Genomic DNA, 143,831 nt, shown 5'->3' with positions numbered 1-143,831 from the left:
AAGGGGGCACCGGGAGGCAGCTGACCTCACTACACCCATCCTGCTGAATACTGTGTGAAGTGACAATTAACAGCAATTGTATGATTGGCCTTATTGGAGAGAAGAAACCATCCTCAGTCCATTCATCGCTCTGCAACTCAGCTTCCATTTTGTGAGACGCCAGCCCTCTACAAACGGCACCATTTACATTTCAGTCCCTCGCTTTTCTTACTGACGTTGGCAGCTGTTTACTAGTTCACCAATGTAAGGATGTGAGTGTGAGATCTTCGTCAGCTGGGAACAGGTGGAAAGTTAGAGATTCTTGCCTAAAAACACTCCGAACCCAAGTGTCCAAAACCAGTGGCCGTTGCTGAAGAATCAGCATCTAGTGAAGCAGCAGAGAGAAAAAGCAAACTACTGAGGCTGAGTGAATAATGGGCTTTTGGTGCCAGAGTTCAACTGAAAAACAAGTTGTTTCAGGCTGACCCAGCACAGTCTGTTGGTTCCATTTAGTGACGTTCTGGGGTGTTTTCATACCGTGTGTGTTCCTTCGCTCGTTTAAATAGATCTAGGTAAATTTCAGAATGAAACATCATTTCCAAATGAAAAGTCAAAATGTTTCCTTTTGAAAAGTCCAAATAAACCATATTTATTTAAAAACAAACATTTTCAGCTAAAACTATTTGCCAATTCAACCCAAATCCATAAATAGTCTAAGTCAAACTGAAACTGCATTTCTGGTGAACAAACTATTTGTCTAAAAAATTCTGCCCAACTCTCCAAGTGCCCGGGCCTGCCAGGGTTACTTAATGCACGTGTCCATTAAGAGATTAGGGGTTTCTGGGTTCTGTAGGGAGCGCATGCTGGTGACTAGATGCGTGAGAGTCGGGCAGGGGACGGCTGCGGGGCGGCTTGGCTGGGTTTGTAAAGCTGTAGGGAGAGCATGCTGGTGACTAGATGTGTGAGAGCCGGGCAGGGGACGGCTGGCACACACAGTGCTGGCCTTGGCCCGGAGCCTCAGGGATGGGTGGGAAGAGAAACAAATTGGGGGAAATGTGACTGTTGCAGGCAGGGTTTGTTCACATTGTTACTGAACAGCACTGAGCCTGCTAGCCTCTGCATGGGCCTTAGCTGGCTTCGAGAGCACCACCATGTGGTGAACACACGATCTGAGTTTCAAAGCTACCCCACAGCCTATGAAACAGGAAGCCTTGTGCTCAGAAGGGAAAAGGTGCCGGGGTTATTGTGATGTTATCCACCATCCGCTGACCACTTCCTGCTCAAGAGACTGCAACGGCCTGGCTAGATACAGGGCTGGCTGCAGCTGTGTGATCTCACTGAGGTCGGGGAAGTTTTGCCCTTGGTAAGAGTTCTGCGTCGGCCCCTCTGTGCTTATCAGTGAAGATGCCCGGACCCAAACCTTGACATTGTGAAGTACCTGGTGGCGCTTTCTGACAGCGACAGCACTTGTGGCAATCCACCATCGTGACTCTCTTTGACACAACCACAGCAGATCGTCTCCCCTTCCACCGTGGAGAATGGCCAAGGTGTCCAAAGTGACAAGGGACTGGGGACCCCAGCTTCAAACACCTTTACAGGGGCCTGATTCTCAGACATTGCTGCGTGCCCCTCCTCCCTCTGAACGCAGCCCTCCCCGGCGTCTCACACTCTGTCGCCAGCCAAGGGGCTCAAAGATCCCAAGCCAGGCCCAAGAAGCATGAAATCTAGCTTAGAAATCTCGAGATCGTTAAAAGTGGAGAACTGTTGGGTACTTCCTCCTTGCTTTCTGGTCTCATGTGGTCCAGCCAGGGGCCTGGACATAGTTTGCTTGGGGTTTTGTTTTTTTATCAGTGCTGCGATTCTCTCAACCAATTGACCCAGGAGCCCGGGGTCACTAAACCAAACACTAAATATCCCCAGACTTGGGATAAAATCGTGAGCTGTTCAGTGACCCTGAAAGTTGGAGCCGCCAAATTCAGAGGCACCTCAAACCATTAGTCACTTGCCTGCTGAGAAGTGAGGCCACTGCATTTTGTTCCACATGGGCCATGTACCCCCAAGAACTTTCTGCCTGATGTGCGCCAGGCTCCTGGAGCGACTGCGCCAAGTTTTACTTCAGGCAGCTTTTCTCTTTGTTGTTTTGCAGCAGAAAACGAGAGGACTCCGGGTTTGAATACTTCATACAGTTGAGCTAAGTTCATGGGGCATTTGTCCCTGTGAATACGAAGGTGCCATTCCCCGTGTTTGGTAGGGGCTGGTGCCAGGAGCTCCCTGTGGAAATCTCACAGCAGCAGGGTGCCGCAGAATAGCGGTTTGAAGCACTGCACGATTCCCACCCTTCCCCCCACCCAAAATGATTTGCCGAGTCTGTTCAAGGATGTCTTCAAAAGTCACAAATATCCCCACAAATATTATACACAACCTAGAACAGGAGCCTCTAAAGCCGTGTTGCAAGCGTTCTCTTCAGCATGACGGGCTCCCCGATTACTGCTCGGGAACAGCTCTGTATTCAAAGAGCAGTCATAAAAAACAACTTTTTCTTGTTAAAAATAATTACATCTTGTCAAGGATGATGGCACCTGCAAAATATCTGTTAATCTAAATTATATGATACTTAAAGTGCAGAGCGGGAAGCTGTGGTGGGTGGGTTCTTTGCAAACCCTTTTAGAAGTGGAACAAACCATTGCACAGCAGTTTGTGTCCCTCCTCTGGGGGGGGGGGGGTGTTTCACTAACCCATCTTCCCTTTCCTGGCACTTCTGTCCTCATCCAACCCTGCCCAGAATAACGGAACCGTCCTGGCCGCCCCCTTCATGCCTCGGGCACCCCTTTGTCTGTGACATTTCACGGCCTGGGCTGCACGACATCAAAAACGGCCTGTGGCCAGAACTAGATGTCAGCAGTGGGTGCACTTGGACCAGAGCTTCATGCAAATGAGATGCAAGTGTAAACAAAGACAAAGCGTGTCCAGCACCTTTCCAGCAATGTGGTTAAACACCGGGCTTTGCCTACTGTAGCTAGTGCCCAAGTAACCAGCAAGGTGTCTCCTGCAGACTAGCACAGCATCAGGGCAGGCTCCAGCCGCGAGAGGAGCCCCTCCGGGCACCCAATCCTGCGCAGGACCAGCTGCTGGAAGGCTGGAACTTAGAACACAGGTGGGAGCAGCTGGCAGGGAGTCTGAGTGGGTGTCGCACCAGGAACCCCAGTGGCATTTCACAGCCAGGCGCTCGGAGGAGGAGCTGGGAAGGATTAGGTCTGGGATCTGAGTATGAGCAAATAAAACACCAAAGGGAAGTGGACAGCTGCTGGGCTCACGTGCACCCAGTGAGAGCAAATGTCCGATGCCCTGAGTGGGCTGCAGCTGATTATCAGGGATGCAGCCCAGGCTGTCCTTGCCATGAAACAATAGCCATGGCATGCCAGGGCCGCACCCTGGCACCTCTCCTCTCCGGTCCTACCTACACTTGCACATCTGGGCCATTCGGCTGCTGGGTGCCAATCTGAGGAGAAGCCAGCAATGCCACTGAACAACTGCCAGAGCCCAGCTGTGCCCCTTTCTCCTGGACAATCAACTCTTCAACAGCTGGGACCGAGAGAGCTCCCGGGTCTAACGAGGCTGGCAGAGAACTTTCACCACCTGGGCCGGCCTTTTCCTGGGGTGGGGGTGGGGTCGGCAGGGCTCTGGCTCTGACACTCTGCTAGTTAGCAAGAACCGCAGGGTGCCCACTCGTCTCGGGGGCTCTCCTAGCCGCGGATGTCTCTCTCTGGGAACCCCGAGACCTGCTGGTGAGGGGCAAGCACAGGATGCAAGGCTGGTTTCCTGCAGTGCTCTCCTCAGGGCAGGCCTCAGGGCCACGTATTTGACTCCGGGCAGGGCGTGAGGGGGGCCTGTGGGAGGGGGCAGAGAGTCCCGCATTGGCACCAGCACAGTGAGGTCAGCAGCAGAGTGGCTGGGCTGGTCGCCCGTGTACTATGCTGAATCCCTCCCTAAACCAGAGTCAGGCCAGGGGTCCCCATGGCAGGGAGGGCTGCCCTGGGGGCTTCCAGCCTCCGTGTGCTCACGAGAAGGCCAAATCCTGCTGGCCTCCATCCAGCAGGCTCCCCTGATGCCACATGGCACACCTGGGAGCTTTGCTCGGTGAAGGTCACACGGCTTGGCCCTGCCTATGTTGAAGGTGAGTCTGCGAAGCAGGAGCTGAGCCCTCATTTCTCGGACACTGTTGGTAAGAACGGCCACACTCGGTCAGACCAATGTCCATCTAGCCCAGAAGCCTGTCTTCCGACAGTGGACAGTGCCAGGTGCCCCAGAGGGAATGAACAGAGCAGGGCAATTTATCGAGTGATCCAGCCCCCGTCATCCAGTCCCAGCTTCTGGCAGTTGGAGGTTTAGGGACACCCGGAGCTTGGGGGCGTGTCCCTGGCCATCTTGGCTAGTAGCCATTGGAGGAACTGTCCTCCACGAACGTATCTCGTTCTTTTTTGAACCCCATTATACTTTTGGCCTTCACAACATCCCCTGGCAAGGAGTTCCACAGTTTGACTGTTTTGTGTGAGGAAGCATTTCCTTATGGTTGTTTTTAAACCTGCTGCCTATTAATTGCATCAGGTGACCTCTAATGCTTTTGTTATGTGAAGGAGTGAACGACACTTCCCTAGTCACTTTCTCCACAGCATTCATGATGTTATGGACCTCTATCATGTCCCCCACTTCGTTGTCTTTTTTTTAAGATGAACATCCACAGCCTTTTTAATCTCTCCTCATATGGAAGCTGTTCCATACCCTTAATCATTTTTGTTTCCCATCTCTGTACTTTTTCCGATTCTAATATATCTTTTTTGAGATGCAGCAACCAGAACTGCCCGCAGTATTCAAGGTGTGGGTGTACCATGGATTTATACAGTGGCACTGTGATATTTTCTGTATTATTATCTATCCCTTTCCTAATGGCTCCTAATATTCTGTTAGCTTATTTGACTGCCGCTGCACGTTGAGTGGATGTTTTCAGAGAACTATCCACAGTGACTCCAAGATCTCTTTCTTGACTGGTAACAGCTAATTTAGACCCCATCATTTTATATCTATAGTTAGTCTTATTTTTTTCAAGGTGTATTACTTTGCACTTATCACCATGAATTTCCTCTGACATTTTGTTCCCTAGTCACCGAGTTTTGTGAGATCCCTTTGTAACTCTTGCAGTCAGCTTTGGACTTAACCATCTTGAGTAATTAATTTTGTATCTTCTGCAAATTTTGCCACCTCGCTATTTACCCCCTTTTCCAGATAATTTATGAATATGTTGAATAGCACCGGTCCCAGTTCAGATCTCTGGGGGACATTGCTATTTAACTTTTTCCATTGTGAAAAACTGACCGTTTATTCCTACCTTTTGTTTCTGATCTTTTAACCAGTTACTGGTCCATGAAAGAAACTTGCCTATTATCCCATCATTGTTTACTTTGCTTTAAGAGTCTTTAGTGTGGGACCTTGTCAAAAGCTTTCTGAAAGTCTGAGTACACTATGTCAACTGGATCGCCCTTGTCCACCTGCTTGTTGACCCCCTCAAAGAATTCTAATAGATCGGTGAGACGATTTCCTTTACAAAAGCCATGTTGACTCTTCCCCAACATATTGTGTTCATCTATGTGTCTGATAATTGTGTTCTTTACTATAGTTTCAACCAATTTGCCTAGTACTGAAATTAGGCTTACCAGCCTGTAATTGCCAGGATCGCCTCTGGAGCCTTTTAAAAAATCAGTGTTACGTTAGCTACTCTCCAGTCATCTGATACAGAGGCTGATTTAAATGATTGGTTACATACCACAGTTAGTAGTTCTGAAACTTCATATCTGAGTTCCTTCAGAACTCTTGGGCGAATCCCATCTGGTCCTGGTGACTTTTTATTGATTTGGTCCAAAACCTCCTCTATTGACACCTCAATCTGGGACAGTTCCTCCAATTTGTCACTAAAAATAATAGCTCAGGTGTGGGGATCTCCTGCACATCCTCCGCAGTGAAGACTGATGCAAAGAATTTGTTTAGCTTCTCCGCAATGGCTTTGTCTCCCGTGAGTGCTCCTTTAGCACCTCAATAGCCCACTGATTGTTTGGCCGGCTTCCTGCTTGTGATGTACTTAATTTTTCTTTGCTTTTAATTTTTGTGTCTTTGCATCTAGTTGCTCTTCACATTCCTTTTTTGGCCTGCCAAATTGTACTTTTACACTTGACTTGCCAGAGTGTATGCTCCTTTCTGGGGTTTACATTCAGATTTCCACGGGGACAAGCTGCTCTCTGAGACGTGAGGTGGGTTAGGAGAAGCCAGCAGCCCCTGAAACATAGTGCTAGCTCCTGTCCATTTAGTGCACCACAGAGACCTGAGAGCCTTGCTCCCGCTGCAGATGGAGCCCCGGCTGTGCTGCAGCAGGGGGAGATGGAGCCGGATTCTGGGCTGAGCTCTCTGGAGTGAGTGAGCTGACTGTGAATGTTGGGTTTGGTGGTTTGGGCCCACCAGGAGGATGACCTTACTTGATGAAGGAGGTGCTTGTGGGAAGCACTGCCCTTGTACCCAGCACAGTCGGCCATTTCCCTCATGCCTCCCCCTTCACAGCTTCACTAACACATACCAGGGCTGTCTCCCCTGCTCTGCTGCTGGTGCTCAGTGGGACGGGGGGGAACATGTTCTCCGTGCGTTGGGAGGAGGGCTGCACACTGTGGTGGCTACGCTCAGGCCGATGGCTCTCCCTGCTCAGGGCGGGCACAGCTTTATACAGGGTAAAACGGATTTATTTGGGTTTAGACCCCATTGGGAGTCGGGCATCTGAGTGTTAAAGACAGGAACATTTCTGTTAGCTGCTTTCAGGTAAACCTGCAGCTTTGGGGCAAGTAATTCAGACCCTGGGTCTGTGTTGGAGCAGACGGGCGTGTCTGGCTCAGCAAGACAGGGTGCTGGGGCCCCAAGCTGGCAGGGAAAGCAGGGGCAGAAGTGGTCTGGGCACATCGGCTGGCAGCTCCCAAGAGGGGTTCTGTGATCCAAGCCGTCACAGTGGGGCAATAGTCCTTTACTCGAGGGATGAGGCCTGTGTCTTGGGAGGTAAAAGTGAAGAGCTCTGTCCCCAGTGCCTCATGTGAGCACTTAGCTAACCATCGTGGTGCTGGTCCAGGTATGGCCAGAGAGCCTGGCAGTGTCACTTTGACATGTACGTTTGCATACGGATCTCTGCACGCGGGTAAAGAAGAACAAGGTGCCTGAGAAATACGCTACTTGGCTTTGAGCTGGGGGAGCTGGGAAACTTCAAGGTGGATCCAAGAGTTAACACAGAGCACTTGCTACACTCTATGGTGAGCTCTCGATAGAGCGACTATGCAAGGCTGCGCCTGGCTCCTGCTGCAGTCTGAGACGTACACGAGTGACAGCAAACACCAGCTCCATAGCAAGAGGCAAAGCGGGCTTTGACAAACACTCACTAGAAAATAATAAAGTGGCAAAATAATTCTGCATCGGACACACTTACCAGAGCATAAAGAGTCTGAAAAGGAGACAACATCTTGTGTCATCGATCTTCCTTAAATACCCAAGCTGTGACAAAGTGGAAAGCAAAATTATGATGAATGATCGGACACATTTAGTCTGTACCTGTGCTCTTTAACTAGGCCTGGTGAAATGGGTGCTAATGAAAAGCAGAACACCTACCAAAAAGAGGAGATTTCATTGAAAACAAGTCTTTATTACAAATTGGCACTTCGTTTTCATAAAGTGCATAATGAAGGTGCATATTGTGACATAAATTAAAACAGGCAACTGATGGGTCAGCACTGCAAAACATTCCACAAAGACAAATCACCAGTGAGCCCTCGACAATGGCTGTATCTCATTTACAATTTTTCGAGTACATTTTCAGAGTGTGAGGGAACACAGCTAGGTTTTGTTCATAAACGGCATGCCATCATTTATTTTACTGCCTCATTTGAATATGATGAATACTGTAGTCCTTTATTTGTTCACAACAACCAAATAATTGTAGATCCGTGGGTTTCTCGGCAATTAATCACATTTTTTTCCTCCGACATCCACTATAAACATGACATTGAACAATAAAGTACATTAACCTCTGCTTTGCTCAGAAACTTTGCTTATTTAAACCCTGCCAGGTTCTTGGTTCCCATTCGGCTTCAAGTTCCTTCCACACAGGGCAACCAGCCATTCCTGTCACTGGACAACCTGGGCTAGTCTCTTGTCAGCCTCTTCTGCCCAGCTGGGACGTTTCCTGCACTTGGCCTTTGTCTGTTTCTAGAACCCTGCTACAGTGAGCTGCAGGGTCACCTCTGAGAAGAGCCTGCCAGGCAGGTGCTGCCCGGGACAAAGGGGCAAGGCAGTGTAGAAAAAGCTGCTTTCCCAAAAGAACTTCTTGTGTCTCGGAGGCTTTCCCACCCTGCCCCTCGTGGGACCCAAGCCCAGCAATCCTATTGGTGCCAGCGCCATGATCTTCACTGCTCTGCACTACAAGATCTTGTCATCCCATCCCATATGACTTGGCTGCTACCTTGCTGCAAGAAACGCACAGTTGGAGCTAAGAGAAGATCTTACTCACGCTACAGAAATTCATGCCAACTCCTCAGGCTTCAAAGTGGGGATCAGCTGATGGAGGGGCTCCCCTTTTCCACCCACCCCCTTTTCAGGTACCTCCATCCCCTGCTGCTCCAGAGATGCATCCCCAATGCCACTGCTCCCACTCTGGGGACCTCAGCAGGGCGAGAGCTCTGCCTTGCCTTGGATCCTCAGGAGATGAATACTCTTCAGATGCCATGTCCTCCCTAAAGGTCCTCCCCCAGCAGCCCCCTGGGCTTGAGTGAGTGAAGTGATTCCTACACAGCATCGGCTGCAGCTTTGGCATGTCTAGTTTTAATGTCCCAAGCAATGGAGTTGCCCCACGCCCTGGCAGTGGCCCAGCCTGACCGAATGTCTCGCTGTCATGGAGCCTGTTAGCCTCCCTTTACTTTTCTCAGTTTCATCCCTTTGCTCCCAGTGGTCCCCTTTGCACCACCCTCTCCCTCTGCCGCCAGGACCCCTGCAGCATTGCCCCCTTCGTGCTGGCGTGGCTGAGACCGACATGCAGCTCTTCCAGGCTCTCCTCAGAAATCTCTCTCCATTCCACTCCATTTGTTGCTGGTCTCGGAGTCCCCGAGTCCGGGGAGTGTGGAGCCCAGCACCGAATGCAGGATGCCTGAGTTTGTCTCCCCAGGTCGAGTTGTGAGGGTCTATTACTTCCCCACTTTGTAACGTCCATTTCCAGGACAAAAATCACCTCAGCCTCTTTTGCAGCTATTGCATTGCAAACTCGTGTCTAGTGTGCGGTTTCCAGCCCCCCCAGCTCTGTCAGCACGGCTGCTCTCTGGGTCTGTCTCCTACTGAATAGCTGCACCTGAGTATTCTCCCTCCAACACGTGACCTGCATGGACCCAGGAGAATCACCTGGACCCAGGACCCTCAGCAGCCTCGGTGGAGGGAGGTTGGCAGCCAGCAGGAATGGTGGCCCCAAGGCTGCAGGAGGGAGCCCAGCAGCAGGAATGCTACAGCTCCCCACCTGCCCCAGGGCAAGTCCTGCAGAATGCAACAGGAAATGACAACATTTGTGTAGGGTTTCCTGTCCCACTCTATAGAGACTGTACATGCTGTCTCTGCAATATCATGGGTTAGATCCTCAGCAGCCCCCACTGAGGCTGGTGGGGGGCAGGAAGGAACTGATTGCAGCTCCCTATCCCAGGGCCAGTGCTCGGCCAGTCCCAGCCCTGCTGAACATCACAGCCTCACGGCCTCTCCCCCTCTTTGGGCACCGGTTGTTACTATCTCCCCTTGGATTACGCCATGCGTGTTTCATTCTATGCCACACCGGCGGAAAGCCACACTAGTATGAACACACACACGGAGAGAGAGCCAACTCCCTGGAGAGATTTACCAGCCACCTGATGTTTTCTGAATGGCATCCAATAAATTATCTACACTCACAGCTTATACATCCTGCAATAACTGACAATGAGCTGATGCCACTTAATTCCAAAATGACGGAGCTTCTGCCTCCTTCTGGTGGTGGGGACGTGGCTGGCCTGAGGAAAGTCAACCTTCCAATGCCCCCTGGAGCTGGCATTCAGAGGTGGGAAGGGAATCCCCCTGCACTGCCCTAGCCAGGATGCTGACTCCATGGGCCAGGGGCCCTGTGGTCACCATGGCCAGATGTCACCATGATGGCAGGTTCCAACAGGGGCTTAGATCCAGCCTGGTTCTCTGGAGTCTCCGCTCGCTGCAGCCTGCCTTGCGCTAAGGCTATCGTGTGTTAGTGTAAGGCCAAGTGTAGGGAGTCCATGTTTTCAATCTGACCTAAGAAACTCACTTCCTGGAGTGGCGGTGGGGTGGCGAGGAGTGGTCAAGTGGTACCCGTGCTCAGCCCCCAGCCGCCAGGGAGCTAGCAGTGACCTCTCTATCTTTTATAAACCCATGCTTGGATTTCAATTAGGGCCTAATTACCAACTTGCCATTGCTGCAAATGGCTGCAAGTCGCTGAGCGTCTCTCTGGGCTTCGGCTGGTCTCTGGCGGCTGCCCCCCAGACAGCAATGAGAGCGTGCCAGTCCCCAAGCGGGAGGCAGGTGGAACGCAGGCTGCCTGGGAACCTGGCAGAGCTGCGCTCAAAGGCACCAAACTGGGAACATATTTTTCTTCTGTGTTGCTTGGTTTTTTTAACATTTTGAAAAATCCTGTTGATGTTTTTTTTATCCCCCGCAGGGGATACAGACTGTCTGGAAAAAAAATGTGAGTGCAGTCACTGTTAAGCCATGAAAAGCAGTGGCTGGACTGTTATCTAACACTGTTGTAAGGTTACTATTTATCTAGAGCAACTGAAGTTGGCACTCACATCTGGCGCCTGGTACTTAGTGCAATTATTTATGATTTCCACCAAGATTTAAAAGCTCATCGCCGGCCTTGTAATGCAGTAACTGATTGCACTGCTAATGTAATTAAGAAAAGATTATGATGTCCACGTGGCACACCAGATGGTGGCATTCATAGCAATCGGCACGCACAACTGGCAGACAACCGCACAAGGGCAGCAAGGCACAGGCAGCTGGAGCACTTCATTTTCTACCATCCACTTGGAAAGGAGAAAAGGTTTCACACCACCTATCATGGGGGGAAGAACAAGTCATCACTAGTGAGTTATAGCTTCCTCCTTACATTGTCGTATTAGCCCACACCCCCACGCTCACACCAAACACACCTACACTCCACAACACACAGACCCAGACGTACAACCAAACACACCTGCACTCCACAACACACCCACCCAGACGTACAACCAAACACACCTACACTCCACAACACACCCACCCAGACGTACAACCAAACACACCTACACTCCACAACACACAGACCCAGACGTACAACCAAACACACCTACACTCCACAACACACCCACCCAGACGTACAACCAAACACACCTACACTCCACAACACACAGACCCAGACGTACAACCAAACACACCTACACTCCACAACACACCCACCCAGACGTACAACCAAACACACCTACACTCCATAACACACCCACCCAGACGTACAACCAAACACATCTACACTCCACAACACACAGACCCAGACGTACAACCAAACACACCTGCACTCCACAACACACCCACCCAGACGTACAACCAAACACACCTACACTCCACAACACACAGACCCAGACGTACAACCAAACACACCTACACTCCACAACACACAGACCCAGACGTACAACCAAACACACCTACACTCCACAACACACCCACCCAGACATACAACCAAACACACCTACACTCCACAACACACCCACCCAGACGTACAACCAAACACACCTACACTCCATAACACACCCACCCCCACGCTCACACCAAACACACCTGCACTCCACAACACACCCACCCAGACGTACAACCAAACACACCTACACTCCACAACACACCCACCCAGACGTACAACCAAACACACCTACACTCCACAACACACCCACCCAGACGTACAACCAAACACACCTACACTCCATAACACACCCACCCAGACGTACAACCAAACACACCTGCACTCCATAACACAGCCACCCAGACGTACAACCAAACACACCTGCACTCCATAACACACCCACCCAGACGTACAACCAAACACACCTACACTCAATAACACACCCACCCAGACGTACAACCAAACACACCTACACTCCATAACACACCCACCCAGACGTACAAACAAGTATACAACCCCATTCGCACTTGCCACTAAAGACACCCCCTAAATACAGACACACCCTATTTGCTGCACACTCCCCAAATTCAAGCACATACACACCCTAAAAAACATGCTGTACATGTGTGCACATACGCATGCATATAACCCTAAACACTCCTACATTTGCACACACACTCCCTCCAAGCACCGGAGTTGAGCGAGCTGTCCGTTAGGAATCATTCCCAATTTGCATGTAGCCCCACGTTTGGTCAGTGCCCCATTTGCAACCCACTCGGGGTTTCTGATTGGTAAGTTGGGTGACTAATGCCCAGATGGGGGCTGTTTGCAAACTGCTCAGGGTCGTTGTTTGCTATTCATGATTTATTGTGTGTGGTTGGCCACCTGCGTCCCAAGGTTCTGTATCTGCTCCCTGGGCGGACGAAGGAAGCTGTTTGGACAGGAGAATGATGAGTAGCGAATAGTGAATTGTCCCCGAGGAACGCAGTGGGGGCGCTGGGCTTCTTCACGTCCATGCTTCTTGTCTCCAAACCCACCCTCCTCCTCTGAACAGCACTGCTTGGCTGATTCCCCACAGCCTCCTGCAGCACTACCCACGGCTTCCCTGCGGCATGCCTCTCCCTGTACATGTGCACTCAGGCTTCTGCTTTGTAGAGCAATATGAATAAGAGCAGGCGTGCAGGAGGTTCCATGTATAACTCCAGAGATGTCCTGGGGCCACGTTCTCCCCTGCAGCAGACCATCAGGTCCCTTTGGCTCCAATGCTATCAGCTTGTAGCCTGCGAGAGGAGAACGGGCCCCGGGCTTTGCAAAGGGAGGGTGCTAGCTCCCTTTTGCAAAAGAGTCACATTGCACTTGCGAGCCTCTGGGCACACAGGACCTCAGAGGTTGTGGCCTTCTGACTCCATCTTTTTCCTTCGCCATGGGGACAACAGAACACTGCCTTCCCGTCCCTCCCTGCCCCGTTCGTTGTGGCAGGACGGCCATGATGAAGCAGGAGGAAGAAGTTGCAGCAGCAGCAGTTTCTGGCAAAGTTCATTCAAGCTTGTGGGCTGTTTCAACGAGCACCCGGCCTCAGCAGAGCACAAGGCCGGGGCTCCAGAGCAAGGACACTAGCCTGCATCTTCAGGGCTCTTGGCCCGTCATTTTGGCCATTGTGACCCTGGGACGTTGGATGCTTTGGTGGCCACAGTGGCACAGGAGTGACGCATGGAGCCTCTGTTTGAGATATCGCCCCTTAGCAGTCTGGAGCTGGAATAGCCCGTGTGCTGCGACTCTGGGGCCCTGCCAGACAGGGGCCCTGGGAAGGGCTGATGGGATAGATGTCCCAGATCAGTAGTGATGGGCCATATCAACTTCCCGTCATTTCTGTGGGAGCAGGACTGCTTGGCAAGGGCCTCTCCAGTCTAGCTCCACTGTCTGCTGCTGGCTGGGACTCGGCCATAAACCCGCCCCCCCTCTGGCCCTTTCCCCAGGTGGGGGGGGGGGCACGACTTCTCAGTACCTGCAGCGTTTGCATGTCAGGAACACAAAGCCCAAGACTGTGTCTGCCCCTCGCATTCCTGGTCAAACCTAGCAACCGTCAGTCTGAAACTGTGTGTCTTAATAATCCAGACCCCATCCCTAGTGCAGATGCAATCACTCCTGCTCTCTTTAGCTCTTGGAATTTGCTAACTATCTCCTCTTCTGCACTAGTCTGCATATACTGTACAGATGTGCTAAAACTGGAGACGTTCTGTAGCTGTTGCTCTGCCATCCCTTAATTGCCAGCAGTTGATAGGTAACTGCTACCGAATTCTCCCTTCCAACGATTGCTGGAGTTTGTTTCGTTTTGCAGTTTCTGCTGTCTTCTTTCGTAAGTGTTCTTGCCAGAGGCACTGTGGTGTAGGAAGTGCTAACATTTCCCTTCGGAAGCCTTGGGCAGATTTCTGAAGCGGAATGAACCCTCGAGGAGGGGTGGGGGTGGGGGTGGGGGGTGCGCGCAGCACTGGAGCATGGGAGAAGCGCGTTGAGTCACTGCCGCAGATCACCTCTCTCAGGAGGCCTGGAACACACCGGCTCTTTTCCCATGGAAGAAGCGGCCTTTCCCTTTCAGTGTTAACTATTCTGTTTGTGGGTCTGAGCCTGGACTCAGCATTACTAACAAACAGCAGGTGGCCCCTACAGAGCCTCCTATCACTTGCCACACAATACATCAGGCAGTCCCACAGGATCCCAGGCAATGGCCCCACTTCAGGAAACTGAGGCACAAGGAGGTTAACTGACCTCCCGTGGCCGAGCCAGGGACAGAACCCAGATCTCCTGACTCGCAGCCCTCCCAGAGTTCAGAGCCAGCCTTTTGATTTGGGCCCATCTCTGATTTATACCAACAGCTGTCACAGACCATACCTCCCCATCCCTCACCCATTGATGTGATAAGTAACTCAGGCTCTGTCTCTGGCCTAGCCAGTGTCTCTTGCCTACCACAGTGGGGACCGGATTCCTAAGCAGGTGACCTCCCTCTGGTGCCTGTCGTCTCCTTCCACCCTTGGGGTTCCTCTGACGATGGTGCTGTCTGCTGCCGGTACCAAGGGGCCAGCTCCAAACGGGTCTCCGGGGTTGCTCTGACAGGATAGCTCCCTAGACACATTGAGGTGGCTTTAATCTTCTATGACTCATTATTAATTTTGTTTTCATGTTCCAGCAACAAACCCTACATAGCCAAAATTGTCACAGTGCTTCCAAATAGCCATTCATGAATTCAGCATTGCACTGGCAGAGGACTAAGTGCAGACAGACCTTTATCAGCATCAGCCAGGATTCAAGTATGGGTGTCTCGCATTTCTTGAGACGAGCTCTTACCCTATAAAGGGCTGCTGGCACAGGAAGTGACACTAAAACGGGTGCGGTACTCATAGACCACTGGAGTTCTGCTGCAAGCTGGAAGGGCCTTCCACTAGGTCTTGTTTCTCCTGCTCTCTGAGGGCCTCAATGAAAAGAGGTTAGAGCATTAAGGTGGCATCACAGTATGGAAGCTGCAGGTTTTCGTGGCTGTCATAGGGCGAGTATCATTGGAGTGGTTTCTCTTGGTGCCTGATGTGCAGAATGTTGGTGGGAACTGTAGCAGGCAGTCAGATATCACCAAAACTGTCACAGACCAAATTCTAATTCCAGCACCGTCTGTGCCGATTCAGAGTAAAACCATTGTTCTTAGTGGAATTGCTTCAGATTTATACTGCTGCAACAGACCTGACTTTAGTGATGTGTTTCCAAGGGCTGAGGCTTTCATCATAAGGACTCAGTGAACAGCACAGGGGAACCAGAAGGTGGTAGCTAGATTAGACACATTGAGAGTTGCTCATCCAGTTAGTTGGCAGGCAGCAGATTATGGGATTCAGTGAAAGCCATGGTCACATCAGAGTCGGTGATTCCTGGGGAAGGTTGGGACTCATGTTCCTGACGTACTTGCTTCTCCTGATATCTTTCAGAGTGAAGGATGTGCCCGAGGATTGCATGAAAATTGACAGTTCTTTTAGTGCTTTCAGTAACCAGGGGCTGACTCGTCTCACTCCATGATCTCTTTGGAAGCTTGGATGTTCTGGAGAGCAGATCCTGCTGTCCCTGCATGAGGTAGCCCCTGACTGCTGAGTTCCCCACATATGTATCTTCTCCTCGATGCTCCTAAACAGATCTGTGGTTTTATTGCTATAGGAAGAAAGCTCTGCCTTGTCCTTCAGGAACCTTGCATTTGCCAGGGACCTTTCCAAAGGTGAATGCAACCAGGCACCGTTCCAGGCACATACGGGCAGGTCACCCAGGAGCCTCTCCCCTGGGACTCTGCTCCAGGATGTTGATGTCTGTGTGATGGTTTCGTGCACTATTCAGGATTAATGCTTATTTACTTGTACAGCTTATTTACTTGTATATAACACTGCAGCCTGGGTCTGTTTCTGGATTAGTATGAATCTAATCTGTGTTACCATCGTGCATAGGAGCCGTAGGCCTGGTCTACACTGCACAGTTATGGTGGCATAGCTCTGTCGGTAGGAGTGACAAAATCGCACACCTCAGCCAACAGAGCTAGGCCAGCAACCCCCCAGTGCAGACAGAGCTGCGCCAGGCGTAGCTAACGTCGTTCGGGGAGGTGGTGGTACTGTGCGGGCAGAAACACTCCCTCTGTCGGCATACGCTGCATCGGCACTGGGGGGCCAGGCCCACATTGCTTCTGAAGTGTAGACACATGGCCCAAGACCCCTTTGTGCCAGGCACTGTACAAACACAGAGATGAGTCCTTGTCAAGTGGATGGGAGCTGAGCGCGGGGTAGGCCCGTGTTCAGGTTCAGTCTGTCGGGACAGATACAAGTATTTGCACTTCAGAGCAGTAATGTGTGCAAGCTGCCTGGGTAACCTGAAGACAGTTCCGCCCTGTGTGTCCTTCTCCTGCTATTGCGTGTGGATCGAATAAAGTGGCTGTGACTAATACCCGCTCTGTGGTGGAGCTGACACCGGTAAATACGCAGGGCTGTGACCTCGCTGACGATTCCATGCTGCCTGTATTTACGAGATGAATATTTCAGCAAATTTGACATTTCGGAGGCTCCTGTCTTTCAGGTTTAGTGACGCTGAGTATCTAGGTCAGAAGGGCTGCAGGTTCACCAGCAGCATCCTGTCAATAATTTAATGCTCCAAGTGCTGAACAGCATTAGACGCATGCACTCAGGCACTGCAGGGTTGGGTGGCTCATTGAGCTGACACAGTTCTGAGGCAACAGAAAACCAGGTTTTGATCTCTTGCTGGCAGCCTCTGCCTGAAAAGCACAAAGCAGGCGGCATCCCTGCAGCTGTGATTCTGCTAATGTCACCGTAGCATGAATGCTGTTGGGCTGTCACTCTGAAAATGAAGAAAAGAAATACATGGGAACAGGATACGGCATTTCTCTCTTATTTGCTGCCCAAGTGCCTTTTGCATCCTAAAGTGGATCTCACAGCTTGGCAAGCAATGCCAGGGCATCTAGTCAAGTTGTGCGATTTACTGTTTAAAGGGGCCACTGCTTACATTTCTTACCAACTCCTCTGGAAAGGGAGTATTCATGCACTAGACCATAACAGTGCAGGGGCACCATTAATGCTCACAATGGACCAAACTTCACTCTCCCACACACTATCTAAGTACACACTTCCCTCCACAGGAGCGGTCAGCTTGGTGAAGTAAATCACATGCAGGTAAATCATTGTCTCAGCATCCATCGAGCTGGTGTCAGGGGTAGGACTTAGACTGTCTGAACGTACCCGGAATCGGAAAATGTGAATCTGGCTTTGAACTTTGAGGCTAATGACCATACCTATTCTTAGATAAAAACTACCTCAAGATGAAGCTCAGGTGAGTGCACATAGCAGCAGCATGAGGTTGGAGACATCACAGGGATGTTACTGTTATCCCCAAAAGAAGTGTTCCAAACAAACACGATCAAGTCTGGAAACGCCTGGCTAATGCACCCAGCTCCACCCCACAGTTACGCCATGCAATAACTATACAGTTATGATTAATGTGTAACCGAGGTTGTAGACCCAGATTAGATTAAACTGATTTTTAAAGACACATTTAGATTTTTTTCATCCTTCCCCCACCTCATCATGACATCATTACACTACCAGGTGAAGTTCACATTTTCTTAACATAGTTTTTATCTGGAAATGTCCTTTTTTTAAATACAAAAAAGCCCCCATGGTTTCAGTCCCATGGAGAACAAGCTTGAGCGATAGCAGCCATTTTGAAAGCAGTCAGTTCTTCATGGAATTCTCGGTTTGATAACATTATTTGTCAGCCCTGACGAAGGAGAAATGTTCAGATATGAAAAAAAACTACAAACATTGCCTTTGATCCTAGAAGAATTCTTCAAATGTACCCAGTGCATGAGATGTCAGAGCGTTTAAACTACATTATCCTGGTACTAAGATTACTTGGGACAAAAAAATCGCCAGAGAGCCAGTGCTAAATTTCTTAAATGGCCCTCTTTAAAATGACTTTTAACTCATAAACTAATTAACCAATTCTCCTATAAATTCTCAGAAATGTCACTGTATTCAGAGTAAGTGCTGTGAATTTGGGGAGGACGTTTCATACAAAACGAAGCTGTTGAATCTCTGCTTTGAGTGCAAAACTCAACTCAGCTTTAACTGTGGCACCACAACTGCTGCTTCTGTAATAACCTCCAAACTGGAATCCAGATTTTCCAGCCCCTCCCGGCCCCACCTTTGCCTTGAGCAATTTCCCCTGAAGTCTCTTGTGTGCTCGCTCTGAAGTCTGCCATTCTCTGAGATCTCAGCACCAGGACTGGCCATTTGCCCAAGGCTCAGAACACCCGCTGTCCTGGCACCAGCCTTGTTACAATGACGATTTAGCGTAGGCTTTGGGACCCTTTTCATTGCGGAGGTTTGCTCCACAAGCCAAACTGTTTGAAAGGAGAAGCTGAACAGAAGACTGTTCCACGTAGAGAAGTCTGTTCCCACCTCCGCCCCGGCTCTAGGTACAGAACTGGTCAGAAAACTGAACATTTAGCCAACATTTTTTTCTGCTGCTTTGTTGCTGAAGTTTCACCAAACGCTTCCCCTGAAATTTGGAACTGTGGAGGTTTTTGGCTTACTTGAGTTTAACCTCAGGGCCCTGACGCCATGACATGTGTGTGATGAAAGAAATCTCTTCTTCCAGACCTGCACTGGCCCCTCCCTTCGAGGCCTGTAACCCCGAGCGCCCCAGTTTTATGCTTTTTCTCCCCAAAAGAAAAAAACCCTAGAGTGACCGTTCTTTCTCTGTCACCAGTGATGACACTTCCGGAGGGAACAGCAGTGTCAGCACGGCAGCAAGACCATCTAAACAAAATCAACAACCCCCATCCCCTAGCTCAGCTCACCCCTTGCTATCACTGCCTTTGCCTCCATTGACTGGGGAGGGTGAAACTCACCCCTGTGATGAGGGAGCCTGACCCAATGCCGACTGAGATCAGTGGAAAGACGTCAATTTACTTTAAGGGCTTTGGATCAGACCCAGGGCTAGCAACAGACCTATATGCTAGTTAGTCGCATTTCGGTCCTCAGGGGAATGGCACATAGCCCTTCTGCTGGCCCCTACCAGGGGTGTATTTCACCCAAAGACAGAGAGAGGAGCCCGTGGTCAAAAAGAGAAAGGGCAACACACAAGCAGGTGCTGTTCTCATGTCTAATTATAATCATAAACCCAGTGACTAACGGGGTGGGTGGGCAGGGAGACATTCTGCTGTTGGCTCTGTAAAAGAAAAAAGGAGGGATTCAATGAGCAGACCCTTTCTTGTTAAAATAGGGGTAAGCTTGATAGGCCTCTGGTGAAATGCTTGTGCTCTTATAAAATATTTACATAAAAACCACACCGCTTCCCATACAAAAGCTGCAGTTGGGCTAGGCATCCTCACAGCTAGAAGGGGCTATAAGTGCGATTTCCTCTTGAATGCCAGCTCATGACTGCATTGTTGAGGTGTACTCTAAACACTGAAAGGAAGATGTGCTTTTGCAATGTGTCGACCCTCTGTTTGCTTAGCAGAGCAGGTGATTTCAGCAGCAGGAGAATGGTCCTGCCTCAGCTGTGCTGCTCTGCCAGGGTGTCCTTTGAGGGATGCTCTGATTGCATTTATGGAACAAAGAAGTTAAAACTCGGAGCACTGAACGCAAAGCCGGAAAGCAAATGAAATGGAATGTCAGATTATGTGCTCAAAGAATGGTTTCTCTTTCGTGAGGCTGGATGAGCTGTAAGTTCTCCCATCACAAGAAACCCACTTTCTTGTACTTCCCTGGACGGAGAAATTGTTCCAAGAGAACTGGCTGCTACGTTTCATTATGGCTTTATCTCCTTTCTTGTAAGGATTGGTGAGTGTGTTTTCCTGAAAGAACTGTGTGTCTGTCGGGTTCTAGGGGTTGGTAACGCTGGAAGGGCATGAAAGCACGTGCTGAGTGTGCACCTGCTCTCGCTTGTTAGCCGTTGCACTCTAGATGTTCATAGTATCCGTTATATTTCTATTACAGTAGAGGCCAGAAGCCCAGCTCAGAATCAGGTCCCTGTTATTCTAAGCACTCATAAACACAGGAGCATCTCACTCCCAGTGCTGGCCCACCATCAAAGACATTTGGATTCCAATTTTCTGATCTCCCAGAGCTATTTTAGATTGTCCAGTTATTACCGACTCTGGCATCCTTATCTGCACTGAGTCCTGTCCGAAGACTGACAAGCTCACTGGGGTGCTAATGGGCACAAGCTGCAGCTTCTAATGCTGCCAGCTGGCCTGGGAATTAGAGCCGTGTGGGCGATGGATTTCTTAAAGGAGGGGCCTTCTGTGTGACCTAGCATTACGGTGCATGTGTGCAGGGATGACGAGATGGGGGAGGAAGCCGGTACAAATTACCGAGGCCTGGCAGTCCTGAAGTGGGGCCGGGGCCCGGCTTCCCCCACTCTCGTCGGCCCTGTTTAGCTGGTCTGCCCATGCTGGGGGGCCTGAAAAATTTTTTCTCCGGGGTCCAAACCCGCTCTCGGCAGCCCTGCATGTGGGCGTTGCAGCCGGGAGGTGGAGGCAAGGATTTGGAGCTGGAACTTGGGGCATAAAGTCTCTGGCGTGCTGTTTTAAACAAGCTGTTGAGGATTTTATTAGCATGAAGGAGCATGCAAGGTGCTGACTGGGGTCTGGGGGGGGCAGGGAAGGGTGTGCTCCAAGATCGTCCAGTCCACCAGCATCACGGGATTAACTGAATCAATCGAGGATTTTACAGCAGGTTTATGCTTGGATACCTTGGAAAATCGTCTCCCCTGGATCCTCCTTCCTACAGGGCCCCTTGGCCATAGGGCCACATCTGAGCCCATTCCCTTTAAAATTATTTGTCTTGGTCCCTTTCCTACTGTCCACCCTACCGGTCCCACAGCTGTTCCTAGTTACTGGTTTCCTGTCAGGGTGCTCGGCTGGTTGGTATCCCTGGATGTGAACTCTCTGGTGTTTCACTTTGCTAAACTGCATTTACTGCAGAGACGCCTGTGCCAGACAAAGGTCTTTGTGTCTATGGCTCTGTTCATGATGCTGATGTGGCTAGTGCCTGTGTGGACTTTCACAGACGCAAAGGGAGAGATAGAAAAACCCGCCAAGCAGTCAGAAATGTGCAGCATTAGTCCAGCTGACGCATTCACTGTGGAATATCAAACACACACACACAGGTCTCCCTGGAGCAGGGAGAGACCCGGGCCTGGCAGTGTCCAGCAGAGAGCAGTGTGCGGCAGGAAGGTGGCTGTGTGTGCTTTAGGATCTGGCCCAGCCCTGTTCTCAGAGCGATGAAACTGCCTTGGAGACCTGCTCTTCCAGCTGGAGATGAAGCAGAGCAGCACAGATGACTGAGTTGTTCATCCCACTGGTTCTGGGTGTGAGAAGGCCTTGCACACGGGGCTAGCAGCCACGTGCAGATGCCGACACATGTATGTCTCGGTTGCTGGAGCCTGGGTGAACGGAATTGGGGAGTTACTAGTTGCAGAGGAGGCTGCATGTTGCACCTCACTGCAGTGCTGCTGCCAGAGGGAGGCGGCCAGTCCAGCCTCTAATCGATTACTAATGGGGCCATTAGCGATGAGTAACTGCTGCAGCAAGTCGCTAATATTTAAAAGGAGAAACCAATTTATGCTCAGATAAATGTATTATGGCCTTTCGCTAAATGAGAGGACTTGTGCAGGCATTTATTTGTACCCAGCTACAGCTTGTTATCATTTCAGCTCATTTATAAATCAAGCTCTAGTGAGATCTTCCAGGGGAGATAACAGTGTCTATTCCGTGAAGTGTCGGTCTCCCCTAAAACAGGATCAGACCAGATGACTCTGCAGAGTGTGTGATGGAATGAGGGGAGTGCAGCCGGCTGGACTTGTCTATCGTGAACCAGGTGAGGGGCCCTTGGAAACCATGAACCCCCAGAGTGGAAATGCCTGTGCGTGGTAGTGACTATGGGAGCCTGGAGGACATGCCTCATTTCCGCTGCAGGGATCAGTTTCAGCATGTTAGCACCAGTTCATCTGTGCCAGGCCACCATCCTTCCTGTCTACAGTGAAAACCATGGGGCCAGGTTAGAATCCCACAGTGTCTTGCATGAGGCCAGATTTATCAGAGCAGCCAAGGGAAAGAGTCCCCGATTTGTGAACTCTAATTCCTATCTGTCGACATCCCAGAGCAAACTCAGGCAGCGTGGGACTCGCTGTAGGGCTGTGAATCTTAGCAGTCAGCAGACGCTTTGGGGAGGACGCTATGGTCCTGCTCACTTGACCTGAGTTGCATAGAACCTAGAACAAAGCAGCTCACCCGTTCTCCCTGGTGCGGTGAGCACTGTCGGCTGGACCGAAGGCCCAAGTTACTGCTGGTCACTATCAGGGGAGCAGCAAGGAGAAAGAATCCACCATGGAGGCTTCCTAGTGGATTTCCCTGGAAAGTCTAGCCTGGCACAGAGAATTTCTCCTTATTTCAAGAAAACAACTGACAAGATCCACTATGGCAGCAGAGCCAGGCAAAGAGCTTATAACACATTACAGAGCTGAGGAATTTCATCCAGGACTGTCCATGAGCAGAACACAGTTCTCCCCAGCGTAGTCATCAGTCACAAGCAAAGGTTTCCTTCAGACTGGGGCTTGTGATCTGAAATCTGAAAAGCTGTCCATGCTGCTGTAATTGGTCATCTAAATCACATGGCATCGTTTCTGTTCCCTGACTGGATGAGTATAACACTGATAATCTAGTTCTAATGTGGATGCCTGCAGAAAGAGGAAGGATGGTCTGGTGCTTAAGGCCCTGAGCTAGGACACAGGAGATCTGGGTCCACTTCCATGCTGGCAAAACTACTGCTGATTTCATGTGTGACCCTGGGCAAGTCACCTCTCTCCGGGCCCCAGCCGCCCAGCCACACAATGGGAATGATAAAACTTCCTTTGGCTGGCTGGACTATTTAGGCTGACGTTCTCGGGGACAGGAATTGAATCTTACTGTGTAAGTACCGCACCAAACGCAATGGTTAGAGCCACTATGTACTACCACAAATTGCAATTAATAAATAGAGAGACCAGGTGGGTGAGGCAATATTTTTTATTGGACCAGCTTCAGCTTGTGAAAGAGAGCAGTTTTCGAGGTACACAGAGCTCTTCTTCAGGTCTGGGAAAGGTACTCCGAGTGTAACCGCTAAATACCGGGTGGGACAGATTGTTTAATATAAGCATATACTGTAAGATACCATACAAGGTGAAGTGGCCTGTGTGACGGGGTGTACCACCCTACACTGGACCAGGAGGGGTTAACTCCATACTCTGGTCTGAGGAAGCCACGCCCCCTGGCCCTGATGAGCATGCTTCAACTGGAGCACCAGTATAAAAGGGAGCAGGACAGTTCAGTCTGGGCTGATCGCTGAGGAGGGAGGATGTGTGTTGCAGGGTCCATCATCGGAGCTGCTGAAGCTCCTGACTGTGGAAGCTCGAGGTGCCAAGACCCAGGTGGATACCCAGGCTCCTGTGGACACCCGAGGGAGGTCGGAGTCACCGGGAGCCACCTACGCCGTGGAGCCTGGAGACACCCAGATCACAGCTTCGAGAGATCTGGTAGGAAGTAGTGTTTTGATCGGATCTCCACTAACAGGGCCCTGGCTGGGATCAGGTGGAGCAGGGAGGATCTGGGTCTCTCTACCCAGCTGCCACCAACCCCTGAGTGGTGGTCCATCCCTGTCTGGCCACTAAACCACACAGCCCTGAGGGAGAGGGCAGCCATATTGACTCTGGCAGCTGGGGCACACAGCTCTGAGGCTAAGGCCAGTTATTTGAACTGAGCAACAGGGCTATAATGCCTCACCCCCTGACCCCAAAGGGTTATGGGATGTACCAGCCCTGTGACAGCCTGTTAAAACTTCTGCTGTCATAGGACAAAAAAATGGGGATTGATGGGTTACATATTGTTGTAATAAGCCATAAATCCAGTGTCTTTATTAAGATCATAATTGTTAGTGTCTAGCAAAGTTATGAATTTAAATTGTGAGGCTCATCTTTTAAAGGAGTTGTGCAGTTTCCTTTGAGGATGAGAACTGAGAGGTCAGATATAGAGTGATCACTCTGTGAAAAGTGTTCACCCACAGGTGATACAGGGGTTTTGTCTTTTATAATTTTCCTGTGTGAGTTCATTCAAGAGCACAGAGCTAGTCTGGGTTCACCCACATAGTTTTTATTGAGGCATTTAGTGCATTGGATGAGATATATCACATGTTGTGATAGGCATGTGTAAGACCCCTGGACCTAGAAAGGGATGATCATCATTGTAGCAGTGGAGCTCTGTCTGCAGGTTTTGCATCTGTTGTTCTGGCAGGGTCTGATGCTGCTTTGAGTTGGTGAGTCCTGGTCTGTGGAGTGTTTGCTTCTGATGATGAGCTTGGAGAAGTTGTGGGGGTGTTTGAAGGTCATAAGAGTGAGTTCAGGAAAAATTTCTTTCAAGAAGGAGTCCCCATCGAATATGGACTGTAGTTGTTTGATAATACCCCAGATGGATTCCAGTGTGGTGTAGTAGGTAACAACTAGGGGTGTGCAGTCAGAGGGGGGTTTATTTCTGTATTAAAACAGGTTCTCTCAGGGTATATGGGTAGCCTGTTCCATGATGTGATCTACTTCTCTGAGGGAGGGTCTTTGTTTGATGAACGCAGTTTTTAGTGTATTAAGGTGTGAATCCCTTTCTCCTCAGAGCATATTCTATGATGTGTGAGTGTCTGACTGTAGATAACAGAGATCTTTGTGTGTGTTTGGGGTGGTTCCTGAATCTATGAAAATAGGTGTGGGTTTCTTGTATATCGTTGTCTGTAGGATTTCATTGCTGAAGCGGATCATGGTGTCCAGGAAGTTGATGCCGGTACAGAAGTATTCTAGAGGGAGTTTGATGGACCGATGGTGATTGTTGAAGTTGTGGTGAAAATCCATGAGGGAATTTAGGTCAAAGATGAAAATATCACTGATGTATCTCAAGTATATCATTGGTTTTGTGGTGCATTTGTCCCAAACTTCTTCCTTAATGTGGGCCAGGAAGAGATTGGCATAGTGGGGATCCATCCTAGAACCCAGAGCTTTTCCCATGGTTTGGACAAAGTGTTTGTTGTTGAATGTAAAATTGTTATGGGTGAGGATGAACTGGATAAACTTGGTGATGTGTTTGGGGTGGAGATCCGAGTGTTGCTCATTGTCTTGAGGCAGGCAGCTTGTCTTTTTAACAAGAGAAGATAGTCCAATAAAAGAGATTACCTCACCCACCTTGTCTATCTGCTATCCTGGGACCAACAGGGCTACAACAACACTGCAAATAGTTACTAAATAATAATACTTGCTATTGCAGTATTATTTATCATCAAACTCACTGTACAATAACAAAGCAAATGTAGGGACTTGGCTACACTTGGAAACTTACCAGAATAGCTATAGAGCAGGAGCCTGCATCAAAAAGAAATTCAGGAAATCGTGAATTAGCTTAATCCACTTCCATTGCACTGAGCTGACCCAACCTACCAGCTGAATAAAGAAGTACCTAAGGCAATGGCACAACTGGACTGGACCAGCGAGTCATTAGAAGACCAGTAAAGGACTCTTTCTCCCTGCCATGAGGATGGGCATGCTAACAGGAGTGATGGTGAGAGAGAAGAGGGCCCTGAACTCACGGTGGGAGGCTGCTGCCTCCAGAGCAGGGACAGTTCCGGGGATTGTTTGCTTTTGTGCTCAGACTGTTTCAGTGCAGTAAGAAGGGATGGACATGGGCCCAGTCCTGCTCCCACTGGAGTCATCAGGAGGTTTGCCATTGATTTCAATGGAAGGGGCTCAGAGCCTGAGACTTATACCTTAGTCACCAAAGCACTTAGGCACATGCTTAGAGTTAAGCATGTTCTTTGCTGACTCGTGGGATAAAGGGGAATCGTTTCTAGTAAGCATCATAAACTGTTTTGTTCTCAAGGCTTCTGTGGCAGCTGCTGTAGGTGTCCCCGGGTTCACCTGGCACTGTGGGCAGGTACCACACACTGAGCACAGGAGGCAGAGAGACATGACAACTACTCTGGGTGATGCATCTAGTTCCTGGGGCATCTTCCTTACCTGACAGGGCAGGAAACTGCACAAAAAATAAATCCAAGAAACAGGCAAATTATTCATTCTTTGCGCTCCATCCCTCAAGCCATCTCCCCGCCCTGTCCCACACTTGCATGACAAACAAAATGTTATTGCTGCTTTTCTCTGCCTGGATTAGGTTTCGAGGCCAAAACATTTCTCTGTACAGAATGCTGCATCTTGCAGGGATCCCCTAATGGTGGTGGCCCTTAGATTAGGCCATATGTCTCAAAGACCCTCTTTTAACATGTACCAGTCCTTGAGAAGGGACACCTCACTGCAAGCACAGCATTTGCAACTGTCAGGAGATATATGAACAGTTCATAAATGTGTTTTACAGACAGCTGTTAGCATGTGCTGAGCAATACTGATTCTGTCAGGGAAAACTAGTTACAGCCAGGCCACTGTGGTATTGTGATCCATAATACATAAAGATTATGATATAATGCTTCCATTTTTGTCCTTATGCTTTCCCCAGACCTAGTCTTCAGTTTGTTCACAGTTCAGTATATTCTGCTCTTAAAAAAAAAAGTTAACATATTGCTCATGGTTGAAAGCAATTATCAGCTAGAATAAGTGGCATGTTTACACACCTCTCACCTTATTTACTCCCATCCTCTGCTGCCTGGCGAAGGCCCTTCTGAGGCCTGACACATGACCCCTAACACCATTCCACACCGCTACAGGAAGTTCCATATTTTTAAGGTGAAATATGACAAGCCCAGTCTACTCCAGTTATATATTCTCCAGTAAATGGACAGGGTGAAAACTGTGTCAACTCAAATCACTATCATGACACTTAATCCTGATTTAATGTACCTCTTGCAGTAATCTTGCAAGTGTCTGGATCTCTTTAGAGCCAGCCTGACTTCACCCCCTCAGGGAGCCTTGTTAGCATTATTTTTTGTAACAAGGGGGGAAGCCTCCAAAAGAGGTCCCAAGGAGTATGAAGATTTCAGGGAAGCAATCACTGGGGCCCCGAGCGCACTGTTTGCAACTGTCAGGAAATTTATGAACAATTCATAAATGTGTTTTACAGACAGCTGTTAGGATGTGCTGAGCAGTATCTGTCAGGGAAAACTAGTTACAGGTTATAGCCAGGCCACTTAAATATTATGATCCATAATATATAAATAGTGGGCTGTGTGCTGCCACTCTGTCTTCGTGTTTGAAGTGAAGGCCTGTGCCTTGCAAACCCCCAAGTAGTGCAATAGCAGTGCCACTCTGCACTTCTCTCATCCCAGCCAAGGATCTCACAGCACGCTGGCTACAGCCATGGCTACATGAGCCAGACTACAGAGACGCAGCTGCACCATTCTAGGCTCCCTAGTGGAGCCACTCTAAGCCCAGGGGAGAGAGCGCTCCCATCGATTTAATTAATCCACCTGCAATAAACTGTAGTGTAGACATAGCCCAATTACCACATTAATGACACTTCATGGCTTCCCTCTGAGTAGATGTTGTCATACCTATGTTACCAATGGGGAAACTGAGGTTTGGGGTGTGGAAGAGATTTGCAATTACAGTACTTGATGGCTGTGCTGAGAGTGAAACACAGGAGTCCAAGCTATCAGCCATGTATTCTAACCACTTGACCACACAGTAAGAAACAACATTAAAATGACTGAAACCCAGGATGCCAAGATGCCACTTGACTCTACCCATTGGCTTCTGTCTTCCCATAAGGAATAATTGAGGGATATGTGTGTATATGTCATTAAAAGCAATGCCATTTTCAGTGTTAGCAGTGCCTAAAGTCAGAGTTTGTGCAGCGGATGCAAAGGGACCATTTCATCTGTCTTTCAGAAGCACAATTGAAAGTAGAAACATATAAGGAAAACAGTAGCTTGAAAGGAGACATTCTTCTATGCAAAGCTAAATAATAGCAGGTTAAGCATGTGCTGAAGACAGTTTAAACACAGGACAGCACCTGAAGCAGTTCCCGCTTGAAACCAGACACTAATTTGATTTTTTTTTTTTTTTTGGTACCAAACATAAAGGCAGACTTGGAAAAATGAGAAATGATTCAGCGTCTCATCACTCAAGTGAAATTGGCTTGGGAGGCAGATGAGTTCCTGCACACCAGAAAAGAGTAACGCAAACAGTGTCCTGGCATTACAACTCTGAGAGAATGCATTACTCCTTATTTCTTCTGTTACAGCTTGTTACAGTATTTCCCCCAAAACCTGGGATCATTTGTGAAGCTGAATCTCAGGATTTTCACCTGCTGTGGCCAGATGGGTGCTGCATCCCACTAGGAGTCACAGAGACTCAGTGTACCTGGAGCAGCTGTCGGCAAACTGCCCCTCCCACTGGCCAGTACGGTATCTACCGACCCTGGTATTTATCTAATGGGCCAGAGCTACAAATGACCTCATCCCGCGCAGTGGCAGCCTCAGTGTAGTGAGTCACGCATTGAGGTTCAGCACAGCTCTTATTTATAATAAATAGACTAATCGTATTTCATCCATTCTCGGCTGAAACTCTAGGAACCCACAATTTTCATAGCTCTTGCTCTGGGGGCTCTCCCAGGTGTTTCCTGAGAACGAACAGACCAACGTTTCATTTTTAGAAACTGCCTGAAATGTAACCATGGAGGCTCATTGTCACCAGGGGTGTGTTTCCTGTCCTGGATGTTACTCCACCCTGCCAGCTATTTGGTCCCTTTGTGGAGTGGCTCCCCAGGCGGAGGCAAACGCTGCATGTGCTATCAGAGCCATGCTACTGTGAACTCCTATTCTGCATGCAATGGCCTTTGGCACAGCCACGCTTCCTGCAAGGAACAGGAGTAACCTCCAAGGAAAGCCAGAGGCTGGGGCATGGAGCTGCCATGGCAAGGTCAGGGGAAAGACACATATACAGCCCACAGCCCTGGCCCTACCCTGGGAGGACCAGGAGAGCCTCTCTGGAGCTCTATGGGGACCTATGCCATGCACTCCACCTTCCTGTGGATTCTCAAGCATGTGCATTTGCGCACAGGGCAGCCACATGTCAAACACAACCACAGCACAGGGCCCCATGTCATCTGTAGCCACAGCTGTGTGGATTCTCCATGCTCCCCACCCCCCATTTCCTACCCAGCAATGGCTACAAGACCAGTCTCCAGAGACTGACCTTCCTTCCTCCCTGTTCAGAGGGGTCTCACTAGCAGCACTGACCCCAGCTGTAAGGGCCCAGGTGTAATCTGTTCTTTCCTGCATGTCTCCTCAGGGAAACCCCGGTACCATGATTTTAACATAAACCCCTCCCTTTGCCCAGCAGGCGGCAGGCTGGATAGCCCCTACAGAGACAAGATCACCCTCCTCTTTGAGTGTGATCAAAGAGAGGATTCTGCTGGATTCATTGTCACAGGTTGAAACTGTTTATTTATTTTAGAATGTTTCACCCTTTGTCGGTAACCAAACCCTATTGTATTTGCACAGCACGTCTGTGGGTGGCCTGCCCTGGCTGCAGACTCCGATTGGCACAGCCTCCTCTCCTCAAAGAGCCATCCTGTCACCTGCCTTTATTTGTCACCTGCCTTGTTCTGCCGTGCCCTGAGATGCTCACCTTGTCCTGAAGCACAGCTGCTGCCTTTGTATGTCTGGACATGTTTTACTAGTTCAAATGATGAAAATATCACACCCGATACTGCAGAATGTGCTGCACAGTCTAAGGGGAGGGAGCTGTAGGACCGGTGACTGGCATGCCCCTTTCTCATAAACAGCAGCCTGGACACACAATTAGTACATTCATTGCTTTGGAGAATTCTTCTGAAAGTTTAAAATCTAGGTGCCCTTCAACTCAGGTGGAGAGGAAACCAGTCTCACTCAGCCACAAATCCCAGCATCACAGCCAAGAAGGAACAGAAATTCTCCAAGCCAACGTGTTTTTGTGAAAAATTCCCTGAAGATAAGACACTGGTAACCTACACACAAGTTTGATAAAATCCAGTTGATTGCAGCACTGGTGTGTTGCACAAATGTGGTTTGAGTAAAAAGAAATAAGTAAATGTACTTAGAAAAGGGATTATGTAAACTGTACAATGGAAACGTAATACGTATGATACCTGCATACACTTATGCACATGAGTAACTTTACACACAAGTAGTCTCATTTTGTGCCTAAAATTACTCAGATGTGCAAGTCTTTGCAGAGTTAGGGCCAGGGACCATGCAGTATGAAAGTGCACTGTAGCGCCTTCTCCATAACCCTAATAATCTACAACAGATTAAAGGTCTCCAGCCCTGCGGGTGTTCTTGGGCGCTCATTGTCACCACCGGCTCAGGGCTCCATATGCCGCAGCAGAAACAGTTGCTTTTCTTGGATTTGCCATATTCTCTTCAGGCAATGGCTACACTACAGAGCTTACTGTTTCCGTGAGTATAATGCCAGAGGGCAAGGAACTAAGTTGTTCTTGTGTTCCACTACAGGCTCATGACCACCACCTAGTCCCCGTGGAAAAGTGTTATTGCAGGTCATGTAGAAACATACACCCGAATCCATCTTGGAAGATTTTCTGGATACTAAGCAGCAATTAGACTCTTCCTTTGGAATCCGTTGATTTCACACTGCTAGGGTAGGGTCTTATTGAAACGCGGAGTTTTTTAATATTATTACACTAAAGACTTTCTCAGTATCAGCATCTCCTTAGGGAAGCATTAACACACTGTAATGTGTACCAACTTCTTCAGTTCAGGAAATCTTTCTGTATTTGTAATAGGGCATTTGGGGCATATATTATGTATGGAGCATATATTTCTCATTTCCACCAGGCATCATCTCTCTCTCTCTAAATTACTCTCCAAACCAAAAAATGCATTCTACTCCTCACCACTCAAAATAATCTTCTTTAATCTTTAGATACAGCAGCCAGTACCAGCCATCAGTGATGCACTCAGAGGAAACAAAAAAGGCATCGGTTGGACAAAGAGAATATAAGAACATAAGAATGGCCATATTGGGTCAGACCAAAGGTCCATTTAGCCCAGTATCCTGTCTTCCAACAGTGGATTTACTTATTGGCTGCTCTCATTTAAGTCACGTTTCTGGCACTTGTACAAAAGTATATAGTGAGCCTATTGTAGTAACAAAGTTGTTTGAGTCATAGACACTGGAAGAAAAGGTGCTACTAACATACTGAGTAAATACAGAGCCTAAGCCTTCACCACATCAAATACCAATAACAATTAGAAATGTATAAAACCAGTAAGATTTAAGAGTCTTGTTGAGAGGAGAGTGTGCTTTGGCTGAAATGCATACAAGGAAGATTGTTGCTGTATCTGTTTGGAATAATATCAGAGAAGAGAAGATGCAGTATTTGAAGAGAGAGAGAACTAGGGAAAGAACATAAGAACAGCCATACCGGGTCAGACCAAAGGTCCATCTAGCCCAGTATCCTGTCTTCTGACAGTGGCCAATGCCAGGTGCCCCAGAGGGAATGGACAGAACAGGTAATCATCAAGTGATCCATCCCGTCGCCCATTCCCAGCTTCTGGCAAACAGAGGCTAGGGACACCATCCCTGCCCATCCTGGATAATAGCCATTGATGAACCTATCTTCCATGAATTTATCTAGTTCTTTTTGGAACCCTGTTATAGTTTTGGCCTTCACAACTTCCTCTGGCAAAGAGTTCCACAGATTGACTGTGCATTGTGTGAAGAAATACTTCCTTTTGTTTGTTTTAAACCTGCTACCTGTTAATTTAATTTGATGACCCCTAGTTCTTGTGTTATGAAAAGGAGTAAATAACACTTCCTTATTTACTTTCTCCACATCATGATTTTATAGACCTCTATTATATCCCCCCTTAGTCATCTCTTTACCAAGCTGAAAAGTCCCAGTCTTATTAATCTCTCCTCATATGGCAGCTGTTCCATACCCCTAATCATTTTTGTTGCAATTTTCTGTACCTTTTCCAATTCCAATATATCTTTTTTAAGATGGGGTGACCACATCTGCACACAGTATTCAAGATGTGGGTGTACCATGGATTTATATAGAAGCAATATGATACTTTCTGTCTTATTATCTATCCCTTTCTTAATGATTCCCAACATTCTGTTAGCTTTTTTGCCTGCCACTGCACATTGAGTGGATGTTTTCAGAGAACTATCCACAATGACTCCAAGATCTCTTTCTTGAGTGGTAACAGCTAATTTAGACCCCAGGATTTTATATGTATAGTTGGGATTATGTATTCCAATGTGAATTACTTTGCATTTATCAACATTGAATTTCATCTGCCATTTTGTTGTCCAAGCACCCAGTTTTGTGAGATCCTTTTGTAGCTCTTCGCAGTTTGCCTGGAACTTAACTATCTTGAGTAGTTTTTGTATCATCTGAAAATTTTCCCACCTCACTGTTTACCCCTTTTTCCAGATCATTTATGAATATGCTGAGTAGAACTAATCCCAGTATAGCTCCTTGGGGGACACTGCTATTTACCTCTCTTCATTCTGAAAACTGACCATTTATTCCTACCCTTTGTTTCCTATTTTTTAACCAGTTACTGATCCATGAGAGGACCTTCCCCCTTATCCCATGCCAGCTTACATTGCTTAAGAGCCTTTGGTGAGGGACCTTGTCAAAGGCTTTCTGAAAATCTAGGTACACCATATCAACTGGATTACTCTTGTCCACATGCTTGTTGACCCCCACAAAGAATTCTAGGAGATTGGTGAGGCATGATCTCCCTTTACAAAAACCAGGTTGACTCTTACCCAACAAATCATGTTCATCTATGTGTCTGATAATTCTGTTCTTTTCTATAGTTTCAACCAGTTTGCCTGGTACTGAAGTCAGGCTTACTGGCCTGTAATTGCTGGGATCATCTCAGGAGCCTTTTTTAAAAATTGGCGTCACATTAGCTATCCTCCAGTCATCTGGTACAGAAGCTGATTTAAATGATAGGTTGCAGACTACAGTTAGTAATTCTGCAATTTCACATTTGAGTTCCTTCAGAACTCTTTGGTGAATACCATCTGGTCCTGGTGACTTATTACTGTTTAGTTTATCAATTTGTTCTAAAACCTTCTCTAATGACACCTCAATCTGGGACAGTTCCTCAGATTTGTCACCTAAAAAGAATGGCTCAGGTGTGGGAATCTCCCTCACATCCTCAGCCATGAAGAACGATACAAAGGATTCCTTTAGCTTCTCTGCAATGGCCTTGTCGTCCTTGAGTGCTCCTTTTGCATCTCAATCATCCAATAACCCCACTGGTTGTTTAGCATGCTTACTGCTTCTGATGTACTTAAAAAAATTGCTAATACTTTTTGACTCTTAGGAAGGCCAAAAAAGAATTTGAAGAACAGCTAGCCAAAGTAAATTTTTACACTTCACTTGCCAGAGTTTATGCCCCTTTCTATTTTCCTCAATAAGATTTAAGGTTCACTTTTTAAAGGATGCCTTTTTGACTCTCGCTGTGTGTTTTACTTTGTAGTTTAGCCACGGTGGCACTTTTTTGGTTTTCTTACTATGTTTTTTAATTTGGGGGTATATATTTAAGTTGAGCCTCTATTATGGTGTCTTTAAAAAGTTTCCATGCAGCTTGCAAGGATTTCACTTTTGGTGCTGTACCTTTTAATTTCTGTTTAACTAACTTCCTCATTTTTGTGTAGTTCCCCTTTCTGAAATTAAATGCTACATGGTGGGCTGCTGTAGTGTTTCTGCCCCTTCCCCCCCACAGGGCTGTTAAATTTCATTATATTATAGTCACTATTACCCAGAGGTTCCACTATAATCACCTCTTGGACCAGATCCTGTGCCTCATACAAAAAATTTTAAAAATACCTTGTTATTACCATTGTTCAGTCACTGGTTAACAACCACACTGGTAGCACAAAGGACTGGTCCCAATTCAACAGAGCTGAGCCGTGTGGTAATAAGAAGACCATGACCATTAGTTGCTCTTGTAGTATATTGTGTTTATACTGTTCACAGGAACATAACAATCACAATTGTCATTTCTATAGCAGCTTTCATCCAAGGATCTCAAATACTTTACACACACTAATGAATTAAACCTCACAGGACCTCTGCGAGGCAATATTATCATAGCTATGTTAAAGCTAGAGAACTGACTTACACATGATCATACAGCAGTCACAGAAGTGGGAACAGAACCCAGGATCTCTCCTGAGCCCCAGCTCTCAGCAACAGACTATTGTACATTTGGAGCAGGTCAGCTGTTAACGTCAACAACCCTAAACTACATTTTGGGCCATCAGGAGCAGTGGATTGGCTGAGCTGTATGCCTATCTGTAACAGGAACCAATCAGATGCAATAGTGAGGCCACAGAAAGAAGAAGTGAGGTTTTTACTCACGAAAGCTTATGCCCAAATAAATCTGTTAGTCTTTAAGGTGCCACCAGACTCCTTGTTGTTTTTGCCACAGAAACCTATCAGCAAAAAGGAGAGGGTTATTTGGCTGCTCACAAGGCAGGTTAGACAGAGAGAGAGAGAGAGGTCACAGGGCTGTAATGAAGAGGAGTAACTAAAAAGGATTTTAAAAAACGGAACTAGCTATCGAGGTGAGAAAAGATCAGAATACAAAAGGCCACCTGCCAGGGTGAGTTGGAGCAGACATATTATGAGCAAAATAAATCAGAGGGGGGAATCAGAATGATTTGATAATTAGCAATGTAATTAAGACTAGACTATCAGATACAGGGGACCAGCCTGTAACAATAGGGAAGCACCACAATGTAATGATATACTCGCCCAGACAGCCAGTGTCTCTTGGCCTTGTAAGGGGAGAGAGTATGGACAGAACTGGATGATGGCTTCCCAGTGAGGGCAGGGCATCTTCCTCCCAAAATTGACTGAGGCCAAGTCTGCCTGGATGGACCTGTAGCTTTCTGTAGCCACAGTACCAAGTACAGTAGTGGAACAGAAGTGGGGTCAGCCAGGCTGCCCACATCTGTACAGTTGGGTATGTGCTGAAATCTTTGCAGCATGTTGGCCTGAGAAGATGCTGCACTTTGGATTTGCTATACAGCATCCTTCAAGTCTACTCTCCTGCTTCGACTAGCAGTAAACAAACCATGCTTCAGAGAAGGGAGCTTTACCTTTCTTGCACTTAACTGTTATTTAAAGGATATTGGTTTTATATGTTATTTAAAAATACTGCTCTGGTTCCAGCACCGCCACGCTAGTAAAACAGGGCTGATTGCCGGAACCTATTCCCTTCTCATCCTTCATGCTCTTTGCATGTGATGCACTTTTGATGGTGCAAACAGACCAGTCAGTTTCACCCTTGTCTCTGTAAGTTTCAGTGTGTGGTCCTGGCAATCCCAGCAGAGGAAGGGGGACAGAAACCCCCAGGACAGGGAGCCGGACCGGGGACGTGGAGGTCTGGAGCAAACTCTAAATGCTGAGTCTGAACCAGCTGCTTCGCTGCGGGCCGAGATCCGGGCGCCACTCACTGCTGGGAGAGCCGGCGGGGCTGGGCGGCCCCCGGGGACCCCTGGCGAGGGGTGAGGCAGATGCGGCCCCCGGGGGCCCTGGCGAGGCCGATGCGGCCCCCGGGGGTCCCTGGCGAGGGGCGGGGGGCGAGGCTGGGCGGCCCCGGGGACCCGGGCGGGGGGCGAGGCCGGCGAGGGGCCGGGGGCGAGGCGGGGCGGCCCTGGGGGCCCTGGCGAGGGGCCGGGGGCGAGGCCGGCGAGGGGCCGGGGGCGAGGCTAGGCGGCCCCGGGGTCCCGGGCGAGGGCCGGGGGGCGAGGCCGGCGAGGGGCCGGGGGCGAGGCTAGGCGGCCCCGGGGTCCCGGGCGAGGGCCGGGGGGCGAGGCCGGCGAGGGGCCGGGGGCGAGGCGGGGCGGCTCCGGGGACCCGGGCGGGGGGCGAGGCCGGCGAGGGGCCGGGGGCGAGGCGGGGCGGCCCCGGGGGCCCTGGCAAGGGACGGGGGGCGGGGGCGAGGCCGATGCGGCCCCCGGGGGTCCCTGGCGAGGGGTCGGGGGCGAGGCCGGCGGGGCTGGGCGGCCCCGGGGACCCGGGCGGGGGGCGAGGCCGGCGAGGGGCCGGGGGCGAGGCTAGGCGGCCCCGGGGTCCCGGGCGAGGGCCGGGGGGCGAGGCCGGCGAGGGGCCGGGGGCGAGGCTAGGCGGCCCCGGGGTCCCGGGCGAGGGCCGGGGGGCGAGGCCGGCGAGGGGCCGGGGGCGAGGCGGGGCGGCTCCGGGGACCCGGGCGGGGGGCGAGGCCGGCGAGGGGCCGGGGGCGAGGCGGGGCGGCCCCGGGGGCCCTGGCAAGGGACGGGGGGCGGGGGCGAGGCCGATGCGGCCCCCGGGGGTCCCTGGCGAGGGGTCGGGGGCGAGGCCGGCGGGGCTGGGCGGCCCCGGGGACCCGGGCGGGGGGCGAGGCCGGCGAGGGGCCGGGGGCGAGGCTAGGCGGCCCCGGGGTCCCGGGCGAGGGCCGGGGGGCGAGGCCGGCGAGGGGCCGGGGGCGAGGCGGGGCGGCCCCGGGGTCCCGGGCGAGGGCCGGGGGGCGAGGCCGGCGAGGGGCCGGGGGCGAGGCGGGGCGGCCCCGGGGGCCCTGGCGAGGCCGGGCGCAGTGCGGGCTCCGGGAGGCAGGGGGGGCTCTGTGCAGCGCGGCGGCGCCGGAGCCTGTGTCAGCCGCGCCGGCTCCTGCCGCCCAGAGCCCGTGGCCGCGCCGCCGGCCGCAGCTCCTCGGTCGGGTCGGGTCCGGGCAGGGGCCGGAGGGCCGCGCTCCCCCGGGTAAGGCACCGCCGCTGCGCTCCGGCCCGGCCGCCTCCTCCCCGCTTCGCTCCGCGCCGCGCCGCGCCCCTGGGCCCCGCAGGCCGCTGCTCCCGCCGGGCCGGGCCGGGCGATGAGAAGCTGCTTCTGCCTGAGACGGGGCAGACGGGACCAGCCGCCGCCAGCCGCTCGGGCAACAGTTAAGTGTCCCCGGCCCGGGCCCCGCGTCCCGCCCCGCCCCGCTTCTCCGCCTGCTTCGCCCGGCCGGGGGGCGCTGCCGCCGCGGGGTCCGGGGCACAGGGAGGGTGCGGGCGGGTTGGGGCGTCTGCTCGGGCAGGGTCAGCCGGTGCCAGCCCATCGCCATCGCACGGGGCTGCTTTGTCTGGGGGCCCCCCGAAGGCAGGTTCCCTGGGGCCGCCCCCGGCCTTCCCCAGTGGGGCAGTCTCTGTGCCAGGACCCCCGTGTCCTCGCCCAGGCTGGGCACTGCTGAGCTAAGGGGGGTCTGAGGTCCTGGGGAGGCTGGTAGCAGCCTGGCTTTGTCCTCTCCCTTCAACCAAAACACACCCCCTCCATCCAAAGCTGTAACACCCAGTCATCTGCTCTGGAAAACAATGGAGTGAAGAACTGCAACCCAGAGTGTAACCCAGAAGCCTTACAGGGTTAATTAGCAACAAATACTTTCCAAGGCGCCTTCCAGCTTTTGTGTTCACCTCAGTCTTTGTGTACACTCAGTCACAGCCACAAATGACATGGGCATGGGGCGGGGGGAGGTTGCCTACCTTGACTGTGCCTTTCTGCCTGCACCCCAAAGAGCGACAATGATTTCCCAGGTTTCAATGGTAGCCGTGTTAGTCTGTATCAGCAAAAACAATGAGGAGTTCTTGTGGCACCTTAGAGACTAACACATTTATTTAGGCATAAGCTTTCGTGGGCTAGAACCCACCTCATCAGATGCATGAAGTGAAAAATACAGGAACAGGTACAAATACATGAAAGGATGGGGGGTGCTTTACCAAGTGTGAGGTCAGTCTTACGAGATAAATCAATTAATAGCAGGATACCAAGGGAGGAAAAATAAAGGTGACGGCTAGTGGCGTTCTGTTACTTTCCATCATGGCAAATCTGGTGGCTGGACTTTCTGACTTTGTCCTCACCCACAACTATTTCAGATTTGGGGACTATTTATACCTTCAAGTCAGCAGGATTGCTATGGGTACCTGCATGGCCCCTCAGTATGCCAACATTTTTATGGCTGACTTAGAAAAACGCTTCCTCAGCTCTCGTCCCCTTATGCCCCTACTCCACTTGTGCTACATTGATGACCTCTTCATCATCTGGACCCATGGCAAGGAGGCCCTTGAGGAATTCCACCAAGATTTCAACAATTTCCACCCCACCATCAACCTCAGCCTGGACCAGTCCACACAAGAGATCCACTTCCTAGCTCCTACAGTGCTAATAAGCAGTGGTCACATAAACACCACCCTATACCAGAAGCCTACTGACCGCTATGCTTACCTACATGCCTCCAGCTTTCATCCAGACCACATCACACGATCCATTGTCTACAGCCAAGCCCTAAGATACAACCGCATTTGCTCCAATCTCTCAGACAGAGACAAACACCTACAAGATCTCTATCAAGCGTTCTTAAAACTGCAGTACCCACCTGCTGAAGTGAAGAAACAGATTGACAGAGCCAGAAGGGTACTGAGAAGTCACCTATTACAAGACATGCCCAACAAAGAAAGTAACAGAACACCACTAGCCGTCACCTACAGCTCCCAACTAAAACCTCTCCAGCGTATCATCATGGATCTACAACCTATCCTGAAGGACGATCCCTCACTCTCACAGATCTTGGGAGACAGGCCAGTCCTCGGCTACAGACAGCTCTCCAACCTGAAGCAAATACTCACCAGCAACTACACACCACACGACAAAAACACCAACCCAGGAACCAAACGCTGCTACAAACCCCGGTGCCAACTCTGTCCACATATCTATTCAAGGGACACCATTATCGGACCTAATCACATCAGCCACACCATCCAGGGCTCGTTCACCTGCACATCTACCAATGTGATATATGCCATCATGTGCCAGCAATGCCCCTCTGCCATGTACATTGGCCAAACCGGACAGTCTGTATGCAAAAGAATAAATGGACACAAATCTGACATCAGAAATCATAACATTCAAAAACCAGTAGGAGAACACTTCAGTCTCTCTGGTCACTCAATAACAGACCTAAAAGTGGCAATTCTTCAACAAAAAAACTTCAAAAACAGACTCCAACGTGCAGCTGCAGGACTGGAATTAATTTGCAAACTGGATACCATCAGATTAAGCCTGAATAAAGACGGAGTGGTTGGATCATTACAAAACCTAAACTTAATTTCCCCAATACTAATTTCTCCCTACTGTTACTCACACCTTCTTGTCAACTGTCTGTAATGGGCCACTCTCTTACCACTTCAAAAGTTATTTTTCCTCCCTTGGTATCCTGCTGTTAATTGATATATCTTGTTAGACTGACCTCACGCTTGGTAAAGCAACCCCATCCTTTCATGTATTTATACCTGCTCCTGTATTTTTCATTTCATGCATCTGATGAAGTGGGTTCTAGCCGACAAAAGCTTATGCCTAAATAAATGTGTTAGTCTCTAAGGTGCCACAAGGACTCCTCATTGTTCTTAATGATTTCCCAGTTTGCCCCTGTCCTGGCCACGATTTTTCCGGCTGAGGATTGGGAAGAAGCCCATCTACCCCTCTCATTGCTCACCTGCAACCTGCTGGTGACCGAAGTCAGGAAGTTGCAGTCCATGAAGTTTGTGGTACAATCCTGGATTCTGCAAACGCTTATGCACATGCTTAATTAGATACGTGAGTTGTCCCATGGTCTTATTCTGGCCTTCTGAGGGACCACGTGCATCGAGGGAGACCAAACAGTGAGTTCACTGGGCTCGCCAAAGTCACGGTGAATTTCTCAGTTTGGACTGGGTGCTCTGTGGTGCTGGCAACAGGATTCACTGTCACTGGGTGTTTGTGAACATTGTGTTCTGGAGGAGACCTTCGCAGTGCAGCACCCAACCACATGTGTAGATAAACTAAGTTATTTGATCTACTGGGTCAGTTGCAATAGTCGCTCCAGTAATCTGCAAGATGATATAGAGTCCTAGCGACCTTGGCCTGCTGATTAGTCCTTTGGAAGTTACTGGACTTTTTGGTGAGAGAGCTGCATGTGAGGTGCAAGCTGTGCTGAGAAGTGTGAAGTGTTTTGCTGCAGGTGCTTACACGTTTGTATTTCTTGATTTCTGATTCCCCCATTCTCAGGGGTCTCTCCCCAGCCGAGGTGATAATGTGCATTTCCTCCTCCTGGAGCACGGCCGGGCAATGGCATTGGTGACCTGCCGCTTTATTTATTCACCTCCAACTTACATCATTGGGACTTGTGTATTTCTGCTGTGGTGTTTGGGAAGGTTTACTTAGCTCCACTCAACCTTATCATGTGTTAGGCTCTGTCTAGACTAGGGTTAAAGATGTGGTGTTAGGTCAGGCCAGCGAACATGATCTAATTTACACTTTCTAAAAGGTCAGGTGTATCCTTCAGTTAAACCTGCAAAGCTCTGTCGATCAGGGTGTGATTTCTTTTTATTAACACAGCTATGCTTATATAAGCCTTAGCATGGATGTAGTTATGCCAGTATAACTGTTCTCACACCTGTATAGCTAATGCCAATTCCCTGAACCAGTATAAGCACAGTTACACCAGTGTGACCATGTCCACCATGGGGCCGCTTTGCCTGTTTAGCTGTACGGGCTTAACAATACCTGTAAAACCCTCTGAATGTAGACAAGGCCTAACACTCTTGTACGTCAGCAGGTGCCAAAGTAGTCAAGGTAAAGCTTAGATTCCCCACTAGGTTTCAACTCAACCAAGTTAGCATGTGCTAAAGCAGTGGTTCTTAACCAGGGGTGTGTGTGCCTGGTACACAGAGGTCTTCCAGGCATTATATCAACTCATCTAGATATTTGCCTAGTCTTACAACAGGCTACATAAAAAGCACTAGCGAAGTCAGTACAAGCTAAAATTTCATACAATGACTTGTTCATACTGCTCTATGTACTGTACACTGTCATGCAAGTACAATATTCAAATTGATTTATAATTATATGGTAAAAATGTGTAACAGTGTGCAGTGACACTTTTGTATTTTAATGTCTGATTTTGTAAGCAGGTAGTTTTTAAGTGAGGTGAAACTTGGGGGGTATGCAAGACAAACCAGAGCCCTGAAAGGGGTACAGTCGTCTGGAGAGGTTGAAAGCCACTGTGCTAAAGTTTGGCCTTGTCTTGACTGGAATGTTGGTGTGTGTTAGATTGAGTGAGCTAACATCATCTAACGATGCATCTTTAAATCCTAGCCAAGACTGGGCCTTACCCATCTACTTTCCTCTGGGTACAATAGGATATTTAAAACTTAATCTGATGTAGTTCATGGGGTCATGGCACTGACCATAATGCGTCAGTTCTCGTCTCATTATGCACAGCTGTCTCCAACACCAATCTAAGGCTTTAGCTCTGTTCCCGTGACACGAAGGCGCTTGTCTAACACACCCTGGAACCGAAATGACTCAGATGGAACTAGCTCGGATGGAATTCAAACCTTAGGTTACTTCAGTGCAAGTCATCCCTGTGTGGACACTTTATTTGGATTGAGTGTCCTATTTCAATTTCCTTTGTCAATTTTTTTTTAAATGATTTAAGAGAAATTGAAATAGGGCACTGATCATGGCCAGCTCCAGGGATTTGGCCGCCCCAAGCAGCCACACACACAAAATAAAAAAAAAGCCGCGATCTGCGGTGGCAATTCGGCGGAAGGTCCTTCGCTCCTAGCGGAAGTGAGGGACCGTCCACCGAATTGCCGCCGAATAGCTGGATCTGCCGCCCCGTCTGGAGTGGCCGCCCCAACCACCAGCTTGCCAAGCTGGTGTCTGGAGTCGGCCCTGGCACTGATAATCCAGAACAAGTGTCCACAAACGGACTTGCACTGACATAACTACAGGTTTAAGTTACGGCTACAGGTCTGTCGCATCTTACGCACATTTAACATGCGCGATTTCAGCTTTATGCAGTCGGCAAAAAAACAAAACAAAACGAGAAAAACAACAATTTTAATACTGTACCTGTAGTGCGGGTGATTCCGCCCGCCATTACACTCAATGTAATTTTGACTATACGCGATTTTCGCTTTACACGCTGACTGCGGAACATAACCCCAGGGTAAGACACGACAGACCTGTAATTTAGTTATTTCAGTTCCTGTTTCTGCTTAGACCAGCCCAAGTTCCCATCTGTGCTGCAGGCTGTAACTGTGGTGAGCAGGTGGCAGCTGTACTGAAAGTGGGGCCCTTCCTTAGCTCAAGTGTAGAGAGGACCTAATGCAAAACAATAGCTTGCTTCATGGAGGACGTTTGAAACCGAAGATGTGACTATCCGTGACCATCAAAGCTTCCATGGCGTTGGAACCCAGTATCCTGGCCAAAATCTAACTGTCTGCCTAAAATTCTCCCCTGTCGTAAAACTGGCGGTGAGCTATTAAGCAGCTGCTACATCACACCCCAGATGTGGCTGCGTTTTGGTGGTGGGTGAAGGGATCATGTATGTGTATCAGTTTGTAGTGCTTGCAATCCACTTTGTGCTGAGAGTTGCTATGTAAATGTAAGAGTGCTATCACTAGCTACAGCTTTTTAGAATGCACTTGCAAACAATCTTCCAATGGTATTTGAATTAAGACTGCAGTAATGTCTCTCTCCATAGACTTTGTAGCTTTATTTCTCCTTTGGTACCGGAAGTTAGTAAGAGGTTTTAATTTTTCAGTTTAATCTTTGCTGAATGTCATTCTGCCTTTGTGGTAACAAGTTAGTATCAAAAGTGCGGCACATGTGGTTGAAAGAGGAAATGATAAGAAATTTTTTCTCCCTGCCATTCAGCGTTAGAGCTGTGCTGGTTTCTCATGACGTGTTGTGTATCTACCAAGTAGATTATCATATCTGCTCCACTCTCACACAATTTGTTCTTTAAGTTATTTGTTTTTGAATTTGTAAAACTTAGTTTAAAAAAAATGGAACACTAAGGTAAACTAGAAAACAAACAAAAAATCCCCATTAGAGTATGCAAGAATGTTTGTCCCATGCTCTTGTGTTCCTGTGCCTGTGGTCAAGGCATATTAATGAAATACTTGAAAAGGACAATAAAGCTATTATAAATACACATGTAGAGTAAACCAATACAAATGAAGATGACATACTATGAAAATAAGGTGGGAGAGAAAGGTAGGGAAGGAGAAAGGGGAAGAGTGTGTTTATAAAGATATAAACACAAAGGATTAAGATACCAGTCAGAAGGGGAGCTCGGTATATCTGTTGATCTGTGACCTAAGGGAAGTTAGCAAAGTCTGTGAAATGAAGTCTTATGGGAGAAGCTAGGATAAAAAGAACAAGACTCAGCTTTGACCTAGTTGGACAATGTAACTTGTTTCAATAATGAGCACTGTTAGCAACCCCCTCAAGGATCCTGGGGTTTTCCAGAAACTCAGAAGACTCTTTTGAAGGGATTTAAGCTACCAGAGCATGTTACCGGAGAGCACTCTGCTTCTTCCAATTGAGGAACATTTTTGTGGGCAGATAAAGGCTCTCAGTTAAAGTCCACAGGTCCCATGAATAGAATCAGTGTCTCCCCAATTGTGTGCTCCTCAGCCCAAGTGATCAGCAATGTTCTCTCCAGCACTAAAAACCCCTAAATATTGTGTGTGTGTTTGTAAAAAGGGATTAAAAGATCCTCCGACTGGGGATCCTATTTCAGTTTGGGTGACCTTTGCCACTAAATGCTTGTTTGCTATTCATCCTTTTGAAATATTCTGTCCTGATAAACCTTCTGCTATTGGCCCTCTGCCTCCCTCTCTTCACTGTTGTGTTGACCACTCTTAAGGCTGAAGATATCTCTAGAATGGGATATACCAGTGGGCCGCTGTGTCCATTTTCTTTTAAAAGGCCAGCAGTCTATTGTCTCAGAGCCCCGTGCAGCAGGAAGTCCGGCCCAGTTGATTAATGTCTTGTCCACAGGTAAAGTCTCAGACATCTTGACCCTTCGGGTTTGCGGTATGGAAGTCCCCATGTTGATCTCCGCTGCATGGCCCCTATAGAGCACTGCCAGGCGAGCTATGTGCAGTAGGATGGAGTTGAAACACTGGTTAGAGTCCTCTAGCAGTGACAAGGGGTAGCGTGGGGGGGAACAATCAGGTTTTCAGAGGTTATTGCGAGTCTCTCCTAAAGGATCAGGTTCTTCCTCTTCCACCCCCCTGCAGCTTTGAGGAGCTCTCAGAACGTGGTGTACTGTTTGGGTCACTGCGGTCATGTTCTCGCCATCAGCTGCCCCTTAGGATTACTGGAGAACTCTCCACAAGGCAAGTGGTAGGAGCATGTTTCCAGTGAAGGGATGGTCAGGCTGACTCTGAGTTGAACCCTGTGGGGAGAGAGCTCCCACTAACCAACCAGCAAGAAGCAGCCAGGCTCCTTATTACAGTGATGGATCAGGACGGCAGGGCTTGCATTTCCTAGGTGACTGCAGGCGCTCACCCGTGCTGCGTCTGCTCCGCAGCGTGGGAGCCTGACTCCTCTGTGCTGCGATTACCACAAGGAAAATGAAGAGTTGGCTTAATTATAACGATGTGTGACCCTACTCAGGGTGAGCTGCTGATGCAAATAGTGATGTGGAGATCCCAGGGAAGAGCTTGTCTACTTCTCCCCAACCATCTACGTGGCTCCCTCCATGCTCTCCTTTGCATGTGGAATATCCTCTCCTCCTCCAAATCCCTCCTCCAGACCCCTCTCTGCTGTGATGCCGACAAGAGACTGGCCAGCAAATAATAGCCAGCTTGAAGGCCAGTCGGGGATGGTCGTTCTGGGCTTATTTAATAATAAAATCAGCACTACGAACGATGTCTATCTAAAGCGTATTCTCCCAGCCTTGGCCTGTTGCTTGTCGACATAGATTTTGAGCTTTCCAGGCAGGAACCAGTCCTCCTGTGCATGTGGGCAGCCTAGAGTGCGGGTGCCACTGGAGTGCAAGAGATGGTGAGTGAGCTCTTTGGCGGGCAACTTCCCTCTCCCCTAACAAGCAGTCCCCACACAGCAGCGATTTGAATCTGTCCTCCCAGAGCTCGGCATCTTCGGTCTCTCGGCCAACACAGACTGGATGTTCACAGGGCATTTGGACTGAGCTAAAGAGAGAATGCTTCCCGCTAATGTGAAAACGATCTCTGAATTGATTTGATCTGTTCCCAAAGCGACCCTGCTCAGGCTGGAGCGCCTTTCCATACAGAATTGTACAAACACTGAGGGTATCAAATGGGATTATAAAATGCAGCCTCCCGATCAGCTGGTTTGAGTTCTCAGCTGCAATGTGTCTAGCCAGGACTACAGGTCAGCCTTGCATTGTTTAAAGAGAAGCTCGCTGTAATAACAAGCCGGCTAAGAAATGTTTGCATAATCCTCCATCTTCATTTAATCCCTTCTTTTATTGTTAAGGGAAAAAAAAACCAAAATCACAGGAGTTCAGACACATGACGGTAAAGCAAGCAAACTTCATTCATGTCCCCCAGGGAGGAATGAAGTGTAACCAATCGTGTTTGCCCAGCCAGGGTCTCCTCTGTGACCTGTGTAAAGTTCACAAAAATACTTGTCTGCATTCCCAGTGGACATCCTCCCGTTCCATACCCATTCCAGGCGCATCCCAGGACCATCCCCAAGATGAGAAATTGCCGTAAATAGGCAACCTGCAGCCCAGCAGAGCTGGCTGAATAATTCTAGTGCTGTGACGGGGCGCCGTAGCGACGCGGCCCTCGTAGCAAAGTGCAGGGCTGATCAGAGCGCACGTGCTGGGCCCCTGGGCAAGGGAAAGGCTCCTGCTCCGTGTGAGCCGGGGTTTGGCAGCAAAGCTGTAGGAGCGGCGCTAGGCGTCATACGTATGTCCATGGCGCAGTGTGTCATAGCCGAACCCTGCCCCAGAGCACTCGCCGTCTGAGGGCGCGGCCCAAGCCCTCGATGGGGTGAGGGCTGCAGAGCTGGAATGCGTCCCAGAGCAGCTGGATCTTCAGGGGGCTTGGGATAGAGGGAATGCTGGGAGTGTAGCACACACTGATTGGCAGCCCATGGTGGGCCTACGGGTGCTGTGAAAGACCACACAAAGGCAGGGGAAGCTCTGAGATCACTGCCTTCCCCGAGGTGATCCCCTCAGCCTCATGTGAAGCCAACACATCCCTCTGGTTGTACAGCACCTTGCACAATGGAGCCCTGTTTGCGGCCAAATGAATGTCTAGTCCCTGTTGGCTCGAGGAGCCAGGGCCCGAGTCTGTGCAGTCCTGCTCCATCCAGCCTGTATTGTTATGCACAGGTCTAGCCCAGTTTGGGTATGCTTCCCCCCCCCCCCCCCCCCCCGATAACTGTTGGAGCCTGTTTGCCAGGTTACCGTGCCATGTCCTCACTGGCGGTGTCACAGGGGAACCGGGCTAGAAGGGAATGTGTCGTGCTGGCCACGCTATGCTGCTCAGCCAGGAATACGAGTCAAGCTCTGGCCTTCCTTTGAGTGTGTGCGCACGTCTCCCTCTCCCCCAGAGACAGTATCACATGTGTGACTCAGCCTGGCCGGCAGCTTCCAGCTCCTGCCATCTCAAAGGAGAAAGGCCTGTTTCTTTAGCTCTTAACCTCTGCTGTTACCAGGACAAAAGGGCTTTGTCTGAGCGGTGACAAAGTAAGGATTGATGCTGTTTCCTGCCCACCATGCTGTGAGTCAGACACCCACAAAACAGCTTTGTGCTTTTGCTACATGGCACCTCATTGACAAAAGCACCTTTCCCCCCCTCGATTGAGGGCAGATTCGTGTCAGTCTTAATGGAATGAGAAGTGCATTTTTATTGAGCTACGCCCCAGGGTACGTCCAGAAGCTCCTGCTTATGTCTGTGGCTCCCTCCAGGATCTGTGACTTGTTCTAAGGGTTGCAGACAGCCCCCTAGGCTGGCACTTGTGTCAGACAATGGGCTGCTAACTTCTAGGGTGATGGGTCTTGAAGGAAAACCCAACACACGGATGCTCTGGCAAGACTCTGTTCAGTGCAGCATGGTCCGTACCAGTGGGGCCACAACACTGCCAACGTCCCAGTGGAGACAAGGCCAGAGAAATACTGGTGTTTAGCGTCCCTGGGCATCTTTCCCGCTATGCAAAGTCCCCCCAGGCATCTGGATAGGTTCCCCAGAATGATTTCCCCTGCAGATCCTCTGAGCGGTGCACTGTTCCCCTGTGCTCTGGTGGTAGAGGAGGGACAGGGACCTTTGATGTGGTTGTTATTTTTCTCTTGGGAGACACTTGGATTCTCTGATGGGGCCAGTCAGATAGGCAGCAACCTTGCCATTGAGCCAGTGTGCTCCCAGGCAGAGGGCGTTGGATGGGACTTTCACGAAGCCCATGAAGCCATTCCTGGGGCTATCAAGGGGGCTCCTCCTTGATGCCGGGCATCTTGTCTTCACAGAGCACCCAGCTTGTGCTGTCCCAAGAGTGAGTGAGCTCAAAATCCTGTTCTCTGCTCCTCAGCTGCCGCAGTGTTTTGTCCTCTGCTGGGGACCTGGCTCCTGTGGCCGGCCAGCAAAGGCAGATGCTTAGAACCAGGGCCGGCTTTAGGAAGTGCAGGGCCCGATTCGAACAGTTTCGACGGGGCCCCAACAGGGATGACTAAAAAAAAAAAAACCCATGTTAAAAAAAAAAAAAAAAAAAAAAAAACACGTGGGGCTTGTACTCACCGGGCCGCGCTCCTAGTCTTTGGCGGCGGGTCCTTCACTCGCTCCGGGTCTTTGGCGGCACTGAAGGACCCGCCGCCAAAGACCCGGAGCGAGTGAAGGACCCGCTGCCAAAGACCTGGAGCGCTGCCGGGTGAGTAAAAATTAAAAAGGTGCCTCTAGCCAGGGAAGGGATTCTCTGCCACTTGCCCCCCACTCTGGGGGACCCTGCCACTGGGCGCGGGGCCCTCTTAAGCGCGGGGCCCGATTCGGGGGAATTGGTGGAATTGGCCTAAAGCCGGCCCTGCGTAGAACTGTCCCTTCCCAATGAGGCGTGGAGCCACACGCCAGGTTCTCAGCAGAATGACATTGGGAGAGTTGGTGCCTGGCTCCCATGACATCCAATCCCATTTGGGTGAGTTGGGCTTTCATTGGATTCCAAGACCAGCTACACAGCGCAGGGGCCTAATAGCTTTGGCTAGTCAGGTTTGGGCTGTTGGACTGCAGCCATTTGCCTTCATACTGAGCTCTCTGTACCCTCCTTTACCCTGCTCCCACTGCTGAGCCTCGTGCCTGGCAAGCATCCTCCAATACCGAAACCACACAGCAGCGTTACATGGGCCTTTGAGGAAGTGGTCCCTCCTTTACATGCACAGGAAGCTGGAACTTCATTGTTTTCTCTGAAACCGTGATCTCCTCAGGGTCCGGCAGCTGCTGGCAATGTCCATAGCAAAATAACTCTATGTGGGGAGACTTGAGGGCTACTAATAAGCAGAAGTGTATTTTTGATCCTGGGTGCAATAAAAGCAGCAAGTATTTTCAGCCAGTGGCTGAGAGTGAAGAGTAGGGAGATGTAAAGAGTCCAGACTCACCCCTGCGGCGCCTCCTGCTGGTTACCCCAGGGAATCAGCTCGTCCAGCGTCTGGCACGCCCTCTGCAGGCCAGTGATCCGCCTACCCTCTTCTGGCGCCCGTGTCCCTCCCAGGACCCGGTGCCCCTATTGCTGGGATGCTGTCCCCTGGCATCTGGGTCTCCCCTCCCTGGGGAACCCCCCCACACACACTATCCCCACCTTGCCTCAGCACTAGGCCACTGCCAGTCACCAACTAGCCCCGCTCCCTGGGGCAGACTGCAGTATAAGCCACTCATCACTGGCAAGGGGGGTTTGGACCTGCTGCCTTGGACTAGCCCTGGGCTGCCCTCTGCAACCCCCAGTACCCCTTGGCCTAATACTAGGCCACAGCCTGGGGCTATCCAGGCTGGAGCTCCCCAGCCCTGCTCCACTCAGGTACTCTTTGTCTCACTCCCTGCAGCCAGGCCCTTCTCTCTCTGATGGCAGAGAGAGACTGCTGAGCTCCTGGCTCCCAGCCTCTTTATACCGGCCATCTGGGCTCTGATTAGGGTGTGGCCCAGCTGCAGCCACTTTCCCCAATCAGCCAGGGTTTTACCTTGCCCCGCCCGAGCCCTCTGCAGGGCTTTTTCAACCCCGCAGGGCAGGAGCGGGTGTCCACCCCACCACAGGAGACTACACAAATTGTTCATGAGGCACACCAGAAAAGTTCAGCTCCACCAGAAACCATGGTTACAAGGAGCCCCGGTAACTCTGGAATTGCATGGGAAGTTTGCTTCCCCTTAGATGCTCACAGCTCACAAGGGGCTTATTTTCAATTAAAAAAAAAATTCTGTTAATGATTTTCACTAACTCTCATAGACTACAGCAGTCTTCCATCTGTGCAGCTGCTTCTCACTAAGCCCTTAGTTCCGTGGGAACCCAAACCTGCAGTGCAGGGCTAACCACGCCCGGGGCCAGATCTCCCTGTAATTCTTGAGGTTAAAGTACTGCAGGCGGCTTGAGCTACATTTCTGTGTGAGCCAGTTAGACAATGCTGAGGAACTCCGCTAGACATAGACAGAAAGAGAGCTGTCTGGGCTGGGGGGAAGTGGTGACCCTTCCCTGCCCTGCTCTAAAAGGGACACTGAGACAGGGGCCGAGTGAAATGAGCCAGCGTAACTCATCAGTGTGGAGGGTTCTGATGACAAACTGTATTCTGCATCTCCTGACTTCTGTGCATTTAAAATCTCAAGCTAAACGTTGTGCCAGTTTGTGGGGAGGCGAGGGGATGCTATGGTGATGTGGCTGAACTCTTTCGTTCTGGGATAGCGCTGGCTGGAGACTGGCAAACGTTTTCAGAAGGGTTCACAGAAATGTTCTGGTTTTTCATTGAAAAGCAAGAAAGTTTCAAAAGAAATGAAGTTTTTATGCAAAACTGTCCATTTTGGGAAAGTCCATCTGTGCTTAAATCGCTCGTGCTGTCCCTGTGCAGTGTGACCGGGCAGGCTTTCCCCAGCTCTGTAGCGCAGTATTACATGCCAGCTCCCCTCCTCGGGGCCAGCTGGTCTTAGGAGGTGGGATGGGACTGTGGCATAGTTTGCAGCAGAGTGACTCCTGGGTTGGCGTGTTTGAGAGGCTGAGGAGGAGATGCTGCTTCAGGCAAATCACATGCACAAACAGGCAGCTGGTTGTTAGCTGCCTAGAGGAAATGGCTTGGGGCAAATTTTTCAAAAGCTGGCTAATGATTTTTGGACATCCAATGTGAGTTGCCCCAAAGGGAGGGTTGCCCATTTTCAAAGGGTGATTGCTCAGCGCTCGCTGGAAATGAGGCCTCCCCAAATCACCAGTCATTTATGAAAATTGTGGCCTTGCTGGTTGTGGGTGTTTTCAAAGAAAAGGTATTGTCAGCTCCATTCTGAGCCTTCCAGGAGAGGAGCGCCTGTAGTGATGTCCGATCCCATACGGGGTAGCTGCTTAGGAGGGAGTTGGAATGGTGTTTGCCAAAAGTGGAAGGAAGCAAAGACTTTTTCATCCCAGCATTCTAGCATGTCAAGGCCTGGCACCAGACCTGAGGGCTAAGCCTCTGTTCGCCTACTGCCAGTCAGCACTGCCACTTCAGGACCTGCCTTTGTTGATGCATTTGGATGCAGCAATAGCTGGTAATATGGAAACACTTGTGTGGAATAGACACCCTTCCCCTTTGCTTAGATAGCAGCCACCATTCTGAGGATATCTTGTCCTATCGTGAACTGGGGAATATCATTATTTCTTTTAAGGACAGTGTGGATTCACTTAAGAGCAGGGCCGGTGTAACCCATTAGGTGTCATTGGCGGTTGCCTAGGAAACTAGCATTTGTGGGGTGGCATATTGGGTCCTTCGGTGGCGACCGCGGCGGCCGGATGTTCCGCCGCCCCGGTCGTCGTCGGCATTTAGGCAGAGGGAGCTGGGGTAGGGGGGCACGGGGAGGGCCGCCTGCAGCAAGTAAGGGGGGGCGGCACGCAGGGGAACTCCCCGCCCCAGCTCACCTCTGCTCTGCCTTCTCCCCTGAGCACGCCGCCCTGCTCTGCTTCTCTCCCTCCCAGGCTTGAGGTGCCAAACAGCTGATTGGCGCCGCAAGCCTGGGAGGCAGGAGAAGTGGAGCAGCGACAGCGTGCTCAGGGAGGAGGCGGAGCAGAGGTGAGCTGGGGCGAGGAGCTGCTGCACGGCTTCCCGGGCTGTGGGGGGAGAGCTACCGCGGGGGGGGGGGCGTCTCAGGGCGGGGGGGGGGGTGCGGAGAACTGCCACAGGGCTCGGGGGGGGGGGTGCGGGTGCAAGGTGGAAGTTTTGCCTAGAACGCGAAACATCCTTGCACCCGCCCTGCCTAAGAGCCGTTAACATCAATATTTGTTACCTATCAAAAGAAATTGATGGGCATCAATAGGTCACTAAGCTATTGCGAGCAACCTGGAAATGTGTTTCTCAGTAAACATATCTACACATCTCTATGCAGATTACATAGTCTGTATTTTAATTCACATCAGCACGGCACAGTTTATGCCTTCTGTTATGAATTGTTAATTGCAAAGCATTTTGGGAAGTTGGTAGGTTGCAGTGTTTTGAACTGCAAGCAGCAGCATTGGGTTTTGGGTTGGTTGTTGTATATAACTAAACACGAGAACCATGTTTGCTGGGAGTTGCTGGCTGTGGGTGGGCTGCAGTCTCTCTATTCTAAGGGCTGCCTTCATTCTCTTGAGCTGACTGCGTGAAGCTGAGGAGTCTGTATACGAAATAGAAGGGGAAAACGCCAGGATTCAAAATGCAGATTCCTGTCTCCAGATTCCTAGAAGCTTGAGTTGGCTAGAAAATGAAGGGAGTTGCATCTCCGTTTCTTTGCATTTTCAATAAATTGGTCCAGGCGATGAATAGATTCATAGATTCTAGGACTGGAAGGGCCCTCGAGAGGTCATGAAGTCCAGTCCCCTGCCCGCATGAAGCAGAACTCTTCCTGACACCAAGTTGGTGGCAATTGCTTCGTTGACATCATAGACGGATGCTGACTCTTGGGGTTTTGGCGGGTGGGGGTGCTACAGATATGCTGACTCTACGTGTAGCACTGTTATGTAGGACACCAGAGTCACCTTTTATTGCCTGCAATGTGATGTTTGCTCAACTCGGCAGTATGAAGTATACACACCAGCACTCACCTCTGCCTGTTTTAGAAGCAATAAGTAACGAGCCCTGAAAAGGTTGGGGTTTAATTGCTGTGAAAAAGCCACTGAATGAGGTAGCTTTTTGCACAGCTTGTCTGGCTTCCCAGCAACGACGTTCTTTTACACACAGTGCTGCCTTTTCATCTCTTGGCGTCGGGGTGGTTTCCTGGCGCATTCCTACCTGGAAGCAAGAGAGGGCTTGCCTGAATTGGCTTTCTTGGCAGGACGCCACATGCTCAGGCAATGGCTCAGTTCCCCCAGCCTTGCCTGGACTCTGCCCCCTCTCCCTCTCCTCCACCCCGGCTAGAATTCTGTCACAGCCTTCCCACCTACTCCTGGGACCTGTCCGGCGCACGCGTCTCCCCGACTGCTCCCTGAGGCTCTCGGGTCCACTCCCCCGCGACGCTTGGCACACCCCACCCCCTTCCGCAAAGTCACTCCAACCCCAGCTACGCTGTGCGTGCGAAAGTCTCCAGGCCGGGCCTGGGCCTGTTTGCGCCTCCTTGCTGTCTCAGCTGTGTGGAACAGGCATGTCCTTCGCTGTCCCAGCTGCTATACAGTGCCAGGTATGTGATGAACCAAGTGCCATGTAAACCAAGTCTTGCTACGCCCGAAAGGGAGGCAGGTTCACAGTGCAATCCTCAGCCTGTCTGATACTGAGCTGCAAGGGGGAACCTTAGAACAGAGCCATTCAAAGTAGCCTCCTTCCCTCCAGGAACGGCAGGACCACCCGGGCCTGGTTGAATCACAGGGGTCAGATTGCCCTTTCATTGGGTGATGGGCTCAGGTTTTCTTACGGGCACTCGATGGGGACCAGCCCAGGCTAAACATTCTGGAAACAATCAAGTTAATCTCAGAAGAGGCTGATGGCCTGAATTCCTGACCTATCAGAGAGGGCGCAAATGTAAGTTCTTATCAAAAGCAAACGCCTCTTTAAAAATGCTTGAAAGCTTGAGCGCTTTAAAATGCGGACGGTGTGTGTGGCCATAGCAGTGAGTGCTCCAGCACACGCGGTGCTCTGCGGATGCGCGTGCTAGGTTTTCTGTCTAAGGGGCTGTCTGCAGTGTAGCCCTCTAACTCTGACTCCCTGTTTCAGGCACAGTCCATAATGCCTGAAGTCCGAGACCTTTCAGATGCCTTGCCAGACGTGCCAATGGATCCTATCACAGGCGTTGGGGTGGTTGCATCTCGGAACCGGGCACCTACAGGTTACGACGTAGTAAGTAGAGCTGATAATACCTCGGCAATATTGTTAGTTTGTCCTTTGCTTTGCAGAGAGCAGTGTCTCCTCCCGAGAACGGGCCAAGAACGTGTTCTGGGGTTCGGTTTTTTACCAGCCACCCTCCTCCAGGTCTTGGCTTTGGAAGTATTTTAGCAATACTTTCCGTGTGCAGTCATGTTCGTGCATCTCCTCCCTGCCACTGGCATGTCATGCGAAGCACAAGACTTCTGTAATTATCTGGAGGAGGCTTTCCAGAAACAGCTGGCCAATGTGGCACGCAAATGTAATAATCCTAGTAACACCCATCTTGAAGGGTTCCAAAGCACGGCACAGATTATATCTACATCTAAATGAATCCCGTATCCGCTGTTTAACATCCCACCTCAGCGTGGCGCTTCAGGCTGGAAAGCAAAGAATTCTACATCCAGCTGAAACTGCAGGGAGAACTTAGCCAGCAGAATACCACCCTGCAGACTGGACTCCGGTCGGCAGCTGGGAGAGGTACTTGGCTACTATAGTATCTGCATCGATAGACAGATGTGAGTGCTTAGCAGCTGCTTAGCCCATAGGTCGATTGGTCAAATTGCTTTGGAACCAGAACAAGAATTTTTCCTAAGGCCAGTGACCCAAACCAGTGAAAGATTCTAACATTAAACTTGTATAGCTGTAAATTGCAAACACAGGGCAGACCAATCGTCCATCTGTTCCCCTCCTCCTGCTCTTCCCACAGTGCAGCACACAGACCGATCATCAGCCCCCAGCAGTTGCCAGTTAACTGCCTGGCCCCACTCACTCCTTTTAAAGCACTGGGTTGGGGCGAATAAAATGTAAAAGGGAAGGAAAGGGCTAAGGGCAAAGTTGTTTTCCCAGAGCCAAGTGAATCCTCATCTAAGGCAGCCGGGTGAGCTTCTCCTCCTGTTCCAATGTAATTTACACCAAAGCACAGTAACTGGGTACCAATGAGCCTCACAGCACACTTGCTGCAGCTGACAGGTTCACTGACTTGAAGCAGCAGATGTAACTGATGAGCCAACTAAATGGTAAAATGCAAGGAGACAGAGTGCCTCTGCAGCAGAGGGGGCCGGGAGGTCTTGGGGAATATTTGGTCTGTATTTGTTTGCTTGCAGCCCCTCACCATGGCTTTGAGTGGCATCTCCCTCAGTATCTGGCTGATCCGATGGGTGGGCTAGGCAGGGCTTCGCAACTTCTGCTGCTTGGTGCATAATGTATCATGCTCCCGCTCTGTGACAGCATCACAGCACCCCCTTTCTGAACCTGAGGCAAATACCCTTTCAGCCCGCCCAGCAGGAGCCCTTGTGTGTCCATCCCGCTGGGAGGTGAGTGAGTTTATCTGCACCACCATCCGGAGCTCCCAGGATAAAGATCACCTGGAGCAAGGATAGCTGTGGGGAGGTGGAGGGGCTGGAGTGGGGCCAAATAGTCTCTTCCATCGTACGCTTTTCCTTGTAACTTGTTTGAGTTTGTGCTTGGAGACTACGGCTCAGTGTCCTTCCTGCAGGGAGCCGGCTCCTCCCGCCGCCCTGCGTCAGGGCCAACATCCACTTGGTGCTCCCATGGCGAGAGGCAGTTCCCATTGCAAGGCAGTGTTGGCGCAGGCTCTCTCTGATCCCAGTGCAGTGCTGGAAGGTCCATGAGGAGGGAGCCCTGCAGATGATGTATGAAGTTTCCTGTTTACATTAGTCTGGTTCTTTCCGCCACGGGTTTCCTGACAAGTGAATGCATGCCCACATTCTTCGGGCTTGAAAGCGGCTCTTAAAGGCTAATCTGGTGCTGCGGCATTAGAGATTAATTGCTGGTGATAGTGCCTGGGCGTTTCCGCTCAGCATTTCAGTCAATGGCATGTTAACCCCAGCTGCCTCTCGCTGTGCACAGCGCCTTGCTCTGGGGATCTGCAAATCGGACTAACTAGGGGCTTGTCCACACATAAAACACGGCAGCAGCCTAGCTGTGCAGCTGCAGCATGTCAGTGTAGACGCTGCCTAGGGCGAGGGGAAGGGCTCTCTGCTGGTAATCCACCTCCCCGAGAGGCGGTAGCTAGGTGGACGGCAGAATTCTCCTGTCGCCGGCGCTAGCACTGTCTACGTGGGGACTTAGGTTGGCTTAACTATCCGCTCAGGGGGGTGGATTTCTCACTGACCTAATTGTCTAGCCCAGCCCTAATTAAGCTTCCCACACGCCCTGTGACTGCAGTGAGCATGAGACCGATCGTGGCCCAGATCAGTGAAGTCTCTGCTCAAGGCCACACAACGCTCCAGGAAACCTGTGGGAGCTTTTCCATCGACTTCAGTGGGCCTTGGATCAGGCTCCTGGTAAGTGGCCGAGCCAGGAATGGATCCCCCAGGTGTCTGCCCCCTCCTCTCGCCAGGAGACGACACAGCCACCCCACTAGCAAACACGTGCGCTGGGGGAAGGGATTGCTAGGAAGGGGCGTGTCCTGCTCTGCTTTGGAATGAGCTTCCCAGTGTTGGTGAGAGGGTTTGTGGGTGCGAAGGGAGAGTGGAGAGAGGGGGGACGGTGAGGGTGGCAGGGTGACCAGGCCGGGCTTGTGCGAGGGAGCTGAGGCAGTGATCTGGGAGCTCAGGCGGTCCCCTTGGACAGGAGTGAACGAGACTCTCCTGGCACATACCCTGGGTCTTGGCCTGCAGCTGGTTTCAAGCATTAGCACCCTGTCAGAGGTGAGCTGCTCCCAAATGCACAAAATCTCCATCCGTCGCCTACAGCAGATCACTCTCCTTGCCCTGCTGTGGGTGCTGTGCTGGGCACTAGGATGCCCTGCGTTTCTCACGTGCATGCCAGGCGTTGCCATGTGCGGCAGAGAGACGTGCTCGGGTAGGTCTACAGTGCAATTAAACACCCGGCTGGCCCAGCTCAGCTAACTCGGCTTGTGAGGCTCGGGCCGTGGGGCTGAAAATGAGCGTAGACACCAGGGCTCGGGCAAAAGCCCCAGCTCTGGGACCCCCCAGGAGGTCTGTCATATCTGTCGTGTGAGTGTGACTCAGGGCAGGATGTGGGGCACATTGACCAGAAAAAACAGTGCTGGGGTCCTCTCCTTTTAGTGCTTCCCCCCTTTTTCACCAGACATGTGGGATGCTCCCTCATGGCTCAGCATGGGCTGGGGCATGCAGGGAGGGATGCTGTGTGCGGGGCCAGCGAGTGACTGCAGGGGGAGGGAAGAATAAATGGGATTTCCTGGGAAGATGCTGGGAGGTTTAATGTGTGTGTTTTGAGAACTGCCTTTCACTTGAGCTGCTCCCGCTCAGATGATGGGGATCTCAGAGAGACATGGCCAGACCGGGCAACTTCATAAACTTCAGCTCCCAAGTTTGTTCCTGAATGCAGAACCCCGACAGGCCATTTTCCGTCTTGGCTATCGCATGTATCTCAAGCTGAGCAGTGCACAGCCAGCGACTGCAGTACATTCCTTTCTACCATTGACTCTGACAGATTATTTTCCTTGGAATTTAGTTTCCTGACCCCTTTTGATTACATTCCTTATCTGCGTAAGATGTGAACATGTTACAGACATTCCTTCATGTTACAGACTTACAGCAACATTAACTCTCTAAACTCCTTTAGACAGCTGAAAGGAAGAAACAAACTCATTTCCCCTCTTTGGATCTACTGTTGAGGGATACTTAAAAGCTGTTAAAATCGGCCTGCACCAAAGATCCTTGGTGTATTTGCTGCCCCCCAGGGACCCAGGTGTTTTCAGATTTTAACATGATCTATACAGCTCATAGGTAATATTTAGAGGCCTGGGAATGAAGGCCCCAAAGCAAGCTAAATGTTATGCCTAAAAATTCAATTAAAATCAACCACAACAAATTCCTTTTCCTCCTCCAAAATGAGAACTACTAAAAATAGAGGCGTTGTCTAGACTTGTGCTAAATAGGTGACATAGAACAAGCAGCAAATGATTCCCCTGTCTGTCCTTTGCTCCATGGTGGTTGCACATGCGATGGCCCCTGCCCAGCTGTCCCTCACTGGGAACTCCTCCTGCCTGGACAGAGAAATGTGCAGCTGTTGATTCTGGCTCTGTCGCTGGGATTTCCCACAGGCACGCTCTCTATTTCAGTCTCATGCATTTTAAAAGAACATGATTCCCCCAGGGGTTCCCTTTTCCCCGTGGGTCTGTGGAAGGAAACTCTAGCCACCTGCTTGTCGTGAGTCCTCCTACAACGGCAGCGGCTGACAGCCCAGGAAAATGACTTCGCTTTAATTCTTGTGAATTCAAAATAGCAAAAGAGACGAAAAATTCTCTCTCCAAGTGCAGAGTTTTACCTCAGGGATGGTTGTTGGATGAAGCAAATTATTGCTGGGACCACCCGTGATTTAAGAGGAGGCTTTGGGGTTTGATTCTGGAGGGCATTTTCCATGGGGGAATGGGAGGCCGTCTTACATTTTCTTTGTCTTTGCATTCATTCCTTTGTCTTTTCTTTTTCATTTTGTTCTGTCCTGCTCATTGCTTCCCAAGGCCGCAGGAGGGAAATCCTGCCTTCTCTCCTGCTCCCTTTCAAACCCTTTCACATCTCCTGTCTCAACAGCTTCTGCAGAATCAGGCCACCGTAATGGCCTCTGCCTCTCGCTCTCTGCCCCACTTCTTTTCTGGTCCCCTGTTCTCCCTTCTCCTGCCCCAAGTGGTGGGCAGATTGGTAGCTGCCTCAGTCTGAGACACACCATGACCGGTGGCCAAGATCTCCTGAAATCTGTGGCACGACGGGCTCTGGCAGCTGCAGCCGAGTTCAGTTAGGGGATGTCTGCACCCTGGAGACTATGCCGACATAGCAATGTCAGCATAGCCCCATGGCATAGATGTGTCTACGCTGACAACGTTTGTCGGCTGGTGAAGGGATACCTGCTCACTGAACAAAGCTGTGTCAGTGGAATCCCTCTTCCAGGGATGTAGCTGTGTCTGTGTTGGTGGTTATGTCGGCTTGCTACATCGGTCAGGGGTGTGTAGATCAGGCCTTAGTGGCGCTGTGATCCTGGGTGCTGCTGCTTGCCTAGAGAAAGTGACAATGAATATGCATTGGGGCCTCCAGGAAAGAGCGTGTGCACAGGAGCTAAGCAAGTTCTGCAGCTGATAGCCTGGTCTTAAAGAAAGACACAAGATACACCAGTTGCCTGGAGAGAGGCATGCAGCAGTAGGTCAGAAGGCACAAACTTAGCTTGTCAGGAGCCCACTGGACCACAATGCTAGGAATTGACCCCTTCCATCTCCGTGTGAGCTCGTACTACCAAACCATTGGGCTGCTCAGACCACACACCTCCCACGTCCTCTCAGGGCTGCTGCGAAGGCCCTGCAGCGTTTTTCAGAGAGACGTGTTCGTTACGCAGGGAGCAGATCTGGAGTGCAACAGGCCACACCCAGCAGCCTCAAAGTCACGGCCAGGTGAACCTTGGGAGGTACCCTGTTTCTGTGGGATACGCCAGGAGATGACCGCATACCCGTCACCTGGAATAAATAATAATATTCCAGTGAGTTTATTCCGTCACAGAGAGAGGAGGCAGGGGAAAGCGGGCCCTGAATTCTTAGCGCAGTTCACGCTGAGCCGGTAAGCAGTGCTGAGGTTTCAGTGTCATATCAGTTGTGTGGTTAACTTTCATCAAAGGTTCTGTGAAATACAACTTCCAGAATTATTCTGCAATAGCTGCTTATTTGGCTGCTGTCCTGACCCTGCTGAATGTTCACTGCTTTATCCAGGCACGAGTGAGTCTTAGCTCTGACCAGCAACATCACAGCGAAATGACCTGCAGATGGCAGGGTTGGTATATTGTATTGTGTGGATTTTTTAAAAATAAGAAAAAACCGATGCGATACTCAGTGGCTTAGAAAGGGCTGAAGTATAGAATGACTGGAAGAGTGTCAGTCAGACGCTGCCTCAGGCACAGCCTCCCAGGAATTCTGCATTCTGGGAAGTGGCAACTTTTCCATTTGTCTTAAAGCCCCTCGGTGCATTCAGCCTGTTGTGTTACTCAGCTGCATCAGTATCCCCAAGCTCTATTGCTATGCTTAGCAAACGCCTCGCACATTAGAATGAGCTGTTTATGTGGCCTGATCCCGGTTCTGCGTGCAGGACACAACTGGCCGTATCCATCTGAAGTTCATAAGGACATAAGAACGGCCAGACTGAGTCAGGCCAATGGTCCATCTAGCCCAGTGTCCTGTCTCTGATAGTGGCCAATGCCACATGCGTCAGAGGGAATGAACAGAACAGGGCAGTTTGTCAAATGCTCCATCCCCTGTTGTCCAGTCCCAGCTTGTGGCAATCAGATGATTAGGGACACCCAAGTTCAATACAGTGGCTTTGATACAGTGCTCTCCAGTAAAGATCAGGGCTGTTCCAATGGCACCTCTTCCTGTTACCAGGCCTGTCACTGATAGTCCATCAGGGTCTGAATGATTGCTTCTCTGTCTTTTCTCCTGAACCACTCCTAAGGATGGTCCATAAACGGGCGGCTCTCTGTGCCTGGTTGCAGAGACAGCCTGGGCTCTCTCTTATGTAGTAAGAGGTGGGGCTTCTGCTGTGAACAGAAATTAAATTGTGAAGATGTTTGTGTCTTTCACTGTTGGAAACTAATTTTTTCAGAGATTCTCACTCAGCTGCATTGAGATTGGCTAGGACAGGTTGAATCCTGTGCTGATTTACACCCTGGGTTCTGTGTTGTGAGTCAGTGAAGTCTGGCCTGCTGCGTGACAGCAGTCCTGTCCTAAGAGGCCTGGGAACATGGAGTAGGCCCTGGATTAGTGGGGGCTGAGAATTCCTCTGAGCCGCTGGCCTCAGAGGAGACAGGAGACAATCCCAGTACATTAGCTCCAGAGACACTGGTGCTACCTCCGCATACACAGCCATCTCTGCAGCTGGAGCGAAGGGACTTCGAAGGGAAAGGGGGAATTTGCCTCTCAAACAGGCACAGCTGAGTCTCTGGTTAACTCTTCTGAGTGTGTGAACCAAGTGCAGCGATTCTGGTACTATTGCAGTGAGTCTTTCTGTTGGAGAAAGGTGACTGTGACCTTTGTGAACTATCACAACTTGCAGCGCTCCTTAGAACTGATGTTCTGGGCATAAGGTGCTTTTTGAACTTGGTGAAAAACATTTGCACAACTGTTCACTGGTTCCACCCGGCCCCACTTGCTGGGCATGTGAGCGTACCATTCAGGCAGGCTCCTGCCCAACTACTGGAGCTGGGGCACCTCTTGGAGGGCAATTTCCTGTATCCCTGAAATGTAGCCCTCTTTCCATGTTTGCAGATGCTGTGCCCCTGGTGATGGAATGGTACCGAGTGTCGTAATGTGCTGACTTTCCAAAGCTGCCGTTTCCTTATTAGAATAGTTTTTGTCAGGGATTCTTTAATCAACTGACTCCCTCGAGACAATATTCTTAGAAGTTGGGGCTTTTTTTTATCCCTCCACTTTACCTTGTGAAATGAACTAATGAGATGCTGAGAGAATTCGGGCCAGCATTAATGAGAATAGGTACAAGGAAGATGTACTGCACATACATTAACTGTATCTTGGCTCAGATGTCCCGTCTCTCCCTCTGTCTCATCTTTCCAGGTTGCACAAACAGCAGATGGCTTGGATGCTGACCTCTGGAAAGATGGCTTATTTAAATCCAAGGTCACAAGATACCTGTGCTTCACAAGATCGTTTTCGAAAGAAAATGTAAGTCCATTTGCCGAGTGACTGAACAATTTGCTTGACGCGTTCTTGTTCCTAAACTGTTTCGGTTTGGGGAGCCAGGATAATTCAAGCAGGTTTTTCAGCAAGTCCAGGTGAGTCTGTAGCCAAGCTACACTGATGGGATCGTTGCTGTGTGTTTGTTCTCTTAATCAGCTGTTTGTTTGTGGGGAAAGCAGCTCTCTGAAAGATTTGCAATCAACAAAATGGAAAAAAAATCCCAGGAATGTTTGTTTCATCCCTGCTCTTGCACTAGCATCTAGCACACCTGCAACGGGGCAGCCCGTGCTAGCAATGCAATGCTAACACTGACAACGTAAGGAAAGCAAGTGTAAGAATTGAATCCCACAAGGCTGAGCGCTCTCCTGGTCCAGAGCATCATCCCCATTTTCCCTGGGGGACTCACCTCCTCACCCTTCTCTGTCCGACTCCAGTTCTTTAGCACTCACCCCGGGTTTTCAGTAGCTGTGTGTGTCTGCCCTGGAGTCACATCTTCCAACACGGATAGTCAGACTTTATTCACAGTGTGCAGGCAGCAGCTGTCTGGTGCGCCTCTCCAATGGAATCCAGCCAGTCTTGGTTGTTCGTGGTCTACACTGTCGCTTGGCTAAGGAGCTGTTAGTCTGGGAAAGCCCATGATCTGATGCCTTTACTGGCTGTTTGTATTTGTCAGATGAGAATAATCTACAAACTTTATATTTTCTGGAGAAAAAGATTTGATTTTGCTTTCCAAGTGCAGTGAGAGCACTCTGTATAGGAGGTACTTCTGCTGCTCTCCGTGGTTTGAATGTCAATATTGATTCAGTTTTCAGGGTTTTTGCTGATAACAGAGATAGAGAAAGGCAGCCCCCAGTAGCACAGTGGGATCCTAGTGCAGAACTTAGACTCCGAGGTGCTAGCAAACAAATAAATAATAATAATAATTAATAATAGGAGGCTGATCCTGGATCTTGACTTGAAAACCAAAGGATCCACCAACCTCCAGCCCTTGGCCTCGCTGTAAGCTCTCTAGTGTAACCGTAGCCACGTTATTTTGACACGAATGACCCTGGTTTCGTTGGGTGCAGTGTTGTAGCCATGTCAGTCCCAGGATATTAGAGGCACAAGGTGAGTGAGGTAATATCTTTTGTTGGACCAACTTTGGTTGGGGAGAGAAACAAACTTTGGAGCTCAAAAGCTTGCCTCTCTCAGCAGCGTAAGTTGGTCTAATAGAAGATATTTCCTCACCCACCTTGTCACGGGTTTAGTTATCAGAACGAACCTAGTTAAGTCTTTGAGTTTCACTGTAGGGCTAATTTGTGATGTCGTTTATTGGGAGCATCATTCTCAACTGTGTAAAGAATCTTGGAGAGAATTTCTAATTTCCCAACATGTTGACGTTTTCCATGTGTTGGTGTTTAAGTGTTGGGGACAGTGGGTTCTTTAACACTTACCTGAGTACATTGTTTGCTGCACTCTCATATATACACTCCATTGGATCAGCACTGACTCCAGCCGTTTCAATAGTTGATAAACTTAGTATGTTTTTTTTTCTTCTGCCTATCTGGTATTGATGTGGCAGAGGAATCATCAGTTTAACTGACATTGAATGTTAGTGTAAAAGAGACAGACAGTAGGAATAATACAACATGAAAGATGCATTAGCAAAGACTGTTTTATCTACCAGTCACTGTGCCTAAACAAAATGTTAACTGACACGTTCAGATTTTAGAAAATCAGCACTGCTCACTTTCAGCATCACCACTGTGTAGTATTTAGATTGCACTGTATTGCTATGGAATTGTAAAGTTAAAAAAAAAACTGTTCAGAAGGTATGAAGCCCCTAATCAACCTGCTCTTATTTCAAAGCCTCCCAACTCATATACGCACAGTAATCATAAAGCAGTGGTTTGTCTGAAATATTTTGCTTGCCCAGATAAAAACTGTGCCTGGCAGTTTGCAGGAAGTAATGATAAAATACACTGACGGGGTCTCATAGCTTAGAATGACATTTTAATTGCTTTTTGCATTTCTGTTCATAAAAGCCACGTGACAACGAAAGAGGGTTTGTTTTTCTTCCACGTGTGAATTCAGAATATTGGCAGAATATTGGCTTTAATGGGAACTGCAAAGGAAATGAAGTCTCTAAACAATTGTGGAGGCTGTCATACTAAATTGTTTTTTAGCTCTTCAAACCTTGATTAATAGGACAAGGCACTGGTTCAGAATTCATATGGATTCCAAATGAAATTTATCATTCCAAATGGCGTGAGCTTTTGGAGCTAGCACCATATGTATTCAATATTAATTAGCAGAAGCATGTAATAACTTTGGCTGTGTCTACATTAGAGTCTTTCCTTGGCATTTCCCACCACTGTGACCATATAAACATCATGTGGCTTTCGCAGCTGGACCATGCATAGGGCTTGTAGGCTTACAGTTCACTGGACGATGGTGATTCTCCTTTAGCTCACTGGGTAGGGACCAGGGATTTTCCAGTAGACTAGTGTGGTCTCTGTTTCCAGGGTGCTAAGGGATTACAGTGATGGGTGTGACAGAAAACCCTGTAATCTCTTAGCTGATGACCCTTTGTGGGCTGTGTACATGCTGTAAGTAGGCAATCAGGAGTAAAGCTACAATTTTGGCACAGACATTTTTTTGTAAATTTCACGACCGGTAAATCACAGAATGGGAGGGCGGGGTTGGAGAGCAAGCCCACTCACTGTGCAGTGGGCGGCTCCTGTCCTGCAGGGCTGAGCCCGGCTCCCCACTCTAGGCACTGTGACGTGGTGCCTGGAGTTACAGCACCACTCACCTCCGTCGATAGAGCCTAGTGAATGGGCCAAACCTGCGTGTGCTGTGACCCCGTGCGCTAGGTGGCACCACGACTCAGTTTGGGGGCTGAATCACGTGTGGTTTGACAGCCATTTCCGAGATTCAAATTCACGATTTCTATCACCTCTCTGACAAAATCGTAGCCTTCGGTCTGAGTTGTTAGCCTGGTACCTGCTACTCATTCCTCAGTTGCCCTCTCTGCTAAACTACTCTGCTTAGCAGGGAGCTTCAAGTCAAATCAGCAAGACAAGAAGAACCTGAATTATTAAGAGTCGCACTCACCTGTTTTTCTCCTCTCTCTAAAGAGCCATTTAGGCAACGTCCTGGTCGACATGAAACTAATTGATATCAAGGACACGCTTCCTGTGGGCTTCATCCCCATCCAGGAGACAGTCGATACACGTAAGTGTGTGTTTTCACAATGCTGGGTTTTGTGAGCAGCAGGCTCCATGCTCGCTCATGCATGCCCCATGCACAGCTCCAGCAGCGGCTGAGGGGGCAAGAGCAGGCAGCATTGTTGCGTGCGCATGTTTCTGGATGGTGCCAGGCATTTTGTTCCCATGTGAGATTGAGCCTGGGCCTGTGCTGTGCTGTGCAGAAATGTGCTGTAGGCTTTTCAGTGCCGCTGCCTGGACTGCCCACAGGAGCGTTGCACCTTCCAGCGGGGGTGGATCTTGCTCCTTCCCTTTGCATGGGCAGGTGAGGCCCCAAAGGCATCTTGTTTCTGGCCAAAGGCAGTGTGGTAATGCTGGTCATGAGCTGCTGCTCAGCAGGCTCCCAGCCTCCCTGCCCCACGTCTCCACCTGGTGACCCCAGGGAAGCTGGAATAGACGATTTCGCCTGGGGCAGAGCACCAGACCCTGCTGCAGACTTCCCTGGCAGGTCAATGCCATCGGGTCAGATGATGATCCACGGGCACGCTGGCAAGAGAGAGCTGGTTTTAAAGACCTGGCAGAACCTCTCTTTTGGTTACCTGTTAAACAAGCTCAGCTGCTGGGAAAAGGTGAGTCTCTTCTGAGTAGTGTTGTAAAGGAACCTTTTGTGATGAGTCAAACTTAAACATCAAAAGCTGGGTTAGTCACTTAAAAAGGGCTCCTTGAATTATTCCCCGGCATGTGTCCTGGGGCATGTAGCGGTGTAATAGTCCTTATCTCACTCGCTTTCATTAACGATTCCTAATGTGTTAGATCTCCTAGATACACAAGGGATGACACCAGGTATCCAGATGGCTAGTGGGCCACTGCCCCACCTCTTTTATCAGCCCCTCGTTCCCCCGGGTGCTTTGAAGGGGAGGGTTCTCTGGGAGCAGTTAACCTTTTTCCGCTGAGAAGTGTGGTATTGAGCTCTGTGCCTGGTGCTTATAGCGCTCAGATATGAGCAAAGTGGTGCCCATGCACTGGGGAGCTGGGATTCACATGAGCCTCTCTCATCATTGCCAAGATGAATTGGAAGGAGAATGCCCAGAAAATCCTCCCCTTCATTCCTGCAAGGGAAAAGCAGCTTTCCAGATAACTACCTAATCTGGGGGAGAAAACTCCACTCAGCCCCCAAGCCCTCTGCACCAAATAAGCCCAACTGCTGCACTCCCTGCATGCTACAGAAGGGGTCTGTGCACCAGCTCTGCAAACCACCCTCAGGCCAGTGGCTGGGCTTGTGGGAAGGGGCTGCAGTCACTTTGCCAGTGCACACACTTGCAGGTCCTTTTTGCCAGTAATGAAATCCAGACCAGTTTGTAAATTGAAAGGGAGGGGCACAGTGAATAATTCCCCTGGATCTGCAGCACATGGGGCTGGTTGTTCAGTCACTGCCAGCCTGGGGTTGAGTTGTATGAGTGACCAAGAAGGAAAAGGTTCTGTAACCCATGACTGACTTCCCAGTGCCACCGCCCCCAAGAGCTCCGGAGCACATGTGGAGCAAGGGTAGAGCCAATCGCTTATCAAGGAAACACCCCGGGGTTGAGGATGGAGAATAACTTTAAACGAAATCACAGTCACGTAACATGTGGCTGAGGGGGAGAGGACTGCGTGATTCATTTACAATGTATTCTGCTGCCCTCCATGCGCTGTTTGCATAAATAAAGTGGTGCATTTTCCCTGCCTCCATGAGCACGTGTAATTAGCGGTTCTAGCTCCGTCGCTGAGTTTGCCACAGATGGAGGAATTTAGCAAAGTGTGAAAAAGCCTGGCAGACAAGCCAATAAAATGAGCTTTGCGATATTCTGCAAGTAAAGTAACAGGGGCCTCTCATTTTGTTCAAAGTAAAATTTGTGGCTACGTGTTTCCATTTGTAGTCTCCTGGGCTAATAACACAACGCACTGAACGTACTGCTCCCTAGCCATCTCAGCAAAGTGTAGAAATGTGGGAGTCAAAAGCCAGGTTTCTAAAATCCACCTTTAGGCACCTAACTGAAAGTGGCCTGATTTTCAGAGTATCTGAGGACCCACAAATCCATCGGACTTGACTGGGAGCTGTGGCCACTTAAATCAGGCTAAGTTTCTTTAAAGATGCTGGCTGTGGTGTATTGAATGGTGTGCCTTATACCCTCCAGGGTCATACCCTGCAGTGGCTGTACAGCTCTGGGATGCAGATTACTATGGTGCTTCCAATGGCCAAACACTAGGAAGGAAGTGGCTTGAGATGGGTTTGGCTAGGAGTGCAGCAGGCCTGTGAAATCCTGTTTTATTAAATATTTTGCTAGGCTAGAATAGGGCTAAAGCGGCCAATGAGATTCAGAGATTATACTAAAGTGGAAGGAGTTACAAACAACAGCAAGGGCAGAGAAATGTACAGGGACCTCCAGAGATTAGTAGGGCCAGCATATGGTAGCAAAATGAACCACAGCTGGGAGAGTGAGCATGCATTTCCATAAACTCAATTCTTTAAGACTGAAGCTTCTGATACAATTAGACCTTAGAGTTTGTCTAGACTAGGGAAATATACACTGGTGTAGCCACACCAGGCAAATTTCCATTACAGATACACTGCATGAATGCAAAATGGGGTTTATGCCAGGACAATTTACCCTGGTAACTTCTTGGGGTAAATTGTACTATTGCAGCATATCTACGTTGGGGGGTTGCACCATTACAAGAACTACACTGGTGCAAAGAGCCCAGCGTAGACGGGGTCTCGGATGCGTTTGGGTGAGGTGTTCCTGAGGAGATCTGAATCTGAATGCATGCACCTCTTCTGTGCCACCCTCTGGGGTCCAGTCTCTCTTCCATCTCCACCTCCCTAGTCTCACCAAGTGGCAGCATTTTGCTGAATGCTCCCAATTTGAGCCTGGCTGTAGGGGGCACTTACTAGAATTTAATTTGCTGCCATGCACGAATGGCCATGTGAAGAAAATCTTGATCCTGGGTTGACCAATGATGCTGGTGACTTTCATATGTGTTACAAACACAGTGATTGCTCTCCAGGCTGGTGTGGTGAATGCTACCATGAGAGAAGTGAAGTAAATGATATCAGAGATATAGGACATGGAAACAACAGCCTGACAAATTCTATTACAGAGGCTGTAATTCTTTGTGGTATGTAGTATCTAATCTTCTCTGTAGATGATAGTGTGGAGAGAAGTACTGCTGAATAACAAATCTTGCATGCCACACAAAAGGACTAGTGTTAGAAAATTCAGTCAGTGCATGGCTTTGCACACTTATTTGCTGTCCACCTCCTATTCCTGCCATAACTATCTGCATAAGAGCTGAAGATGCAATAAATAACTTTTATACCCTGGTCATGCATAAAAAACAGCCTCTAATCCTGGTTTCCTTTCACAGAAGAAATAGCTTTCAGAAAGAAGAGGCTCTGCATCAAATTCATCCCTCGAGATTCTACAGAGGCTGCTATTTGTGATATCCGAATCCTGGGCAGATCGAAGCAGGCCCCTCCACAGTACACATTCATAGGGTAAGCAGCCCTTCATCCAGAGGACGTTCCCATACCGCAGCATGTACCAAACCCACGCACTGTAATTTCCTACAGGAATTAAGTGGGAGTTTGCAAGTGTTAATGTTTGTGAAAAAGCTCCGAGATCACTGAAGGGAATGTACTATATAAGTGCAAAGTATTATTCTGCTTGGTGTGAGAATTAATTGATCCTCTGTGGCAATTAGCCTGGTTCTTATTACACAAGATGTTTCTTGGTGAAACTTGCCAATGTTTGATATCATGTGTGCATGCTGCATTTGCTAATAGCATTAATGATTTCTCTGTTACTTACAAAGGGAACTTAACAATATGGGTATTTGGTATCGAATGGGCAGGGTTCCACGAAACCATGACTCCTCGCAACCCGGGACACCTTCTTCCCAAGTACCAGCTTCAACACCAGCTCCTAACCTGCCGAGGTAGGTTCTGGCACCTGTCAGTGTTTTCTGTGGTTCTCTTCTGCTTGGGCATGCCATGCTGCGTATTTTAGCTGAACACTCAAGCCAGTGGGACTGTGACTAGTGGGCACTGTCCCAGTATAAATTATTACATGGTCCACCCTGCTATAAAGGGGGAATACATGCTAGTCCCCAGAAAGCTGTGCGGATGTCATGCATAGATGGCACATGGCTGGAATGGGGATGAGAAGGTAGCAAAGCTGACAGAACAACCACAAAAATGCATTCACTGAGGGCTGCCCGGTGGTCCTGTTTAGCTTGCCGGCCTGGGTCAGAGTGTAAACAGTTCCAAGCAGGAAGCTGCCTGTCTCTTGTGTCCCGTATACCAAAGAGCCCGTCAGCGCCCAGCAAGCCGTAACCCTATCCTAGAGCTGCTCACAGGTGCCCCGGAGCTTTGTTTTTAACTGAATCTAAAGCATCTTTGGTCTCACGTGAGTGCCTAGGAGTCTCCTTTCTGGGGCATGCCAGTGGGCTAGCTAGACTGCTATCCTCACAGGGAAAGTGGGGCAAGGGTAGGAGGGAGCATTCAGGCCCTTGGTGGATTGTGCAGGCTTGTTATATAAGAGTGGGGAACAACTTTTTTCCTAATCCCCAGAACTGAAGCCTGAGGTTTGCTTTTCTTTGTCGTGTCCGAACCTGTGATTTTAGGCCCCACTGCTGCCGTTCATTGTGCGCACAGACTCAGCCGCCCACTATCACACAAGGAACTGCAACAGCAGGGCCATAGAGCCGCTGCGAACATCATGGGTTTGCTCTTGCAGTGTACTGTGTGTCAAGTGTGTGTGTGTCTTTTATATGTCAGAGGAACAGGAGTATAATTATAGCTTACAATTATTTACCACATTTTCCTGCACAAAGCCCAGTGGTGGGGGTGTTTTTAAACAACCCCGCACGCAGAGAATGAAATGAATGATTTATATATTATTGGCATTTGATATGAAAATGCAGCACTGCATGCAATGGTGAGAGAGTTGCTCTGAACTCATAGTCCAGGCAACCCCAATTGGGAAACGTGTTCTCGGTGGGTTTTTACATATTTTGGAGTGTCGGTGTTTTGTTAGCACATTCAGTGTATTGCAAATACACCTAGCATATGAAAGGAAATGCCTGGGATTTATATTTCTAAGGAGATTGGCAGGTGGGAATTTCATGGAGACTGTAAATTGTCCAAAGTTCAGTGTATTGTCTGGCTACAAGGTGCTACCCATAGCCTTGGTTATTTTGCTTTTCTGTGCATTTTAAAGAGTGTCAGTCTTAAAATGGCCTGAAAAAGGCTTTTAACTGGGCTATGTGGTAACTTTATCCTGGTGAAGGCTGGTATCTGGGTCCAGGCATGCACCCGTGCCCTTAAGTGTACTTATAACCTAGTGTATTGTGGTGACTTCTCAACCATCTTCTGTGGTTTATTTTTGACAAGTCACATCACTGAAAGTTGTGCTAGATCTCGTCTCTTGTGCTGTCTGGGAGGGGTCCTTGCTGCAGATCCCAGGTTGCACCATTCAGAGTGGGGATATTAGAAATGAGATAAGAAACAGGAGCCCTGCTGGAGTTCTCAGATTGTTTTATCTGGAGCCATTCGATTGTTTCCAAATTGCACTAGGCACAAGCTGCATAAATAACAAAGACCCTGCGAGATCAAAGCGAGACGTCTTGTCTTTACAGTAGATATCTTCATTTTCTGTCCATGAGAAATGTGCAGGCAAATTTCCAAGGTAAAGAGAAAAATTATCTTAGCAAGAGAATGTCAGTGGCTGTCCTTAATCACGAAGTGTGGAAGGGTCACTGTAGGACTGAGAAGGGAGGGCTGCAGAATGGCTCCAGAGCTGTTGGGAACAGGGCCAGAATTGGAGCTCAGAGCATCAGCGACAGTCTGAAAAGAAGTGTTTACAAGGCTTATATATTTTATAACCTCTTGTTGTACAGTTTATGGTTTACAATGGCTGCAAGGAAATTGGATCAGTTTTGTTTTACTCGCCAAATAAAACAAATGTCAAAATAGTCAATATAAAATGTATTCTAATTTGGCTGAGTTAAAACAGCCAGTATGCAGTGGAATAATTGAATGTTACATTAATGCCTCCTAGTAAAAACCACCTGTCTGTAGCTGGCTCTACCCTCATGCACCATGTATGATTTACAGGTAACTTTTACACCGGAATAAAAACAGCCCAATCATTCAAGGCATCTATTCATGTCTGGGTTTTTTTACATTGATTATTTATTATCCAATATATTTTTTAGAAATAGAAATGTATATAAAGATGCTCCTTGCAAACATTTCTTATTAGAGGAAACATATGTTACTTGAAAAGCTGTTTTAACACTTTATCAACAGGGTAGTAATTTATTCAAGCTTAATGTCCATGGAAGATTATAGTCACAAGTAACTTTTTATTTTAACATGACCATAGAGATAAGAGAACACACTTGCAGCCAGTTTGCCATTTTATTCCAAGACAGAATCACCGAACAGCACAATACACAACTAGTGCTATTTAGCTGTTAGGTTGGTCAGATATTTGAAGGGATTCTCTTCAGTTTCTGACTCGTTTTTATAAAATACCTTTAAAATCAGGACAATATGCAGTGTATCCTCAGTGCTTCGGAACGCTTGCTAACACTACTACGTACAGATAGACGACAGAACCCCGGTGTGTTACTGCAGAGCTTCTTAATCCATCGGTTTTCATTTCTGTGCCGGGCAGGTTCAGCAGACACTTAATTATCGATTCTCGTGATGCTGGCGCGTCAGAGTTCCATCACACATGCTTTGCTGCTCTGCGAGAGACTCGACTCAGCACCTCACTGTGCGTCAGCATTGCTGCTTTGTCCAGCTGAGGTTCTGTTCAGGCCATTCGCACTCCGGGCTCTGCTTAGTCCCAGCATCGGCACTTCCCTGTCCCCTCCTGGTAAAGTGGGAGAGGGTTAAGGAGTCCCTGGACTCTTGCACGAGGGTTTGTAGGGAACTTGGAACTCCGTCGCCAGTTCTGTACCAATATCAAATGAACAAAAGCTTTTGCTAAATCGTCTGCCCTCGAATGTCCTCAGATAGAGTTGGCCAGTGACTCGGGTATGTGGGCTTCACACTATGCTTGTGTCTGCCCTTTTGAGAGAGAGAGAGAAGAAATCTGTACCAAAGTACGTTAGTCTCAGTCTCATGAAAGACCGTTCAGGAATCTCTGTCTTCTCATGCGCTTGTATTTAATGCCTGGCTGGCAGCATCCTGGGTTTCTCAAAAAGTGATGCCTGCAGTGGAAATGAACCTATGTGCTCTTCTTTAAGGACGTCCCTGTTTGCTAGCATGCTTGCTACATGCAGGATACACCCCTCTTCCAACTATGGGGTAATACACCATTGATTTCAATGGAGCATCTGTTCAGAACTGCGGAGCAGAAAGAGGCAAAGACCTGAGCACAATTCCTCCTGCCAGCACGGAGGGGGAAGGATTGCTTGTTTCCTCTTGCGGGGATGTTCATGTCGCTTTGGCTCTCTTGTCCTTGGTATTCCCCGTTACAAGCGTCTGGGCTTCTGGGCTCCTGGACCAGGCCCACGTATGCCAATGAGGCTGAGACGTTGCGCTGTGGAGTGCGACCTGATGAGCTGCCATTGTGCAGTGTAGGATGACACGGTGTCAAGTCACCCCAGGGTTTTTCTCCCTGTATTTTGTGCTGTGGACAGCGTGGAGAAATACACCTGCCGTGTCTCATCCCAGAAGCGAGTGTTAAAAGATCCATTCCACTGACTGGAGTCGCCTGTAGCAGAATGTTGCACATGGAGCTTTACACTGCTTTCCTAGGTGTGTTTGCTGGGCACTGCCGGGCACTCAGTAATTAAATGCGGCTCTGTTGGGAGGGTCGGTGTGAGTAATGTTTCTTGTATAAGTTGGTGCTAACACAGCACAGTGATCACTGCACCTTAGGGCGCTTGGGGGAGGGAGTTTCCCAAAAGCAGGTGCTAATGATAAATATTTCAGCCTTGCCTTTTGAGGACATCAGTTTAGTTGCTGTGTGTGAACGGCATGGGGCTCACTGCCCATGTGTGCCGGAGAGTGTCAGGGTCACATGTTTGGTGTTTAGGGAATACGCACTAGCGAAAGCTTCATTACAAGTTTGCCCCAGCCTGCAGTTCTGCCTAGCAATTGTGTATGAGTTCAGCTTTCTACCTTGCTCTGTGCTCTCCATAAATCTAACATTAGCTTTTCTGGGGAGAGCTCTGACTTCCTGCCAGCACAGGCAGATCTCCCCTAAAGCCATCTTGCTTGCTGAGGCCGGTGTATCGGCTGTACGTTCCCTGCGTGTGTGTGGTTTCTTGGTTAGCAAGTGCCTTCCGAGTTCCTTCCCAAGGTGCTGGTGGAGGAGCCTCCACCACAGTCATTCAAACAATCTTCTAACAATTTGTCAGCTTCCAGCAAGATGTCACTCAGTGCTGCTGAAGTGTGTTTTACAATGACAGACATAATTGCACTTAACTTTTTGCGTGGATGTTATCAATCTGTGGCAGATACTTTGGGAAATGGAACACTTTGATTGCAAAAGATGTGTCATGCGTTTAATCTTACTCTCAGCGAGACCGCAATTCAGTCACAACTTTTGCATGTTGCTGTCAGGTTTTGAGAACATAGCTCCGCGCTGACCCTGAGAATCGTTCAGTCATTCCGATTGCAGGGCTGTCATCTGAAAGGTTAATGGCTTACTAGGGGAAAGGAGAATCATGCTGCAATCATCTTGTATTCAGATCATGCTTCACCACGGCTGGGCTCACAGAGCATTCAGGCCAAAAAGGCTCCGACCCCTCCCATCCACCTTCAGAGCTTGCCGCTCCACCTCCCAGGCAGTTTGGCCTGGGATAACTGGAACACTTGTTTCGTCTCCTCTTGAATTAAAAACGAGCGAGGGACTGGTGTGGAGACCTGGAGCCTTTCGCTTCTAGGTCCCTGGTGCAAATTTAGCCCAGTCACTGCTTGGCAGAAGTTTGTTAGCAGGGGGCCTCAATCTGGTCCCTGGTGGACGGATTACAGAAACCACCAGCAGAGGTCCCCTGTGTAGGCAGCTTCAGCTGAGAGGCCACGGATCAACTGGGTTGTGAAGGCTGAATTTTCTTCTTGGGGTGGGATGTGCAGCACAGTGGAAGGGCAACGGGGATAGGGGAGGGGGAGCATGCCCTGCTGCTAACCTGCAGTTCCTGTTCTGCCAATAAAGGACTTCAGTCCATGGGGCCGCTCTCACCAGTGAATGGTGAGTATGCAAGTTCACTGGGAAAATCCTGCAGGTTTAATACCTGGTGGTGTTGTAGGGGGTGAGTGGGCTGGAATGCCAGAACGCAAGCTATTGTTACAGCTAATTAATCAGAGACCTGTAGCAATGCCGAGGAAATGAACGTTGTAACTTCCTAGCAGTGGGTTTGCAGCCTCCTCCAGCCTGCATGCCTTTTCCTCTTTGCTTGGAATACAGACACAGTCTGTGCCACTGAATGCTTCACGTTGTAATGAAATACAGAGCTGGTGTGGGTCTTCTATCAGGAGAGCTCTGTCTGGTTTTGGTAAAAGAGTGGCAAGTATTTAATGTAAATTCTTGGAATAGGAGCAGCATGTGTGAATTTTCCTCCCATGCTACTGATTATATTTTGAATAGTTGAGTTGCTTCCTCATAGCAAAAGTACATGTTTTGCTCATATTCCCCTGCACATAACTGAGTTTGTGACAAGGATTTCCGGCAGAGGGGTCTGTTGATTTTTAATTGATTTGTTTTATTGATGGCGTTTGAACTGTGGCATGTAGCTTGAAAGGTGATTAACATTTGGCTTTCTGTAGGGAAATTATACAAGGATGGGAGTCAATAATATGCTACTAGTGGATGTGGTGCATCGGAGAACTAAACTCAGTGTAATACTGAGCCAATCTCTCCCGTGCGAAGATGAATTGAATGGAAGAGGAAAGACTTTAACTATTCCTAATCTTTTTTCTTTTTTTAAGTATCAACACACATTATTTAGAGGTAACAATATCTGAGTCTCTTTCATGCACTTCAAACCCATTTTCTGAGCCTTTCTAACTTATCAAACATGAGCTCATATATTCTTTGAACCAAAGGTTCAAATCACATTTATTGTGACAATACGGGGGAATATACTCAGTCTTTTATTAACCAACTTATTCTAAAAACATGTCAAGTTGAGGGTGGGGCCCAGAGTAAGAGAGCAGGTGTGCTCAGTTGGGATTTGTTGGAAGACGAAGACCTGCGGGGTTGATGAGATGAGAACGCGAGAGACTTAACACTTCCAGGAGGAAGCATTTTCCATAGCCCCACTCAGTGGCACAGTAGGAAGTGCATTGTAAAGAAGTACATCTGTGATCGGTGTACCTCCCATAGCATAAGAAATATGTTGAGAACAGTTTGCATGAGCAGAGGATGTGAAAGCAGGTTGACATATGGCCATTTAGGGATTGTTCCCCGTTAGAGGCTTGTTATGAAACTTGCACTATCCCTGCATGACTTGCATCCGGCTCTGCCACATGAAGTGCAAAAAATGGGTTAAAGTCCAGTGTGTGTTAGTGGTAGATGGTGATTAGGAAGAAATGTTGAAACAGTATGAACAGTTCCTAGCCCGGGAATCCCCAAAGCAGCTGAGAAAGAGGGACATTAACTACAGTTAAGAGAGGCTCGTTTTGAGGGTGGAGGGAGTACGCAGACTGAAGGTGCTTCAGTCTTCTCAGTATTGTTTTTCTTTAGAGAACGCTCTTCCTAAAGGCACTGTGGCGTCATTTGGGATCATTGAATACAGCTTGTGGTATTCATGCAAAGGAGCTGTGTGCTTAGTTGTTAAATAAGCCCTTTGGGGGAATTGGGAGTTTATTTCTAGAAATGCGGTGGTGTCTGCTAGTTAATATAATCTCTGCCACTGTGGATCCAATTGTGCTTTCACCCTGAAGTATGTGAAGGTATGTTCAGGGAGTAGCTGTTTCCATCAATCACTTTCACCATTTTTACTTTTCTCCAAAACATTTCTAGAGTTTATTGGTTTTAGACTCTCATTAGTTACTATTTAAAGGCCTGGCGGTGCTCTTCCTGGAGGTGCCTGTGTATGATTTCTTGGGGAAATGGCCTTGTAAACGTCGAGCATTTGTTTAAAAGGCTTTGTGGGAGTGAGACTGCTGTTTCTAGTGATTTGGGGCCTGATCCTACAGTGCCCATTGAAGCAATGGAAGTCTTTGCATTGACTTCAATGGCTTTGGATCGAGCCCCATAGTCTCCTCTTCAAACAGACTCATGGTGTATTTTGCCCACAGAAGTGTTTCATTCTGAGAGAGGCTTGTGAATTTGGGCTTTGTTATTTTAAGACTGATTTGATAGTATTTAAAATCTTCACTATGGAAGCTTACGGTGCATAATTTGATCTTTTGAATATTTGCGGTTTGCTCCTTCCTGCCCCCACCCCCGAACCCAGTTTCATTTTCCGTAGAGTTGAAAACTACTAATTCTAGAGATGAAGGATGTGGAAAGCTGTGCACACTTCCCATTGCAGCCTCCAGAGACACCAGACTGTTCATCTAACACAACAACTTCATAAACCCTTCATATTTACAGGCTGAGGTCTAAGCACTTTCCTGCAGTCCTCAACTTACAAGACTTGAATGGGCTCCCACTCAGACTTTCAAGTTGGGTCAATTAAACTCAGAGAGTTGGTGGGATTTGTTTTTTCTTCTCCCTGTTTGGCAGCTGTTATATTCTGCTTGTTACTAAACAAATCCTCCAGATAGAGCAAGCAGTAAGAGCTACACTCTGCACTGAGCCCTGTAGTTTGGATTGGGGCTTTCGTACACTAGCCCAGGCACTCCCTGTTGTGACTCTCTATTTTTGTTCCATTTACTCCTGTTTAGAAGTGATTATTTTAGTTTGAGGAGAATAATCGAGACTCTAGTGTCCCGTGTACTCAGCGTGCAGGTGTGAGCAGAAGCGAGGTCATGCTGAATAAAGATGCATTGTGCCAGCACGGTGGGCGTGTGCCTCTCCCCCTTGCCCAGCTGTGAGAGAGTGGCGGGTAAATCTACAATTCAGTGGAAAGAATCACTCACTCCCTTCTCCGCTCTCTCATACACCCCCAACGCTCAGTGATTTTTTGAGAAATAGGATATTTTACCAGTTTGGAATGAGATGAAATACTTACCAGGCCCATATGTTGCTTGTTTTAGGCAAAGGGTCAGTGAGGTTTTAGAAAGTATTTAAATATTTGAGTTTATATGATTAGACCAGATTGTCTGGAATGAAGGCCGTTCCCTAGGTAATTCTCAGCCTTCCAGTCTTTGTTTCTCACTGCAGCTCTTTCGCCTGTGAGGTAGGTGTTGTAGCATTGCAGTGCTCACGTGCAAGAAAAGTTAAGGGCTGTGAATAAATATTGTAGATGTGATTTTTGGATACTGTGGAAATCTGCTTTCATGTTTTCTGTAAACTGTAACTTGAGACATGTATCCTGAGACGCAAGCACTTCCTTAAGGACTCCTTTGATTTCTAGCCATGCGGCATGCACACGTATTTTTAAGGGCGCACTCTTTCCCAGTCCATATGCTGGGCTTGAAACTATTCTCTTGTGGGGGGATTTTTAGCTTTTGTAGCCTAGTGTACAATGGCAATGTCCTGCATTGGGAATGAGGTAAGAACTTTTGGTAACAGTCATTGAACGCGGAAGATGATGCAGTTTTATTTGGCAGTATTTCTGTGTGGCTCTACAAATTTTGCATCACAATTCTTATGTGCATATAAAATAAATGATGGAAGTGCACACGGCACCCCAAAGCGCAGCACTGCTCCTAGTTAGTGTTACATAACACAGTTTTAGTTTACTAAATAGCGTGAGTCAGTGTTCTGTATCCCGACTGACTTCTATACCATGTTGCATCTGATCTGATTGGAAGCTAAAGTCACCATTGTTTATTTTATGTCCATTGTGATATTTTGGATTGAATTCTGAAGCTTCCTTTGCTCTCTGGCATTTCCCCTTACAATCCTTTGTTACTTTTTATAAGTATTTGCTCCCTAACTTCAGAAGCAATTCATCACCTTCTTGCAGACTGTCATTAATAATTGTTGTTTGGAAGTGTTGGGCATCCCCTGGCCTGTTTGTGGGAGTGCCTCTAAAATACACATCTGAAAACTGGCCATAATACGTGAATTACACACACCTCTCTCTTGATGGGCTCTGGCGACTTTGCCTATCACGTGCCATTTTTGTTGCTGCTGTTTGTTGAATCGTTCCAAGAGTTTAATGAGTAAAAGAGCAGCTGAAGTAGAGAGTGGTTAAATCAAACCTGCTCTGAATTGTTGTTGTTGTTTGATACCACCATGGATTGTTCTGGAATTGTCAATATTTAATTGTTTGAGAAAATGTTTTTTGCAGAATCTGTGCATCTTAGTGCCCATGTTAAATCGAGCTGGTTTCACGTGCCAGCGTTCAAGAGAATTGTTTTGAAAGCCTGATTCCCAGTCTCAATGAAGTATGCATTTCTCACTCTCCGAAGTCCGTCTTGTCACTTTAGTAATATGGAGGTGGGGGGTGACTTTTTTTGGTGCGTGTGTGTACAGATGCTGAAGAAAAATAATTGGCATTCATGTATGTTAATATGAGTTGCCGTTCCTTAATATAAGATTTTCCACTAAAGTACTAATAATTACTGTTAATATCTTTCAGTGGAAACTTTCAGAGTAAACGAGCAATGGCTGAAACAGTATTTAATGGCATGCTGCTGGCATGATAAGAATGCAAATAAGCGTTATTAGCCTAATGATTTTGCTGTCGCCATGGCTGTGCGGCAACACTGTTGTGAATATGTCATGCAACACCCGTGAATTTGGAAAGTGTGTCAAAACACAAGTTCAATTAGTTTGCTCTAATTGTGGCTCTAGAGAGTTAGTAACTATATCACTCCTCATTAAAAGAGATTTTCTTATATGGATTAATGTAACATGCAAAGGAAAGTTTCAGAATTCCAGAGAGGAGCTGGCTTCTGCAAAGAGGGAGGCCGTAGCCCTGACTGCGCGCCGTGCACCGCCGCCTTAGCCACATAGGGAGGAGAGAGACGGAACAGGGGCAGTGAATCCCAGGTCCTTCCCTCGGGACACTGGTTCTGCTGGCTAAGCATGATTTGCACCCTGCTGAGCCCCTAGGGCAGGGGTCAGCAACCTACGGCACGCGTGCCAAAAGTGGCACGTGAGCTGATTTTTACTGGCACACTGCTGCCAGCCGGGGTCCCGGCTGCCGGCCCCGCTCAGCCTGCTGCCTACCTGGGTGAACGGAATCCTAGGCTGGCAGCAGGCTGAGTGGGGCTGACAGCCAGGACCCCGGCTGGCAGGAGCCAGCGGCCAGAACCCCAGACTGGCAGTGGGCTGAGCAGCTCAGCGCGCTACCGGGCTGGGGTTCCATCCGCCGGCCTCTGCCAGCCGGGATCCCTGCCGCCAGCCCCGCTCAGCCTGCTGCCAGTCTGGGGTTCTGTCGGGGCCCCTGTAAATGCAAAATTTATTACTGGCATGCGAAACCTTAAATTACTGAAGACTTGGCACACCATTTCTCAAAGGTTTCCGACCCCTGCCCTAGGGTGTCTGCTCCCAGCACAGATTCTCACTAGCTCCATTCAAGCTAGCGTGCTAACAATGCCAGGTTGTGGCAAGGTCAGTGGCATGGGCTAGCCACCCAAGTCCAAGCCCACCTGACCCCCTAGCTCCAAGCTCAGGTGGCTAGCCCAAGCCGCTGCCTGTGCCACAACATCCACACTGCTGCTGTTAGTGCACTAGCTCGAGCGGAGCTAGCACGAGTTTGTCTTCCCACATTGGGCATCGCACCTCCCAGCTGCGGTGTAGACATCTCTTATGAGCCAAGAGCAGACCTAGTTTGACACTTCAGTGTAGAGCTTGCTACACAGCAGCAGCTGGTGCTGACAGTGGCTGTCCCCACCCCCCTCAACCTCCCCGTGTCCTAGAGCAATGCTCCGACAGGAGCTCCTGTCGTGTGAATATTCAGCTGAGTCTGCATTCTTGCCCTGAGGGTGAGTCACAGCGCTGGCTCCATTGGCAAGCCTGTGGCTGTGTTCTCCAGACAGTGCAGAACTGCTAGCACCACTGCTGACCGCCAGCATTACTGCCCCCCTCTCTGACGCACGCAGCAGTGCAGCCAGGGCTCAGGAAATCTACACTGGATATTAGCAGCTGGTGAACTGCACTGCCCCGTCTCCAACCTCCCTTTGCGAGGCACAGCTACTACTGAGAGGAAGGCTGAAAGGGTCAGGTGCTGCCCTAGGACTCGGGAGACCAGGGTTCAGTTCCCTGGCCCAACACAGGCTTTGTGAGTGACCTTGGGCAAATCAAAGAAAGTTAGAAACCTAAAAACCTTTGAGGAGCTGGGCCATAGTATCTCTGGGCCTCAGTTTCCCATCTGTCTCCTCCCCTGTCTGGGGGTAACTGCACCTTCTAGCCTCACCAAGGTGCTAGGCAGATGAACACGTTAAAAGACTGTGAGGTGCTGAGATACTGTGGTAACGGGGCCGTGTAAGTGCCGGGCATGTGCCCGAGACATATTGTGCATGCGCTAAGAAGGAGGAGTGTCTGGGAGATGGATAGAGAATGCAGTGCCGGACCTGAGCCGCCCCTTTACTTGATGTCTCTTGTAGCACATGCAGAAGCCATAGACTGAGCACAGACTTCAGCGTCTCTTCTCCGCGAGCCGCTCTCTGCCTTTGATAGGGCAGATCGCAAGTTGATCCCATGTGTTGTGTACGAGATTTAGCAAGAACGGGTGAGGCAGCTCCAAACTGGCACCAGCACCTCGCCCCTGGGACATTCCGGAGGGGCCAGTCTGTCCCCTCCTCTTCTTAAAATCTGCACGAAACCCCTGGCAGGGGTCACAAGAGCCACAGACTCCGATGCCACCAGTGTGCTGAGGATACCCAGCTTAACGTCCCTGGCCTCTCTCAGAGCAGAGTCTGCCTGCAAGAGATCAGCAGCCGGATGGCACGTAGCTGGCCCCAGTTGACTGCAGAAGGGGTTGCTGACAGAAAGGGGCAAACACTAGAGGAGATGGGCAGAGAAATGTCTGCACAGCCTGTCTCCCACCCACCCCACATCCCCTGCCAGGACATCTGCACTCCAGGCTTCAAGGGAGTGTGAAGCCGGGGAGGAGGAGGGGGGGTGTCTCTCTGACTCATCCCTGGTGGCAACTGCTGCAAGAAACTCCTGTGCTAAACTGAGCATTTACCCATTGATCTGCTAGGACCTATCTGCCAAGAGTGGGCTCCCCACTCCCTTTGCCGAAGGGCATTTAACAATCACAGCAACACAGACCCCAGTTGTGCACTACAAGGGAGCCCATGTCCGTAGTCAGGCTCTGCATGAAGGAAACTCTCGACATCTCAATAGAATTCCGAGCCCTCTAGATTAATATGAATGGAGTTCAAGAAACCTCCTTCAGTCTGGCATCTCCGAATAGGACCCACAGTATGTTAAGTGCCCGCAGAGTTTTCCGCCTGTATTTCTAATAAAGGGATTATACCTAATTCCTGTTCTGCTGTCTGAACATGCTCTTCCTTCCCGGGAGTGCGATGCAAGTTCTTCAGCTCACAGGTGAGCAGCCGCTAATGGGTTAAAGTCTAATTGTTTAAATCTTCTAGGCTTTCCTCCCAGTTCTGTGATAATTTGATGAAGAACTTCACCCTAATTAAATATTCAAATGAGGAATAAGTGTCAATATGGCTTCCCATTGCCTGGAATGATGATTAATTGTATTCAAAACTCTAGTGGCCACTGTAATCTAAACCAAACCGTTGTTCTTGATTATTTCTGCAACACATTTGCCATGTTTTTGTTTTAAAATTTAAACTAGTAATTGATTTGCCATATGCTACAGAGCTGCACATGCTTTCACGATATGTGTTTAGGAACTTGGGGAGTTTGTAATTGGGATTTTCTTGCTTTTTTCAATGGCAGCCTATTTTTTTTCCTTCTACAATGATTTGGCTTTCACAACCCATAAGGAAAATTCATTATGCAATCAAGTCAGTAGGTATGAGTTATATTGATCCTGGCCAAATGTTTGCATTAATTTAAAATAAATTAGACTGTGTTTCCCTCCTGCCCCCCCCCCCCTCGTGTCACATTTTTTTAAATTAGAATTTAAAGTTCTGATCTTGCACTAGAAATGGCATTATCTCCCGTCCTGTGGTCTTGAAACTCCATTTCCTCCTTGGAGAGGCCCTTAAATACTCCAATCCCTGCACCAAGTTTTATTCTAGATGATGAAATCCCATTTGGCTATCAGAAAGAATGGATGTTCACAATTGAGCTGAGTGAACAAGGGAGAGAGAATCCAAAAATATTTGTATGTATTTGAAAACCTCCTCCTATTAGACAGTGCCCATGATTCAGTATTATTAAATTAATACCTCACTAACATTTGAGGTGCCATCACTGCACATGGACATGTGAAAAGAAAGTTATGGGCTTGAATGCTGACCAAAAGCAAGTTTCAAATTGTAGGTTCAGTTTTAATATTCATAATTTATTCATCATAGGTATGGCTGAGTGCTCTAGGTTCAGAGTTTAACTTTGGTGTATTTAAGATTAAGAATAAACTGGAGATGGTGCTGAAATATAAGCCAAGAGCTGGATATGTGCTTCTCTACCGCCACAGTCAAGTGTACGTGAGCTGAGTCTGTTTGAGTCAGAGCAATTCATTTTAATTACGTTGGTGGAAGGTACACACCATCTTAGCATATGGCACTTATGAAACCTGGTGCTTGGTGTGAATTGCCAGGAATTGTGGTGATAGTCGGGTACTTTGTTCATTGGGTCTATCCCAACCCAAGGATTGAATGAAATGTTTATTTGAAAGCTCTTGGGCATGTGGAAGTTCACGATCTCAACAACTTATAATTTGCTTACACAATGTACACTATGAATTACTCTGGTAGACCCATTGTTTTTAGCCCGGTTGGTTGCTAAGGGTACATCTTCACTACCCGCCGTATCGGTGGGTAGCAATTGATTTATCCGGGATCGATATATCGCGTCTTGTTAAGACGCGATATATCGATCCCCGAACGCACTCACTGTCGACTCCGGAACTCCACCAGAGCGAGCAGCAGTAGCGCAGTCGACGGGGAAGCCGCGGCCGTCGATCCCGCGCCGTGTGGACCCCAGATAATTCGATCCAAGATAGTTCAATTTCAGCTACGCTATTCACGTAGCTGAAGTTGCATATCTTGGATCGACCCCCCGCACCCCCCAGTGTAGACCAGCCCTAAGAGATGCATGTCCTGCCTCTGGAGTGTGGGCTGGCTCTTTCTTCTTTTGAGGTCGTTTGCTGAAGAGTACTTTCCCCATGGGGAAGATCCAGCATTTCTGTCGACAGACGATGTTAATCTCTGGTGACTTCCATGCGCTCTGTACTCCTGATTTCATCAGGCTACAGTAAGCCTTTAAATTATGTTGCTCAGAGACGTGCCCTTTGGAGGTCTGACTTATTTTCTCCCTGTGAATCTCCCATTGGAATTACTGTTTATGCATGTGGAAGAAGAGAACAGACCCCAACATAAACAGGAGACATTCAGACATCCCTCACTGTTAATTGTCGGGATGACTCATCAGTAAATTCCTGGATAATTTCATTAAAAACGGAAGGAAAAATGCATAACGCATGGAAGTGGTGTAACTGGGCTGGGGCTGGCAAAAAGCCCCACCTGGGCAGAGTTTTCAATAGAAAACTGTTGGCTAAATTTGAAAACGTTTTCACATGGCCTTTTTGGTTATTTGTTTTAATGTTTACTTGGAAATAGGTTTGGAAGTATACACTGATTCAAAGCAATGTTATCCCCAAGGTTCACAACCATTATCGTTGTTTTAAAAGCTGTTTCTCTGGTTTGTAGGAGTGTGTCCTGTTTTTAAAGGTAGCTGTTTTCCAACAAATATTTAATAAATAAAAATTCCTTGGCCTGGAAAACAAGCCAGACATTCTCTGCTGGAAAGTACGTGATGCTTTTTTTTTCTTTCTTTCTAAATATGGCATTTGTGATGGGGAAAGCACTAACTTGTTTTCTGGCAAATGGGCACCGCAAAGTATCTTCCCTTGTTTATGTAGCTTTTAAATGTATGAAATGGACAGCTGCTGCCTCTTCCCTTCATGCTAGACTAAGTCTTTGCTGTGAAGAGAGAAGCATCTTCATTACATGTGGCAACTGGGTCCAGAAGATTAATGATAACATTTAATAAAAATTCACACAGACCTAGAATCAGCAGTAGAAAATATAGATTTAAATTAAAAAGGAAAAGCTTGAATCTCCCATCAAAGCATATAAATCTATAGCTAGCAAATATCATCTCCTAATAAAATGTATTCCGTAATTGAAGGGCTTTGGATGAAGCTGTCTCTCCAGTTTAGTTTAGTGACCACATTAATTGAATCAAGTATGAAGACTGGTTTAGGGGACAAAATAAAATTTTCTTCTGCATTCACTTAAACGTATCAGGTGGCAGGAGAAATTGTGAAACTGACCTTTTCGTATTCCACCCAAGGATAGTAAATTGGAGAGTTGGTCAGTTTGCCATTAATAGAGGAAGCCTCGATGGTAAGTACGATCCAGCACAGGATTATGAAGCAGATGTCATGGGGCCATGATTCCCTGCCTGGTTTCTTGAACAGGGAGTGCAAGGAGCCACAAGGACCGTGGAACCTAGAAACTTACCCTCGTGAGTTAGTGGCTGTCAGGTTGAGGTTGAGGTTTTTTCCCTGTTGCTGAACAGCTGGTGTGAATAATCACATCCCCAGACTCCAGATTTTGAAAATCAACTGCTTGCAAATGACCACAAGACAGAGCTTGCGTTTCTGGCCTTGGTACCTACTGGTACTGGGGCTCCCTGAGCATCACTTCCAGCTCCTGGCCTGTGGCAGACGGGGGTTCTGGGAAGCTTGCCTGTATTCTCTAGCCCACTCTCTACGCCATTCCCCACAGCATGTGCGGTTTTCTTTTAATAGTTCATAAATGCTGAGCTATTGAAATGGCCCCGGCTTCATTTCTGCAGGCTTGTTTTATTTACAGCATGTGCTGAAGTTAAGGCTTAACTAAAGTTTTTAAAATATAGGGGGAGGGAGGAGGGAAGGAGCCTGGTGTTGCTCCCCTACAGCCATGTGCAGCTCTGCGGAGCATTTTCCTGGGCAGGGTTTAGTTGCTCTCTCAAGGGCAGTATGGAAAGGGTGCTGCCCCTCTCTGAGTGTGGGGCTGGAGGAAACCACCTCGTACATTTGGGTTCTGTTTGGAGCAATCAAGCCTGAGCTGCTGAGGGGAGGATGCAGTGGGCTGTCAAGTTTAAAAAACATCTGCCCCGGGAGTGTGTTTGTGAATGCAGCAAGGTCGCAGTGCTTTACCTTACAGATAAATCCAGACCCACAGTTATAATAGACATCCACTGACTGCTTGAAAGATACACATTTAACTCCTTCAGTGCCTGCCTGTAGACTGTTAGTACTGCATCATGGGGACACTTCTGTAAGGTCAAGGTGATGCTCATGAAAAACTGACAGCTGCCCAATGCCCCAGCCATGCTGCTCTCGGGGGTGAGTGGGTGGCTGGGTCTCCGTAGCAGAGTCACACCTTGCTCTCTTTGCTGCAGCTGCCCGTGAAGGTGCCAGCGCTAGGCTCCTCGCCCACTGGGAGCTGGACTGAGATGCCAACACATTTCACTTTAGCTGCTGAACAAGTTGGGAAATAATGACCGAGTCACCAGTTCTGTCACTTTCATGTGATTTGGGCCCATTCTGCCTTTTGCAGGCAGCATTGCAGTTGCTGTTTACCACTTGAGCTCACAGGAATTATCATCAGTTTAAGGAATGGGGTGATAGCAGCATCTTCTCCTGCTCTGTAATAATGTCATCTCCATTCCCCCCTCTCTTCACTAGGCACATATCTCTGACGCTTCCCGCGAGCTTTCGAGGCAAAAGTAACAACTCCCGACTCGACTTTGAACACCAGCACTCAAATTTATATGCCATATCAGGTAAGCTAGTGCATGCAGTAATGACTCTTTTATACTGTGCTCTGTCAATTTAATCAGAAAGTCTAACCAAATAGAGCAGTCCTGGCTGCAGAAAAAGGAAAGAGGTGCGAGATCCATGCACTGGACTTCTAAGATTTCTGTCACTCAAGCATCAGAAACATGTGGGATGCGAAATAGTTCCAGAGGATGTTCAGGCACAACTGTTACTAACAGTGAGTGTCATTGTTCACTGGAAACAATGGAGCCAGGTGGGAGTATGGGTGCCAGGAGTGGGATTTCTAGGTAGTTTTTGTCAGTCTAATACCTCTGCTTATCTTTCTTCCTCTCCCCTTTGCCCTGATCCTTACCTTACCTCCCCTTATTTACCTCCTAAAACCCATCTCTTCTTTCCATACTTGCAGGACACTTCTATCAGTGTAATAAGCCTGGTTTCCGCATAGATACTGCTCCTGTTTCTTCCCACCCCCACCCAGAAAACAAACAAACCCACCACATACATAGTAAAGATAAAATAACTGAACTCCTGCAGAGACTGTGTTGTGTGCGGGCATAGCACAGAATTTCCTTACCGCCTCTGGGATAAACCAAAAACTAGACATTGTTTGGTTTTAAGGGTTTTGTTACTTTTAGAACCTCTCTAGCATTATTATTATTATTATTATTATTGCGTACTCTATTTCCCTCCATTATCTGCAAACTCCAGAGTGGCCTTAATCTCACTCTCTTCAGGAGCATTGAGGCCTTTCACGATCTTTCCCCAGATTTCTTGAATATTGGAGGAGAGAGACACACCAGAATCCCATGCACCAATCCTACATGTAATGCTGAGCACATGTTGACTCTTTATTCAGAAAATGGCACTATTTGCCATCTGGGGCAGCCCTACACATACTAGAGCTAGTCAAAAGTCTCCAAATTTCAATGTGGAAAAAAAGTCAATGAATATTTTTCCTGATATTTTTCCTTACACTAGCTTTAGTGTGCATGTTAATAAAAGAACAATTAAAATACATATGTAAGTACCATGAGCAGGAGCAAGACCATGCATGTGTGTAAATGAAAATAACCAACCAGCACAGCATATCTTGGTTCCTGCACACAATCCGTGTCGGTACTAGGCCTAAAGCTCGGCCTGTGCTGACACCTATGCAAACCCATTTCAGGAGGACTTTTGTCTACAGATTCTTTATTTCTGTGGTTTGTTTGACCCAAAAAGAACACAAAAACGGCCATACTGGGTCAGACCATTGGTCCATCCAGCCCAGTATCCTGTCTTCTGACAGTGGTCAGTGCCAGATGCTTCAGAGGGAACGAACAGAACAGGCAGTCATCGAGTGATCCAGCCCCTGTCATCCAGTCCCAGCTTCTGCCAGTTGGAGGTTTAGAGACACCCGGGGCATGGGGGTTGCATCTCTGACCATCTTGGCCAGTAGCCATTGATGGACCTATCCTCCATGAAATTATCTCATTGGTTTTTGAGCCCAGTTATACTTTTGCCCTTCACATCATTCCCTGGCAACCCAGCTTGACTCTCAGATACCAGGCTGGAATTGCATGGCTGCAGCTAGGAGATTGTGAGGGGAGTTTTTATAAATATAAAATCTCACAGAGCCAGTCACTGTGCAGCCAAGAGCAGTGTAGTCTGGAAGCCATTTGCAGTCCACAGCAATAATAATACATAACATTATTCAGTAGTTTGTAGGACCACTACGTTTATGTGCCAAGTTGGCATTCTTTGTTAACTATCTACATACAGGAGTGGGTGTGTGTATGTAAACACACACATAAAATCATATCCTGCACTAACAGTTACAGTTCAGAATAATATCAGACTTAAATGATTTTCTCCAAGTGCTTTTCCCTAGACTAATTTCAGGCCTTTAAAACTGTGGTGGTAGCCTTGGTGAAAAGCTAATTACCCTTAGTTGTGTCACTTTCACAAAAGGAGGAAAATCTCTGGCTTTAAAATGTATTGTGCCAAAATCTGGCCAGGAAATTGTCTGCCCCACTAGATTCTGGTGGATTTACAGGTCTGATTGGGACCCCAGGAAAACCAGCCATGAAGTCAGTGGGTGTAAGAGAGAGTAGGTAGTGCTTGCGCATCCTAAGGGAGGAAAAAGTGGCAAACCTGTGCCATCCACAGGATCTTTCTGTGAATGGTGAGTGACACGTCTAACATAGGAACATGGCATTAATTCATGTACCATAATCAAATGGTTATTTAAAAGGTAATCTCTCACTGAAACTGCAGCTTCAGGTTCCTGAATATGTGGAATATAACAATGGCATAATTCATGTCAGGACTGGTTTTTCTCATTACTCTTCTGCCCTGATAGATTTGGCTATGTAAGGGAAAGCATGTTCTTGTGCTCATATCACATAGTTCTAGGGGGAGGAAGGGAAGGTCATGAGTTCTCACTTGCTGACACCTCATGAGCCCAACAGGCGCACGCAGGCAGAGAAGCAATATTTCTGCCTGAAAGCTGCTGGAGAGACCCCTTGGTAGTAGGAATTCCTGGGGACTGCTGCTTCCGGCAGCAGAACGAGCTTGGAAAGATGACCTATTTTATACAGACCCTGAATATTTCACCAGATGTTTACAGGCAAAGTGCAAAACAAGCCTATAAAACCAGGCAAAGCAATAGGCCTCAATGTTTGCACAAGTTTCAATCAAAGTATGTAACTTTTTTTTTCTGACTGCCAGTCCTCCTCCAGGCATATTGTAATACAAGCTGCAGTGCTTCCATCTGTTGTAATGGCTATTGCAGCTGTGAAACATTTCCATAGAAAAGGTCTAGTAATGTGAAACATCCTGTGCATTGGCAGGAATCTTTGTTTGCCTTCTGACCATTGCTGCCTTTTCAGCAGCCTTGATTAGGTGCTGTCTGTGACAATCCCTCCCTGTGCTTTACATTATAAAGGGACGTTTAGCATCACGACACAGTGGTAGCCATTCAAAAATTTCCTGTTCTGTCTATGTAATCTGCAGTCAGTCGGTTTTATCTACAGTGCAGCGTTAGTGTCTTGCTCAGGGCTATGGTAACAGGAAACTTACGAATGTACACACCTAATTCCTCTGCTGGGGTCTAGATTTGCACAGGTAGGATACTGATTGTGACCTGCTGCAGGTCTTGCTCTCGCTCCTTGCAGTGTAAGAGCTCGTGGCTAAGGAGAGACCGCAGTAGATACTGGCAACGAAGCAGAGTCCTTCAAAGGGGAATGGCTGGAACTGTTGAGTGGGAATCAAAATGGACTGAAAATCAAGGCTGGCCTGGGAGGGAGCTTACGGAGCCTGGATGTTTTACTGGGACAGGTCAGCGTTGGATTAGAAGGAAATACTGTCCCCCCAGCTGCTTATTGGGGTTGTGCAAATGCAGCCTCCCACTTCGGTGCTGTTTCCACATGCTGGTAGCTGCTGTGTGCCAGGCTCTCCCTGGATCCCAGTGCGATTGAGGAGCAGAGCAGTGTGCTGCAGTGTTTGAGACGGTCCAACACCTTTCACTGGCAGTCTGAGTCTTCACCAGTCGCTAACTTTGTAGCGTTCCCGACCTGCACACACGTGAGCCCGACTCCCAGTTTCTTTTCAGTTGGTTAAAGGTAATTCTGTAACTGTTTACAGGTAGCTGCATTGTTCCTTCAAGACTCCTAGGACTATCAGAAATGTAGCTACAGTATCTGGACAATTTAGTGGGTCCAAATATTACTTTGCTAAACAGTCAATGGGACAGTGGCAGATAGGCATCGGTGAAATCTGCTGCCTCTCTGCCTACCTATTAGCTCAAAAATGCCTTGTGAAAGGGACAATAACAGGGTTTTCCCCTGCACAGAGCCAAGGAAATTCTGAATTAGCCATGTTCCATATTCTCCCAGTGCAGGGCTCTGGCATTGGCTTGTGATATTCCCAGACCTAAAACTTCATTCAGGATGATTATCAGTAAATAAAGTATTTAAAAAAAAAAAAAACACTTGCAAGAAAGTTGTAATGAGCAAAGACACCACCACTAAAAGCCAGGAAAGTCGGATTGCTTTCTGTCATAGTGTCATGGTTTTTCTTTAGCATAATCCCAGACTGACTTTACCTTTCTGTTCCATTGTCTCTCTTGCAGCCCTGAGTGACATGTTGTGTTGATGATTTGTCATTACCAGGCAGTCAGTTATTTAAAAGTGCCTAGTTTATAAAAGGTTAGGGATTTACTAAGCACCTCCCAAGTGCGGCTTTGCCTGCTGCATCATGATTGTTACCTAAAATATATAACGATAGCTAGCAGAGTGGTGGAAGGGAGATGCAATGTCCTTTCGCAGGTTAAGCTAGTCTCTAACCACTAGGGCTTCCTTTGCAGTGTCTAGTGCTGGCCACTGTGGGAGACCATGTACTGGGCCAGATGGCCCTTGGGACTAATCCAGTCTGCAGTCCCTGTATTCCTATCTAATAATTTGACATTTGCACCTCTGAAAGCTTGCTTACTGCATCTTTCATAATGACCAGTTACTCAGGTGAAAGCCTAGAACCGCAGTGTGGTACAGTGGGCCTTTGCTGCCTTTGGTAGTTACAGTTCGTGTGGCGTTAGCAGCGCCTCCAGAATGTTGGCTAGGAACTGCTGTGGGAAAGTTAGATTGCCTAAAGAGAAATCCTCCAGAGGATGGAGCCGGTGGGTTGGGCTGTACTTTCGTTTTCCAGCCCCCTGCAGAGGCCAGCTTACATGGGATACTGCTAATTTCTGCAAGCTCCTGTTTATGCTGCTGACGGAGAGGTGCTGGCTCGCTGTCTGGCTCTCACTGAAATGGGAGTTGTTCTTGTCACACAATTCTGACATCATCCTAGGAAAGCAAAAGCAATTCCAAATAATTAATGATTTTTAAATATCTGCTTCCCTCCCATTGCAATTTTAATTTAGTCCTCATTTAAATAGCAAGCAGGTGGGCAGTTAATCAATTTCATAATATGTATAATTATCTCCATCACCCCTATTGATAATTTCAGCCAATTGGTATAGATTTTTTTTTTAAAGGAGGGTGGAAGGGAATCTGTGTCTGTTTCACCAACGAGGATAAAAAAGAGCACATGTGGTGCATGTTCTGAACGTACCTAGCCAGGCCCTGCCCTCAGATGGTGTAAGTTGGCATGACAACATTGGATCTGGCCATTGTGTCTGTAATAATTAAATGACTCCACTTCTGTAATTAAGGGGAAAATAGAGCTGAAAGTTGTTGGTTGATCTTTGGACATTTTCAATCACAGCAATTAAATGCTGGGTGGCAGAAAAACATAAAAAAAGATTCTTGATTGCAAGTTAGAGCAATAAATAAGTTAATCTTTAAGATTTGCTGTATGTAGAAAAATATGGCGCCAAATCTGTAATCCTACTCGGGGGGTTCCCTGTCCATAGCTCTGGTGCAGGATCAGGGCCTCTGTCTGGAATCACTTTGTTCTTCTTCTTCACACAGAAGATGTTTTTTCCCCGCCATGTCACACCCCAGGACTGGAGCACCCGTTTTTATAGCCAGGATTATTTATGACTGGATCTGCAAAGGGTCTCATGCTGTTGAGAGCATGGCACCAAACAGCGGATCGAGTTTTATTATACGTGTTCAAATGGCCACCCATTAGGACAGGGAATGCCTCATTCCAGACAGACCCATCGACAAATGCTGCTCAGTATTTTACAACATGGTCCTTTTTCATGGCCTTCAATTTAATTAAGATGTTGTTGTGACTACATATTGCCTTCATTTCAGACCTCAGCATCCCTGAGCATATTGCTTTGGCTTATCAAAGCCACAAGGACAGAGAGAGAGAGCCCTCTCATGCAGCCACAGATAATAGCATACAGGGAAAATTCCTGAATGAGGTGAAAAATTATTTATAATAATGGTGCTCAAATAGAGGGGAAATAAGTCACTTTAAGGGTATATAAATTTGTATGATAGTGTACAAACAGCCATAGCTTGCCTTGTCTCACCATCTATCCCTGCGAAGAATGAGAACAGCATCTAGCATAAAGAAAAATATAATAAGAAAAGTAAGAAATGAATGGGCAGGGCTGGAGGATTGATCGCCCGGTGTATTTGTATATCCTGATGTAAAAGGTGCTGCTGACAGGTGGCCAGGTTTTCTCTGTATAAAACCATGTGTGTGCTGTCAGGGCCGTGCAAGCAGCCTTGTTTCGATTGATGAATTGCCTGCTTTCTTGATTAAACCTTCCGTCACTTAAGAAACAAAGAGCCTGTGTTTGGATGGCAGAGTGGGACATGTCACAAAAATCTGTCTGCGTTACCTTTGTGCAGATGTTGGGCACAGACTGTAACATGTATTATTAAAATGAATGTGGCATTTACTGTGCATTATTTCTTTCCTGGGAGAAAGGACCTGTAAATTATATGCTAATAATAAGCTTTAACCCTTTCAGAAAGTAAGAGATTTAAGAGCGCAAATATTCCTGCAGTCTTCGCTAATTGGATGTGCTTTAATACCACTGTAGCTATCTCAGTGAAGTTAATAAACAGTGTGTTTCAGGCCAATATGCTGATGCCCCTTGGGGATCTTGCCTCCAATAAGTTTTCTGCTGTGTAAGTGCCACTGAAACATAAACCTTTTGAATTACAAGATACTCCACAGAAAGCCCTCTTCAAATTCTGATTAGAGATGGAAGACATCTGCCTGCTCAAAGAGAGGCCCGTAGTGGGGCAGGTTAGAGTCAGCCATGCATAGGAGACACAGCGCTATCTGTTTTAGGAGCTTGGCATCCTGCTGCACAAATTGCACCAGCTTTTAAAAACTCCTACCATTCAGTCCCTGAGGAGCAGAGGTTGGCATGGGAGAGTGGCAGTGTATTGTGCCACTAGCCAATGGCTGACCTGGCAAAGCCACATTCTGTCAATTATTTGTGATTTCTGAGAAATAATTTGCTGTATATTTGGGCAGTTCAACAGGACACGTAATCATAGCTAGTGATCTCTCTGCTAATCCAGCCATGGCAAAGTCACCTCTGGTGAAAATGAATGCATAGGATCATCATTTATATTTTATGTGAAATTCCTCTATAGGCAACTTCTGAATCACATTTCACACAAGCTCAGTTCGTACATAACACTGTGTCATGCACCCAGATGGAAATGTATTTATATATGTATTTATATATTAGATATATGTGTACATCACCCTGTGCCACACACCAGATGGATCTTCATTAAGCAATGCTTGTAGCTTTTGGGGTTTGAACACCTGCTATCATGGTGTCCATATAAAGACAGTATTATGCAAAATGTGGTGGACACTCTGCCCAGGAGCCATCAGAATGTGCATATCATGTAGCCAAAGTCCCTTTATGTCCTTCTCAAATTCACACAAACTTATAGAGATCACTGCAGCTGATTTTACCTCAGCCAAAACTCTGGTTTCAGTGAGTGAAATCCTGCTTTTGTAGATTTTTTGTTTAGAAGAAATCTTCAGGTACCATGTTGATGATGATTCGCCTTGGACACAGCTGAGTTTGATGCTCTTGAAGGATAAAATATGAGAACTGCTGGTTGTGAAAAGGCAGCAGAAAAAGGCAAAGAGCACTTTGATACATTGTTGGTCAGATAATTTCTAAAGAGCACTTGCCAGCTGTCATCCCTAAACAATTTATATATTTCGGTGCGTGTCCTTTAAAACAGATTAAGTTGATGTCATTGTGGCAGCCACGTGGAGGGTGTCTGTGATGGTGTTAGTCCATCACACAGAATCCAGAAGTGCATTGCCTGCCATCAGTAGCAGTAAGGGAAGAAATTACTAAATAAACCTTTTTTAAAAAAAAAATAGGGATAAGAAATGGACACCATTGCTAAATTCTACATTTGCAGAAGGGTTTGATTTAGTTACAGATCCCCTAGAAATCCACCTCCATGGAGCCAGCATTAAAAGTATTTGGTAAGAGTGCTATTTTTAGTAATTTGATTTATAACTAGATCCTTCAGAGTTCTGACGTGCTGGGAGTTCACAACCAATCTTGATACCAGTTATTTGTTGCCTAGACCAAAACGTACACTTCAGAATGCTTTATGCATCTGGAGCGTAATACCTGCATGTAAAGTGGGTTGCAACGAAGTACCAGTCAGATATACAGTATTTCCTTATTTTTTTCTGAACCCCACTTTTTCTTTCATTCCAGCTGTAATCCTGGAGCTAATTGCAGTTTTCTAAAAATGCCCATTTCTGTTCTTGAATACTTAGAGGTTTTTTGTTTTCTTTGTATGTTTGGGGATTTTTTGGAGTGCCTGGGGAGGGCGGTTAACTGAAGATGAAGGTCTCAACCAGCTTAATGTAAAGGACATGCGGTCCTGTAGATCAGAGTTGAGATGGAATAGATCTGTCACTTCCCTGAAAAGAGGCTCGTTATTCTATAGATTTGTTTTACAATTGTCTATAAGAAAATGAATGGCACAAGCTCTAGCAAAGCTGAAATCCTTTGTTAGGCAGAGAACTGTTTTCTGCATGCCTGACTTGTTTTATAGCATCAGAGATCTAGCGAGCTCCCGGTAAAGCAACAGTCACAATTGGAAGGAAGCAGCTGCACTTGCCATTTTTTGCCCTGTGCATCACCTGTAGGTGACCCATTCGGAAGGAGCCAAGTAATAGAGCCGTGGTGGGTGTTTACAGTCTATGCTATGCCTGGTGTCTGTAGTGCTCACACAATCACTTGTGGGGTGTCTAGTTTCTCTGACTGAAATACAACATGTGAGAGGACAGTAAACACTCACTAGCACCAGATTCAACTGGCAAGACCGAGTGATGGTCACTAAAAGCCTGACAAATCCAGGAAAAGGGAGCTTGTCCCAGCAGCTCTAGGAGGTGGGATATTGGCACTCCCCTTATGGCTAGCTTTGGTCCTTTTGGTGCTGGGATGCCTTTGGTTACTGCACCATCTGAATTCTTGAGACATCATACATGGTTGAGAAGGCGAGCAGAGCAAATTCTGCAAAAAATGTCCATAAAACTTAGTTCCAAAAAGGGCCTGGAGTTCCCTGCACTCTCCAGCATCCTCCTCATTCCATAACAGTCGTGAGTAACATTTTTGTTTGCGAAAACATCCTCATAATTCCATGTGGGCCCTCTCTGGGAATGATTGTGGACTGATAAGCCGTACATTCGCGTAGCAGAAACAACTCTCTGTGTCACTCAGGTGACTGCTCACCTTGCACAATTAGCAACTTACTGATAGCAAATTGTCAAAACAACCTCTCAGCAGACCGCAGGCCAGCAGCCCATGGGGTGACACATGTTCACATAAAGCATTCGCCAAGTCACTTCAAATGCCAATTGCATTGAAATTCGTAGGGCTGGAGTCTCCAGTCTACTAAGACCTGTTTGCACAGCACATGGCAGCCTTAAAGCAGCCAGAGATTCCGCACGGGAAAAGTCCTCATTACAAGGGGAATCTGAGCTGCTGGAGAACTGGTAGATTAGCATAGACCCTTGCTGCTGGGGTCGGGGCAGGAGAGGGCACAGCAGGGGCAGGGGGGAGCTGAGCTCTGCTATGCCTGATCGCCTGCTGGAATAAGGGACTTTGCACCAGCACTGCGAGTTAGAGGAGGCACCTGCTGCCCTAGTGTACACCAAGGCTGAGCAGGCCTGAATCCGGGAGCTGCAGCTTGCTCCCTTCAGCTGCCCCGGCTCTGCACTCAGATGGAGAGGAGAACCAGGTCCTTAGTCTGCTCAGAGCTCATTTGGAAACAGACCAAGGGGCTAACTTTGCCCAGTTGTTTGCTGTGAATTGCCCCCCCAGCTCTGCTGAGGATAGAGGGCAGCCAGTGAAGAGCTAACCCAGCTCTTCCAGCCTCCGTCTCTCTCTCAGGCTGTCCTTAGCTGGGGCAGGAGGATGGTCTCGCTTTGGCACCACGAAGGCGCCCACACCCCACTCACTAACCAGAGTCAGATTCCGGAGCAAGAGCTGCAGTTATCTGGGCAGTGTCGTCCGGGTGTTTGCAGTAGGAAGAAGTTTGCAAGCTTCGATTCAGTGCTGTGGAGGGAAGAGAATACAATCAGATTTAGGGACAAGTGATAATCACAACACAGCTCTACAACTGCGAGTGCCGGAGACAGCAAAGACATTGGAAACTCATCGTATTTATGATCTGGGGAACCATCGAAGCAAATGGATTCCTGAAATAAATGCCAAGTTCCTTTCCTGGCTGGATAATGGAGATCCTGGCAATGGGTAGCTATGAATTCCCTCTGCCAGGTGTGCTGCAGTTTATCGGGTTCTGGGAACACTTCAGGCATCGGTGGAGCTTATGCTCTGAAGGAAAGAACAACCTTGGCATTAGCACAGGAATCAGTCTGGCTCCAAGTGTTCAAAACTTTTTAAATCCAGTGATCTTTGAGTGAAACTACTCAGATACCCCGGTGATGGGCAGTTTTTTAAAAACTTGGATGGATGGATTGAGAGCTGCCCCCCTTTCTCTTCAGGATGCATTTGGAATGGAAATAAAGCATACCGGTCTAGAGACATACAGGTCTGGAGTCCCTGCACAATAAAGTCACTGCCAGAGGCTGGGTTTTATTCTGCTCCTCACACTAGTCTGCTCCCACATGCCTTCATCCACTGTGAACAGTTTGACTTCTCACAGCCCATCTCTGTAACACTGCTCTGAGTGTGGCACCTGTCTTTTCTTCCTGAAACTCCTCGGAAAGGGTTTGCCAACCCATTGCCACAGAACGGCCGGGTTGTAGAATAAAATCCCTAGAAACAGTTCAGCCTGTGACTGCTTTGCTCTCTGTCGGTGCCCATTTTGGAATTGCTATTGGCTCAGAGGATTCGGGAGCTCGCTACATACATGACATTAAAAAAAACTTCTTTTGAATTGGTTTTCCAGATTTAGAAAGAGAGGAAAATCAAATATTTCTTTACATTTCAGCACCCTGTACTTTTTTTCCTTTTATAAAACGTCAGGTTATCCATGCCACAGCACTGCCACGTCTCCTCGATATACATTTGCTTAAGGTATTGTATCTTTTATCTGCATATAATGAGGACAGACGTTTTAATCAGAGGTTAGTCATTTATTTTTGCAAACTATTGTTTTGATTCATCATTTTTGCAGATAATTAAATGGTTCACTTGGCACAGTGTGTCTGCTGTATTAAAACAGGTAATTTTGAAAAAAGAAAGATGCTATTTTTTGGATCACTGCACAAGAATTGCTTTTATCTTCATCTTTGAACATAGTTTCTGGTTGTTTTGCATTACCCTCTTATGTTCAAGTGTTTGAGTGCACTCTGCTCTCTAGAGGTGAGGCCCTGTGCTGCATTTTGACATCCAGATTTTGAACTCAATGCATCTCTCCAAGAAGAGAAGCAGAAGCAAATTTAAATTTGTGGCACTGAATTTTAATCAGGAAGGTCGGTAATAAGACTGGTTGTGACATTAGCAGTTGGGCTTGGGCTCTGCATTGAAACCTCACTGGGGCCAAGATTAAAGTCAGCCTCTGCTTTTGCCCTATTGCAATTTCCACCCTTTTGGATAGAGAGAGTCCTGGACAGTCTTCAGGAGTGTAAAAGGTTCCGTTTATTGCCAACAGTTGGTGGAGGGAGGCCAAGGTCTTGTGTAAAAGGCTGCACGTGCATATTTCAAAAAGTAAAATAGTATTTATTTAGACAACGTATAGATATGTATTTACTAGGAAATACGAGAGAGGGAGAGAGAGCGTCCTTATAAAATCAGTTCTCCTATTGCATATGGTTTTCTATCTGCTTGCTGATGTGCAGTAATGTTCTGTGTCCTCCTTTTACAACAAGTAAGCAACACTCTAATCAGGTCAGTGACCAGCTGGTGAATGGTGGAGCTCCAAGGTCTGCTGTTAACAATATTATTTTTCAAACGTGTAGATTTTCTGGTTAATTCAGTGAAAAAGGAAGGGTTTTTTATGTCAAACAGCTACACTTTGGAGGCTTATTTTTGCTTAGTTATGCAAAACTGTAAAAGCCTTCGCTACTGCCCTGCTCCCTGCATGTTTCTCTCCGGAGCTATGTCTCAGTTAATGCATGAAGCCTCAGCTTTGGTGTGAGTGCACAACTACACTCCTAATGTCCATATCCATCCTTCCAGTATTTATAATGTCTTCAAGGGATTGCCTGCTTCTCTCTCTTTGTCCAGGGATTTATCTCAATACCATCCTAGGCAGTGTCTGATCACCTCATAAGCACTGACACACGGAAATAATACTAAGCTCCCAAGGTTATGGGTTGATAAGGTTTGGTTTGAGGGAAAGCTAACTTGGAAAGGTGATTTTGCATTAAGTTCCGAAGGTGATGAGGTCCTTGGCCAATCTTGTATCTGGAGTCGAATGCCAGTTCCTGCACTCGCATAAGCCTACCTCCGTTGACCAACAAGGCAGTTTTTCCAATGCATCATAGTTACAATGAGAGACAGGTGATGAGCGTGGAGGCAACTCGGACCCAGCCCGTGGAGGGCTCTGGTTGTTAGGACAGAGACCTTGACCTGGACTCTGCAGTCAGTGGGGAGGCAGCGCACCAGCATGATGTGCTCACTGCAACTCATGTTGCTATGCAGACAGGCTGCTGCATCTTGTACGAGTTGCTGGAGGAGTGAAGCCTTCGAGAGGAGCTGCAGTGTATTTGTTTTGCTTGTATGAGTACCATAGTTTAATTTTTTTTAATCGGAAGCTGCTGTGTAGTTTGGATATTTAAACAGTTATTAACCGAATGACAATTAACAGATTGCATAGACAGATTTTCTTTTGAAAACCTCTGAAATTGAGTACAGTTTGCAAAACTATCACGGCATAGTAATGACAATGAATTTTGATTTCCCGGAACTGATATTAGACTCCTTATTAAACTATGTGCATCTGCTTTTAATTTACTCCAAATAATTGGAAAATGCAATGAAGCTTTCCAATTAAAGCACGGCTTTATGCTGTTTAATAATACCCCCATAATATTATAGCTTATGAAGTGACAGGTGAGTTGGTGTATGAATAAAACATAAAGGCAGCAATAAGGGACAGAAAACCGGAGACAGTTGTTGGGGATTTTAAATGCTGGATGTAATTTGCATATATTAATCTCTTCTTTTCAGCCTTATCAGGCGTTCTTCAGTATTTGAAGTTAAAATAGCGTTGACAGGCGGGAGTACGCTTAGTTTTTTCAAGGATTTATTACTTGTATAATTTCTGATCTTTAATAAGCAGATATGACTGATCCTCATAGTTCTATAGAAATCAGTTAATTGTTCCAGATGGCGTGTACTGATTATGCAAAATTACTTTTCACACCATTTTTTTTTTGTGATAGAGTTTGGAGTAAAATTAAATTTTTTATAGCCTTCTTATCATGCTGTTTTACAGTGGTTTTTGCACAGAAGTTGAATTTAATCTACTCTATTACATTGACCAGCACAGTTACTCTAATGGAGCATTTTGTGATTTGACAAAGAATAATAGAGCACATTGCTCATTGTTCGTTACTGTGCTGCTAATAAAAAGGAGTTCCACTGTAGAGAACCAGGCTGTTGTTTATGAAGAATGCATAATTCACACAGTTAAAAATGCAAAATTATTACAGGAAGATGTTCTCTCTCTTTTGGGTAGAAGAGCTGGGCAGAACAAATGAAAATAGCCTTGTTGCTACAGATTTCACCTAATAAAGAAGGATTTTTTTTTAATGACTGGTGCAGTTAAATTGTGTGGGGGTTTTGTTAGGAGAAGCAGTCATCCGAGTGGCATGCTCTGAGCCCTACTGAGAGGTGTCAATGGTGGTGTTTTCCCTGATTAACGTAATCCGGATCACTCAATGGCATAATTTCATAATTGAAAAGCATTTATAAAGGTTGTTGGGTTTCATTTATCTAATTGAAAGCTGTTTATACAGAATAAACCACACACACAAACCCCCCCTTGCTAATAAGGTTATTGTGATTCATTTTGAATGTTGACTAAATTGTCAGATTATCACGAAGAGCACGGCACTGCTTTCCCTTCAGTATCTGTGATACCGGCATACGCACCCCGGTCTGCCTTTCCCTTTGGCTGCTCTTCCAGGAGCAGGGGGGATGGAAGCAGGGCAGCAGGCATCCCACACGCAGCCGGCTGGTAATGCAGGTGGCTGTCCCCTCCCTGTGGAAGTTGGACAGCACCTAGGGAGGTGCCGTTTACCTTTACAACCCTGTCATCTGTCTAAAGTATCAAGTAGCGCAGCAGTTGTTCCAAAGCACACGGTTCTCATTCATACCCACTCGTCTGCTGTAGTAGGTTTGTCAGAGAACAATGCCAGAGTCTGTTTAACTTTCTTGTTACTTTTCATTATTTGTCCTACGCTCTCACAGGTGGGACATGAACCTTTTCTTTTGGTGGCTCTGATCACCATGTTTTATATGAATCACGTTGACGTGGATGGGTGGTAGCTGTTTTTTTCTCTCCATTTGACAAATTTTAGGGTGGTTGTTTCTTTGTTTTTGTGTTGTTTTAATTATCGTGCCTTCTACCAAAACAAACAGCCACATCAAGCAATGTTCTCTCAGCTCTGAGTCAGTCTGCTCATTCACTTCTGGTATGGGCCAGCAGTGGGACCAAACAGCATTGTTTTTTTGTGTGGCCTGAAAATAACATTGCTTTTTATTACACATGCCAAATTTGGGCATAAAATCCTTAACTGTCACCTTTTAGACATTTATAAAAAGGCTGAAGGTATATTCATGGTTGGATTTAATGAATCTTACTAATCTTTGAAAAGTAAAACAGCAAATGTTTAAAAAATGTAGTTTATAGAATTTAATTTCCCAATTAAATTAGAGAATCAGGGATACAGGAAATGGTCTTTAAAAGAGTGCTTATTTTTAACTCACTAAAAAAAGACAAGTAATTAACTCAGCTATTAAAAGGCTTAAAATTTCACTTGTCTCTCCTGCAACTGGAAAATTGTTTTGTATATAGCTATTATATATCGGATTAATGGTATAAATCAGAAATGATTAGAAAATATTTGTTCTAATGAAGTAATAATTTGATAGTAATGCTTTTCATCAGCATAGCTTAAGGCTACATTGAGTGGACAGACTTTATGTGGATTCTCTAATTTTAATCTTTAAAATGCTATCTAATGTCTCATTAAGACTTGCATATAATGTATCTTAAGTACAGTCATTAAATATAGTTTAGGGAGATTTATGTGCAGATATTGCTTAAAGATGTTTTAATAGGCCCATTTACTCTGATGATATTAATGATCTCTTAACACATATTAAGCTTCTAAAACTAGAGGTATGACTCTCACAGTGAACAAAACAACTTAGAATCTGCAAATGGATTGGACAATCCAAGAAGGTTGCTTTTGTTGGTTATTTGTAATCGGTTCATCAAATACTCTCTTGAATCTGTTTAACTCTTTCAGGGTCTGGCAGTGGTCTCACTTTTTTTAAAGGTGCTTCTGTACATTTCAATGTATTCCTATAATATACATTACACAGGGCCTCGGCAAGGTCATTCAGATCCTCTTTTATCCTATGTTGTATTTCCCAGACATGTTAGGGATTAGCGGAGATGATTGTTTCTCATATAATCATATGTGACATAGGGGACCACACTTTCACACCTCCCTCTGTGAATATCTTAGATTTGCTGTAAACAAACTGTAAAACATTACACACATTTGTTCAGTTCATAGCAACATGAGTATATTTATAGAACTAAATCAAATATTTTAAAAAATAGACCAACACAGACCATTTTCTAAAAAATTCTAAGCCTTTGGTCATTTAAAGTTTGGATGCAAAAATTATGATTATGCATAAAGAACAAAATCTGTTCATTTCAGTAATGTCACTTTATTTCCAACTCTCAGAGAGTTATTGCAAACAAAATTCTCTTGTTTCAGTTGCTAAACTTTCCTATTTAAAAAAAACCCTTCTGAGTTCAGAGACTTTTATAATTACTAAATTGGTTTGTTAGAAGAAGATAATAGCAAATTTCTTCTTTTCATAATTGGACATTTCTTCCCTGTGGGCTAATGTATGCACAGCCCTTGCATACACAATAAGCTGTGCATTTGAAAAGCTATAACTAGCTAATAAGTGCTCTGGTGTCATCAGAGAGTAATGGTTTGCTGATTAGCATAATTAATGACAAATGGTGGTGTGGAATTGGTGGATTGGTTTAGCGGATGATGAATGTATCGCAGCCCAGGTTGGATCCTGCCAAGTAGGCTTTGCTGGCTGTCAGCCCTTCTGTTCTTACGCAGGTAGACCTCATTAGTCACTGTGTGAGGGTGCCAGCTTCTTGCACAGAAAACTTAATAATACACGCAACTGCGGTGTCCCTGTTTTCTTTAAGCATTTTCTCAAAATCTGTTCTTCCTATCTAGCCAGTAGCTCATTCTTTAATTCTTCCACAGTGAAATAGGCAGAATTCTATTCAGACTCCCCATTGATGCCAGGGGGTTCTGGAAGGTGTTCTAGCAAAGCACCACTAGGTATCAGCATTGCTTTTGCAACAGAGAGATGAATTGCTGTATCTGTCTGAAATATTTTTGCGGGCTGTGGGCTGTAAATGTTCTTTTTCCTTTGAGGGTAGGAAAGAGGCAATAGGCAGCCATCCATGCTATGAGACGGGCGCGTTTATCTCTGCCTTGATTAATCAAGGTTGATTTGCATTCACAAATGAGACTGATAAAAATGAAGTTACCTTTTCACCTTTAGAGAGGCGGGGAGGATTTCTGGGTGTCTTTCCTTTAAGTGATAAGCTACTCCTTTACCAATAAGGATGCAAATCCTTAATTTGCATTAGCAAAAGGGGCTAATTATTATATAGATAATTAGCATCTGGAAATGAGGATTATCTTAATTACAAAGCACAATTTCCCTAATAGCTACAAAACTGTAAGTTTGATCTGTGTGAAGACTGGTGACTATTATTATGTAATTAGTAATAATATTAATGGTGCGGAGTATTTAGATATAATTTGCATATGCAAATGAAATTTACCTGATAGAAATATGTGGCCCTTCTAATGACTCAGAACACTTAAAAATTAAAATACTTTCAGAACGCCAACTTCTAGTTTGCAGTTTGCTGGTACTTTAGTGACTCTCCCTCTGCAAGGAAAGGTTAGTACTGGATGGCATGGGTGTGTGTGTGGGACCAAAGGGCCCATGATGGAGAAGGATGACATCACCCCCAGGAAGCCATTGTGTTCACATCCCAACTCTGGGTAGCTCCCAGCATTGATTTTCTCTGATCTTTGAAAATCCACCCACCTACCTCCAAAGTAATGTGTCCCCGCAGCCCCCTCCTCCACTGCTCTGCCTCTGCAAGCCTCGGCAGCCCCTTGAACATGATAGATGTGGCAGGACCCTGCTGACTTCCTCTCTCTCCTGAGCTGCAGGCTGTGTTCTTTTGGGCACTTGTCAAAGTTTTTCCTCCAGTGGGTACATTCTACCCTCAGGACTGATGCACATGCTCCTGGATGTAGGTGTCCAGTGCTCATGGCCGTGCCTGCTCGGTCAATGTGAAAGATGCTGGTTGCATTTGCTTTGCAGTGCTGTTTATTCACACAGCTGTAACTTTGGCTCTGGTGGGACAGGACTTACACGCAGACTTGTGGGAAATATTTTTATAGTCGTTCTTTCCACGTGCTGAGAGTGGAGACATTCACAGAGACACTTCGAGCTGTGAACTGTTTTTAATGGTTATAGAAATCTGAATAGAAATGAAGCTGCTTGGAGGGTGGGGTTGGTCTTCTGAAGTCTATTATCCGGAGTGCTTTGCCAGTTCATAGCTGCTTCATGGGCATGGGATTTCCAGGTTCTGGAAAAAACTGTCTGAGGTGAGCATGGTTGTCTGAGTCTGACCTATCTCACTTTTAGCCTCTAGGCCTTTTATAACATTTCTTTGCATTCAGATTATACAGGCTCTAACCCCATCATATGGGCCAGGTCCAGCACCTTGATTGGTGCTTCCTGCCTTGGCTTGCAGGAACCCAGAACCTGCAGGATAAGTGCTCTCTTTTCCCAGGCTTTTCCTTTCCTGGCGTAAGGGAGGGGTTGGAATGGCGCCATTCTGGCCACCCCAACAGACTTTTGCTCTGGCATCTCACTTTGTCAGCCTCATTGGATGTCTCTTGCGCCCTGGTAAAGTCTGTGTGTTTAATGGATGGAGTGTGCCAATTCTTGTTGTGACTGTTTGTTGTTATTTTTACTGCACCCGTAAGTGAGGGCACTTACAGAGCAATTAGAAAGACTAAGGCCCTGCCCTGAATGGCTTCCCATGGAATTTTTGGATAGGATGCTATGAGTGAGGTTGCACAGACGAGGCGGGGGGAGGTGAGGAACACCAGAGCAATACAGCCGGGAGAGCGAAGGCAAATCAGCTGACGGTGAAAAGTCAGTGTGCGTAAGTGAAAGCTCATTAGCCCCGGGGTGGATGCTCTTGTTCACGAGTGAAGTGTCCTTAGTTTGCTGTAATTTAATCCTTCTTGGGAGGATAAAGTTAAAGCAATCTGAGGGCTCTCTACTCCTGAATGAGAGTATCCACAGGGAGGGGGCTGACGTGCTTTGAGTTTTGGCTTCACGCTTTTTAATTGATTCGCCTTAACTTTTCTGCCTGTCTCCATGCAGAGGCGGCTTTAGTGCTGAAGATGGGGCAGATGGCAACATGTAAATAAATAAAACTCCTGTTCTCCTGGGAAGAGGGTCTGGGTCTCCCGGCTGCATGGTGCTCCAGGGTTGTGCTAGCCCAGGAATGTTTCTGGACAGGTCACAGACCAGCTCGCTGGTTAGCAGGATGCTTCCCACCAAGGGATCATTTAATCCGCAGTGCTGCTCTGGGAGAAACAGGTTTGGCTTTTCCTCCCATTCACGTCTGTGGAAGGCCTACCTCTATTTTGACTGGCTCGCTGTGGCATGACACTTCCAGGCGGCAGCCACTCAGTTTTCTCCCACCAGCCTGCTATACCATAAACACCAAACAGCACGTACACTTTAGAAGATGAAATCCTCCAAAATAAAGCCCTACCAAAACAAAACACTACACTGCACGCACAGCTCTCCCCCGGGGAGAGGATCTGAGAATGAACTACATGTAATGGCCATAAGTCACTTCACTTAGTGCATGGGTAGAAGGGGCTCTCCTACTGTGGTGATGAGCATGGTATAAGACCCTTTATAGAACAGAACAGTGGCCATTGTTAATACTTTGTCTTGTTTCATCTCATCATACAAAGTCGTCCCCTTGTTTAATGAGACACTTCAAAGGCAAGTCCCAAGCACTTCAGTATGAGCTTTGGCTCATGCAGCATCTCCCTGGAAGAAGTACATTGAGCAAGGCCCTACGTGATATCTGTCGGAGCAAAGGAAAAGCCAAGCCCGTGTGGCACGATACTGTAACACAATGCAGCACGTTCCGTAAATGTGCCCACGTTCTAACCTAGGGGCTGAAAACAATTCAAATGCAAAAACCAGGAGCTCTGTAAGGAAGCAGCCGTTACTGATCAAGGTAAAGGCTCATCAGAAGAGAGGTGTTTGTCGCCTCAAATCACGAAACACTACTGCTATGCTGGGCACTGCTTGATATTGTTTTTCAGGTGTCAGACCGAGTTGTACATGCCTGCAGCTCTATGTACCTATGATACAAACAGATATTTACATGTTTAATGAGTTCCAAGGAGTCTCTATCTCATTAAATTTAGAGCTGATGGTAATTGAAAAATGCCTATGCTCTTCTTCAGCTCAAAGCCTGATGTATCAGAAGTGGGGGGAAATGCACAGCTTCATACCGCTTTGGGAGACTCTCTGCAAGAGTCCAGTACCACTAGCCTCTTTTGTACCTGTTCTGGTGTCATTAATTAAGGGTTGTTGCCAGGAAGTGGCACTTCCCTGGGTGAGATCATTGAAGTTCAGTATGTGAGGAAGACTTCTAAAGAAGGTTTTATTAAAAAATCAATATCTTCGTTTGTAAACACTTGCAATTTGAAGGGCACATTTGAAGCTCTCTGCTTACTGCGGATGCTGGTGCAGCCACGGTTCTGAGGGGCTGCTTAGCTGTCCCCATTCTGCACTTGACATTTTTATTTTCTAACGAAATCAAAACCAGGAGTATTTTTAAAAAATGTTTTGTTTGCTGGATGTCTCAGCACAGAACTTCCTATGTTGCAGCAAGTTAGTGACAAAACCCAGCAGAGATGTAGAGAAATTCTAAGGATTGAGTTCAAATTAACAAAAGGAATTTAAAGTCAGCTAGGGACAAAACACCCATCTTCTGCTTTTAATTAATGTTGTTTCAAGTAAAACAGAGACTTTCCAATGCTATCTCCATACTGAGCCTTCTTTCCAAAATTGTGAAGGCATCCATTCGTCACAGTTACTAGTGTGGGCGTGGGGTGAGCTAGCAACATCCACTAGTATCTGAAGCGTCTCCAGTTTACTGCTTCTGACTGGACAAAAGCTTGCCAAGTAGGCCTCAGCCCTTGTGTGGCTGTCCCTGGATAGTCACCGCGTGAGTTGTCTGCTCGTATTCTCTGTTGTTCCTAATGTGAAGGACACACACACCGATGGATTTCTGGCTTCTGGAATTAGAAATTACGCTTTATATCTTATGTGCAGCTAAGGATTCTCTTTCCTCCTCCTAGGGTGACCAGATGTCTCGATTTTATAGGGACAGTCCCGATATTCGAGGCTTTTTCTTATATGGGCACCTATTACCCCCCACACGCTGACCCGATTTTTCATATTTGCTGTCTGGTCACCCTTCCTCCACCTGAGGTGTTAGTCCAAGGAAATTCCTTTAAAAGTGCCACTAATCTTGGTCCAAGCTTGTTCCTCTTCTGGGGCGCAGCAAGTGCCCTGTTAGAATTGTCTCAGAGAGGGAAAAGTCAGATGGGGGCTCATTTTAATTTGGGGAGCTGTTACAAACCAGAAAACCCACTGCAGGTTTGCAGCGCTCCTGACTCAAGACCCACACTCTGCCACAGTGGCATAGCAGGCAATTATCCGGTGAACTGGAAAGAGGAAATGGCATGCCTGGGGGTTGCATAAAGGTTCAGAGCTTTAATTTGTATGTGCATTAAGCAGGATCTGGAATGGTGTAGGCAAAAGTGATGCCAGGGACATCAGATAGCTGAGTGTGGGAGTAAGGGAATGAACGGGCTGAGCTCAGTAGCGCAGCGTTAAACTTTCAGACCTCTCTGCCTGGTGCACAAGGGCAGCCTACCCGGCAGTGCCCTGGGGCAGGCGGCCTGTGAGTGTATTCAGTAGTAAGATTAAAGGAGAGAATAACAAGCAAGTGCATGTGTTTATCCTATGGCTGGGGTGACTGAAGTCTTTCCCATCATTGTACGCAGCCCAGGTTGCTCTAACAAGAGAGGCCTGGCCACCTTCTTTAGTGAGGGGGGATCCGAGCATGCACCACACACTCTCTGAGAACACTCCTCTTCCTCCCGAGGGCCTGCAACCTGCTTCATTTCATGCCTTCTCCTGCATCTCAGATTGCCAACTTGCCCTCAGCTGAGCAGGCTGGTGCTCTGATGCAGAGGTTCTTAACCTTCGGTGATCCAACCCTTTCTGAATGTTTGTCTTGTCTCTGTGTGTTAGAACAGAAGATCTGGGTTTGACCCTCTTCTTTCTATCACTCATGTTCTGGGGCCTGGATGTCTGGTCTACTGAGGCCACTTTGTGCCATGCACAACTACTTGGAATAGCCCGTGGGGAATTCCCCTTGCATGGGCAAGCTCTCTGCCCATGGAAGGCTGTGCCACCCCAGTGTAAAGGGAGGGAGGCCAGGTCAGGGGAGCTCCAGAGGTGGGACATAAGCAGGATGGGAGAGGGTTTGGTGGAGCTCACTTCACTCCCCCAATCCTTCCTAACCATTATGAACCTTGTGCCAGGATATTGCCCCTGCTGCTCTTACCTTCTCTGGGGCCAGAGGACCAACAACCAGCTCTCTGCAGCCCAGCTCTGGGGCCAGGACATAAGTAACTCAGCCTTGCCTTACATACCTCCAGACCAAAAATGAACCCAGGTGTCCTGGGAGAAAACCCCACATTCCCTCTTTCACAGCTCGCCAGTACACAGAACCGCCTGCTCTCCTCACCGTGCGAAGCACAGGGCTGTCCTTGTTCTCCTAGTACAGGTCACTGGCTCCTCCCTTCCCAAAATGCTTCTTGTGGTAGGGGGCTGCTTTCACTTGCTCTCATTAGGCCATTTGACTAATGACTGGAGGAGTCTACTGAGCTGTTCTGGGACTGATGGACTCTCGCTAGTCCTCTTCTAGCAGCCTGCGAAGGCAGCCTCTGTTGGAATGGCACAGATGGCTGGCCCGAACGGCAAAGTAAACTACAATATGTCTTGGAGACACTGTCAGGCTGCAGCTTATTTGTCATGTCATGGAAGCCTATTGGGTTAGGGAGTAACTTTGTCTTTCCCCTGTCTCCTGGTCTGAGAAATTATTTACAGTATGTCTGCTCTGTTGGCTGGGAGAGAAGCTGGAGACAGGCCACAATAAACAGGTCAGTTTCTTAACATGTGGGGATTTTCTTTGTTTAAAAAAAAAAAAAAAGCTGAAGGCCCAGGGGGTGGGGGGGCGGGGTCAGCCCATCAATCAGCGAACGCAGCCTCTGGCAATGACAGGCGAATTTAATGGCAGAGGGTTGGGCCAGGTTTTTGGTGGAGGTTGCTACTCTTTTGCTCTCGTTAGTGATGCACAAATGCGTGTTGGTGTTATTCCATCTGGGAAGATGCACACTGTAGCACAGAAAAACACACACATGTTACTTTTCAGGCTTGATGTTCAGACAACTATGGACAGAAATTCAAAGATAGGGGGCTTCTCTGTACAGGGTGGAGAATGTGGCTCATTCCAAAAAACTCCTGTCATCTTCACGATCCATTGCAGGGTAGTGTAAAGTGTTTTTCCATATTCCTCTGTACAGAGATCACATGGCATTTTGCCCATTTTTTACCTTGGTGTGCTGCAGAATCTCCCATGTGTTTAGTAAAGCACTGTTAGTAAAAAGGAAAATTTTTTGCTAAAAATGGGATTCTGAGCAGAAGGTAGAAATGCATGGATGAGACCCAAAGCTTTGGGTATGTTGGAAGTTAAATAAAGTCTCTTACTCAGCAATAAAACACTTTGTTCCAAAAGACAAGGATTATAGAGAAGTCTTATAGAAATCAATGGAAATTCTAACTTCTTTCTAGGTTCTTGAGTGATTCTGTGGGATTTAATAGATTATCTTGTCTCTGCTATTGACTCCGCTAGGATGGTTTGAAAAGAAAGCTCTTAGTATTTGTGTTACCATAGTGCATAGGAGGCAGGTCCAGGTGCTGTACAGACACAGAACAGAGAGATGGTCCCTGCCCCAAGGGGCTTCTTATCCAGAGAAGATTCTTTTCCATTAAATTCTAATAGTTCTCCAAAGTAATTTCTGTAGAACTCCATTGGCTTAGTCCCTACTGCATTCTCCAGGAATGCTGCAGAAGGAAAGCGTTCCCGTCAGTCTTGTCACACGCCTTTCTCAACAGACAATACTCACCTGGCAAAGTGGAGCGATATTGCTGAGTCCTGCAGCCTTTTAAATGGTGAAAAGCTACAGGGCAGTGGGCAAGAACGAGCCAAAGCATAAAGTACACGTGCGTCCCCATCCACGCTGTGAGGGGCTTCCTCCCACCAACTGGAAAACCTCATGTGCTAATAGAAAAAAACAAAACATTTTCTAATATTGTGTGTGACAGCCAAATCTCTGGGGTGGCAGAGCCGGAGTAAGTGACCCCTGCTCCCCTTCTTCTGCCCTGCACAGCTTGTTGTCCTTACGGCTGCTAAAACATTGCTTTGGCCCAATCCTACCTGGTACTGAATGACCCCAGCACCATGGAGTCCAGTTGCAGTTGAGAGGACTCATAGCCCTGCAAGACTCAGAGGGCATTGGAGAGGAAGGACAGAAACATATAGAACTTATAGAGACATAATGGTGTCCAAGGATAATTATCAAGCAGCAGAAATGCAGAGGATGAAAGACCCACTGAATACAGGGCAGCTTCTTTAGCAACATGAGCATGGGCGGTGCTGTGACACCCTGTGACTCTGCGCCTGCTCATAAGGGTCACTAGCACCCCAGGCATATCACTTCCAGACAGTGGGTCTGTGCCAGTCACCTGAGAGCAGAACTTGGCCCTTTAGAGCTCCTGCCTTCTCCAACTCCCCTTTGGCATTCATACTGCTAACTTGACTTTCAACTCCAGCTAGTAACACAGGTTATTATTTGGCCAATAACCGCCACTGCTGGAGGGTGTGCATGAAAACTAGCAGAGAGTGCATGACTGGCACCGACTGGAGGGGTTACTCCGGGCATGGCTTTGGCATATCCTTGCTTGTCAGACTCTTCTGCGGTTTCACACACGCAATTCTATCCTAACGTGTGTCTATAGGCAGCCGACCTGTTCTACACTGGAAACAACACTTCTCCTCCTCCTCTGAGTCCCCAGCAGGTCTGTCCTGTAGACTGTGAACTCCTTGTAAAGCACTGAGCACATTGTCATTACTCCATAATTAATAATCATAATTACAGAGCATATATATCTTCTATAGGGAAAACCATCTGCACCCTCACAGCAGATTTATCAGGAGGTGGCTCTTGTCCCTAAATCCTGGGTAAACCCCACGTACTCTGTTGCTGTTGGTTGCCCATAGAATAGACACCAAGTTTGAGATTTGCAAAGGAGCCTCAAGGAGTTAGGTGTCTGGTTCACATTTGAATTGCAGTGGGATTTGAGTACATGGTGCCCTTAGCCTCTATTGAAAATCCAAGCCTCAGACAACTCATGGCCAGGTCTCCATATTAATAGGATTGATTATTTATATGACAGTAGCACCAAGAGGCATCAGCCAAAATCTGGACCACATTGTGCTGGGCACTGCACAAACATATTACGTCCTTGCCCCAAAGTACTTGGGCAATACATTGAATTTACTGTCTCATATTAGTGATACAGTCTCTTTTAGCATTTGTCCTTGGTGTCCGCAAATGAAGCATCATGTCTTTTTTTAGTATATTAATTTAATTTCACAATGGATAGTGATCCTTTGTGTGGGGAGCTACCAGATTTGAACTCTAGAGTTGCCCGCATCCTGTGCCGATCATTAACTTCTTCCCACATAGTCCCAAGTTCTCGGGGGAAACAATGAAGACATTATTTCCCTCTGGTAGTTGTTCAGCTGAAAATGACATTTTCTTTAACCAGGTGAGCTTTGCCATTTTCATGAGACTGAAGCTATTTTCTGAGATGCTCATCTTTGTAAAACACAAACACTGCATTGTGCTTTCAGATCTGGAGAGAGGCTTACAGAATTTTGTACTATTGCAGCAAGCTGGTTTTAGAATCTAAGGTAACTTAAATGTTAAAAGTGGCAGCAATATATTCAGTGGTTTTTTAATTCAATTAATGGTTAATTTTCATGCAATCAGGAGGGATGTTTTTGCAGGGTTTTAATATCAGCAGTTGAAAATTCCTGTATAAAAGTTTATGCGAAAAGAAAGCAATAAAAGAAATTCAAAGCTCTCAAATCCTAGGGTGAGAATTTCAGTGCAGAAGTGGCTGTTATTTCCTTGGGACTCTAGGTAGGTAAACTCTTCCGTGGCTGCGTCTCCCTCCACAGTGGTGTGAAGGATTAGTGCTCACTGCAGTGTGCACAAGGAACCCTCCAAGCACTAAAGCAGCTATTCATCTATACCCAGGAGCTAAATATGACAATGTTAGCATTTTTCATTTCCCTGACGTTACCATTAATAAAGCAATGATCCAAAAGAAGCTTTGCTGAGTCTGTTCTTTATGCTTCCATCACTCACGACTAGATAATTTCACACAGGATCGTTTTTAAATTAAATGACGATAAAAGCGCTCTGCTGTTCTGTGTTCACTAGTTCATAGAAGTCTATCAAGTCATTAATGTGTCATGACAAACTGCTAGATGGATACAAGAGTAATTAATTATTTGCATAAATAACAGGTTGAACTTGGTGCTGTGACCCACAATGACACATGTATCCTATGGAGGGTCTCTCAGAACCTCTCACAGAGGTTCATAAAAAGAATTAAAACTTAACATTTTTTAAATCATTTTTTAAATGGGCAAATGCTTGGCTTGAGTTTTGATGCTCTTTGTTATAAAGTTCTTTTTTTAATGGCCATTTTAAGAAAGCATCTGATCATTGGAAGTTTCAGTGAACAATTATATAGATTTCTATAATCACTATTAATCGCCTCATATTTTTCAAGATAATCACAGCAATTATTATTTAGATTCCTCTTGTATGTGCACATTGTAGAAAAGAACAAGTGCTTATTATAGTGAGTAGTGTAGTGAAATACAGTTTAATTTCTTTGTCATCTAGAAACTCATTATGTTAGCTGATGCTGGCTATGAAAGTTCGTCATCGTGGTTAAATTAGGGTAGCATTGGCAGATCTAATTATTTAAATCTGGTAGCTTTGCTAAAAATATAGTTATTCTAGGAAGATGAATTACTAATTTGACAACTGAGATTTAGTTGGAATCTACAGCATTAGGAAGAAGGCAGCATCTATCGTATAGCAATCAAAGAAGGGTGACAGGTTTTTTTTTTTTTTCATATTAAAGAGAGAATTTCTAAGTGAACTAACAAGTTGTATTTATAGGACATAGTGTTGTGACATGCCCTTTAAAGGTTAATATTAAATCTTAGTAATTTACAACAAATTGCACTTGGAGACATATCAGATCAGTTAAAAATGAATTCACTATTCTGCAGTTCTACATCAAATGAGATTGTCATTTTGGCCCTAGCTTCCGTCATCTGCTGCTTCCTTTTGGGGGAATTCTCTGGGAAATTCAGTCCATCACATTTTGTGTTTTGTATGAGTGGGATTCTCACTTCCGGCTTCCTGTTCCTCCTGTATCCAATTCCAGTGAATGAGCTAATTGAATGTGACCCTTGGGGAGGAGCTTCATCTGGTAGATAGAAAAATGTTGTCAACTGTTGTTTATTTTCTGAAATTCCTTTTTTGCTTTTTCAGTGTAAATCTGAGAAGGGTGCAGGCACCTCACTAATCTGATACAGATGCCTTAGGCATAGTTACACAGAGGGAAGGAAACAACTATCCTTTCTTTCCTTCCCTGCATTTCAAATTCTCTCTTTTCCAATACCATGAGACTGTTTCTTTTCTCAAGCTGGTTTCACACATGAAGTGGCTCCTGATTTGCACTGTTATGAGGAGAGAATTGGGTTTCTTGGCTATAGGGTTCCTAGTGACTTTTGTTTTAGAAGGAAAACCCTTAGACTTAGATTATTCCTGTCTATTTCTCATAGAGATATTGTACTGATGCCTTTCAGATCTACCTAGGCAAAGACTAGGCAACCCAGGGAAATGGTGTCTGGATACAGAATACGTGTCACTTCTAGGTCATAGAATCATAGAAATGTAGGCCTGGAAGAGACCTTGAGAAGTCATCGAGTCCAGCCCCCTGCACTGAGGCAACACCAAGTAAACCTAGACCATCCCTGACAGGCATTTGTCCAACCTGTTTTAAAAACCCCTAGTGACAGGGTCACTGGTTCCAGTCCACGTCTGGTCAGTAATAACCAAAAGCCATTGCTCTTACACAACTCTTTGGAGGCTGCCATATATGAAAAGCGTTGGTCTGTCTCCAGTGCAGGGGAGCCACAGGCCATCAGTGAAATAGCCATCCCAGCATGGTGACGATTTCAGCTTAACTAGGAAAGCAAGAATTGTCCAAGGACACTGAGTGAACTTGGTGCTGGCACACTCAGAGGTGTGGTGTGTTGGGGTGGGGGGTTATACTAACTGCTGGGATCTGATGCTGGGCTCTTTTGAGGATGAAAAGAGACTATTCCAGTTACTTTACATGTGGGTTTGTGCAGGGTTATTGTTTAGATACTGAAATTGATACAATCTCAAAATACATTTCAAATGTATGTGATTACTATGAACTTCACACCTTTATGGAAAAGCGCTACAGAATTTAATAGAGAATGATAATCTTTCTGTAGGACTTCTGCATCACCCTGAGGAATTTAATGGGTGTAGCTTTCTATAGGATAGTTTTAAAAACCAATAGAAAGAACACCATTCTCTGTTAAATCTTGCAGGTCTTTAGAATTGATTTTCAGCAGATCCCTATTGATTTCTTGCCTATTTAAATTCTGCAATTCTCTCCCAAAAGAGACCGGTATATAACTAAGCCGTGATTCCTCAACAAGTGTTGGCTGAGAATCGCTTGAACCTGGAAGGTTTGCAAAGTCAGTCACTGCCTTAGTATGAGTTTACTAGATCCTTGGACGACCGTGGGAGCTTCCCTTGGGAGCTTTCCACAGGCACTTAGCACCCAGTGATGGGAGGAGTGTGAGGGTGAAAGGGTGACACCATCAGGCGTCATCTGTAGAAATAAAAGTTTCTGGTTTTGGTTTCTGGGAACTTTGGCTTAGTAGTTTCTCCTATTCAGTCTGCCCATAGATCGGTCCCTGATTATTTAGTCTTTCAAGACAGAGTACACTGGGTGAGTGTTTGTCTTGGTTTCTCAAAGATGTCTCCTAGGCTATGGGAGCATCTTTCTCCTTGGCCGTGTCAAACACCAGATGTGTTCCATGCCCGGAGGGAACAGTTCAGGCCACTGTGTTTCTCCTGCAACCAGCCCAAGGGAAAGAAAACGGTATGGAACGAACAGGCTGCACAGGCCCTGGAACCGCAGTTGTTAAAGAGCTGCTAGCACCTCCTGAAAAAAGTGGGGAAATGTTTTATTCTGCCCAGGGAGACCCTGTTTTCTCTAGTTCTTTCCCTTGAGGACTATTCCCAGCCACCCAGATACAGAATCTGGGTCTTAATGTTTAATCTCTCAGCTAATAACTTTAATTGGTATTTTGGTATGTTTTAGTGCGGAGACTTTATTGATGAGGAGTCTTTTTCATTATTATTTTATTTATTATTTCTACTTACCGTAGATAATAGGATGGTCTCACACTCCCCTTTGTCATCAGTTGTGGATGACTGTAGTGGGGTGGTCACCCCACTCCTGCCCTGAGGGAGTTAAAGCAGCCCTGGAGAGGGCTGTGGCGGAGAAATGATAGGCTGATTGGAGGAAGCAGCCACAGGTGGCCCTATAAGAGGGCTGAGGGCCAGAGACAAAAGAGACTCTCTCTCTAGCCTCTTAGAGAGAGAAGGACCTGGCTCCCTGGGAAGCCGAGGAGGGTACCTAGGGTGGAGCAGTGCTGGGGAAGGGCAGAGGGATCTGGGGAGCTCCAGCCTAGCAAAGCCCCAGGCTGCAGGCCAAGCTAAGGGCCCACAAAAGGGTACTAGGGCTGCAGAGGGGCAGCCCAGATATAGGCAGAAGCGGCTGGTCCAAAGCCCCCTTGCCGACGATGAGTGATTTATAGACTGCCGTCTGCCCCAGGGAGCAGGGGCTAGATGGTCACTGGCGGTAGCCACTGAGGCAAGGTGGGGATAGAGGGTTGGGGGTTCCCCAAGGTGAGGAGACCCAGATTGTGGGTTACTGCCGGGGCAAAACCCTGACGAAGAGGGGCATCGGGGTTTGGGAGGGACACGGGGCCAGCAGCAGGCGCGACACTGGCCTGCAGAGGGTGCTCCGGAGGCTGGAGAGCTAATTCCTGAGACAACTAGCAGGAGGCACCGCGCCGGTGAGTCATCACCCCTGCCACAATGACACTAAGCTGGGGGGAGAGGTAGATACACTGGAGGATAGAGATAGGATCCAGAGTGACCTAGACAAATTGGAGGCTTGGGCTAAAGAAATCTGATGAGGTTCAACAAGGACAAGTGCAGAGTCCTGCACTTAGGACGGAAGAATCCCATGCACTGCTACAGGCTGGGGACCAACTGGCTAAGTGGCCGTTCTGCAGAAAAGGACCTAGGGGTTACAGTGGACGAGAAGCTGGATATGAGTCAACAGTGTGCCCTTGTTGCCAAAAAGGCTAAAGGCATATTGGGCTGCATTAGTAGGAACATTGCCAGCAGATCGAGGGAAATGATTATTCCCCTCTATTCAACACTGGTGAGGCCACATCTGGAGTATTGCATCCAGTTTTGGGCCCTCCACTACAGAAAGGATGTGGACAAATTGAAGAAAGTCCAGCGGAGGGCAACAAAAATGATTAGGGGGCTGGAGCACATGACTTATGAGGAGAGGCTGAGGGAGCTGGGGTTATTTAGTCTGCAGAAGAGAAGCGTGAGGGGGGATTTGATAGCAGCCTTCAACTATCTGAAGGGGGGTTCTAAAGAGGATAGAGCTCGGCTGTTCTCAGTGGTGGCAGGAGACAGAACAAGGTGCAATGGTCTCAAGTTGCAGTGGGGGAGGTTTAGGTTGGATATTAGGAAAAACTATTTCACTAGGCGGATGGTGAAGCAGTGGAATGGGTTACCTAGGGATGGTGGTGGAATCTTCATCCTTAGAGGTTTTTAATCCCTCGATCTGCTTGACAAAGCCCTGGCTGGGATGATTTAGTTGGGGATTGGTCCTGCTTTGAGCAGGGGGTTAGACTAGATGACCTCCTGAGGTCTCTTCCAACCCTGATCTTCTATGATTCTGTGGGTAGGTCTACACTTACCTCCGGGTCCGGCGATAAGCAGTCGATCTTCTGGGATCAATTTATCGCGTCTTGTCTAGATGCGATAAATCGATCCCGGATCGATCCTGGAAGTGCTCGCCGTCGACGCCGGTACTCCAGCTCGGCGAGAGGAGTAGGCGGCATCGACAGGGGAGCCTGCCTGCCGCGTCTGGACCCGCGGTAAGTTCGAACTAAGGTACTTCGAATTCAGCTACGTTATTAACGTAGCTGAATTTGCGTACCTTAGTTCGAAGTGGGGGGTTAGTGTGGACCAGGCCTATGTCTACTTGCTATTTATTGTCCCCAGAATGGCTGCTGTAGGGAGCCATACTTTCTTTGTACAATGCCATCTCCAAGGTGGTGGTGATTTTCCTTGGTAAATCACCCTTGGGGGTGAAGAAAGCAGAAGTAGAAATGGACAAGGATAAGCTCTATTTTAGGTCTATCTTGTATGGGAAATATTCTAATTATCCAAGAATCCTAGATGTTAATTCATTCTTAAGGTTTTGCTGCCACTTAAAATTTCTTAGATCTTCCCTTCTATTGTTTGAGTTAAAATGAACCCTTCAGTAGATGACTGGCTGGTAACTGACTCTCTGGAGCTGATATCTGACATTCTTTTAGGGGAACATTGACAACAGCCAGCCAAGGAAGAATGTAAGACGTGGGTCAATCCTGTCAGAATGGACAGTGCCCTCTAAGACTACAAATATTGCAAAGGAAAATATTAATTTTTAACAAGAATTTTGAAGAACTTTACTAATAAGAAGGATCATCTGCAGCAATGCTGCCTGTGCCCGTTTTTAAAACGTGCACCACTGCGACACAAAACAGGACTGAAATTCCAAAGGTCAAGTTCCCATGACAACTGTTAACTTGGATACCTTGAGGGAGATTCAGACTCACCCAAGGCCTATGCCTCACAGAATCTCCGTCTTTTGCCCTAGAGGAGAATTTCACTCATGTGCATGTACTGTATATTAAGCAAACTTTTAACGGAAGAAGCAACATGCAAAACTGCTGTACATCCTGCATGCGGTGGGGCTGGGATTTTGTTGCTGTGGGAACCTTCATTTTTCTAATTACTTGACTTTTTAGCTGTTCCATTCCCAGCTTAACGCAGCCCTGAAAAATATGTAGGAGCAACAAGGTCTCTGAAAAGCTTTGCCTGTTAGAGTGATTTAAATGCCATTAGCCAATGTGCAGGGTCATGGTGTTTCCTTTGTTTTTAAATTGTAACTCTTCTAAAGGCTATAAATACTTGGGAGTTAGATCATGAACCCTCCCATTGCGAGTAATGCTTACACCATCCAGCCTGGGGTCCCCTTTTTATGGTGAATCACTAGCTTTTAGCTTTGGAAAAAGAATTTCCTTGCCCATCCTCCAGCATCCCTATGTTTTCTCCGTTCACGGTGTTGCTGGGTACGGTCGATTGTAGCACAGTTTGTCTATAAGGAACATTTGAGCAACCTCTGGCAGAATGAAAGCAAACATTGCAGGGCTTGGCCTGGGAGTTGCTAGCAACTTTTGAAAGTGGCCATCGGAATACAGACCCTTAGCTCGGCACTGTTCCCTTCACAGACTGCCAAGCACTCTAGAAAAGCACCAGGAAAAGAGAATCAAAGGTTGTGGATTATGATTATTTTCAGCGCAGTGTTGGAGCAGGGGACATAGAATTAAAAGCTGCCTTCCGATTTCATTTAACTTCATTATGAAATGAACTGGCTGCTAGTAAATCGCAGTTCAGCATCGTCTCCTGCTGCACTTTGAGTGAATCGCACCTATGGCCAGGTACCGACACGCAGCACCTCCCAAGCAGATAGTAGCTGCAGCTCTGGTCATTGTGTTTCTTTGTCTTTGTTCTGCTCACTCATCGTGTAGCAAAGACATCCTCATATGGCATTAACATCCACATTGATTAAAGTAGATGACCTCCTGAGGTCTCTTCCAACCCTGATATTCTAACCCTCATCCTCCCTTGTGAGTTACCAGAAACTTCACTTTACTGCTAACGGTGATTTGAAAAAAAAAACACTTGAGGGCTGGATTCTGCCATCCACACTTGCATTAATATCTAATTGTGCAAAGCAGTGCCACGAACGTCCGTGTAGCTACTCGCGGAGTGTGGCCTTATTCAGCAGGCGTGATGGGGGTAGAGTCTGGCCCTACGTGGCAATGGGTCTCAGGGTGATAGTGTGCCACGTTTCGATTGCCTGTTTGATGGAAACAAGACTGAAACCACCAACTCCAGCTGCCAAGTTCTAGGAGACTGGCTGGTGTGCTGGGCTAGCTGAGGGTTACTAGCTGGGGAAAAGGGAAGGAGGCTTCGGTAAGTGGGGGTGACTCTTGCATTCAGTGACTCCATTCTGCCCCACATCCTGGCAACCTCCTCATCTCCCTGTAGTCCCTTCTGCTTTGTTGTTAATGATTATTTAGACTGCAGTATTGTCCAGAGTGTGCTGGGGGAAATGCTTGCCTGCAAAATGTAAATATGAGCATTAATTGAATATGACTCAATATTGTGATGGGAGCAAATATCCCAATATCAAACATGCTTTTAGCCATCTGGATTCAGATCCCTGCAAGGAATTTTGGGCTTTTGCCCCCAAAATTGCTAGAAACGCTCACAAAACTGGACTTGGAAAAAGTACTAATAAAAAACCCAGCATTTTAAATATCTCTCGCATGGTGTCTCATGTTGGAATAGTTGTGGTCCCACCTGTGCTTTGTATATTGATGTTCAACCTCCAGAAATCAACAGGTGGGGGCGAGGTGCAGGACTCTTCAGATCAGTGGTGATGTCCATCGGCACATTTACTTTGTCAGGGAACAGAATAGTTCAGGTGTGAAGTCAGGGTAAAGATACCAGCTGAAACCCCTTTGTTTTGTTAGGAGAGATCCCCACACAGAGATTGGTTGGAGAGCAGCCTGCTTCCAGCTGGGCTCCAGTTCTGTTCCAAACAATGTGCCTTCTGCGGACTGGCCCCACACTCTCCAAACAGCTGATCCTTGGGTCAAACACAGGTAGGGGGCTGGTAGGAAAAAAACACTTTACTTTCTCCCTCTTCCCTGCCCCCAGTACAGGTCTAGCGGAGGGACAGACAATGGCAGCTTAGTGCGTTGTTTGTTTAAACTCTCCTGAATCAGTAAGTATTTCAAATCCTCGACTTCTAGTGCTTGCCTAGAAAACGAACAGCTGAATGAGCTCATTGTTTTCTGATTTTTCCCTTTAATGTATTTTACAAACAGCCTAGTGACGGGCCTGACACGCTGATTCCTATGTATGCTGCTTTCACTTTGGGATTACAGCATTAATAACAGACTTCCATGCATCATGCCATTTTTAAGCATGATCGTTATGATAAAGGGCATATACTTAATTACAGGCCTGCTTAATTACAGCTCTGTTGAAGCTCGTTTGTTTAGGAGAATGCTAATTGCGCTACTGAGCCTTTGGCACATCCTTACTTTCATCTGCTGGGTTTCTCTGTACTGTGGATCAGCGTTTTTTTAACTACAGTCTCAAAGACTGAGGGAGCCTAGTGATGCATTTCGGTGGCTGTTTTGCTGTGTTAGAGGAACAAACAGACGAGTGTTGGGTTATTTCTTTAATTTCTTGAACAAAATCTATTGTCTGGCTGACCAAAGCATCTCTTTGCCAGCGTAAGAAGTGCTGCTAGTCTCCCAGGTTTGAGAACTTGCTTGGCTCTGTGGCACCGTTTCTCATCTGTATATTTTGTTTGTTGTAACACGGTGGTTGTGTGTTGCTGCCACGCAGCACCCTGCCTCCATCTGAGTTGGTTTGTCAAAAAAAATGATATAAAGTGCATGTCAAATGTTAAATGTATGAAAATCTTCCTACAGCCAACACCTGAACTCGTCCATGTTGGCTGACATTAGGCACACGAACCAAAGAGTTGCAAGAATCCTGGCCGTTGGCTGACGTTAGGCACACAAACCAAAGAGTTGCACGAATCCTGGCCATTTCAAATCAGAGCCCAAGAGACACTGCCTTGGCTCTGATGCTTTTCGGAAGAAAACCTGTTTGGGGTAAAGGTAGAGGCCACTGCAAGCATTGAACTTGTTCTGGGGACATGGTCACGTCGTCTTTTTCTCGGCACTGAAATGGAAAGAGGCTGAAAAGATTGAAGCAAGTAACGGGCGCGGATAAATCGTGAAGCCTGTTGGAGACTCAGTGTGCTGGCTTGGAAACGGACCTTTTCCGGAATCTTATGGGAATTGCTGAGAGATGAACTAGCTCCCCTGGGCTACGGGGCCTTTCAGAGCTTGCTTTGAGGGCTGCAAAGGCAGTGACAATACAACAAAGATCCTTATCCTGGTTTAAAAGAGAAGACGACCCAAAGCATATGTAAAAACCACTCCCTGTTCCTAAGGTTGTGCTGCAAACCAAGAGAGCCAGGGCAGTGTGACTCAAGGCTGCCCCACTTCAGGGATCTCGGATAATCTGATTTCATTGGCATCTTGACTGTGTGTTTAGTGTATTGTATTTGCATGTGGTTATTTCTGGAGTAGACTGGCAAGGGAAGGTCATTTCTCCTGACGGTCTGGGAGATTCCATTTCATCTCTAATGTCAGGATTTTTTTTTAAAGGATTGCAGACAAGTTTCTAAGTCTCTTTTCCAAACCTCCCCGTGTAAGTCTGCCAGTGGGATGCATAGCGCCTTGTGTTCTAGGGGGCAAAAACCATCTTGTCCTCTGAACCAAACATTTGATTTTTCTCTCACTAAGAAAAAGTGCTACATCACGAGGGCTCTTTTTTTATGTAGCAGTTTATATGCAAACGATTATTACACAGTAAGTGGCAAGTGGAAGTCTGTCCTCTTAAGCCATCTGCATTTGTTTTGGGCTCCAGACGCTGCCCCGCTCGAGAGGCTGGTTCTGTATACAGTCCAACCAAGTTGGGGGCAAATTCATAGAACACGGTGTATGAAATTGTGCCAATGGCCAGAATGAGATTGGATGTTATCAAGGATATACCTGAGTGCCCCCCATGCTTTGAACTGGCAGTACAATTGGGAGAGTCAACAGACTGGTCTGCCCTGATTGATTTGTACCCTGGTATGTTATTGCCAAATGTTGATGCGATTCATACATGGTATGTTTCTGGAAATGCAGTAAGTTATTGCACATCAGAATATCGATGTAAGATTTCAACTCTCTGTTCATCTGTATTTTTCAGCCATGGATGGAGTGCCTTTTATGATCTCAGATAAGTTTGCCTGCGCTCCTGAAGGGGTAAGTTACTGTCATCGTTCTCTAGGGTAAAGCTCACCCTCATGTGGAGGGCACTCACAAGGCATAAGCACCAGTTAAGCTTGTGGAACATAATTGGTGCATAGTCCTGGTGCTAGCCACCTGCACGAGGGTGAATTTCACCATAGTGACTGTAGATGCACCTGAGAACACTTTCGTTTGACGTGTGGGTGGCTGTTTAGATTGTTTCACCAGATCATTTCTAAAAGTAAATTCCTCTATTAGCTGAACCCTCGATCACTGCCAAGATAGAGGTGATCATGAGTAAATTCCTGGCTGCATTGAGACTGTCTGTATATGTTTAAAAAAAAAAAAAAAAAAGCAAATACCTGGTTTTCCAAGTCTAAGTTAAATCTTTTGTCCCTTCCCTGCATAGAGGTGGCCCTGTTCTTTCAGATCCCAGAAGTTGAGTACAATGCTAATGACACTGTGACTACTGCAGACACGCACTGAGAGTTAGAGATATTGCAGGGGTCTTTTCATCCCTGCTCTTCACAACTCCGCAGAGAGCGGTGCCAAGCTGCGGTGAGACCTTGCCCAAGTGTGGTATAAGGCTGGTAAGGCACCTTCAAGCCCTCCCCAGTAGCAAAGATGGCAGGGCTGCCATGGCCCTTGATCGAACCAGCACATTACTGTAATTTGTGTTTAAAAATAAGGGTTTTTCAGTTCTTTGGTGGGAGCCCTGGACATTCCATTGTGGGTCTGGCCTCTTGGTGCTGAGCCAAAGTAAAATCATTCCCAGTCTGCATCCACATCTTCGTTAGAACTGGCAGCCCGGCTTTCCCGGTACCTGACGTGCCATCGAAATAGTGCTCTAGGGCTGCGCTGACAGCTGAGAGTCCTGGGCGGTGCCTCCATTCTAATGAAACACAATATGCATCACTTACATCTTTCTGGAAGCTGCTTAATCTTGAAAAATGCTCGTGATTTTGCACGTGGAGTGCAAGTAACTTTAGCTGACCCAAGGTAGCTTGGTTGCCGTGGTGACGCTGGCAGGATTCCAGTTTCTGGGGAGAGAGACTGTGCTGTCCTGTTTACCAATTCCAGTCTAGAAAGTTTAGAGAGGTTGTTATGTCCTAATGATACAACAGCTGGACCTCCGCTGGGGTCCAGGCAATAGAAACGTGGCTAGAAAAATGTTTTTAGTATTCATGTTTCCCTCTGGTTTGAGAGATTATATATGCCAAAGTGTATCAAGTGCAGCAGCAAAGCGAGATTGTGTTTCCATGTACAGAATACTGTCAACTGAATTCTGAAGTGAATGCAATGCTGGTGATGAATTTAGGGTCTGCATTGACAGCCCTGCTGATTCGGCACAGGCAGTGACAGTGTAAGCTTCTCACGCTACCCTGCACGGAGGTTTCTAAACTCAGATCTGTGTCTGTTTCTGAAGGGAGAGGACTCGTGTCCTGTTCAGCTCAGGGTGTATCTGCTGCGATGGTCAGCAGGGGATGCTGGTTAGTTCCTAATGTGGTGGTGTGTTTTGTGAACACCTGTCCATAGGAATGGATTTCATAGAGAGTCCCAAATAAGTGCCATTTAAAGACTTTGGAGTACTGTTTGCCTGGGACTAATTTAAGCCTGTAATCTAGAGCTGAAAAGCTCCATATCCCATTACCATTCCTCTACTCCAGCCACTACCTCCAACTGTCTCTTTAAAAATCAATGTACAAGAAACTATTACTGAAAACACGGAACTGTCTTCTGTGTCTTGTTCTTCACGTCCTGCGGCTGGTGTTACATCTTTTTTGTTTTGTTTTGTGATTATAGAAACTCCAGATAAAATGTGATGGTTTTGCAGCCATTGCTGTCTGAAAAGGACTGTTTGTGCGTTGTTCATCCCTTCCACTCACGTTCCCAGAGAATTGGAATCCCCACGCTGCTAGGAGAAATGCAGAGAGCCATTAGGCCATGCTAATCCTTCCTTAAGATTCCTGTGATACCATTGCCACCAGATGGTCAGGCTTTTTCACAGCTAATGCCTCTCCTGCTTATGGCCCCATTGCCATCTAAAATCCAGGGTGTGGTACACACTGTGGTACAATAGCAGTTGTTCTGTGTCAGGAAGACAGCGAAGGATTTACCAGTTTAAAATGGCCCTGTCAAGAATGGCAAATAATCCTGGTTAGTTATAAGCAAGCATTGCAATCACTGCCCATGGTCCGCCTGCCTCTGTGTCGGTGTGGTGTACTGGGGAAAAGGGTTACACGCATTTTTATAGCTGGTGCCTCTGACTCTCCAGTGACAGAGAATGTATCTGCTGAATTATTCTAAAAACTAAATAGCATGTTTCTGGGGTCTTTGGGGTTATTTTTTAGATGCAGCAAGTTGATCTCTTGGGCATCACAATCAAATCCCTGGCAGAAATCGAAAAGGAGGTAAGTGGCCCTGTGGGACTCTGGGCACAGGCACAGCCAAATCTGTGCTCACATAGCTGTAAGGTTCCCTCCCTCTGGAAAGAGTTTTGCTTGCTTTGCTAGGTCCCTGCTGGTGGATAAAGTCAACATTAAGTTAAGCCAAACAGTAAGCTCAAAATCACAAATGATTTGCGCCAGAAAAAGCTTTAAGCGTTGAATCTAACAGCAAAATCTGCACCCTCCATTTAATTCCAGATGTCTCTTTTGTTGAACCTTTCTTTCTCGCTTATTAACAAACTACGTGTTTCCCCAAACAGGGCACTGTTTGTGTGAGGTTGCCTCTTCCATTTCAGGAAGCAATTGAACTCAATTAAGCAGGGCCAGGTAAACTGCTTCATAATTTTTCAGTTTGATGGTGAACGTAACGTGTCACCAGGAACAAATAGGCTGAGATTTTAGAGAATGTGAACCCTCCAAAAGAGAGAGGGGATCAAACCAGAGTATTGTCCACTTCCAGCGTTGTGTCATTGCTGTTTTCTTAAGGCAGTGTTTTAGTATGTGCATGTGCTGTACAGCAGGATGGTAAGCAGTCAGAAATTCAGAGGCAGCTTCCCTTTGAGAGGAATATTTGTCTTAAAGATGGAGCTGGTGGAACCATGTTCCTTTGGGATTCCCTTTTTGTGTTATCAGCTAACAGGTTCCTGTACTGAAGGCAAAGTGAATCAATGTGGCACAGCAAAATTTCTGAACCTGTCATAGCCAACGCAGAAACACAGCTGACTACTCCTTTTGTCTTTGATTTGCAGTATGTCATAAAAATGGAAGGAGTGTCACATGCAGATTATAGGTGACTTTACAACAAAACACAGTGGTTTATTACTCAAGTATTTTTATGGGAAGTTAGGAATTCTCATGTTTATTTCCATAATAAGGAAGACTCTATTTATAAGCTAACAAATCTTCAGGACCAATTTATTCAGGTTTAAGGTGTGAACATTGTATCCAGATTGTGAATAATTCCTTGCCCTGACACATAGCAGGGTTTAGAGCCAGGCGATCTGGTTGTGGAATATCTCAGAGTATCCCATGCGTCATCTCCCCCATGGAAATGTGTATCAGTGACAAGCCAGCTCAAATCCTAGAGCCTTGCTGTTCTGTACCATCTCAGTCACCTGCTCCTCTGGGGCACTTGTATACAGATAGCATATAAGATAATAGGTTAATACGTTTATTTTCCCTTTCTTACTGAGAAATGGCAGAGTGAGGGTATAGAGTAGTTTCCCTGTTTGAGGGCATACATGGGATATGCCTGGTGCACAGAGATGAACTTTACTCTGGGTGAAAGGCAGAACAGCATCTAATTGTGTATCACAAAGACCACTTAAGGAAGGACAGCTTGGTCCATGCAAAGCCTGACTAGTGCCAGGTGCTGCTGCTCCACCCAGTGTGGGCCTGAACTGTTAGCATCTGTTGCTAAGATCAGCAGCAACAATGTTTTAGTTGGTAGGTTTTGTCCATCTTGCTAGAGTGGCAGATTAAGAAGATGTTAGATTTCAACGTCAAGGTTTGAAGCCCAGCACCATGTGCAAGTTCTTGGATGTGGGAGAGCCCTCCAGACATGAAAACACTGTTCCAAAGAGTCATGGATTAAAAAGCCTTTTCAGCGTGCCTCTTCCTCCCCCTCACCCCCTCGGGCCAGGTTATGTGAGGGGGCGTGAGTGTCACACTCATTTTGTGCTGCAATGAAAGGGAGCCATCCATCCCAACACCCCTTTCTCCCATCACAGGCCGCATGTGTTTCAGAGTAATGAAAAGTTTAATTATGCAGCCCATATTCCTTGATGAAGCATCTTGTCTGCATACAAAGAGATGTGCATATAAATATTGTGAATTTCTGTGTAGCTTTATTTCCCTTGCAAGCAATAGCTCCATTACAGCAAGCCTGCTGGATTTCCAACCGCAGTAAGAGCATTTTCCCTGGAGCTGCATGCCACACAGAAATATTCCCAAAGAATTCCAGGAATGATTATTCATTTTATATAGTAGAATATGCCAACTGTACCAGCCATTCCCCAGGCTGTGAGAACAACCTTCTCCTTTACATGAACAAATCAAGCTTTCCGCTGTTTGGGGGAAATGTTGTAGTTGCGGGAGCACCTAGAGACTCCCATGCTGGGCATTGTGGAGACAGTCCCTGCCACAAGGAGTTTACACTCTAAATAGAGAAGGCAAACCAAAGGGTGGGAGGGTCGCCTGGCAAAGAGAAGAGAAGCAACTTGTCCAAGGTCAGCGGCAAAGCCAGGAGTGGATCCAAATCTTCTGACACCCAGGAGAGTGTCCTAGTCACTAGAGCACAGTTCACTTCTTGGGGAGGCGGGGGGGCATTTATACATCCAGAAAAGACTCTGCTGTTCCCGCCTTCAGCTCCAGGAAGGGATTTTGTGCTTGTTTGTCATGCACTGCGTGTGCCCCTGCATAGCGAGACCTGTGTCATAATGCATTGGTAATGAATCCCCAGAACAAGTTAAACTATCTTCTGTACAGGTGAGAGTGACACATACGGCCAGTGAAGAGGGCTCTCAGCCCCATTCATGCCCAGAACTCCACAGACTGTCAAGAGCAATTTATCAGACAGCTCAATATTGCCTTAAACCTCCATGCTGTAACATAGTTAACAATAAAGCATGACCATTGGCCTCCCAGCTCTTTTCAGCACAAGCATTCGATAGAATGCACCACTCAGTTTTAACTTGGCGTTTAGCTAAAAGTCTAGTGAGAGTCTAATTAGCAAAGTGAACATCTAATATTAATCATTCTCTTCAAATTGACAAGGAAGGCAGTTCATTTAACCACTTAATTGCTACAGGTTTTCATAGGCTGCTCTTTGCAAACATTTTAATGAAGAAGTTGTAAATCTACAAGAGTTTAAAATCTTAATTTTATACAGAAATATTTTTCCTTGTTCTCCTGTTTGTAGTCAATTCTCCAGAGTGTAGTCACATGAAATGTTCTTTAAATGAACATATTTGCTAACTGGCATGATTTCAGTTTTTAAAACATTGGTTCCAGCAATTAGGCATTTTTTTCTGTTCCCAAATGACTAGAGAAATTCGTCTTGATTATAATTGCTCTTAGCCACGCATATCTAATTTGTGTCTTTTTAAGTGTTAATTAGTAAACAGTTTGAGCTGACATCTTTATGTGTTTGTGTGTTGAAAAATGAGGCTTATTGCTTATTTAGCTTGGGGCTGATAGTGCTGGCTGTGACATCACGACATTGAGGTAAAATTAATGAAGACATGTTTGCCAATTAAAAAGCTTTCGTGGAGAAGACGACTTCTTGACACATCCTCCCTTGCACAGATTCCATTTGAACGTGGGAGCTGTGTGCCATAGATCGCTTTCTTTATAAGGTGAATAAGGCAGGAGTTCCTTAGGTTTTTGGCATCTAAATACCCATTTCCCAGTTGCCTAGACAGCAGATTTCCTTAGCCCTGTATCGCATGCATTCACTTTTCTTTTTTTCAACTGCCTTTTGTAAAGGTTAACTTTAAAGAATAGCAGGTTTTGTCACAAAGTAATTTGTGGTCTTGTAGCACCATCTAGTGATGTAACATTGTATTGCGGCTAGAAAATAACTTGGCTTGCCACTTCTCTGATCAGTAGTAAATATTTATAATATGGTGGCACCCAAAAATTCCTGTTGGAACTGCAGCTCCCTTGTGCTGGATACTATACAAGCGTAGAAAAGAGACCAGCGCTACCTGAAGCCTACATGATTGTTATTTCTTTATCTGCTACCCAGAAGAAGAGCCCCTGCCTAGAAGAGCTTACAGTCCAGATGAAAATAGCTCACTGTACAGAATCAGCCTCTAGATGTGATGGTGGCAAAAATGTGTTTTCATTTGTGTGGCCTTACGGATCAGGGAAACAGGGTGATCTAGTGGGCAGAGCACTGGACTGGGAGTCCAGGGACCTGGGTTCTAGTTCTGGCTTTGTTCCTGGCCTGCTGAATGGCCTTGGGTCAGTCATGTCCCCTTTCTGTGCCCAGTTTTCTGTATGTAAAATGGGGATAATGACACTGCCCTCATATGTTCAGTGCTACGAGATCCCTTGATGGAAGCGCCTTTGTCAGAGGTAAGCAGCGTGATGTTATCAGCAGAGTTCTCCCTTAACTGGCCTCTCGGACACTCAGCCAGGGCGTGTGACGTGTCAGGAGAAGCGGCCAGGGCCTGGACATTGGGTTTCTAGCAAATAGAATAATACTGGCCTGTCCACAATGTCCCAGGGCGAATCCAGCCTCTCCCCTGGCAAGCACACAGATTAGTGAATCTGTCCCGGCCCTGTTTGGGGGGACCCAGGAAATGTGGGGCCGGGTCTGCTTTCCATGAAAAGTCATGGGAGAGCTTCCAGAGGACTGGAAAAGGGCTAATATAGTGCCCATCTGTAAAAAGGGGAATAAGGACAATGCGGGGAATTACAGACCAGTCAGCTTCAGTACCTGGAAAGATAATGGAGCAAATAGTTAAGTAATCAGTTTGCAAACACGTAGAAGATAATAAGGCGATAAGTAACAGTCAGCATGGATTGTCAAGAACAAATCATATCAAACCAACCTGATAGCTTTCTTTGACAGGGTAACAAGCCTTGTGGGTGGGGGGAAGCGGTAGATGTGGTATATCTTGACTTTAGTAAGGCTTCTGATACTGTCCTGTATGACCTTCTCATAAATAAACTAGGGAAATGCAACCTAGCTGGAGCCACAATTAGGTGGGTGTATAACTGGTTGGAAAACCATTCCCAGAGAGTAGTTATCAGTGGTTCACAGTCATACTGGAAGGGCATAACGAGTGGTGTCCCACAGGGATCAGTTCTGGGTCCGGTTCTGTTCAATATCATCGTTAATGATTTAGATAATGGCACAGAGAGTACACTTATAAAATTTGTGGATGATACCAAGCTGAGAGAGGTTGCAAGTGCTTTGGAGGATAGGATTAAAATTCAAAATGATCTGGACAAACTGGAGAAATGGTTTGAAGTACATAGGATGAAATTCAATAAGGACAAATGCAAAGTACTCCATTTAGGAAGGATCAATCAGTTGCACACATACAAAATGGGAAATGACTGCCTAGGAAGGAGTACTGCGGAAAGATCTGGGGGTCAAAGTGGATCACAAGCTAAATATGAGTCAACAGCGTAACACTGTTGCAAAAAAAGCAAACATCATTCTGGGATCTATCAGCAGGAGTGTCGTAAGCAAGACACAAGAAGTAATTCTTCTGCTCTACTCCACGCTGATTAGGCCTCAACTGGAGTAGTGTCCAGTTCTGGGCATCACATTTCAGGAAGGACGTGGACAAATTGGAGAAAGTCCAGAGAAGAGCAACAAAAATGATTAAAGGTCTAGAAAACATGTCTTATGAGGGAAGATTGAAAAAATTGGGTTTGTTTAGTCTGGAGAAGAGAAGACTGAGAGGGGACATAACAGTTTTTAAGTACAGAAAAGGTTATTACAAGGAGGAGAGAGAAAAATTGTTGTTCTTAACCTGTGAGGATAGGACAAGAAGCAATGGTCTTAAATTGCAGCAAGGGAGGTTTAGGTTGGACATTAGGAAAAACTTCCTAACTGTCAGGGTGGTTAAGCACTGGAATAAATTCCCTAGGGAGATTGTGGAATCTCCGGCATTGGAGATTTTTAAGCACAGGTTGGACAAACACCTGTCAGGGATGGTCTAGAAAACACTTAGGTCTGGTCTATACTACCCGCCTGAATCGGCGGGTAGAAATCGACCTCTCGGGGATCGATTTATCGCGTCCCATCGGGACGCGACAATCAATCCCTGAATCGGCGCTCTAACTCCACCAGCAGAGGTGGTAGTAAGCGCCGCCGACAAAAAGCGGCAGAAGTCGATTTTGCCGCCGTCCTCACAACGGGGTAAGTCGGCTGCAATATGTCGAATTCAGCTACGCTATTCACGTAGCTGAATTTGCGTATCTTAAATCGACTCCCCGCTGTAGTGTAGATGTACCCTTAGTCCTGCCATGAGTGCAGGGGACTGGACTAGACGACCTCTCGAGGTCCCTCCCAGTCCTATGATTCTGTTCTGCCTTCAGAGGTGGGTTTAGCGTGGGGATGGCTGTTTGCGCTCAGACCCCTCCAGCATTGGTCCTCGGCCAGTGGAGCCGCGGGGTGCTCCCGAGCTCTGCTGCATGCTCTCAGGTTTGAACAGAAATCACTGATGGGGGGGTCCCTGCCCAGCGTGTGGGCCCATACATCCCAGGCTCCAGCCCGCTGGGCCCCTGGGCTTGGCCTAACCCTAGAGCCCAGCGAGGAGCTTCAGAGCTCCTGTGCACAGGCATTCTCCTGCCATGTCGGTCCTCGGCTGGCCCGGCTCCCTGTGTCTGGAGAAGCTGGCCCAGCTGAGCTCGTTGGCAGGGCCGGTGATGGCATCGTTGCCAAGGGGATGTTAACGAGGCCCATACTGGTGCACAGGAGACCTCTCTAGCTTGGGCAGGGCACGGACAAGCAGGGGAAGAGATTTGAGTATCCCTTGCCTTCTGGGCCATGACCAGTGTCCTTTTAGCACCAGGCCCTGTGCATTTGCTGGTAGCTCTGGGTAGAAGGAGCCATAGGCCCACCTGCTCCGGCCCTTGCCCCAGGCTAGGAACACCTGCCTCTCCAACAAGGACAGCGAGAAATGAGTCTGGGTACCTATGGGTCCTCCCTGCCCCTTCACCCCCTTAGCGGTCCCCCACCCAGCGGCTTGGAGCGGCGGGTACTCGTGGCCTGTTGCCCCAGTTCTGAGCCCTCCTCGTCAATGGGGTCTCTGCCGAGCGGAGCAGGCTGCACATCTGCCTTTATGACCTGTGAGTGAGGGTCAAGAGGAAGGGGCGTGGAGTCGTCCCGGGGAATTGATGCAAAGGGGTCAGTAGAGCTGGGCAAGTCCCCCAGCGCTGTGCATGCCCAGCTGTACGAACCCGGGAACCCCCCACCAACACAGCGATAAGCAGCATGGCTGAGCTCTGAGACCGTGGAACAGACAAACCGAGCCCTCCTTCACACAGAGCCCAGTCAGGAAGAACCAGCGAGCACGGTCCAGAGCGAAACCTGTGCGTAGGTGCTTTTCCGAATGGAGCCGTCCTGCCGCCTCCACGTTCACAAACGACCCATTGGGTGTGTAAATGCGAGTGGCTCCAGTGCACAGACACCACAACGATGTAGGGCCGTAGTTAGAACTGGGCAGCTATCTCCACACAACTTCCAAGCAGAGCTGCTTCCACACACATTTCAATTTGCTTTATATGAGTTTGGTCCTTTGGTGCTGGCTTCCTCCAGATGTCCCAGTGAAGGAGTCGATTGGCTCGAGTGCCTGTGGAAACAGCCCTACACTGACTGGTTGGGTTTTCTCATGATAGGACCTACATGCCCAGGACCTAGCTGTGCTCGGCGCTGTACAGACGCATAGTAAGAGACGGTCCCTGTGGGGGGGTTCAGACTGGAAAGCTGGCTTTTAGATGGATGCTAATCCCATTGGGGGACAGTAGCCCAGTGTGAGCTCTGTCCTGTCATGGGGAGGAGCCACGCACACGTGAGATACAGACTAAGAACTAGCTGCAGACAGTGCCTGGCAAATGCCTGGGCTGAGGGGAAATTCCCCTGTGAGCATAAACTGGCTGACTATGTGTGACAAAGAGGGCCTAAATCATTCGGCTCGCCCCACATGCTGTGAGTTGCTGGCTGAGTGCTGCTGGCAGCCGGACACCTGGGAGAAGTGGTGTTTGGGGGTATGAAGGTTTAGGGCCTTTGCCAAGTTTAGCCCCTCTGTTGGACCATGCTGTGAGACTCTTGCCCTCAGATACGCATCCTGCCTGTCATGAGGCACGTGCACAGGGCTGGTTCATTCTCCTGAAGGGCTGTGCCCATCACGTTTTCCAGACCCCATCACCACGGCAGCATGTCCCACATTGGTTCCACGTCTGCGTTTGCCAGAGGGAGGGCCGGCGAGGTCAGCAGTCCATAGACGCAGGTCATTCTCTTCCCGGGGGGGGGTGCCGCCGAGGCAGCCCTCCCAGAGTCACTCAGAGGGGTTGTCTCAGGGAACAGGGAGCCCCGTTCATGCAGGCTCCCTGCTGTTGTTGTGAGCTGGGGGCGTGAAAGGCACGATCCAACCAGAACTGTAGCCCAGAACCAGGCGTGAGGAACCCAGCTGCAGTTTGGTGGTTTCAGTGACCATTATCCCTGTGGTGCTTTCCACCAGTGTCACAGCAGGGAGAAGGCGTTAATGAGTGGGGAAAACCCGCTTTAATTGCCAGACCCCATTCGCCCGTGTCAGTACCCTCTGCTCTGCTCCAAGGCTGTTACTAGCCATTGTGAATGGCTTTCGCTGCGTGCTGCGCGTGTGACAATCACGCTTACTAGTCAGGGCCAAGGTTATTTTCTGAGCAGTGATGGTGACGGGTCAGTTTAAATGATTCAGTATTTCCTCCTTCAATATGTTTCTTGGCCGCAGTAGAGGGACTGCTTAAGCTGTGTAACTAGGTGTCCGGGACAAAGGGGGCGTTTGCTCTGGACTAGGAGGGCTGGAATGGCTTCTTCAGCATCTGCTTGTTTGGTTACTTTGGAGAAGAGGGTATGAACGACCCTAGTGACCAGAGCTAGGGCCAGGGGAAGGGGAGTCAGGATTCCTGGGTTCTAGTCCTTACTGCCACTAGGGTAAGTCACTTAATTGCTGTGTGCTGCATTTTTCCCATGTGTCCAACTGGCGTGATCATTCTTATGCCACTTAACTAATTGTAATTACCTGGAGATCCTGGGCTGAAAGATGCCACAGAAGAGCAAAATATTTCAGTATCTATGAGAGAGCATGTGCTCAGTTGATTGGTCTTGGAAGTGTATGAGCCACGATTTGCCACAAGATGGCAGTGTTACCATGCACTTACAGCTCTTCTCAGTGAAAACTTCTAAGCACTAATGGTCAGGCACAGGGCATTTCCTGGGGATTAATGCTGGCTGGGAGGAGCTGATGGCCAGAGGTTCATTGGGGGATCCCAGCCAGCCATAAATCCTCAGGAAAAGCCCTGGGCTGTGGCTGTTATTGCTGTTGGAAGATGGATTTCTGGCAGGGAAGCGCTGTGTCCTTTGGTCTGTGCACGCAGGGCATCTCTGGAGACAAATGCCCTGGTTATGAGCCAGCCGGCCAGGCCGAATCCTGCTGAAAGTCACGCTGGGTGTCAGAGCGAATCACTGCCCAGAAAAGGCCTCGGGAGCTGACGTTAGAAAGCGGCTTTTTGCGGGGCAGCCTGAGTTCTGCCGCGCCCAGCCAGGGTCGGTCCTGTTCTCAGGGAAATCAAAGGCAAAGCTCTCCAGGGCCCCCCTGCACAGAGGTGCTCTGGCTTCATGTGAGGTTTGATTTTCCACATGGACACTCTTTTGTTCCAGCTTAAACCCGGTTTATTTTTGTTTATTTTAAATCGATTAGGAACCAGTTTAAGCTAAACTGAAATAAGCCCCACTCGGGGTGAAATAAGAGGGTCTATTCACGGGGTAGCACCATCTAACTAAACCAGTTTAATTAAACTGGTGCAAGGTTGTGTACCCACTCCCTGAGAGGAGAAATATTCCTCCCGCTGCTTTACGTGGTAGATAATATGTTCCGATTTATCTCAGCACAAGGAGCTACTTAATCTGGAGGAACGAATTCCCTGCATTCCCACTGCCAGTGTTCCTGCTGGTACCACTGGCCACACCAGCATCACTCTGGGAGCTTGGCTATGGACCAGCGCTTGGAAATGCTAAAGAGCATTTGTTCCCACTAACTGAGAATTGCTTTTGCATTTATTCCTTAGCACAGGTCTGGATTATAATTCTACACTTTGAACAAGAATGAGTTGTTGGAGGAAAAGCGAAAGACTCAGCAGGGCTCGGACACACCCCTCTTTCTCTCAATGAATGTTGTGCAGCGTATTGAGCTGGCAGCAGAGAGCAATGCTACAGACTGAAAGGGCCGGTGTGTAGTGGAAGAGGCAGCAAGTGTGACCCTGGACTAGCCTTCTGCTTCGCCTCCTCTGGCCAGTGCACTGGGCAGCACTGGTGGGAGCAGGGCTGCGGGCAGGCTGGGGAGAGCTCTGTGCAAGAACGCAGAGGGGCTTGGGGGCGTGCCTGGAGCCGAGAGGCACATCGCTCACCCAGGTACAATGCGTCGCTCTGTGTAAACGGCTCTGGGTGCCGCACCAGGGAGCAGGGCATGTCCCATTTTACCCTGCACCAGGTGGCGAGAAGGGTGGGTCTGAGACGAGAGCTCATGTGCTGCTCTTCGCGGCTAGTGCTAGTGACGCAGATTTAGCCCGCTCCCTCGCAGCGTTGTCACTCCTGTGTTGGTCTCTCTCTCTCTTTGTTTTGCTCTCTAGTATGACTACAGCTTCAGGACAGAGCAAAGTGCTGCTGCCCGGCTGCCCCCCAGCCCCACTAGATGTCAGCAGATGCCACAGTCCTGAGGAGTGAGGGAAGGCCGGCTCCCTGGAGATGCGGCGCATGCGCACAGATACTACTGATGGGAGGCGAGCCCTGATGAGCAGTGTTACTGGAACCCTTCTCGGCAGACAGGACGCTTTTCTAACGACTTGCCTTCCTTCCTGCGCTTTCCCCGATCATTCTGTACATGTTGTTTCTGAGATTTGGACTCTGTTAACCCTTTCTGCCAGGCGCCCTCACCCCTTAGCCCTGCTGGGGCAGTTTCTGGTCAGGAGTCCCTTAGTTAAAGCTTGACAGATGACTTCCTCAGTTCTCCCTGCTTTATAGCACCTGCTGCAGCATGCTCACTGCAATACAGATCTGGAGTGAAATGTTGCAAGCCAGGGGCCCCAGCTCGTGGGACTCTGGAGAGATTCCCAGCAATGAGCCCTGCTAGGATAGAGCGTTTGGGGAAATGAGGCTAAAGATACAGCCAGTTAGTCCACAACTCACAAAATGCACCAGCTTAAACTGACAACTGAGGTGCAGCAGGATAAACTGCCCCAGCTGCCCCTCTCAGTACAGCAGGGTTCTCTGGTTTGTGCAGGGTCAGCGGTCCAGGCCTTTCAAGTCCTTTGATTTAAGCTAACCCTGAGTAATGGTAAACCCTTCCTCTGCTTCTCCAAGTCCAGACTGCCCAACAGCTCACTTGTGGCCAGGATACACCTGAGACCTTAATGGTTTTTGTTACTTTCAGTTCACGTAGCCAGGGTCGCTCGCTCGCTCAGATCCACTTAGGGCTCTCTCCCAAGTCGCTGGCAAAGTGGAGTAGCTCGAAGAGCACAGGGATCTCAGTGGCACCTCTCCCTGGCCCAAAGAGGCTGTGTGTCCATTGCCTGGAAGTAGAGGATCGTGGCAAATGTTGCGTAGCTCTCTCTGGCCTATGGAGAGCAAGCCAGCCAGACCTCAGCAATGCCATCCTGACTTCTCCCAGCCACCCGAAAGCTTTGCCATGGCACCTGCCCATAAAGTGGGCATTGGAACCTGCCAGTTTCTTTGGCAGTTTTCAAACATTTGCCCCTGCTGGCTGCTAAAAGGAAAGAGATTTGTGCGCCCTGTCCCTGCACACTGCTGCACTCGGGGAGGGAAATGCTAAAGCCTGACCCTGTCGGACAAGGCTGAGATAGTTCCACTGGGCAAGTGTTTGATGCATTAAACCCTGACCACAGCATGCTTACAAGTGGTGTCCCTGGCTCACTTCTGAGTCAAATGCATGTCTTGGTGAAGTCTGTTGCTGTAATAAGTTCTTTAGAAGCATTCATCTGAGCTCTGTGCTGCTTTTCAAGTCTGCTGTGGAACAAAACTACGTTACAGCAGCGAAATGGCATTTTTTAAAAGTAAGTGTTGAAGTGTGCAACTTTTTGTATTGTAAAAGACAGGTTGTCTAACCCTATTAAAATGCAATTGCCACAGTAACAAATACTGGTATTGTAGCTCTGGGTTTGGGTTATTCGGACCCACTTTGCACTGCTTTTGACTTTCCTGAATTCTCTAGTCTAACAGAATGTTGACTAATAGTAGGTTTTGTACTGTTGGTTTGTGTATTTCGTATTTGTACAGATGTAAAATATTTCTTGTCCAATGATCCATTTCTGGTTTCAAAGCACTGTACCATGTTTCTGGGGGGAAATAAGTGCAAAACACCATAGCATTCTGGGTAGAACCTGATTCCAGTTCTCTGCTTTGACTCTCCAGACCAGTCTCTCTTTTACTAACTGCCTCTTAGAGACCAGCTCTGTTGTTGGAAGAATGGACGTATATGGTTATAAAAGGGTCAGGTCTGAGCACAAGATTTAGGGCCTGTAATATTTGGCATCAGCTGGTGTAGGCCTGGGTGACTCCCAGAAGGTGCTCCTTTCCTTTAAGGTTCCAAAGTGGCTTTTAGTTCTTATTTTCTGCTGCAGGAAAGCAAAGCCAGCCTTTACTGCCAAGCTTTACAGAGGCTAGATTGATGGTGCTGACATCAACCAATGAACATATCACGGAAGCTAGCGCAGTCAGCCTGGTCATTCTGCTCAGGTTCACTTGAAGTTCAAATTCACTCCACACTGCAGTCGTTTGTCCATCCCATCCATCTCTTGTGTTTCCTACCTTTCAGCTGTCTGTAACTTGTCCTGTAGTTCATTGTAGATCAATTTGTCGCTCCCTCCTTGGCTGAGGGCAGCTTTGTGGATGTATCGGGGTAGGTGTGTTAATCTGTATCCACAAAAACGAGGAGTCCGGTGACACCTTAAAGACTAACAGATTTATTTGGGCATAAGCTTTTGTGGGTAAAAAACTTCACTTCTTCAGATGCAATGCAGTGGGTTTTTTACCCACAAAAGCTTATGCCCAAATAAATCTGTTAGTCTTTAAGATGCCACCGGACTCCTCGTTGTTTTTGTGGATGTAGTAACAGGCAGGTCAAGGTTTTCTGCAACGTCGGTCCTAGCGTAAGGATGATAGTTAGTGTCACAGAGTTGCCCCTCCCCACACACTGAAGCTGGAGAATTGGGAGCTTCCGATTTAACAGCAGAATAGCTAGTGCATGGTCCAGAGTTCTGCCAGCTGAAGGTGGAGTGTCTCCTGTGGGAGCTGTCGTCCCAATGGACAGCTTCTCCTCATTCCAGGGGAGGCCAGACCCAGCTGCTCCATTGTAGACACATTTCAGTGGACAGCATAGGCTGCTGAGAACAGTCCAATGGCCCTGTTGGTTGGACAACGCTTGGGTACCCCTGCTCTAAATCAGAGCTAAGCCAATATCTGTGGTTATCAAACACCGATCGATACTTGGGGCCACAGAGCGTTTTCTTGGCACCCTTAGGAATTTCTGTCAGGGGCTGCAGCATTCGGTTCAGCAGACTGAGCTGTGGGAACCACCCCGCTTTGGTGACTGAAATGTCGGGACTGCTTTTTAAAGCCCATCTGGAGCTTTGCCAGCCTATTTGTGGGAGTAGCTTAGAGTGCATCAGTAGCTCTCAGGAACTAGAGTCAATGCTATAAACTGCTTAGCAACAGTGACAGTGCGTTTCTCCTCAGCGCCTTCTGAGAGACGAGACACACACAACACAAGCCGAACTCTGGATCGCTCCAGGTGTTGACAGGGGGTCCAACTGGGACAAGGATTTGTTCAGTGGAGGCTGCCTCCTCCCCTCCCTCTCCCAGCCCTGGCAGGGCTGTTTCAAAGCTGTTTCTCTGCAAAGAAAGGCTGAAAATAAACATTTGACCTTCACATTTGTGCTTGTGCAGTTTGCCAGTGACACGTCAGAGATTTTCCGTGCCACAGGCTTGGCCGGCACAGCTGCAGACCTGCACAAGAGTGTAGGGCAAATGGAGTTTGTTGGGTCAGGTCCATGGACGGTTGGTCAGAACCTCTCGTGCACTCTCAGACCTGCTCGAACGGCTGTGAGTATTTTCTTAGACAAGAGGGCTCGGAGTGCAATGCAGGAAGCAGTATAAGCAGATTGACAATGGTGCAAGTGATTTCCTTTGGAACTCATTAGCTATGGGGTGCTTCCCCCTTCTGTCTCTACAGGCATCACATCAGTCTTTCAATAGGCAGGTTTTAATTACTGAACAGTAATTTTCTTATTCAAAATAACTCCATGCAGGGCTGGCCCTGGTTCCTAGTGATTACTGCTCTCCACTGGCAAGTGGATTTCCGATTACGTGTCTTACTCCCCACACAAAGTGTGAGTTCTCCAGCGTTGGCCCGGGCAGTCCCAGAGGAGGGAGTGTGTCCACTGCTCTGCACTGAGCCCTGAGATTGAGATAGGAGTGGCTGCAGGGGGGTCATGACCAGGCCTCCTGGACAGAAGGTGTGGTGGTGAGTGGATGTAAAACAGAAGGGCTGGTTCCTCCTACCTGTAATGAGTGTGTCTTGGTCAGCCCACGTCTATCCCCAGAGCAAGCTAAGCAGTGTGCAGCTTCCACTTGGAAGAAGAAGAAATTACTTTGCCAAGTAATCATGAAATCTCCTGACACTGCTGAGGAGACAGTGCTGGGAAAGTGGGAGTTTGCTTGCAGTCAGATGAATTATTAACAATGATGCACTGCCCTGGGATTTCCCAGGGTGATGTTCCCCTAGCAAAGGGCAGAACTGCAGTAATGTATGTGGCTAGCTCCTGGGCCAGCCAGGTAACTAGATTGTGAAATCCCATGTAGTAGTAATAGAGAGGGAAGGATTTATTCCCAGAGTGATGTAGCCTGTGAACATTGTGATAAATGCCAGTGTGGTTAATTAGCTGATACATTCCCTCATCACATAGCCATATTCATGTGGGATGAGACTGCTCCTAACCCTCCTTCCATTGCTGTGTCCCTTGCCAGGAGTTCGTTCTGAGTAGGTGCTTTGCAGGGACAGTCCATTGTGACCCCGCTGTGCTAGTTAGAGATCAGTATTCTGTGGTGCTGAGTTTATTTGGGTTTTTCACCAGTCTTCTAATTTCTCAAAACCAAAACTGTCAAAGACAGAAGAGGCTGAGCTGGTCTCAGTAGACTCGGGCACAGCACTTCACAGTTTGTAGGCTTGTTGGCGGAGCCTCGGAGATCCCATGACCCGCCCCCACCCCTGTATCTCCAAAGGGGTGTGTAGCCTGAGAGGTAGGATTGGGTGTGGCTGGCAAAAGCCATTTCTCAGCCACTCTCCCCCAAGCAACCTTTGTCTTCCTCTGCCCTTCCTCCCCTCTGCCCCACACTCCCCTCACCTTTCCTTTCTTCCCAGGCCTCACCTGGCTGCACCTTCACTCCCCACTTTTTGTGAATTAAATTTCTGTACAAATTGCTTAAGGAACTGGATGTTCTGCTGATCCCGTGCTGTGGCCTGGTTTGTCCATCCCAGATCTCTGCTCGCCTCGGTGCTGGGGCATGCTTCTCACCAGCATTCGGCGGCAAGGTCCTGACTGGCGAGCTCAGCTTGGGCCGGGGTAGCCATCTTGCTGGAAAGTGACATAATGGATGGGTGGAGACAGAGATGGCTTAGAGCTGAGCTCCAAGCTGCTCTACTGTGGGGTTAAACCACCTGAAGAACAACAGTGAGGTTTGGTATTTAAAATGGTTTTTTTTATAACTTCAAAGCCATTGTTGAATCTAATAGAACTGGATTTGTGGCCCCTTTCCCTGAGCTCCCAAGAGCTGAGCGCAAACAGCTCCATAAGATGGCTGCCTCCTGCACTAGGCTTTACCCCTTTAAACAAAATGGGCAACTGCCTTGGAGTGAGAGGAGCTTTGCTGGTGGAGTCTCACCCCATGGAGCTGAGCAGAATAACTCCAGCTTTCCACGGGAGGAGACAGGCCTTGTCCCTGACACTGACTCCTCCAGGATTTATGGTCCCCATTGTGAGTTTCACATCATGCATATAGGGAAGAATCGACCCTGTGCTGAGGGTCAGCAGTAGGCCGACATGTCCTCCAAATAGCTTACGTGGGACATAAGTGGTGCCTACGTCTTCTCAGGATCCTCTGCATAGGGCTGACTTCCTCCCATCGCAGAGGGTGTGTTCGTATCATTGCATTAACTATTACCTCAGCCTTTGAGCCTTGAAGAACCACTTTAAGGTAAAGCTCTCTCTGTGGCAATGAAGAGAGAGGATAACAGAACACACTTCAACACTGGTAATTCTGAGCCATAAAAGTCGGACACGGTTGTCAATAGGGGAAGTGCGGCGCTGCTCGATTTCGTCTGTTCATTTGGTACAGGGAAACCAAACTGGTTGAATCTTTCTGGGTTGTTTGTTGTGAAACGAATTCCTAACAGCAACAGTTTTAACTGTTGTGTCATAGAAATGGAAAAGAAAAACCTTTTATGCAGTTGTGAAATGTTTTTAAGATGCTGCATTTTTGTTGGGCTATTGGAAGTGAATTTACTATGTATTAACCTGATGAATGTTCTGACTTTTTATATTTATTTTAGATCACCCTCCTGTATTTTACAAAGGGAAGTTTCATTGTGTGATAACGTCGTCTGTATTCTTAATATAATTTGCTAAATAAAAGTTTGTTTTAACTGGTTCACTCTCCCTGATTTTTTTTTTTTCTAAAATATGAAGTTTAAGAAACTTAACACACCCTTTGGAACAGAGGTGTGCGTGGCACGACTCTGGCCTGGAAGAACCAGCCTGATGAGTGAGAAGGTGTCCTCAAGCTCCATGAAGATCCAGTGGTCGTCAGCCTGCTGCGGAGGTAGGACACAGAACCATCTGTGGTGGTGCTGGTTTCGGTGATGAGGACATCTTAGGCCATCTGAACTGAACATAGCTCCTCTTTCCAACTCCAAAAAGCTGTCGGATAATAAAGACGTTAGGTCACAAATGATTTGTGTGCATTGGGCCAGTGCCCTAAAAGTGAGAGGCTCCTAGTGCTGCAGCTGCTGGCAGTTGGCCTCTTCTAACTATCAAGGTGGACGGGTTGTGCCAAACCACTTCTCTGCCTCCACCCCATCGGTCTCATCGCTCTTCACATCAGAGTCCAGATCTGAATGCTCTGAAAATAGTTGAGAGAAACCAAGGAGAGCAGTGAGGTGAATTTACACTTATTCTGAACTGAACCACTGTGTAAATTCCTTGGCACTGCTCCATGGAGTTCCCTTTATCGTTTCTGGATGAGATTACAAGTTGGGTTGATAAAGGCAATAGTGTTGATATAAAATACTTCTGTAAGGCATTGACACCACACAACATTTTGGTAAACCAGAATTATACCAAATCAACATGGCACATTATCAGTAGGGCCCTACCAAATTCATGGCCATGAAAAACACGTCACAGACCATGAAATCTGGTCTTTTGTGTGCTTTTACCCTATACTATACAGGTTTCACGGGGGAGACCAGCGTTTCTCACACTCGGGGTCCTTACTCAAAAGGTGCTGCAGGGGCTTGCAAAGGTTATGGTAGGGAGATCGCAGTATTGCCCCCCTTCTGTGCTCCTGCCTTCAGAGCTGGGTGACCGGAGAGCGGCGGCTGCTGGCCGAGGGCCCAGCTCTGAAGGCAGCAGCGCAGAAGTAAGGGTGGCCATACTGCGATCTCCCTACCATAACCCTGCAAACCCCCTACACACACACACACACACACACACACACACACACACACACCCTACACACACACACACACACACACACACACAAACCCCCTACACACACACACACACACCCTACACACACAAACCCCCTACACACACACACACACACACACTCACTCTTTGGGTCAGGACCCCTACAGTTACAACACTGGGAAATTTCAGGCTTAAATATCTGAAATCATGACATTTACGATTTTGAAAAGCCTATGACCATGACACAGACCAAAATGGACCGTGAATTTGGTAGAGCCCTAATTATAAATGAGGCTTATAGCTCTCAAAATATAATTGTAATTGGGAAATCCTTATCAAGCAGGTATTTCTAGTGGGGTTCAGCAGGGATCAGTCCCTGGCCTTATGCTAGTTAATATTTTTATTCATAACCTGGAAGAAAACATAAAATCATTTCCAAAAAAGTTTGCAGATGTTGTGGCATTATCTGATTAAAATATGACCATATAGATCATCATTGCAACCACTGTTATATATTTGCATCAAATCTTGTACAAAGGTTGTCAAGTGAGGTGTCTATGGAAAGGCTATGATTTGCTGGTTATGCTTATGCTATCTGTATGCATGTATCATTTTTGTATTTGAAGTTATAAGTTTTGGCTCTATACCTGGATTTCAAATGTTTGCTCCTGGGGTAACACCCACAAGGTAACCAGCCAGAACATCTTGGAGGGACTATTCAAATTGAGTGGCCCATCAAAAGAACATTTAACTGACAATGGACCATGGGAGACGCCTATCTACACTTAACGGAATTTCCTGCTGTGATTAGGCGAAATGCATGGACGTGTGACTTGCCCATGTGACTCCAAACTCTATCTTGTTGCTGTAAGTTTCCACAGTGAGAACCATGGGATTCCCTCCACATGGCTAAAGCTATAAAAGGCCTGAAAACACCTCCATTTTGCCTCTTTTCTGCTCTAGCCTCTGGACTATGAACTTATATTAATGGAAGCACTCTAAGCAATGAATTTCAATGATTTGGAAGCCAGAGACTTGGCTTAAGACAGCAATTTATTCCATCACTGCTACAAGCCTGAACCAAGAACTTTGCAATTATTGTATGTATTCGATTCCGTTTACCAATTGTAACTCTCACCTTTCTTTCTTTTTATGAATAAATCTTTGGATTTTAGATATTAAAGGATTGGCATCAGCGTGACTTTTGGGTAAAATCTAAGTTGTATATTGACCTGGGTGTATGGCTGGTCCTTTGGGATCAGAAGAACATTTTTATTTGATGAAATTGGTTTTAATAACCACTCATCTCTAAATCCAGTGGTTTTGGTGGTAATATAAGAACTGGAATGCCTAAGGAAACTGCTTTTATGACTTCTTGTTAGCCACTGTGGTGAAACAGAAGTTAACTTTTGTTTCTGGTTTGGTATCTCTTATGGAAGAATATCCATCAGTTTTGGGGTATGTTTGCTCTATTTCTCAGCAGTTTGTCCTGAATTTGGCATCCTCCGTTGTGGCCCACAAAGGCACAGTAACAGATGTCCCAAAGTTTGGGGGAGTGGTAAATGATGAGGACAGGCTACTGACACTGAGTGATCTGGTTCGTTTGGCTGACTGGGTACAATCAAACATCATGCATTTCAGGGAGGTCAAATGTAAGGTCATACATCTGGGAACAAAGAGTGTAGGGCCATACAGACGGGATGGGGAACTCTATCCTGGGGAGCAGTGATTCTGCAAGTCTCCTAAGCTAATTGTTTTGGAATATGTCTCTCCTTGGATGGGAGACCTCGCGGGGAAATCCAGAAATCTGTGCTGGAGGCTTGTAAGAGATGTTGTTCTCTCTGACTCACAGCTGAACAGATGCCCAGGCATTCTCTTAAGGGAAACTGTGCTGTTAAAGGTGCTTTCTTCTGAGTGAGGCATGCACTCGAGATCCTGACCACTTGGTTACGAAAGATCTGAATGTATCTAAATTCCAGCCCTGGTTCATACATTCGGCCTGCCTAAATTCACTGTGAGTTGTATTCTCAGAGCAATCGCCCACTTAAGAGCAGAGTGCAAAATGTAGTTATTACTGAGCAGACAGCTGGATACTTTAGCGAATCTACAGCTATCTTCAGAAGCTGTGTGCACTGTCCGGCGTGGGAACCACATGTGTAACCAGCCCTCAAGGGAGAGAGCAACACCAAGTTCTGAAGCAACCTATCACATGACAAATCCTTGGCCCACTCAGGCCAAAAGCAGCAAAGTTCATTCAATCACACACTAAATGCTTCTACTCAAGGAACATCTTGGTGCTAAAGGTGTTTTCTTAACAATGGCAGACTTTCTCTATCTCGTCCATTTCCTCCTGCTGCTAAGTATTTCAGACTCTTATGAACCGAAGAAAACAATAAATACATTTCCAGCAGCTAATAAATACTTTGTGTGTGTGCACATCAGCAAAACTAGCAGAAACGCCTCTATTTAAGGTTGCCTGGCACTTTCATTATAAAACCCTCTTTCCAGTTGCCTG

General features: G+C 47.5%; 2 protein-coding genes across 6 annotated transcripts; both read left to right on the top strand.

The window, feature by feature from the left end:
- The first annotated feature begins 35,727 nt into the window (after positions 1-35,727).
- LOC128825389 (uncharacterized) lies at positions 35,728-37,068 on the top strand. Its single transcript, XM_054007873.1, has one exon. The coding sequence runs from the start codon at positions 35,728-35,730 to the stop codon at positions 37,066-37,068; it is 1,341 nt and encodes a 446-aa protein (XP_053863848.1).
- MVB12B (multivesicular body subunit 12B) lies at positions 35,814-136,530 on the top strand. Of its 5 annotated transcripts, XM_054007859.1 has the most exons (11): positions 52,029-52,960; positions 53,110-53,298; positions 53,491-53,613; positions 61,196-61,303; positions 64,438-64,534; positions 67,912-68,041; positions 68,359-68,481; positions 85,450-85,547; positions 121,345-121,400; positions 123,737-123,796; positions 134,186-136,530. In XM_054007859.1, exons 3-11 carry the CDS (start codon positions 53,503-53,505, stop codon positions 134,270-134,272), a joined length of 870 nt encoding a protein of 289 aa, XP_053863834.1. In that variant the 5' UTR covers positions 52,029-52,960; positions 53,110-53,298; positions 53,491-53,502; the 3' UTR covers positions 134,273-136,530. The 5 variants fall into 5 exon arrangements, with proteins under 5 accessions (XP_053863835.1, XP_053863837.1, XP_053863833.1 ...); XM_054007860.1 differs by lacking the exons at positions 52,029-52,960; positions 53,110-53,298 and adding an exon at positions 35,814-35,833; XM_054007862.1 differs by lacking the exons at positions 52,029-52,960; positions 53,110-53,298 and adding an exon at positions 36,942-37,064.
- Positions 136,531-143,831: the final 7,301 nt, after the last annotated feature.

Source organism: Malaclemys terrapin, chromosome 17, assembly GCF_027887155.1.
Source record: "Malaclemys terrapin pileata isolate rMalTer1 chromosome 17, rMalTer1.hap1, whole genome shotgun sequence".
NCBI lineage: Eukaryota > Metazoa > Chordata > Testudines > Emydidae > Malaclemys > Malaclemys terrapin.
The sequence above is the reverse complement of the archived record's forward strand: the minus strand, read 5'-3'. Positions and strand labels throughout refer to the sequence as shown.

Bases quoted from the DNA above. Each gene is read 5' to 3' on its own strand.
- LOC128825389 (XM_054007873.1), top strand. From the start codon at position 35,728: ATGCTGAGTCTGAACCAGCTGCTTCGCTGCGGGCCGAGATCCGGGCGC.
- MVB12B (XM_054007858.1), top strand. From the start codon at position 37,177: ATGAGAAGCTGCTTCTGCCTGAGACGGGGCAGACGGGACCAGCCGCCG. The intron at 68,042-68,358 runs GTAAGCAGCCCT...TTACTTACAAAG, and splicing joins CCACAGTACACATTCATAGG to GGAACTTAACAATATGGGTA. The intron at 121,401-123,736 runs GTAAGTTACTGT...GTTATTTTTTAG, and splicing joins TTGCCTGCGCTCCTGAAGGG to ATGCAGCAAGTTGATCTCTT.